The sequence below is a fragment of the Mustelus asterias genome, chromosome 20, assembly GCF_964213995.1.
Source record: "Mustelus asterias chromosome 20, sMusAst1.hap1.1, whole genome shotgun sequence".
NCBI classification, from domain to species: Eukaryota; Metazoa; Chordata; class Chondrichthyes; order Carcharhiniformes; family Triakidae; genus Mustelus; species Mustelus asterias.
In genome coordinates this window covers 77,693,276-77,837,454 of record NC_135820.1, presented here as the reverse complement: position 1 = coordinate 77,837,454, position 144,179 = coordinate 77,693,276, and the positions used below count along the sequence as shown (strand labels likewise).

At 44.6% G+C, this 144,179-nt stretch overlaps 3 protein-coding genes across 3 annotated transcripts; 1 reads left to right on the top strand and 2 right to left on the bottom strand.

Moving 5' to 3' along the window:
• Positions 1-59,198: 59,198 nt before the first annotated feature.
• Positions 59,199-64,237, top strand: LOC144508266 (syntaphilin-like; the record flags this gene model as incomplete). Its single annotated transcript, XM_078236083.1, has 3 exons — positions 59,199-59,341; positions 60,361-60,510; positions 63,232-64,237. Coding segments are annotated over 3 exons (1,299 nt in total), but the record flags the coding sequence as incomplete, so codon positions are not given.
• An 8,467-nt stretch (positions 64,238-72,704) lies between these two features.
• Positions 72,705-110,747, bottom strand: LOC144508660 (syntenin-1-like). The gene is made up of 10 exons (XM_078236897.1): positions 109,640-110,747; positions 107,483-107,607; positions 98,643-98,713; positions 97,592-97,661; positions 94,548-94,657; positions 93,096-93,257; positions 91,085-91,260; positions 87,746-87,917; positions 77,176-77,267; positions 72,705-73,123 (listed from the first exon to the last, which is right to left on the bottom strand). Exons 3-10 carry the CDS (start codon positions 98,691-98,693, stop codon positions 73,072-73,074), a joined length of 885 nt encoding a protein of 294 aa, XP_078093023.1. The 5' UTR covers positions 98,694-98,713; positions 107,483-107,607; positions 109,640-110,747; the 3' UTR covers positions 72,705-73,071.
• Positions 110,748-114,684: 3,937 nt separating this feature from the next.
• LOC144508661 (peptidyl-prolyl cis-trans isomerase FKBP1A-like) lies at positions 114,685-127,034 on the bottom strand. The gene is made up of 5 exons (XM_078236898.1): positions 126,924-127,034; positions 126,713-126,760; positions 119,887-119,999; positions 116,197-116,337; positions 114,685-116,093 (listed from the first exon to the last, which is right to left on the bottom strand). Exons 1-4 carry the CDS (start codon positions 126,958-126,960, stop codon positions 116,209-116,211), a joined length of 327 nt encoding a protein of 108 aa, XP_078093024.1. The 5' UTR covers positions 126,961-127,034; the 3' UTR covers positions 114,685-116,093; positions 116,197-116,208.
• Between the last annotated feature and the right edge of the window lie 17,145 nt (positions 127,035-144,179).

Below are 144,179 nucleotides of genomic sequence, written 5' to 3'. Positions count from 1 at the left end.
GGCTAACAGGCCTATAATTTCCTGTCCGCTGCCTCCCTCTCTTCTTAAACAGTGGTGTTACATTAGTTATTTTCCAGTCTTCTGGGACCCTCCCTGCCTCCAGTGATTCCTGAAAGATCACCACCAATGCCTCCACAATTTCCTCAGCTATCTCTTTTAGAACCCTGAGGTGTAGTAGTCCATCCGGTCCAGGTGATTTAATCCATTTTCAGACCTTTCAGTTTCCCCAGAACCTTCTCCTTAGTAATGGTCACTACACTCACCTGTGCCCCCTGACTCTCCTGAAGCTCTGGCATCCCACTGGTGTCTTCCACCATGAAGACTGATGCAAAGTAACTATTCAGTTCCGCTGCCATTTCTTTGTTTCCTATTATTACTTTGCCAGCCTCATTTTCCAATGGTCCAATGTCTATTTTTGCCTCTCTCTTATCTTTTATGTATTGAAAAAAACTCTTCCTATCTCCTTTTATATTACTAGCTGGCTTACGCTCATATTTCATCTTCTCCCCCTTTATTGCTTTTTTAGTCGTCCTCTGCTCACTTTTAAAGGCTTTCCAATCCTCTGGCTTCCCACTAATCCTCACCACTTTGTATGCTTTTTCTTTTGCTTTGATGTTATCCTTGACTTCCCTTGTCAGCCATGGATGCCTCGTCCTCCCCTTAGCATGTTTCCTCCTCCTTGGGATGAATTTCTGTTGTGCCTCCCGAATAACCCCCAAAAACTCCTGCCATTGCTGTTCCACTGTCTTCCCTGCTAGGCTCCCTTTCCAATCAACTCTGGCCAGCTCCTCCCTCATGTCTTTGTAGATACCTTTATTTAATTGTAATATCGTTACATCTGATTCGCTTCTCCCTCTCAAACTGCAGGGTAAATTCTTTCATATTGTGGTTACTGCTCCTTAAGGGTTCCTTCACCTTAATTTCCTTAACCAAGTTTGCCTCATTACAAATCACCAAATCTAGAAGTGTCTGTTCCCTAGGTAGTGGATCCCTAGAAAAGGAATTTGTAGAATGTCTAGGAGATGGTTTTTTGGAGCAGCTTGTGACAGAGCCTACTAGGGAACAGGCGATTCTAGATTTGGTGATTTGTAATGACAGTAAGAAGTTTAACAACACCAGGTTAAAGTCCAACAGGTTTATTTGGTAGCAAAAGCCACACAAGCTTTCAGAGCTCCAAGCCCCTTCTTCAGGTGAGTGGGAATTCTGTTCACAAACAGGGCATATAAAGACACAGACTCAATTTACATGAATAATGGTTGGAATGCGAATACTTACAGCTAATCAAGTCTTTAAGATACAAACAACGTGAGTGGAGAGAGCATCAAGACAGGCTAAAAAGATGTGTATTGTCTCCAGACAGGACAGCCAGTGAAACTCTGCAGGTCCAGGCAGGCTGTGGGGATTACAAATAGTGTGACATGAACCCAATATCCCGGTTGAGGCCATCCTCATGTGTGCGGAACTTGGCTATCAGTTTCTGCTCAGCGACTCTGTGCCGTCGTGTGTCGTGAATTCCCACTCACCTGAAGAAGGGGCTTGGAGCTCCGAAAGCTTGTGTGGCTTTTGCTACCAAATAAACCTGTTGGACTTTAACCTGGTGTTGTTAAACTTCTTACTGTGTTTACCCCAGTCCAACGCCGGCATCTCCACATCATGATTTGTAATGAGGCAGACTTGATTAGGGAACTTAAGGTGAAGGAACCCTTAAGGATCAATGACCACAATATGAAAGACTTTCCCAGTCCACCTGCATATTGAAGTCCCCCATGATTATTGTAATATTGCCTTTTTTTATAAGCCTTTTCCATCTCCTGATTTATTTTCTGCCCCACATCCTGTCTACTGCGAGGGGGCCTTTACATAACTCCCATCAGGGTCTTTTTACCTTTGCGATTCCTCAACTCTACCCACAGAGATTCTATGCCTTCTGATCCTATATCGCTTCTTGTTATCGAATTAATTTCATTCCTTACTAACAAAGCAACCCCACCTCATTTGCCCATCTGCCTGTCCTTCCAATAGAACACATATCCTTGGGTATTTAGATCCCAGCCCTGATCCCCTTGCAGCCACGTTTCTGTGATGCCCACAACATCGTACCGGCCAATTTCAATATGCGCAACAAGCTTATTTACCTTGTTCCGTATACTGCGCGCATTGAGGTCCAACACCCTCAGTCCTGCATTGACCACCTCCCTTCTCATACTTGTCACCTTTTTTGCTCTGCCTGAGATTAGATTCCTGCCATCTTCTATACTCTCTGTTCTATTACATGATCTTGAAACTTTACTAACCTCTCTGAGCCCTCAGCTCCATTAACCTGCACTTCTACCTTCTCCTTTAACTTTGATTTTCTAATTCTCCATACAACTGAACTCCCCCCCTCCCCATTATTTAGTTTAAAGCCCCATCTACAGCCCTAGTTATATGATTCGCCAGGACTCTGGTCCCAGCACGATTCAGATGAAGACCGTCCCATCAGAACAGGTCCCCTCTTCCCCAATACTGTGCCAATGTCCCATAAATTCAAACCCATTCCTCCCACACTAATCTTTGAGCCACGCATTTACCTCCTTAATCTTATTGACCCTGTGCCAATTAGCTCGTGGCTCAGGTAGTAATCCAGAGATTATTACCTTTTTGGTTCTGCTTTTTAATTTAGCTCCTATCTGTTCATACTTCCTTAGCAGAACCTTTGTTCCTGTTCTACCTATGTCATTGGTACCTACGCGGACCATGACAACTGGAACTTTACCCTCCCACTCCAAGTTCCTCTGCAGCCTAGATGAGATATCCCCAACCCGAGCACCAGGCAGGCAACACAATCTTCGGGATTCTCGATCCTGGTCACAGAGAACAGTGTCAATGCCCCTAACTATACTATCCCCAATTACGACCACATTACGAGTAATTACAGAGTCAGCTTTCATAGAATCATAGAACCCTACAGTGCAGAAGGAGGCTATTCGGCCCATTGAGTCTGTACCGACCACAATCCCATCCAGGCCCTTTACCCATAACCGCATGCATTTACCTTAGCTAGTCCCCCTGACACAAAGGGGCAATTTAACACGGCCAATCTACGTAACCCGCACATTTTTGGACTGTGGGAGGAAACCAGAGTACCCGGAGGAAACCTACGCAGACATGGGGAGAATGTGCAAACTCCAGACAGACAGTGACCCAAGCCAGGAATCGAACCTGGGTCCCTAGTGCTGTGAGGCAGCAGTGCTAACCACTGTGCCACCGTGCTTTTAACATGTACATGACAACAATCTGCTCGACCGCTGAACTATCTCTCAATCCCTCCATTTGTTCTGTTTTGCCCACCTAACTGGCCAATACCCTGTCTTGGATTTTAATTTTAAATTTTGTCCTATTAAATATAGAAAAACTAAAGCCAAAGGATGGAATTTTTCAGAGTCTAATGGCACGCAAAGAAAGCAGCGTTCAGCCAACTGGCAGCACTGGTGGGTTTTCAAGCTATATTGTTAGCCACCTAGCAAAAAAAGGGTTTTCTCCACAGAGATCACGCCGGTCCCGTGGCACCATGGTCTCAGCTTGTTACTCATGCAGGAGGGTGGGATCCTCAGCAGCAAGGAAGCAAATGAGGGGCTGAAAGGGGATGCAATACTCAGCAACAGCAAGCTGAATAGACATGATAGGCAGGAGCACAGGAGGGAGCAGGGAAAACTTGTTGGATTAAATTGCATCTATTTCAATGCAAGACGGCCGACAGGTAAGGCTGATTAACTCTCGGCATGGATAGGTATGTGGGACTGGCATATTATAACCAGAACTGAAACATGGTTAAGGGAAGGACAGGACTGGCAGCTTAGTGTTCCAGGGTACGGATGCTTTAGGTAGGACAGAGGTGGAGTAAAGAGAGGAGGGGGGAGTTGCATTTTTTATTAAGGGGAGCATCACGGCAGTAGTCAGAGATGAAATAACCGAGGGATCATCCAGCGAGGCTTTGTGGGTGATGTGATTTGATTTGATTTGATTTATTATTGTCACATGTATGAACATACAGTGAAAAGTATTGTTTCTTGCACGCTATACAGACAAAACATACCATTCATTGAGAAGAAAAGGAGAGAGTGCAGAATGTAGCGTTACAGTCATAGCTAGGGTGCAGAGAAAGATCAACTTAATGCAAGGTAAGTCCATTCAAAAGTCTGACAGCAGCAGGGAAGAAGCTGTTCTTGAGTTGGTTTGTACATGACCTCAGACTTTTGTATCTTTTTCTCGACGAAGAAGGTGGAAGAGAGAATGTCCTGGGTGCGTGGGGTCCTTAATTATGCTGGCTGCTTTGTCGAGGCAGAGGGAAGTGTAGACAGAGTCAATGGATGGGAGGCTGGTTTGCGTGATGGATTGGGCTACATTCACAACCTTTTGTAGTTCCTTGTGGTCTTGGGCAGAGCAGGAGCCATACCAAGCTGTGATACAACCAGAAAGAATGCTTTCTATGGTGCATCTGCAAAAGTTGGTGAGATTCGTAGCTGACATGCTAAATTTCTTTAGTCTTCTGAGAAAGTAGAGGCATCGTGGGCTTTCTTAATTATAGCGTCAGCATGGGGGAGACCAGGACAGGTTGTTGGTGATCTAGACACCTAAAAACTCAACCCTTTCTACTTCGTCCCCATTGATGTAGACAGGGGCATGTTCTCCTTTACGCTTCCTGAAGTCGATGACAATCTCCTTCGTTTTGTTGACATTGAGGGAGAGATTATTGTTGCTGCACCAGTTCACCAGATTCTCTATCTCATTCCTGTACTCTGTCTCGTCATTGTTTGAGATCCGAACCACTACGTTGGTGTCGTCAGCAAACTTGAAAATCGAATTGGAGGTGAATTTGGCCACACAGTCATAGGTGTATAAGGAGTATAGTAGGGGGCTGAGAACACAGCCTTGTGGGGCACTGGTGTTGAGGATAGAAAATTACAGCTCAGAAACAGGCCTTTTGGCCCTTCTTGTCTGTGCCGAACCATTTTATGCCTAGTCCCACTGACCTGCACTTGGACCATATCCCTCCACACCCCTCTCATCCATGAACCCGTCCAAGTTTTTCTTAAATGTTAAAAGTGACCCCGCATTTACCACTTTATCCGGCAGCTCATTCCACACTCCCACCACTCTCTGCGTGAAGAAGCCCCCCCTAATATTCCCTTTAAACTTTTCTCCTTTCACCCTTAACCCATGCCCTCGGGTTTTTTTCTCCCCTAGCCTCAGCGGAAAAAGCCTGCTCGCATTCACTCTATCTATACCCATCAAAATCTTATACATCTCTTATCAAATCACCCCTCAATCTTCTACGCTCCAGGGAATAAAGTCCCAACCTATTCAATCTCTCAGCTGTGCTCCGAAAGCTTATGGCATTTGCTACCAAATAAACCTGTTGGACTTTAACCTGGTGTTGTGAGACTTCTTACTTTGCAACAGCAGTTTCCAGGTTTGTAATTTCTGTTAGAAGTGAACTTCTGTTGTTAAAATTCCATCAATTGCACTGATCGAGTTCCAGATTTGCTTCATTGATAAAATGAATTCTGTTTATGACGTTAACAGATTAAGTGTTACTTAATGATGATCGTGGAGGAGGTGTTGTTGCCTATCCTTACTGATTGTGGTCTGTGAGTTAGGAAGTTCAGGATTCAGTCGCAGAGGGAGGTGCCGAGGCCCAGGCCACGGAGTTTGGAGATGAGTTTTGTGGGAATAATGGTGTTGAAGGCTGAGTTGTGGAACTAAGAAATAAGAAGGGGATGGTGACCTTATTGGGGTTGTACTATAGGCCCCCAAATAGTCAACAGGAATTAGAAGAACAAATATGCAGGGAGATTGGGGAGACTTGCAGGAGTAACAGGGTTGTCATAGTGGGGGATTTTAATTTTCCTAACATAGACTGGGACTGCCATAGCATTAGGGGCTTAGATAGGGTGGAATTTGTTAAGTGTATTCAGAAAAGTTTCTTCAGGCAGTATGTGGAGGGTCCTACTTGGGAAAGGGCAAAACGTGACGTACTCTTTGGATACAGGGCAAGACAAGTGACTGAGTGATGGTGGGGGACTACTTTGGGACCAGTGATTATAGTTCTATTAATTTTAAAATAGTTATGGAAAGGGACAAAACTGGTCCACAGGTCGAAGTTTGAAATTGGGGATAGGCGAATTTTGATGGAATTAGACAGGAGCTTGCAAAGGTTGATTGGAGTAGCTTGTTTGGGGGCAAAGGGACCACCGGCAAGTGGGAGGCCTTTAAAGGTGAAATAGCTAGAGTTCAGGGACTATATAGGTATGTTCTATGTTCTATGTTCTATATGTTCCCGTTAGGGTGAAGGGCAAGGCTGGCAGGAGTAGGGAACTCTGGATGACAAAACATATTGAGGTTTTTGCCAGGAAAAAGAAGGAGACATGGCTCAGGTGCAAGCAGCTGGAATCAAGGGATTCCCTGGAGGTGTACAGGGGACATAGGAGTATACTCAAGAAGGAAATTAGGAGGACAAAAGGGGGGCATTAGGTAGCTTTGGCTGAGAGGATTAAGGTGAGTCCAAAGGGATTCTTTAAGTATATTAAAGGAAAAAGAATAACTAGAGAGAAAATAGGACCCCTCAAGAACCAAAGTGGACACATATGTATGGAACCACAGGAGATGGGCGAGGTTCTCAGTGAATATTTCTCCTCTGTGTTTACTGTGGAGAAAGACATGAAGATTTGGGAACCTGGGAAAGTTAGTGGTGATATATTGGGGACAGTTTGCATTATAGTAGAGGAGGTGATGGACATATTAAAATGTATGAAGGTGGATAAATCTCCTAGCCCTGACCATATATATCCAAGAACACTGCGTGAGGCTAGAGAAGAAATTGCAGGAGCCCTGGCTGAGATATTTGCATCATTGTTAGCCACAGTGAGGTACCAGAAGACTGGAGGGGAGCAAATGTTGTGCCCTCATTTAAGAAGGGTTGCAAAGGAAAACCTGGGAATTATAGACCGGTAAGCCTAACATCTGTGGTGGGTAAATTACTAGAGAGGATTCTGAGGGATAAGATATACAGGCATTTGGAAAGACAGGGCTTGATTAGGAGTAGTCAGCACGGCTTTGTGCATGGGAGATCATGCCTTACAAATTTGTTAGAGTTCTTTGATGAAGTGACCAGGAAAGTTGATGAGGGCAGGGCGGTAGATATAGTCTATATGGACTTCAGTAAGGCCTTTGATAGAGTTCCACATGGTAGGCTACTCTGGAAGGTTAGATCACATGCAATCCAGGATGAGCTGACAAATTGGATATACAATTGGCTTGATGATAGGAAGCCGAGGTAATGTTGGAAGGATGCTTGTCAGACTGGAGGCCCGTGATGAGTGATGTGCCTCTGGGGTCAGTGTTGGGCCCATTGCTGTTTGTTATCTATATCAACAATTTGGATGAGAATGTACAAGGCATGATCAGTAAGTTTGCAGATGATACTAAAATAGGTGGTATTGTAGACAGTGAGGAAGGTTATCAAAAATTGCAGCAGAATCTTGATCAGCTGGGGTAGTGGGCCAAGAAATGGCAAATGGAGTTCAATACTTGAGCCCGTGACCCCACGTGATCGTCACTTCTGATCTGGGAAAAAGCTTCCCACCGTTCACCCTATCTATCCCCTTCATAATCTTGTACACCTCTATTAGATCTCCCCTCATTCTCCGTCTTTCCAGGGAGAACAACCCCAGTTTACCCAATCTCTCCTTATAGCTAAGACCCTCCATACCAGGCAACATCCTGGTAAACCTTCACTGCACTCTCTCTAACGCCTCCACGTCCTTCTGGTAGTGCGGCGACCAGAACTGGACGCAGTACTCCAAATGTGGCTGAACCAGCGTTCTATACAGCTGCATCATCAGACTCCAGCTTTTATACTCTATACCCCGTCCTATAAAGGCAAGCATACCATATGCCTTCTTCACCACCTTCTCCACCTGTGTTGCCACCTTCAAGGATTTGTGGACTTGCACACCTAGGTCCCTCTGTGTTTCTATACTCCTGATGACTCTGCCATTTATTGTATAACACCTCCCTACATTATTTCTTCCAAAATGCATCACTTCGCATTTATCTGGATTAAACTCCATCTGCCACCTCTCCGCCCAATTTTCCAGCCTATTTATATCCTGCTGTATTGCCCGACAATGCTCTTCGCTATCCGCAATTCCAGCCATCTTCGTGTCATCCACAAACTTGCTGATTACACCAGTTACACCTTCTTCCAAATCATTTATATATATCACAAATAGCAGAGGTCCCAGTACAGAGCCCTGCGGAACACCACTGGTCACAGACCTCCAGCCGGAAAAAGACCCTTCGACCACTACCCTCTGTCTCCTATGCCCAAGCCAGTTCTCCACCCATCTAGCCACTTCTCCTTGTATCCCATGAGCCTTAACCTTCTTAACCAACCTGCCATGTGGGATTTTGTCAAATGCCTTACTGAAATCCACGACATAGACGACATCCACGGCCCTTCCTTCATCAACCGTTTTTGTTACTTCCTCAAAAAACTCCACCAAATTTGTAAGGCACGACCTCCCTCTTACAAAACCATGCTGTCTGTCACTAATGAGATTGTTCCTTTCTAAATGCACATACATCCTGTCCCTAAGAATCCTCTCCAACAACTTCCCTACCACGGACGTCAAGCTCACCGGCCTATCATTTCCTGGGTTATCCCTGCTACCCTTCTTAAACAACGGGACCACATTCGCTATCCTCCAATCCTCAGGGACCTCACCCGTGTCCAAAGAAGCGACAAAGATTTCCGTCAGAGGCCCAGCAATTTCATCTCTCGTCTCCCTGAGCAGTCTAGGATAGATGCCATCAGGCCGTGGGGCTTAGTCAGTTTTAATGTTCCCTAAAAAACCTAACACTTCCTCTCTTGTAATGGAGATTTTCTCTAACGGGTCAACACCTCCCTCCGAGACACTCCCGGTTAACACGCCCCTCTCCTTCGTGAATACCGATGCAAAGTATTCATTTAGGATCTCCCCTATTCCCTTGGGTTCTAAGCATAATTCCCCTCCTTTGTCCCTGAGAGGTCCGATTTTCTCCCTGACAACTCTTTTGTTCTTAACGTATGAATAGAATGCCTTAGGATTCTCCTTAATCCTGCCTGCCAAGAACATCTCGTGACCTCTTTTTGCCCTTCTAACTCCCCGTTTGAGTTCTTTCCTACTCTCTCTGTATTCCTCCAGAGCTCCATCTGTTTTCTGTTGCCTGGACTTAACGTACGCCTCCCTTTTCATTTTAATCAGATCCTCAATTTCCCTGGTTATCCACGGCTCTCGAATCCTATCTTTCCTATCTTTCCTTTCCTTCCTATCTTTCCTATCTTTCCTTAGATGGGCATTTTGGTCGGCATGGACCAGTTTGGGCCGAAGGGTCTGTCTCTATGCTGTAGATTTTATGATTCTATGGAATTCTATGGGGAACTCCATTTAAAGGCAACCCCAGCCACTTCTTTTTGGTCCACAGCTACTCATGGCTGCAGGAGGTCTGCCCCCAGTTTCGCGGAAACCTCCCTCGATAGACTGCTGGGTGGTGTGGAGGAGCTGCGTGATGTCCTCGACCCTTGCATTGGGGGAGGGGGCGGGGGGGGAGACCAACTACCAAGAATACCAACCCAGCAACGCTGGTCAGTGCCAACTCCCTGTGCAGGAGGACAAGCATCCAGTGCCTCAAAAAGATGAATGAGCTCTGTTGTTCTGCCAGGGTATGTCACTTTTCCCATCACTCTCAACTCTCACACATCCATCACATATAGACACGCTCACTCACTGCCAGCTCAAGGTACCCCACCACTCAGTCTCCCACACACATCTTCATCTTCCTTGCGGATGTGGCCCCATCACCTCACTGCTCTACTCAACATCCTCATATGCCAGGCATCCTTAGCATCTGCCCTGGCTTGCTTTTTTTCATTCATTCATGGGACAAGGGCATCACTGGCTGGCCAGTATTTATTGCCCAATCCTAGTTGCCCTTGAACTGAATGGCTTTCTAGGTCAATTCAGAGAGTCAAGCACATTGCTGTGGCTCTGGAGTCACATGTAGGCCAGACCAGATAAGGATGGCAGATTTTATTCCCTGAAGGACATTCGTGAACCAGATGTGTTTTTCCAACAATTAACAATGGTTTCATGGTTATCAGTAGATTTTTAATTCCAGATATTTTTTATTGAATTCAATTTGAGCCTGGTTCCCCAGAACATTAGTTGAGTTTCTGGATTAATAGTCTATCGATAATACCACTAGGCCATCGCCTCCCCTTGCACTCTCCCCACCTGTCTTCAGGGGGAACTTCATTCACCAGCCACTTCTTCTTGGTCCATAGCTACTCATGGCTGTAGGAAATCTGTCCCCAGGTTTGTGGAAGCCTTCTTCAATAGTATGCTGGGTGCTGTGGAGGAGGAGGTGATGTTCTTGATCCTCACACAGGATTGCTGGCACACAAGATGGGTGGAAGGATGCCCAAGTTGGAAGCCCTCTCTGAATTCGAGGAGAGAGCCCTCCAGCTGGCCTGGGTGGAAGTTGACTGCTCCTATGCCAACAGTGAGGTGGACAGTGATAAACCAAGTGAGGATCAAGTACACCATCATCCATCACACAAAACTGATCTGAATCATGTTTCCTGTATCCTGCCATGCACTAATGAATTCCCCCTTCCCTCGCAGGCACATAACAGGAAAAGCCCTGGCAGTCCACCAGCCAAGTCTAAGAGACTTGTAACACCAGCCAGATAATTTTTCTAACATGGAGATTGAAGAGCCATCATAGCTTTCCCCCATAACCTCCATCAGAGGATTGCTAGAGGCCAGGAATCTGTTGAGGCCCAGTCAGATGACATGCCTCTGGACTTGATCATGCCTCAGTTGCTGGAGCTCCAAGGCAAATTTGGGAACATCAGGAAGGAATGTCAAGTACACTCCTCAGATTGAAAGATGGAACAGAGGAGTCCTACTTCCTGTGCAATGAAATACCATGCCTAATCCACCTAACCTACACATCTTTGGATACTAAGGGACAATTTACATGACCAATCCATCTAACCTGCACATCTTTGAACTGAGAAAGGAAACCGGAACACTTGTAGGAAACCCGCACAGACATGGGGAGAATGTGCAAACTCCACATAGTTACCCAAGATCAGTCACTCCTTAGACCAGCAGAAGTGATCACCTCGCAACATTATCACCACCACCGAGGGCGGCACGGTGGCACAGTGGTTAGCACTGCTGTTTCACAGTGACAGGGACCTGGGTTCAATTCCAGCCTTGGGTCACTGTCTGTGTGGAGTTTGCACATTCTCCCCATGTCTGCGTGGGTTTTCTCCGGGTGCTCAGGTTTCCTCCCACAGCCCAAAGATGTGCAGGTTAGGTTGATTGGCCATGCTAAATTGCCCCTTTCTGTCAGGGGGATTATTAGCAGGGTAAATGCATGTGGTAACAGGGATAGGGCCTGGGTGTGATTGTTGTTTTTGTGGGCTCAATGGGCCAAATGGCCTTCTTCCGCACTGTAGGGGTTCTATTCTATTCTATGATATGACCCAGGTCACTGAAAGTAAACAAACTTCCAGCAGCGAGACAGGAGTCAGTCACTTGAGACATCATAACATTCAAGGATATGGGACAAGTGCTGGAACATAGGATTAGCATGGCTTTAGTGGTAGTTATTGTTGGTGCAGACTCGAATGGTCGAAGGGCCTTTTCTGCACCATATAACTTTATGACCTTTGAGGTCTTACTTTTCAACTTACTTCCTAACTCCCTAAATTTGGGATCTCATTCCTTTTTTTAACCAATGCCATTGGTACTGATGTGTACCACAACCAGTGGCTGTGTACCCTCCCCCTCTAAATGTCCTGTAGCCGCTCTGAGGCACCCTTGATCCTAGCACCAGGAGGCAACATACCATCCTAGAGTCATGTTTATGGCCACAGAAATGCCTATCTATTCCCCTTGCAATTGAATCCCCTCCAGCTCCAGCTCTGAAACCTGGGCTTCCAGGAGCTGCAGCTGGAGATACTTCCTGCACACATGCTGGCCCCCGGTCATTGCAAATGTTCCCAGCTTCCCACATGGAGCATGAGGAGCAAGCCACGTCTTTGAGCTCTCCTTCCATGACTTACCCCTTTAAATTAAACCTTTTAAAACAATTACTCTGGGCCCTTCTTTCCTGATCCTCATTACTACAGAATATACAAAAAGATCTTACTCATTGTAAGCAATAAAAGTAGTAAATACTTACTTGATCTTATCCACTAATTACCAATCAGCTCTCTCCTTTGTAGCCTGTACTGCTGCAACAGGGCAAGACTACTCTCTGAAGATTTAAGAAGTTGGAAAGCAAAAGACAATGCAAAAAAAACACCTCTTCCCCTCTGTATCCAATTCTCACTGTGCTCCAAATCCCAACACTCATTCTGGCTGTGTCTCACTCAGAATGTGTTCTCTCCCACTACTCATGGACAAAGCTCACTAGTCACCGAATGACCTTCTCCTGCTCCTATTTTCTATGTTGCATGTTTCTGTCTCACAGCATCTTACAGAGCATAAGAAGGCCAATAGGCTTATTGAGTGTGCTTGGACTCTTTAAAAGAACATTCTACCTAGTCCCACTCCCTTATCCCCATAACCTTTCAGATACCAGTCCAATTCTCTTTTGAATACCTCCATCAAATCCGTCTCCACCACCTTCTCAGGAAGTTTGTTCTAGAGTGAGTGAAAAAATCTCAAGAACAGCTTCTTCCCTGCTGCCGTCAGACTTTTGAATGGACTTACCCTTGCATTAAGTTGATCTTTCTTTGCACCCTAGCTATGATTGTAACACTACATTCTGCACTCTCTCGTTTCCTTCTCTATGAATGGTATGCTTTGTATGGTGCGCAAGAAACAATACTTTTCACAGTATGCTAATACATGTGACAATAAATCAAATCAAATCAAAAAGTTTCCTCACATTACTTTTACTCCTTTTGCCAATCATTTTGGATGTGTGCCCTCTAGTTCCTGATGCTTTCTTGAATGAGAATAGTTTCTCACTATTTACTCTGTCCATTGCCCTAAGGATCTTAAATACCTCCATTAAGTCTCCTTTCAGCCTTCTTTTCTTCAAAGCAAACAGACCCAACCTTTCTAATCTATCATCAGAGCAACAGTTCTTTATCCCTGGGATCATTCTTGTGAATTTCCTCTGCACTCTCTCCAATGTCTTCACATCTTTCCTCAAGTGTGGCACCCAGAACTGGATGCAGTCTCCAGATCAGACCTGACTAGTATATTATACTAGTGTAGGTGTCTCACTCTGACTCTTTTTCTCCTGTCTCTATCATTCTGTTCACATGTCTCTCTGTATGTCTCTATCTGCCTTTCTCTTCGACACTCTCTTTGACTCTGTCTGTCTTTCTCTCTATTTGTCTGTCTGACTCTTTTTCTCTCCCTCTCTCGATGTCGAAGTCTTTCTTTCTCTGCTGCCCCCGAATTCTGACAAGAAGCAGCGACGTAAAGACGGAGGGGGGACGCAGATTCCCTGGCTCTATGCTGGGAGTGGGAGGGAGTCGCTCCACTCGGACCCTCCCAAAGCAAAACCCAATCAGCTGTAGATTGGGGATCAGCTTGTCCTCACACAACACTGAGCGAACGGGTAAGTGACCTTCTGTTATGCACACAGGTTATATAGAGTGAAGATAGCCAGAGATTGGGAGTGATTGACAATGGAGGAGAGATTATTAGGGTTTGAGGAGGACATGACATCACTTGGTAAATAAATATTCAATGTATTTAAATCCTGCATGTTAATAACTGGCGAAAGCTGGAGAGGGGGGGGGTGCGATGTTGGAGGAGGAGAGGGTAGTGTTGTTGATGTTGTCGAGGCAGTGTGAGGGGTTTAAAGGCTGGTTGTAGGAAGCAGCCTGTGATGATACCGCAGTGTCGCTGCATTAAGAGCAGACATCCTGATCCTGCAGCATTCTCCCGGTTCTCAGCCTTGCAGAGGCCCAGAGCTCTCGAATCCCACCGCTGAATCTCAATCACAGCTACTGCTGCCTTCTATCAGTCCAGGCAACCTTCTGTTAAGACTTCGGCATGTGCTTGATTTCATTTTTATCTTTAAAACTTCAGCCTTCATCGCATTCATCGCTGAAATGACACTTCGATGATTTATTATCGGATTGCTGTTTTGTGGGATCTTGCTGTGCGCACATTGGCTACTCCGCGGTGTCAACCGTGGCTATTAAGTCATTGATTGTAAAATGCTTTGGGACCTCCTGAGATCGCAAAAGGAGCCATAAAAAATGGGTCAGTTCTTACACTTGGGTAGTGTTTACCTGTGCTACCTGCCCATTAGTGCCTCACCAGAGTGACAGAGGGTTGTCAGGCTATTCGACCACAGCAGCCATCGGAATCACGCCAGGATGTATTCCCATCTTGTATACACACACACACACCTGCATCATCTCCTGAAACTCTAGCCGGGGTCACTGACCAAGAACAGGCTGGTGCCCAGGGGCCAGTATTTTAGTGGGCCAAAGGCTTGTTCCTGTGCTGGGCTGTTCTTTATTCCCCAGTGAGCTCAGCTTACTTCACGCTGAGGAAAGCACGAACGAACGTCAGACTATCCTGGACCAAATGATTCAGTCGCACATTGGATAGTGTGCTTTTCCTTTGAACTGCTAGTTAACTCCCAAATAATTTAAAAAAATAAACATTAGCTGAACCATTTTATTGTACAGGTAAAAAATATTTGGAAAAAAAACAGGACAATAAGCATCAGCTGGTGCGTGGCAGTGGTTATGGTGCTAGATCAGTAACCATGGCAATTTATGCAATTGAATTTAATAAATTTGGGCGGCACGGTGGCACAGTGGTTAGCACTGCTGCCTCACAGTGCCAGGGACCCGGGTTCAATTCTGGCCTCGGATCACTGTGTGGAATTTGCACTTTCTCCCCGTCTCTGCGTGGGTTTCCTCCGGGTGCTCTGGTTTCCTCCCACAGTCCAAAGATGTGTGGGTTAGGTTGATTGGCCATGCTAAATTGACCCTAGTGTCAGGGGAATAGCAGAGTAAATATGTGGGGTTATGGGGATAGGGCCTGGGTGGGATTGTGGTCGGTGCAGACTCAATGGGCCCAATGGCCACCTTCTGCGCTGTAGGGATTCTATGAAATTTGGTTGGCATTCTCAGCAGGTCAGGTAGTATTTGTGGAGTGAGAAACAGACTTGAAGATCTGTTAATGTTTCAGGTCAATAAACTTTCATCTGACTTGGAAAAGGTTAGAGAGAGGTTTTCCGAGGCAGGGAAATGAAGGGGGGAAGAACAAATAAAAGAAGATCTGATGTGGTAAAACATAGGAGAGAAGACATGGCAAATTCCATTAATCTCACCTTTCAATCTCAGATCTTCCGGTTTGTTCTTCCTCCCCTCCCCCACCTCTGCACTTCTTTAAAATCTGTTACATCTTGAAACCCTCTCCGGTTCTAGTAAAAGATCATCAAGCTGAAATGTTAACTCTATTTCTTCACGAATGCTGCCTGACCTGCTGTGTGTTACCAGTATTGTTATGGTTTTATTTCAGCTTTCCAGCATCTGCAGTGTTTTACTTTTTTATTAACAAATTAAGTACCTTCAGGATTGTTAAATTGCTATGAAGACTAAATGTCGGTCATGGAAGGGAAGCTGACACTTGCCTGGTCTTTCCTATCTTTAACTCAAGTCCAGCAGTATGTGGTTGCCTCTTAATTCCCTTTGGAGAGGTCTAGTAAGGTTATTACCTTATCTGGGCAGTGCTGTACACAGGAATTTTCTGTAGTACTCATAAATTCAAGTTTTTATGTATTACTAAATGCCAAAGTGTTTAATGATTGATGGGTCATGAAAAAATGGTCCGATTACATTATTATGGTCCAACCTTCCAGTTCTTGCTGTAGACATTATTTAAGGCCCCATAGTGTCACTTCTTGAACCAAAGGAGATTGAGGAGAGGTTTGTTAAAGCGCTAGAAGATTATGACAGGTTTAGATTGGTATAAATGAAAAACTGCTCCTATTAGCTGATTGTACAAGGACTAGGAAACAGATTTAAGAATTTGGGCAAGAGATACAGGGGGATTGAAGGGAGAACATTTTTATGCAGAGAGTAGTAATGACCTGGAACTTAGTGCCAATAAAGGTGGTGAAAACAGAGAAGGTCATTGATTTCAAAACGAAATTGAATGGGCCCTTGTGGGAAATAAACTTGCAGGGTTCTGGGGATAGAGTGAATTGTAGTGATGGTTGTAGTTTCTGACTGGATTACTCTACAGAGGGTTGGCATTAATCTGATGGGCAGAATGGCTTCCTTCTGTGTCATTATTACACTAAACTCAAGGTTGATATTGATAAATCTTTGGATGCTGAGGATATCAGCAGATTCAAGGATAGGACAGGAAAGAAGAGTTGAGATAGAAAATCAGCTCTGCTCTTATTGACCAACACAGAAGACTCGAGGACTGTTATTTTACTCCTCCTATTTCTTATTCTCTGATAAGAAATGTGAAGCAGGGTAAATCACAAAGAGCAGAATCTGAAAAAACACGCATATTGAGTTTAGAATTTTATGTAAGCACAGATTCCTTGGAAAGCACCAAGAATGGTCCCAACAAGCCATGAACTCTTTGTCCTGTGTCACCTGAGCACCTATAATGGGTATACATCACATTCACCTTTCAATTTATTCAGACAGGTCATTTTGGGGAGGTGGTGGGTGACGGTCTTGAGATTTTCCTGAAATCAATGGGCAGAGGAAGAAATAGTAATTTTGAATATACAATGTTTCAATCAACTCGAGAATTGATTTTGCTGAAGCTCTCCTTTTTTGTCATGCCATCAATATCTCCAGAACCTCAAACTTATTCAGCTCTTAGACAAATTGGCTTCAGCAAGTTGACTTCTGGATTCATTTTCAAAATCTTTCAGGGTCACCCTCCAACCAATCAGAGGATCTCCACTATAACTTCATTGAACACCCCTGATATATTGCTACCTTACTACCCATTCTCTGATTCTTCCATTCCAATATCGATGGCAATTCCTTGAATCATTCCATGTTTGCCCTTTAGAGTTCTTCCACAAAACTTCCCTTGCTTTGCCAGCTCCTTTGTTGTTTTCACAAATGTCCTAAAACCTATACTTTTGTCTTGTTCTATTTGGTCTTAATGCCCTTCCCACTCTTTTCTCTATGTATCTGCTTTTCTCACCATGTGAAAGTTCTGATATGTTTCCTTTGTGTCAGGAGTGCTTCAAGAAGAGACTTGCATTCATATACTTTTCACAGCCTCAGGATATTCTAAAGTGCTTTACAGCCATTTGTACTACTTTTGAAATGCATTCAATATAGTAATGTAGGAAATACAATAGCCAATTTGTGCCTGGCAAACTCCCACAAACAGCACTGTGGTAATTCCAGATAATCTGTTTTAGTGATGCTGACTGAGAGATAAACATTGACCAGCAGATCGGGGTAACTCCCCTGCTCTTTGAAATAGTGGCCGAGATCTTTTACATCCATTTGAGAGACAAGGTCTTAGGTTAATATCTCATTCAAAGTGAAAATGGCAAACCTTAATTCAAAGAACAAAGAAAAGTACAGGACAGGAACTAAATAAAAAGAAAACCTGCCCTTACTCGGGCCATATCCCTCCATTCCCTCTATATTAATGTACCCTCCCAGCTGCCTCTTAAATGTTGCTAATGTGCCTGCTTCCCCCATCTCCTCTGGCAGCGCGTTCCAGGCACCCACCATTCAGCATGAAAAACGTCCCCGCACATCTCCCTTAAACTTTCCCCCTCTCACCTTGAACCTGTGCCCCCTTATAATTGACACTTCCACCCTTAAAAAAAGCCTCTGACTATCCACTCTGTCTATGCCTCTCATAATTTAAAGTTTATTTATTAGTCACAAGTAGGCTTGCATTAACACTGCAATGAAGATACTGTGAAATTCCCCTAGTCGCCACACTCCGGCACCTGTTCGGGGACACTGAGGGAGAATTTAGCATGGCCAATCCACCTAACCAGCACGTCTTTCGGACTGTGGGAGGAAACCTGAGCACCCGGAGGAAACCCATACAGACATGGGGAGAACGTGCAGACTCCACACAGACAGTGACCCAAGCCGGGAATCGAATCCGGGTCCCTGGCGCTGTGAGGCAGCAGTGCTAACTACTGTGCCACCATGCCGTTGATTTTGTACACCTCGATCAGGTTTCCTTTCAGCCTCCATCTTTCCAGTGAAAACGATCCTAGTTTATTCAACCTCTTCCCATAGTCAACACCCTCGAGACCAGGCAACATCCTGGTGAACCTTAGAGTCATAGAGGTTTGCAACATGGAAACAGGCCCTTCGGCCCAACTTGTCCATGCCGCCCTTTTTTTTTTTAAACCCTTAAGCTAATCCCAATTGCCCACATTTGGCCCATATACCTATCGTACCCATGTAACTATCTAAATGCTTTTTAAAAGACAAAATCGTACCCGCCTCTGCTACTACCTCTGGCAGCTTGCTCCAGACACTCACCACCCTCTGTGTCAAAAAATTGCCCCTCTGGACATTTTTGTATCTCTCCCCTCTCACCTTAAACCTATGCCTTTTAGTTTTAGACTCCCCGACCTTTGGGAAAAGATAATGACTATCTATCTGATCTATGCCCCTCATTATTTTATAGACCTCTATAAGATCACCTCTCAGCCTCCTACGTTCCAGAGAAAAGGTCCCAGTCCATCCAACTTCTCGTTATAACTCAATCTATCAAGTCCTGGTACATCCTAGTAAATCTTTTCTGCACTCTTTCTAGTTTAATAATATCCTTTCTATAAAAGGGTGACCAGAATTGCACACAGTATTCCAAGTGTGGCCTTACCAATGTCTTATACAATTTCAACAAGACATTCCAACTCCTGTATTCAATGTTCTGATTGATGAAACCAAGCATGCCAAATGCCTTCTTCACCACTCTGTCCACCTATGACTCCACTTTCAAGGAGCTATGAACATGTACCCCTAGATCTCTTTGTTCTGTAACTCTCCCCAATGCCCGACCATTAATTGAATAAGTCCTGCCCTGGTCAATCTACCAAAATGCATCACCTCGCATTTGTGTAAATTAAACTCCAATCTGCCATTCGTCAGCCCACTGGCCCAATTGATCAAGATCTCGTTGCAATTGGAGATAACTTTCTTCACTGTCCACTATGCCGCCAATCTTAGTGTCATCTGCAAACTTACTAACCATGCCTCCTATATTCTCATCCAAATCATTAATATAAATGACAAATAACAGTGGACCCAGCACTGATTCCTGAGGTACACCGCTGGTCACAAGCCTCCAGTTTGAAAAACAATTCTCTACAACCACCCTCTGGCTTCTATCAAGAAGCCAATTTTGTATCCATTTCGATACCTCATCCTGGGTCCCATGAGATTTAACCTTATGCAACAACCTACCATGCGGTACCTTGTCAAAGGCCTTGCTAAAGTCCATGTAGACAACATCAACTGCACTGCCCTCATCTACCTTCTTGGTTACCCCTTCAAAAAACTCAATCAAATTTGTGAGACATGATTTTCCACTCACAAAGCTATGCTGACTGTCCCTAATCAGTACTTGCGTCTCTAAATGCCTGTAGATCCTGTCTCTCAAAATACCTCCCAACAATTTACCCACCACAGATGTGAGGCTAACTGGCCTGTAGTTCCCAGGCTTTTCCCTGAAGCCCTTTTTAAACAAAGGCACAACATTTGCCACTCTCCAATCTTCAGGCACCTCACCCGTGGCTATCAATGATTCTAATATCTCGGCTAGGGGACTCGCAATTTCCTCCCTAGCCTCCCACAATGTCCTGGGATACACTTCATCAGGTCCCGGGGATTTATCTACCTTGATGCACTTTAAGACTTCCAGCACCACCTTCTCTGTAATATGTACACTCCTCAAGACATCAATATTTAATTCCCCAAGTTCCCTAACATGCATGCTTTTCTCAACAGTAAATGCTGATGAGAAATATTCATTTAGGATCTCACCCATCTCTTGTGGATCCGCCCATAGATGACCTTGTTGATCCTTAAGAGGCCCTACTCTCTCCCTTGTTACTCCTTTGCCCTTTATGTATTTGTAGAAGCTCTTTGGATTCTCCTTTGCCTTATCTGCCAAAATAATCTCATGTCCGCTTTTTGCCCTCCTGATTTCTCTCTTAATTCTACTTCTATACCCCCTATTTTGAGAAAGTGACCAAGGAGGTGGATGGGGGCAAGGCAGTGGACGTGGTATATATGGATTTTAGTAAGGCGTTTGATAAGGTTCACCATGGTAGGCTTCTGCAGAAAATGCAGATGTATGGGATTGGGGGTGATCTAGGAAATTGGATCAGGAATTGGCTAGCGGATAGGAAACAGAGGGTGGTGGTTGATAGTAAATATTCATCATGGAGTGCGGTTACAAGTGGTGTACCTCAGGGATCTGTTTTGGGGCCACTGCTGTTTGTAATATTTATTAATGATCTGGATGAGGGTATAGTTGGGTGGATTAGCAAATTTGCTGATGACACCAAAGTCGGTGGTGTGGTAGACAGTGAGGAAGGGTGTCGTAGTTTGCAGGAAGACTTAGACAGGTTGCAAAGTTGGGCCGAGAGGTGGCGGATGGAGTTTAATGCGGAGAAGTGTGAGGTAATTCACTTTGGTAGGAATAACAGATGTGTTGAGTATAGGGCTAACGGGAGGACTTTGAATAGTGTGGAGGAGCAGAGGGATCTAGGTGTATGTGTGCATAGATCCCTGAAAGTTGGGAATCAAGTAGATAAGGTTGTTAAGAAGGCATATGGTGTCTTGGCGTTTATTGGTAGGGGGATTGAATTTAGGAGTCGTAGCGTTATGTTGCAACTGTACACAACTCTGGTGCGGCCGCACTTGGAGTACTGTGTGCAGTTCTGGTCCCCACATTACAGGAAGGATGTGGAGGCTTTGGAGAGGGTGCAGAGGAGGTTTACCAGGATGTTGCCTGGTATGGAGGGGAGATCCTATGAGGAGAGGCTGAGGGATTTGGGATTGTTTTCGCTGGAAAGGCGGCGGCTAAGAGGGGATCTTATTGAAACATATAAGATGATTAGAGGTTTAGATAGGGTGGATAGTGATAGCCTTTTTCCTCTGATGGAGAAATCCAGCACGAGGGGGCATGGCTTTAAATTGAGGGGGGGTAGTTATAGAACCGATGTCAGGGGTAGGTTCTTTACCCAGAGGGTGGTGAGGGATTGGAATGCCCTGCCAGCATCAGTAGTAAATGCGCCTAGTTTGGGGGCGTTTAAGAGATCCGTAGATAGGTTCATGGACGAAAAGAAATTGGTTTAGGTTGGAGGGTCACAGTTTTTTTTTTAACTGGTCGGTGCAACATCGTGGGCCGAAGGGCCTGTTCTGCGCTGTAATGTTCTATGTTCTATGTTCTATACTCTTCAAGGGATTCACTTGATCCCAGCTGCCAATGCATGTCATGTGCCTCTTTCTTCTTCTTGACCAGGGTCTCTACATCCCGAGTCATCCAGGGTTCCCTATTTCTGCCAGCCTTGCCCTTCACTCTAAGAGGAATGTGTTTACCCTGAACCCTGGTTAACACACTTTTGAAAGCGTGCCACTTACCAGACGCCCCTTTGCCTTCCCACAGACTCCCCCAATTAACTTTTGAAAGTTCTTTGCGCTCTCTCCAAAGCTTCCATGTCCTTCTGTTGTGTGGTGATCACATTGGAGTTTTAGTCCAGATTTTTATTGTCAGGTCTCTTGGTGTGGAACTTGAGCCCACTACCTTCAGACTCCAACATGAGCAACTGAGCCACGGACGACACAACGTGCATGTTGCTCGCTGTCTTTGTTTTGTGGTATTTGGATGGATGTTTCACCCTACCAATGAGAATAGCATGGGCTTGAGAGTTGGTATGGAGATGGGGAGGTGCGGGGGGTGGGGGGTCCAAAGATCAGGGAATTAATTAAAACAAATGTTAATGAGAAAGTTGCAAAATAAATGAAAAGTCATAGACTTGTACAGTCAAGAAGTAGGGCAATTGGCACATTGTGCTTACTCTTTGAAAGACCTTCCCAATTAATCCCACTCTCCTGCACTTTCCCTATCATCTTCTTTTCTTCCTGTGTCTAGGTGACACATGAGGCAGGCAAAGTACAATGCTTGTATTTAATTCCATAGCTAGTTTTTAACCTGTTTTCAAAGGCTGGATCACCACTCTCCATCTAGCATTGCTGACCAGGAGACTCTCCTGCTCTTACCACCTACCCTAGGGATAATGGAAGGATCTATAAGTTGATAATCCAAGTGTTTGGCCATATTCTGAATAGACCCTCTGTGGTCAGCAAGTCCTTGATTTGGACTTGAACCCAAAGCATCTCGGTCAGAAGCAGACATGCTCCCATTGCACCACAAGACATCCTCTTTCCCTGCTAGCCCTACAATTATTTTAAAAGTTTTTTTCCCTCTGAGTTTTATAGAGTTTAAATATTTACTATTTTACAATGCTAACTTATTGCTGGTTTTACGTCTAGATGATTGAGTCACTACGTAAACTTTCAATTCTTGCATCTCACCGTCACTCAGAGTCACCATGAAACCTTTTCTTGGTTGAGAGTGCCGCTGCGTTTAAAGTGTTCAAATACTTGGATTCCCAAGTTGAGAAGACCAATTTCCTATGTCTGCTGTTTGCTTTGCAAGGTTGGCTGCCTTCATCAGCCCAAAACTAGACCATGCAATTGAAACGTAGACATTTATAGCAAAACAACAAAGCTATTCAGCCCTTTTTGCTTCTGCTGAATTTAGGCTTCCTTTTTATGATTTTACACAGTCCTGCTTACCCTCTTCTCAACAAATCCCAGTTTCTTAATAATTTCCCAGAATGTATAATGTTCCTCTTTATCAAGCAACTCTCCGATACTTCTTCAGAGGAGCTTATGGGCTATGCTTCAATAATTTGTGGCTGAGATATTCCCCGTTCAATTCAGTGAAATTGTGTTCAAAGCTTCTCATAGAATCATAGAAACCCTACAGTACAGAAAGAGGCCATCTGGCCCATCATGTCTGCACCGACCACAATCCCACCCAGGCCCTACCCCCATATCCCTACACATTTACCCGCTAATCCCTCTAACCTACACATCTCAGGACACTAAGGGGCAATTTTAGCATTACCAATCAACCTAACCCGCGCATCTTTGGGCTGTGGGAGGAAACCCATGCAGACACGAGGAAAATGTGCAAACTCCACACAGACAGTGACCCGAGCCAGGAATCGAACCCAGGTCCCTGGAGCTGTGAAGCAGCAGTGCTAACCACTGTGCTACCATGCCGCCTTTTCTATGACTTCCTTAAATAAGTTGTCTTCTGCCACTGCCTCACCAACTACTGGAAGCATTCAATCACTACCTTATCATGACCCTTTATAGTGAAGATCTTTTAACCTTCTCAGCCCATGTGAAAAAATCCCCAATTGCTCTCACCATTCTATAACACTCATCCCTTATATCATCCCAGTGACTCGATGCTACCCTTGCATTTTATTTTTATATACTAGGTGCCCAAAACTGTATATATATACGAACTACAGCTTAACATTACCTACCTGTTCTTGTATTCTTCTCAGTCACAGGATGTGAACATTGTTGGAAAGGCTTAAATGTCTTGCCAGGCCCTAATTGTCCTTAAGAACATGCTGGTGAACTGCTGTTTTGAACCATTACAGTGCATGTGATGAAGGTATACTCACAGTGCTGTTAAAGAGGGAGATTAGATTGGTGAGGGCAAGTCAAGTTAGTTTTTGCCTTGGGTGAGTTTCCTCACCATTTGCAGCAACCAATTCTGTTTTCTTTTTGTTGGTCCTGTTTATTTACACAGCTACCTTTACGAACCTGTGTATCTGTACACTAAGAGCTCTCAGCACCTTTTCATATCTCAAATTTACATTTTCCTACCTTTAAGCTGTGTTTGTCTACAGTGAATTAACTTAGAAACATATGGGTGTGTGAGAGTAATCATTCTCTACCCCCCCCCCCCCCCCCCCCCCCACCCATCCCAGAGCCACTTTGAGGGCGGTGCGGTGACGTATAGACTTTGGGCATGCATAAAGGATCTGATGGAGAGCCCTTCCCACCACCAGCCAAGCTAGGCCTCAGTACTTGTCTGAAGTTCTGGCGATGATGATCCCCCCAAGCCCCTTGATGCCTTGAGTGTCTAGAAATCAGTCTATTTCCTTCTTAAGTACATTCAGTGACTTCACTGGTAACAGGTTCACTACCCACTGCGTGAAGAAGCCTCTCCCCATCTCAGCCCTAAATGGTCTACCCCCTATCCTGAGATTGTGACTCCCTTGTTCTAGACCCCCCCCCCACCGCCACACCCCGCAGCCAGAGGAAATAACATCGCTGCATCCAGCCTGTCCAGCCCTGTCAGGATTTTATATGTTTCAATGAGGCCTCCTCTTGTTCTTCTAAACTCCAGTGAATATAGGCCCGGCTGACCTGATTGCTACTCATTCAACAATTCTGCCATCCCAGAAATCAGTCTCGTGAGCTTTGGCTGCACTCCCTCTATGGCAAGTATATTCTTTATTAGATAAGGAGATCAAAACTGCACATTAGGGTTAGGGTTAGGGCTATGTATATTTCAGTAAGACATCCATTCTCCTGCACTCAAGTCCTCTTGAAATGAAGGCCAATATACCATTTGTCTTCCTGGCTGTGGGCTGTACCTGCATACTTGCTCTCAGTGAATGGTGTATAAGGACACTTTGTTGACGTTGTCTAATCCTGCTGGTATTTCTAAGTAGAATTACTACCTGTCTACCCATCCTGCTGCCTTTGTCGTCTTGCAGACTTTCAAAATCTTTATTACAAATTGCCATGTCTTTAATTGGTGACATCCAATGTTGTCCTTCAATACCTAATTTCAGATAATGTAGATGTATTGTAGATAAGATTACCCCTGTGCAACATCTCAGCTTCCATCAGAGAAACTGCCTTCCACCCCTACCCTGTCCTTTCCATTCTGCAACCATCTCTTGACCCATATAAAGAGGAAAGTGAAGACATTCCTTCATGTAGCACCTTAAATATGCCCTCAGAATGGCTCACTGCGTTTTACAACCAATGAAATACTTTTGAAATGGGGTCGCTGTTGTGATGTAGGAAATGCAACATCCAATTCATGCACAGCAAGCTCCCACAAACAGCAAGGCAATAATAACTTGTTTACTGATTCTGATTAAGGATAAATATTGCTTAGGACATCGTCATATTCCCGTTAATTTTCTCATTCATTCTCAGGATGAGGGTGTGACTATTTATTGGCCAAACTGTTTGATGCAGTTGAGTGGTTTGCCGGGCCACTTCAGGGTCCATTTGGTATTATTAATTGTTCAGGCCTCTGGATTTCTCATTCAATAATGTAATCATCCCATTACCATAAAAAAATATTACTGTAACCACTGGGCATTATCTTTTCCATATGTCTCTTGTGTGATAGCTTTTGGAATCATTTCTGTAGATATAGATATATATGCACTGTATTTCCTTCATCGATGCTCTGTTTATTTATTCAAAAGAATCGTATTAAGCAGCATTAGGGTTAGGGTTAGGGCTATGTACATTTCAGTAACACTGGCTTCCAGACATTCCTGCTGACTAACTCTGAATAGCTAATGTTTGTTTCTCCCAGTGATTACATACAGCCTCACACAACTCTGGCACCTTGCCAAGAACTGAAGGACAACCGAGTAGTCCACAATTTCTTTGCTTTCTTGAAGAAGGGAATCATTTTGTTACTTCTCCTCACACTTTGTTTTCCCTTCTATGGAAGGTTTTGGAGGTTATAGTTAGAGCCTTTGCTATTTTCTCCCTAGCGTCTCCCAGGATTCTTAGCTACAAACTGTCAAACCCTGACTATTTTTTCACCTGAACTTTGGTTGGTTTTACTGCTGTTGTGTCATTTTGAATAATAACCACGACGGACAGTAATATCCCAATATTTACCTCCTCTGTAAAAACTGAGGCAGGCTACTGATTTAATATTGCTGGCATTCAATCACTGTCCTGGACCAGCAAACCTCCTACATCTTTTACCAGCCCTGCCACTAATTTAACTATCTTTGGATTACTTATTTGCCAGTAGTATATGTCGCGCTCATTTTATTGTATTCCCTCGCGCTTTGTAATCTTACTTTTTTGGGAACTTTTTTGTGTTCATCATATTTTCTTGAACGGGTTTGGGTGAAATCCTTTATTCATTCCTGGGACATGACTATCACTGGCTGGCCAGCCAGCATTTATTGCCCATCCCTAATTGCCCTTGAACTGAGTGTTGGCTCTGCCATTTCAGAGGGCAGTTAAGAGTCAACCACATTGCTGTGGCTCTGGAGTCACATGTAGACCAGACCAAGTAAAGACGGTAGATTTCCTTCCCTAAAGGACATTAGTGAACCAGATGGGTTTTTACAACAATCGACAATGGTTTCATGGTCATCAGTAGATTCTTAATTCCAGATTTTAAAAAATTGAATTCAAGTTCCACCATCTGCCATGGCGAGATTCAAATCCGGGTCCCCAGAACATTAGCTGAGTTTCTGGATTAATAGTATAGTATAGTGATAATACCACTAGGCCATCACCTCCCCACATAAATGATGGCTTTAGACCTGTGCTCCACCACTGGGTTTTTTTGGCTCATATCTGGTCTGTTGTAGACTCATTTATAGAGATTGATCACTTTGATTTGTCAACAATGGCAACAGTATCACTTTATCTGCTTGTGAGGGGTCTAAACAGAGTAGATAGAGACAAACTGTTCCCATTGGCGGCAGGGTTGAGAACTAGAGAACATCAATACAAGTGATTGGCAAAAAAACCAAAGGCAACATGAGGAAAGAAGCTTTTTCCACAGCGAGTAGTTAGGATCTGGAATGTGCTGCCTGAGTGTCGATCCAGGTTCAAATCATTGTTTTCAACTGAACTGGATAAGCACCTGAAGGGGAAAGGGCAGGGGGGTGCTAGCTGAGTCACTCGAGGTACAGTGGGCTGAATGGCCTCATTCTGTGCTTATTCTATGATCTATGATCTTTGTTCTGCCATGCAACCACCAGGATGGTGGAAAGTGAATTAGATGGATCTCGGTTTTTTATTATTGAACAATTCCTATGTTCCTATTTCATTTATTAACTACTCTGTAAGCACTACTTTAATTTTGTTTCATATTTTCTTCCAATCTCTTTATTCAGCAAAGGAACCCCAGTCTTCAATAAATTCTTCCCTTTCTTTACTCAAATGTATCTGTTCCTTACCTTTCCACCTCCTTTTACAATATTTCCTATCAGCTTTCAGTTATTATTCGGTATCTTTCTGAATGCTGCATTGACTAAGGAACCCCAACAGAGCCATAGAACCATAGAAAATCCTGTGTCCTTACATCTAATCTCCTCCCTTGTGTGTCTAATGTTGAGATTGCAACCTCTTTCCTTTTATTAGAAATGACGTGTATTTATTGTCTCCATTTTTCATAAAACTGTTTTGAACAATTCTATAAATTGAGTGTGATAGGTTGGAGAAACTGCTGGTGTGTGTGAGAAAGTGGGTGGAGCGGGGAAAGAGTTCAGCCTTTCCATCAGCTGATAGGAATGACAATGACAACATCCAGAGCTCTTTCACCACCCCAGCGATTCGTGAAGATGGCAACTCCCCATGTGTTATTAGTGGGAATAGATGGTTATAAGTGTGACATATGTTTGCCTATTTTACTTATTGCACATTCACTACTTTACAGGAGATCATGCACCAAATGTAATCCATCAATTTGGTTACATTGCTGACAATTAAAATTATTTATATGTGGGATTACAAACATGTAGAAATAGGAGCAGAAATAGGCCGCTTGGGTCCTCAGGCCTGTTTATTGGATTAGAACAGGGATTAGTGCATACAGCATACAGCACTTCAGGACAACATTTTAGACTTGAAATAATGAACATCATAAAACGCTCCGCAATGATTCACAGAAATGTGAATCAAACACAGTTTGATACAAAACAATATTGGGAGGGGGCTGAAGGGTGGATCAGTAAATTTGCTGATGACACCAAGATTGGTGGAGTAGTGGATGAGGTGGAGGGCTGTTGTAGGCTGCAAAGAGACATCGATAGGATGCAAAGCTGGGCTGAAAAGTGGCAAATGGGGTTTAACCCTGATAAATGTGAGGTGATTGATTTTGGTAGGACTAATTTAAATGTGGATTACAGGGTCAAAGGTAGGGTTCTGAAGACTGTGGAGGAACAGAGAGATCTTGGGGTCCATATCCACAGACCTCTGAAGGTTGCCACTCAAGTGGATAGAGCTGTGAAGAAGGCCTATAGTGTGTTAGCTTTTATTAACAACGGGTTGGAGTTTAAGAGCCGTGCGGTTATGCTGCAACTGTGCAGGACCTTGGTGAGACCACATTTGGAATATTGTGTGCAGTTCTGGTCACCTCACTATAAGAAGGATGTGGAAGCGCTGGAAAAGAGTGCAGAGGAGATTTACCAGGATGCTGCCTGGTTTGGAGGGTAGGTCTTATGAGGAAAGGTTGAGGGAGCTAGGGCTGTTCTCTCTGGAGCGGAGGATGTTGAGGGGAGACTTGATAGAGGTTTATAAAATGATGAAGGGGATAGATAGAGTGAACGTTCAAAGATGTTCTTGGGTGGATGGAGCTATTACAAGGGGGCATAACTATAGGGTTCATGGTGGGAGATATAGGAAGGATGTCCGAGGTAGGTTCTTTACTTAGAGAGTGGTTGGGGTGTGGAATGGACTGCCTGCAGTGATAGTGGAGTCAGACACTTTAGGAACATTTAAGCAGTTATTGGATAGGTACATGGAGCACACCAGGATGATAGGGAGTGGGATAGCTTGATCTTGGTTTCAGATAAAGCTCGGCACAACATCGTGGGCCGAAGGGCCTGTTCTGTGCTGTACTGTTCTATGTTCTATAATAGGACAGCAGCTTGGCTAAAGAGTTATGTTGTAAGTAACATCTTGTTGGTTGAGAGAATTCAGAGTAGATGCTGAGCTTGGGCTCAAATATGACACCAAGATTGCGAACAGTCTGGTTCAACCTCACAGTGGCCAGGAAGTGGACTGGGGAATGAAGTTAGTGGAGGAACCAAAAACAAATCTAACTGGAGGAATTTTCTGGGTGTTGGACAAGTGCAACAAATCAGAGGTAGTGGAAGGGTCAAGGGAGGCGGTGGGGAGGTAAACCTGGGCATTGGGGAGGTAGAGTTGGGTTTAGTCAATGTATTTACGGAAACTGGTGCTGTGTTTATTAATGATGATGCTGAGAAATAGCATATAGATAAGAAATAGTAAGGGGGCAAGACAGATCATTGAGGGATACCAGTGTTAACAGTTTGGAAATGTGAAGAGAAACTTTTCTATCTGATGGCTTTGAATACAAACTCAGTAAAGCAAAAAAATTTTAAAAACTTGAACATACTGCAAAAACTAGTGCACAGAGATCAGAAATGACCTATTTTTATCTCAGGTTCTATTATTAGAACAGGGAACATTAACATTTAATATATTAACATTTTTTTACAGAAGACATTTCTGAAGAGTTTTTTTTAAATTGTATTATACCAGCTTTTTCAGTCACTGTTAATAAGTAATGCCCTGACCTGCTGATCAGCTTTATTAGGAGACAAATCCATGAACAATCATGGAAAATAAACAAACTTTTGTTGTTGGCTTCAAGCCAAGATAATTGTTTCTCATTTCTGGGATGTAAATGTCGTTGACAATTAGGGCCTGCACTTTTTGCCCATCTCTAATTGCCCTGAGGGAGATGGTGGCGTTTGGACAGGGGAGAGAAGCAAATTAAATGCCTTTATTTTTTTCTTGTCTCCTGCCCATAAACAGAAGTGTTTTAATTTTTGAAATAGGCTGTGGCATGTTTCCTCAATCCCTCTGTTTGTGAAGTCAATTTTAAAGTGACTCACAGTAAACTGTGTTTAAGGTTAAATCAGAGTATTGTTGATTCATACATTCAAACCTGGGGGATAGTCATCGCAACTGTATACACGCGCACACACACACACACACAAGAAGGAGCTAGGAAAGCAAAGAATTTTACAACTAGGAATAACTTAGAACAAAAAAAACAAAAAAAGGAATATTAATTCAAATGTATGTTAGAGTCCAGACGGGTTCCTTCACATTGGAGTAAAAATTCAGATGGTTCAGCTTGCTGAAAGCAGAGGTTGCTGAATTCCTTTAAAGTTGGTGATGATGCAGCCAGATGATGTTGGTATACAGATTCTTGATCTGCTCTACAAGCAATGGCAGGAATCTTCCAGGGAACCAGGACTTAAGGAAGTTTAGACTTAAGGCAGGATTTGTTGTCAGCCTGGAGTCCTGCTTTGATGTTTGAAGGCTGGATCTTAACAGCGGACTCCACTGGGAGCCCAGGAATGCATTTTCCAAAATCCAAAGAAGTTTTACCATTTGGTGTGGCACATTGATGAATCAGATTAACAATCAATTTCTATGTCTCTGGTCAAAATCCATTAGTCACCTTAGGAGATAGATGGTGGCTATTAGCTCCTCAGCAGGTACAATGAGTTTCAATGGCACTCTCTTTCTTTACCATCTGCCTCTCCATTATTTAATTGATTGTAATGGGTCCACACAATGATAGATGTAAGGTTCCAGAAGGATGATAGTTGAGCAGAGTCCTGTACTTACTATTGGAAGATTCCAGAATTGTAGCCAACTTGCAAATCATGTGACCTGTAGCAGCCCTGTTTTTGATCCAGCAAAGTCCATTTTTAAAGAAGCAGAGAGTAAGGTTTGATGTGAACAGTTTTTGATCTCTTTCATGTCTTATGAACAGGGCAGTGGTCCTGTTCTTGAACCACTGATTTCGACCCAACAACAGTGAAGAAACAGTGATATAGTTCTAAGTCAGGATGGTGCGTGACTTGGAGGGGAGCTTTTAGTGATGTTCCCGTGCATCTACTGCTCTTGTCCTTCTGGTAGGAGTCATGAATTTGCAAGGAGCTTTGTCGAGTTGCTGCAGTGCATCCTGTAGATGGTCCTCAGTGTTATCATTATGCTATAATGGTGGAGGCAGTAAATGTTAAAGATGGTGGATGTGATGCAGATTCAGTGAGCTAATTTTTCCTGGATGGTGTCGAGATTATTCAGTGTTGTTGGAGCTGTATTCATCCAGGCAAGTGGAAATCATTCCATCATTGCCTGACTTGTGACTTGTAGATGGTGGACAGGCTTTGGGGAGTCACGATGTGAGTTATTCCCTGCAGAATTCTCAGCTTCTGATCTGGTCTTGTATTTACATGGCTTGTGCAGTTCAGTGATGGTAATGCCATTCAATGTCAAGGGTAGATGGTTAGATTCTCTCATTTTGGAGATGATGATTGCCTGGCACTTGTATGGCATGAATGTTATTTGGCGCTTATCAATCTCAGTCCATTTTGCTCATGTCTTGCTGTACATGGAGACAGACTACTTCAGTATCTGAGGAGTCGCAAATGGTGCTAAACATCATACAATCATCAGCGAATAACCCCATTTCTGACCTTATGATGGAGGGACAGTCATTGACAAAGCAGATGAAGATGGTTGGGCCTTGAACACTATCCTGAGAAGCTCTTGCAGTGGTGTCCTGGAACTCTCATATTATGGATTCTCTGTTGAATATTATCAAGCTGACACATTTGGTATGTAGCAAGCCAATCTACTGCGTTACAGAGTAATATAATGAGGGTTCACACATGTCCATTTCATGAGCTCCTGATATCAATCTTATAAAGTTTATTTATTAGTCACAAGTAGGCTTACATTCACACTGCAATGAAGTTACTATGAAAATCCCCTAATCGCCACACTCTGGAGCCTGTTCAGGTACACCAATTCACCTAATCTTTGGACTGTGGGAGGAAACAGGTGCACCTGGAGGAAACCCATGCAGACACAGGGAGAATGTGCAAACTCCACACAGTGACCCAAGCCGGAAATTGAACCTGGGTCCCTGGCACTGTGAGGCAGCAGCGCTAACCACTGTGCCATCATGCCACCCAATTATCAATTATATCTTAAAATATCAATTACAAATATCAATTTGTATCTTGAATCCATCGATCTGTTTCATCCCTTAATCCTTAAAACCTTTACCTCACAAAAATCAGTCTCAGTTTTGGAAATTTCTATTGATCCCAGACTCAATAGCTCGTTGAGAAAAGCACTCTAGATTTGTACCACCATTTGTAGGAAGAATTGCTTCCTGTTTAACCTCCTAACTCTGGTTCTCTCTTTATTCTGGACTCCTCCAACCAGAGGAAATTGTTTCTCACTATCTGCCCTATGAAATTCTTTAATCATCTTTAAACACCACAATTAAATTGCCCTTTAATCTCCCACACTCCTGGAAGTATAAACTTCACCTGTCTCATGACTCCATGTAATTTAACCTTTTTATCCATCGTATTAATCTGTTATGCTTCTGTACTAGACACTCAAATATTTGATCTGACTAGGGACTAATAACTTTAAAGTTTGAGATTCATGACATTTGCTAAGGTAATAAAGCCATAAGATTCCATGGGTTTTGAACAAACAAAAATAAACTTTACTATGCAATACCAGAAAGGTAAAACAATGAATAATATCTAACTTATGCTCCAAGTTAGATATTATGGGATATTCGTAGTTTATATGGGATCTCTGCAAACTAACAAGAAAACTGTGATCAAGCACACCATAATGCATAATAAATGGTAAATGTGACCAAGACAGATTCCACGGATTTCACCGCAGCCCACTTAGACATGAGTGAACAGTGAGTCAATCAATCTCGTTGAAACTCTGTCGCTCTCGCAAGAGATTCCAGAATTCATCTTCAAAGATCTCATCTTGGAATTCTCTCCAAAAGTCATCCCGCTAAGAAAGCCTCAACAACGACCTACCTCACAGCATTTGAATCTTGGCTCCCAAGAATCCATTCCCCTAGATTCCTGAGTCTGCACTCCAGCACTAACTCACGAGCACAACATCAGCTCTTTGGCCATGGTGAGCAGAATACTCCTGATCCAAAGGGATAAGGAGTATACGGAAGGTCCTTTACCCCAACACCCCACAGCACGGAGTCACCAATCTTCTGTGCCTTCTTCAATCTCCTGAGATTCTCCTGAGCTCAACACTTAGTCTGCCAACTGCAGCCCTTTTACTCCTGGAAGCTTCTTTCCCCTCCAACTTGGATTTTCAAGTTTTCTGATGACACCACCACAGAGGGTCGAATCTCAAACAATGATGGGTACAGGTATGAAGTAGAGAATCTGGTGAACTGGTCCGGTGACAATAATCTCTCCCTCAATGTCAACAAAACAAATGAGAATGTCATCGACTTCAGGAAGCGTAGAGGAGAACATGCCCTTGTCTACATCAACAGGGATGAAGTGGAAAGGGTCAAGAGCTTCAGGTTTTTAAGATGTCTAGATCACCAACAACCTGTCCTGGTCCCCCCATGCCGACACTATAGTTAAGAAAGCCCACCCATGTCTCTACTTTCTCAGAAGACTAAGGAAATTTGGCATGTCAGCTACGACTCTCAACAATTTTTACAGATGCACCATAGAAAGCATTCCTTCTGGCTGTATCACAGCTTGGTATGGCTCCTGCTCTGCCCAAGACTGCAAGAAACTACAAAAGCTCGTGAATGTAGCCCAATCCATCACGCAAATCAGCCTCCCATCCATTGACTCTGTCTACACTTCCCTTGCCTTAGCAAAGCAGCCAGCATAATTAAGGACCCCACGCAACCTGGACATTCTTCCACCTTCTTCTGTCGGGTAAAAGAAACAAAAGTCTGAGGCCACGTACCAACCAACTCAAGAACAGCTTCTTCCCTGCTGCCGTCAGACTTTTGAATGGATCTACCTTGCATTAAGTTGATCTTTCTCTACACCCTAGCTATAAATGTAACACTACGTTCTGCACTCTCTTGTTTCCTTCTCTATGAACAGTATGCTTTGTATAGCGTGCAAGAAACAATACTTTTCACTGTATGTTAATACATGTGACAATAATAAATCAAATCAAATCAAATTATTTGCTCCTCTCTTTCTTTTTTCTTAATTGGGACCTCTCCATGTCCACAGTCCTCCATGTGACACCCCTTTTGGGACCTCTCAATGTCACCTGTCTGGGACTTCTCTTTTGTGACCTCTAACTTTCTCTCTCCCTGTCTCCAATCTGGGACTTCTCTTCTGGGACCTCTGACTGTCTCTCCTGGGACCTCTGACTGTCTCTCTCACTGTCTGCAGTTCAGGACTCCTCTTTTGGGACCTCTCCCTGTCCCCTCTCCCTGGAACTCTTCTCAATGGTGGTGCCCCATTCCCAGTCACATGACCTGGTTTTCCCACCATTTTCTTTTTTCTCTTTGCACAGGATCACTGGGTCTGTCCTTGGCCCAAAGAACTTCAAAATGCCAGTCTGTGCATATGCGCAGATTTCCCGACCTCTGTCGGGACTTGGAGTTCACAACCTGAGCCCGACGTTAAGGTAAGTTTAGAGAATCTAGGATGCATCTCCTCCAAGGTTAATATCTCTTGCAAAGACTCTGATGGTGTTCAAAAGTTACCACTTTGTCCAAGTGTTTGGTCATCTGCCTTAATATTTCTTTGTGATAGAATGTTAAATTTTGTTTGATAATTCTGGAACTGTTTTATTGATGTAAGTTGGTGTGCTTGAGGTGTGATGCAGCATTCCAGATGGGATCGGAACTTTATATAACATAATATACAGCAGAAATAGATTGGGTTGTTAAGCAGTTCTTTTCCTGGAGAATTGTGAACACCTGGAATGTCTTGTTGGTTAATGTAATGTCTTGGCCACCGTGTCATCTTCTGGGATAGGCAAGCACAACAAGGAAAAACCCAGAGCTTGTGAGGGAAAATATTCTGAAAAACCCCTCTCCGACCCCCTCAGAATATTGAAAATAATCCAGGAAATCACATGGACATCTATAGGATGTAATCTCTACTCATTCAGGAACCTGTCCAGTTCCCTCTTGATATTTGAACTTAAAAAATGAAGTTGTGATGAGCAATCATTGCCAGCAATTGAAAAAATTGCTTACATCATTTTATTGGGGAAAGAACCTTCTGGAGTGAGGCACCTCTCGCTACATACACCACAGAGTTTAACCTTGCCCTTCAGTTTGAATATCATTCGTTCCATTACTAGCTGGAAGTATGATAACGGTAATGACAGTGGAGGTTCTGGGACCCCCATGAATGATGGGGCCAACAGCCTATCTCCTTAACCAACAGGATTTAAAGATAGGGAAAGAAACAAAAGAAAGATGGAGGAGGAAAAAAAGTGAATTAGAGTCAGGGTCGAGGATATAAAAGATTGGATGAAGAGGGAGAGTAAAATAGAGACAGAAAGAAGTATATTATTATTTGATTTATTAGTTTATTTATTAGTCACAAGTGGACTTACATTAACACTGCAATGAAGTTACTGTGAAAATCCCCTAGTTGCCACACTCCGGCACCTGTTCGGGTACACAGGGAGAATTTAGCATGGCCAATCCAGCTAACCAGCACATCTTTCGGACTTTGGGAGGACACCCAAAGGAAGCCCATGTAGACACGGGGAGAACGTGCAGACTCCGCACAGACAATGACCCAAGCCGGGAATCGAACCCGGGTCCCTGGTGCTGTGAGGCAGCAGTGCTAACCACTGCAGAAAGGGCAGTTAATGTGTAAATCTAACAAATTAAAAAATAATGGGAGGCTGAGGATGAAATGTGGGGTTTATGCAAAGGAAACTGGGGTGGATTAGGGAGACAGTGGCATAGTGGTCACCAGTTCAAATCTCACCACGGCGGTTGGGGCAATTTACATTCAGTCAATAATCTGGAATTGAAAAGCTCGTCTCAGTAATAGTGACCAAGAAACCATTGTTGTAATCTGCAGTCCTTACCTGGTCTGGCCTGCACGTGACTCCAGACCCACAGCAGTGTAATTGGCTCTTAACTGCCTCCTGAAACGGTGTAGCAAGCCACTTAGTTCGAGGACAATTAGGGATGGGCAACAAGCCCTGTCCTTGCCAGTGACACCTACCTTCCATGAAAGAATAAATTTTAAAAAACTTCAGGAGACTCGCAATTCATGACATCCCTGAACTTGCTGTATAATTTGCCCATTTAAACGGTGCGTGTTGTGAACACGCTATTGTTTCTCCAGCAAGACCTGACTTTTTCTTTTAAGTGCATTGTTGAGTGATTAAGGATATTCCAAAGGGATAGAATTATATGTGAGGGCGGCACGTTGGCACAGAGGTTAGCACTGCTGCCTCACAGCACCAGGGACCTGGGTTCGAATCCTCTCGTCGTCACATTCCAGGCGCCGGAATGTGGCAACTAGGAGAATTTCACAGTAACTTCATTGCAGAGTTAATGTAAGCCTACTTGTGACTAATAAATAAACTTTACATGTGAGGATGTTTTTCTATTATTTGTTTAAAATACTGGTCAGACTACACCAACAGGAAGATTCTTCCCTTTAAACTCACCTTTCTTCTATCTTCCCGTCCAGAAGGATGTCCATTTTAGCTGCTAACACTCCTGCTGATTGGTCAACATGACAGAATGAGTAACTCGCTGATGCCTCGGGCTGCTTGCTGCTCTCAGGGTTTTATAGACTGAAGAAAAATTTCATTGTGTTCTCCAAGGTAAGTTTAAAAAATTTTTTTTCAACTCTTCATATCTGTTTTTTCACATTAAAATGATTCTCCAATAAACAGAAACAACTGGAAAGTCAAAGTATGTCTGAGAAGGAAAAAACATTTAATATCTCATATATTCAATTGTATTTTCAGCCCTTGATTCAGAAGTTTATCCCACTCCAGAGATTTGAGTACAATAATTTAGCTAACCTCAGTGCAGTACTGAAGGTTGTGCTGCTGTGTCAGAGATTCCATTTTCAGATGAGACATTAAACCGTTAGGTGGATGTAAAGGATCCCATGCCACTATTTTGAAGAAGAGCAGGGGACCTCTCCTGGTTTCCTGGCCAATATTTATCTCACAATCAGTGTCACTGAACACAGATTATCTGGTCTTTATCGTATTGCTGTGTATGGAATCTTGCTGTGTGCAAATTAGCCAATGTGTTTCCTACCTTACAACAAGGATTAGACTTCAAAAGTTCTTAATAAGCTTTAAGGTGATTTGGGATGTCCTGAGATCATGAAAAGTGCCGAGTTAGAGACAAAATTGGTGGAAACACTCAACAGATCAGGCAATGTCCATGGAATGAACATGGTGGAGAAAGACTTGCATTTCAATCTTGTTCACAACATCATGACATCCCAAGCACTTTACAGCCAATGAAGCACTTATGAAGTATTGTCGCTGCTGTAATGTAGGGTTAATGTTGATTATAACGCTGATGACTTTACAGTTCCGAAGAAAGGTCGTGGATCTAAAGCATTAACCTTCCTTTCTCTTTCTACAGATGCTGCCTGACGTACTGAAATTTACCCACCATTTTCTGATTTAATTTCATTTACATTAATCTATTCAGGAGGTTGCTATCTTCCATAACAATGTAAATCCATCACCTGTACCATCAGGCCCCTGAATGTGTCTTTAGCACTCAGCATAAAACAAAAAGAACTGAACTGGGGCAAGTTAAAGGCAATTCTGATGAAAGATCAGTGACCTGAAAGATTAGAAGAGAATCTAGAACTAAGGATCTCTATTTAGAAATAGGGGGTTGCTCATTTAAGACAGAGGTGAGAGAAATGTTGTCTCTCAGAGGCTTATGAGTCTTTGGAACTCTCTTGCTCAAAAGGCAGTGGCAGCAGAGTGTTTGAATATGTTTTAAGGCAGAGATAGATAGATTCTTGATAAATAAGGGAGTGAAAGGGTAGACGGACGATTACAGTCAGATCAGCCATGATGTTATTGAATAGCAGCACGGGCTCAAGGGGCCGAATAGTCTACTCCTGCTCCTAATTCACATGTTCATATGTTAATTCTTTCTCTCTCCACAGATGCTGCCTGACTTGCTGAGCCTTTCCAACATTTTCTGTTCTGACTTCAGAAAGTTAAAGGAGTTTACTTATTGAAAATGCTGTGTGACTGCCGCAAAACAAAACTTTATGGTGGTGAATCTAGTGTTTTCATGTGACCTTGATTTACAAAGTAGCACAGAGTTAGCGCTTTGTGAATTTATGAGGCACTTGTGAGCTTTCGGAAGTCATGCAGTATAATGAGAGCATCACTTGTACACCCTCCCACATTAATACAATACTGACTCACAGAGTGTGAAGCTCTAACAAATGTAATCAGAAAATAAATGAGGTTTAATGTTAAGAGCATAAGACCATAAGACATAGGAGCAGAATTAGGCCACTCGGCCCATCAAGTCTGCTCCGCTATTCAATCATAGCTGATATTTTTCTCATCCCCATTCTCCTGCCTTTTCCCCCTAACCCTTGACCCCCCTTATTAATCAAGAACCTATCTATCTCTGTCATAAAGACATTCAATGACCTGCCTCCACAGCCTTCTGTGGCAAAACGTTCCACAGATTCACCACTCTCTGGCTGAAGAAATTCTTCCTCATCTCTGTTTTAAAGGATCATCCCTTTAGCCTGAGGTTGTGCCCTCTGGTTCTAGTTTTTCCTACTAGTGAAAACATCCTCTCCACATCTACTCTATCCAGGCCTCACAGTATCCTGTAAGTCTCAATAAGATACCCCCTCATCCTTCTAAATTCCAATGAGTACAGACCCAGAATCCTCAACTGTTCCTCATATGACAAGCTCTTCATTCCAGGGATCATTCTTGTGAACCTCCTCTGGACCCTTTCCAAGGCCAGCACATCCTTCCTTAGGTATGGGGCCCAAAACTGCTCACAATACTCCAAATGGGGTCTGACCAGAGCCTTATACAGCCACAGAAGTACATCCCTACTCTTGTATTCTAGCCCTGTCGACATGAATGCTAACATTGCATTTGCCTTCCTAACAGCCGACTGAACTTGTACGTTAACCTTAAGAGAATCTTGAACGATGACTCCCAAGTCCCTTTGTGTTTCTGATTTCCTAAGCATTTTCCCATTTAGAAAATAGTCTATGCCTCCATTCCTCCTTCTAAAGTGCATAACCTCACACTTTTCCACATTGTATTCCATCAGACCCTTCTTTGCCCACTCTCCTAACCTGTCCAAGGCCTTCTGCAGCCCCCCTGCTTCCTCAATACTACCTGTCTCTTACATATCTTTGTATCATCTGCAAACTTGGCAACAGTGCCTTCAGTTCCTTCCTCCAAATCGTTAATGTATGTTGTGAAAAGCTGTAACTCAACTTTAAAAAACAGAATTAGACAATGTGTGGGGGAGAGGTGTGGGGGTGTGGGCAGAGATTGTGAGGGGGTTTGGAAATGAGCAGGCTAATTTTTATACAAGAACACAAGAAATAGAAGCAGGAATAGGCCATCAGGCCCTTCAAGCCTGCCCCACCATTCAATATGATCATGGCTGATCTATGCCGGCCTCAACTCCTTTCCTGTGCCATTTCCCCATAGCCCTCTATTCCTCGATCTATCAAATATCTCTTCACCTCCACTTTAAATATTTCTAATGATTCAGCCTCCACCACCCTTTGGGACAGAGAATCCAGAGATTCACCACCCTCTGCGAGAAGAAATTTCAACACATCTCAGTTTTAAATGACTGGCCCTTTATCTTGTATCTATGTTCCCTTGTTCGAAACTCTCCTACTAGTGAAAACATCTCACCATCTGCTCTGTCAAGCCCCCTCAGGATCTTATATGTTGAATAAGCTCACCCCTCACACTTTTAAGCTCTAAGGAATATAGACTCAGACTATTTAGTCTCTCTTGGTAAGGCAACCCTCTCATCCCAGGAATTAGCCTGGTGAATCTCCTTTGGACTGCCTCCAATGTTACTATATCCTTTTAAAGGTAAGGGGACCGCAAATTTGGAAACCTTACATTCTGTTCCTTCCTCTAGGTCATTAATGTAAATAGTGAACAATTGCAGGCCAGGAACACATCCCTGTGGTACTTCACTAGTTACATCTTTCCACTCTGACAAGGACCCAATTATTCCAATTCTCTGTTTTCTGTGTTACAGCTAGTTTTCAATCCATGCTAACACACTTCCTCCAATTCCATGGGCTTTTATTTCATGCACAAGTTTCTTATGTGGTACCTTGTCAAATGTCTTTTAGAAATCTAAATACATTACAACTATAGGTTCCCCTTTATCCACTCTCCCTGTTACACCCTCAATGAATTTGAGCAAATTTGTCAAACATGATTTGGAATGTGCTGGTCCTGAATCCCGATCAACTTACACTTGAAAGCCTCCCACATGCCAGATGTTGATTTGCCCTCAAACATCTGCCCCCAATCTACATTCTTCTGTTCCTGTCTAATATTCTTATAATTAGCCTTCCCCTAATTTAGCACCTTAGCTTGAGGACTACACTTATCTTTATCCATCAGTACCTTAAAGCTTACTGAATTGTGGTCACTGTTCCCGAACTGCTCCCCTACTGAAACATCGACCACCTGGCCGGGCTCATTCCCCAATACCAGGTTCAATATGGTTCCCTTCCCTAGTTGGACTATCTACATACTGTTTCAAGAAGCCCTCCTGGATGCTCCTTACAAACTCTGCCCCATCCACGCCCCTAGCACTAAGTGAGTCCCAGTCAATTTGGGGAAGTTAAAATCTCCCACCACAACAACCCTGTTACTTTTACACCTTGCCAAAATCTGCCTACATATCTGTTCCTCTATCTCCCACTGGCTGTTGGGTGGCCTATAGTAAACCCCCAACATTGTGATTACACCCTTCCTATTCCTGAGCTCTACCCATATTGCCTCGCTGTATGAGCCCTCCGAGGTGTCCTCCCGCAGTATAGCAGTGATATTCTCCTTAACCAGTAGTGCAACTCCCCCACCTATTTTATATCCCCCTCTATCCCGCCTGAAATATCTATATCCTGGAACGTTAAGCTACCAATCCTATCCTTCTCTTAGCCAAGTCTCTGTAATAGCAACAACATCATAATTCCAAGTACTAATCCAAGCTCTAAGTTCATCTGCCTTACCTGTTACACTTCTCGCATTGAAACAAATGCACTTCAGTCCACCAAACCCTCTTTGATTAGCAACCACACCCTGCCTGCTCTTTCTCTGAATCTTACTGGCCCTAATCTCCAGTTCCCCTTCAGTTAATTCACCTTTGTTTTGGTTCCCATCCCCCTGCCAAACTAGTTTAAATTCTCCCGTGTGACACCAGCAAACCTCCCGGCCAGAATATTTATACCCCTCCAGTTTAGATGCAACCCGTCATTCTTGTACAGATCCCACCTGCCCCGGAAAAGAAGCCAATGGTCCAGATATCTAAAACCCTTCCTCCTACACCAGCTGTACTATCTTCCTATTTCCAGCCTCACTGGCACATGGCACAGGGAGTAATCCTGAGATTACAACCCTAGAGGTCCTGCTTTTTAACTTTCTACCTAACTCCCTAAACTGCTGCTGCAGGACCTCATCACTCTTCCTGCCTATGTCGTTAGTACCAATATGTACCACGACCTCTTGCTGTTCACCCTCTCCCTTCAGAATGCTTTCTGTCCGTTCAGAGACATCCTGGACCCTGGCACCAGGGAGGCAACATACCATCCCGGAGTCTCTTTCACATCCACAGGAGCGCCTATCTGCACCCCTCACTATAGAGTCCCCTCTAACTATTGCTCTTGTGCTCTTTGTCCCTCCCTGCTTAACAACAGAGCCAGCCATGGTGCCACTGCTCTGGTTGTTGCTGCTGTTATCCCCTGATGGGCCATCCCTCCCAACAGTATCCAAAACAGTATACTTGTTAGAGAGGGGGACGATCACAGGGGATTCCTGCACTGACTGCCTGCCCCTTCTCGCGGTCACCCATCCATCTGCCTACATCTTTGGTGTGACCACATCTCTAAAGCTCCTATCTATGACGCCTTCCGCCACCTTCATGCTCCTAAGTGCATCCAACTGCTGCTCCAACCTATCCATGCGGTCTGTAAGGAGCTGCAATTGGGTGCACGTCCTGCAGATGCAGTTGCCTGAAACGCTGGAAGCATCACGGATCTCCCACATCTCACAAGTGCAGCACTTAACCCCACTGACCGACATTTCGAGTACCAATTAAATGATTTAAGAAAATTTATAAAACTCTTCCCTTCACTTTCACCTTCTCACGGTGGCTTTTTTTGGTTAGAGGAGGGGGGAAGGAGGGAAACACTGATGTAGTGTTTTGGGCTTATCGCTCCTTGACATCAGATCTTCTGCTTTCCACTTCTTAGCAGATGTTGCTGGGCCAACTTCTCCCAGAATGGTCATGGAGGTCATGGAACCTTTACAGATTAAAGGGGAGAGGTGCTCGCTGTCTTGAGGCAAATCAGAGTGGATAAATCCCCAGGACCAGACAGGGTATTCCCACGGACCTTGAGGGAAGCTAGTGTTGAACTTGCAGGGGCCCTGGCAGACATATTTAAAATGTCAGTATTCACGGGGGAGGTGCCGGATGATTGGAGGGTGGCTCATGTTGTTCCGTTGTTTAAAAAAGGTTCCAAAAGAAATCCGGGAAATTATAGGCCAGTAAGTTTGACGTCGGTGGTGGGCAAGTTATTGGAAGGTGTGGTAAGGGATAGGATCTACAAATATTTGGATAGACAGGGACTTATTAGGGAGAGTCAACATGGCTTTGTGCGTGGTAGGTCATGTTTGACCAATCTATTAGAGTTTTTCGAGGAGGTTACCAGGAAAGTGGATGAAGGGAAGGCGGTGGATGTTGTCTACCTGGATTTCAGCAAGGCCTTTGACAAGGTCCCTCATGGGAGGTTAGTTAGGAAGGTTCAGTCGCTAGGTATACATGGGGAGGTAGTAAATTGGATTAGACACTGGCTCAATGGAAGAAGCCAGAGAGTGGTTGTGGAGGATTGCTTCTCTGAGTGGAGGCCTGTGACTAGTGGTGTGCCGCAGGGATCGGTGTTGGGTCCGTTGTTGTTTGTCATCTATATCAATGATCTGGATGATAATGTGGTAAATTGGATCAGCAAGTTTGCTGATGATACAAAGATTGGAGGTGTAGTGGACAGTGAGGAAGGTTTTCAAAGCTTGCAGGGGGATTTAGACCAACTAGAAAAATGGGCTGAAAAATGGCAAATGGAATTTAACGCAGACAAGTGTGAGATATTGCACATTGGAAGGACAAACCAAAGTAGAACGTACAGGGTAAATGGTAGGACTCTGAAGAGTGCAGTTGAACAGAGGGATCTGGGAATACAGGTACAGAATTCCCTAAAAGTGACGTCACAGGTGGATAGGGTCGTAAAGAGTGCCTTTGGTACATTGGCCTTTATAAATCGGAGTATCGAGTACAAAAGTTGGAGTGTTATGGTAAGGTTATATAAGGCATTGGTGAGGCCGAATTTGGAGTATTGTGTACAGTTTTGGTCACCTAGTTACAGGAAGGATGTAAATAAGGTTGAAAGAGTGCAGAGAAGGTTCACAAGGATGTTGCCGGGACTTGAGAAGCTGAGTTACAGAGAGAGATTGAATAGGTTGGGACTTTATTCCCTGGAGCGTAGAAGATTGAGGGGAGATTTGATAGAGGTGTATAAGATTTTGATGGGTATAGATAGAGTGAATGCAAGCAGGCTTTTTCCGCTGAGGCTAGGGGAGAAAAAAACCAGAGGGCATGGGTTAAGGGTGAAAGGAGAAAAGTTTAAAGGGAATATTAGGGGGGGCTTCTTCACGCAGAGAGAGGTGGGAGTGTGGAATGAGCTGCCGGATAAAGTGGTAAACTTTTAACATTTAAGAAAAACTTGGACAGGTTCATGGATGAGAGGGGTGTGGAGGGATATGGTCCAAGTGCAGGTCAGTGGGACTAGGCATAAAATGGTTCGGCACAGACAAGAAGGGCCAAAAGGCCTGTTTCTGAGCTGTAATTTTCTATGGTTCTATGGTTCTAATGCACCAGTGAAGTCACTACATGGATTTCAGTAAGGCCCTTGACAAGGCCCCTCATGGCAGACTGATACAGAAGGTGAAGTCGCATGGGATCAGAGGTGAGCTGGCAAGGTGGATACAGAACTGGCTCGATCACAGAGGACAGAAGGTAGCAGTGGAAGTGTGCGTTTCTGCATGGAGGGCTGTGACAAGTAGTGTTCCTCAGGGATTGTGACCTTTGCTGTTTGTTATATAAATGAATTGGAGGAAAATGTAACTTTTTTTATTCATTCATGGGACATGGCCAGCATTTATTGCCCATCCCTAGTTGCCCTTGAGAAGGTGTTGGTGAGCTGCCTTCTTGAATCGCTGCAGTCCATGTTCAGTGGTTTGACCCACAATCCCGTTAGGGAAGGAATTCCAGGATTTTGACCCAGCGACTGCGAAGGAACGGCAATATATTTCCATGTCAGGATGGTGCGTGACTTGGAGGGGACCTTGCAGATGGTGGTGTTCCCATTTATCTGCTTGTCCTTCTACATGGAGTTGGTCGTGGGTTTGGAAGGTGCTGTCTCAGGATCTTTGGTGAATTGCTGCAGTGCATCTTGTGGATAGTACACACTGCTGCTACTGAGCGTCGGTGGTGAAGGGATTGAATGTTTGTAGATGTGGTGCCAATCAAGCGGGCTGCTTTGTCCTGGATGGTGTCAAGCTTCTTGAGTGTTGTTGGAGCTGCACCCATCCAGGCAAGTGGGGAGTATTCCATTACACTCCTGACTTGTACCTTGTAGATGGTGGATCGGCTTTGGGGAGTCAGGAGGTGAGTTACTCACCGCAGTATTTCTAGCCTCTGACCTGCACTTGTAGCCACTGTGTTTATGTGGTGAGTCCAGTTGAGTTTCTGGTCAATGAGACGCTGGAAGCATCCCATGACTTGCTCCTTAAACAACAAGATGCATCATAAACAACAATACCATGCAATTAAATGGGCCAGATGGTGGCACAGTGGTTGGCACTGCTGCCTCACAGTGCCAGGGGCCTGGGTTCAATTCCCGGCTTGGGTCACTGTCTGTGCGGAGTCTGCACATTCTCCTCGTGTCTGCGTGGGTTTTCCTCCGGGTGCTCCAGTTTCCTCCCACAGTCCGAAAGACATGCTGCTTAGGTGCATTGGCCGTGCTAAATTCTCCCTCAGTGTACCCGAACAGGTGCCCGAGTGTGGCGAGGAAGGGATTTTCACAGTAACTTCATTGCAGTGTTAATGTAAGCTTACTTGTGACACTAATAAATAAACTTTAAAATTTTCACTATGTCAGCATAAGGTGTCGCCCAGACCATGTTTAAGTTTATCAAACATTTAACTACTTTCGGTCTTATCCCCGTAATTTTCTCGGAGTAGCAATCACCATTCCAGAAGGACTTATCGTGCTGGAATTTCAAAGCTCCTGTCTCATTCAACCTACAGGCCAGGTGAGAACGAGCAGTGAAGAGCGTCGCTGGCTGTAGCAGCGGGATGTAAATGGAGCGCAGTGAGGAAAAACACACCCCCTTTTTAAAACACAAGCTGCTGTAGAGCAGGTATTTTAAAGAGACATTTTGAAAGGGAGAAGGCAAGTGGGGGTGGGGATTCAGATATCAGAACGGGGCAGGTGGAGTCAGACCAGGAGATGGATCGAGGGTGGATTGGACCAGGGACAGAGTCAGATTGGGGGGATGGGATGAGTGGAATTGGGCCGGGTTCAGACCAACAGAGCTGCCCAGTGTCAGGTCAGGTTAAAATAGTTACTCAACTCACTCAAGAAAAGTTAGAAGTGTTTTTTTTCCTTTCTAACTCTTTCAGAGTAACTATGAGGGTAAAACTAACAGAATCATTGGAAGCTAGAGATTGAAATTGCTTTTTCGGATGGTTCCCAGCACAGCACAATTGTCCAAGGGAAGTTGGCTCCTCCAGACAATTGCAGGGTAAACTCTTACATGGGGACTTCCTAGAGGGATTCCCCAGCGCATTATTGGGATACCCCCCCCATCCCCCGAGATGCGACGCTCGGAAGTCAGGAAGTTATAGCCCGATATTTAACATTCACATCTTGACGCTTGATAAATTTAACTGTCATATTATGCAATTTGGCCTTGGCATAAAAAGCTAAATAACATCGTAAAAACATCATTAAAAAACTAAACCCTGCATTGTAGAAAATGAAAATACCTGGGTGTGAGCGCATTCCTTTGGGGCAAAGATTGAGTTTCCCTCTGTGATTGCATCTTGGAAGTTTGTGTGAGGTTAGTTTGCAGCGAGCATGTTACATCAATCCAGAATAAATCACCACCTGTCAGGAAAAGGAACAAATGGAGAATGTGCCTCTGACAAGTTGGGCACACAGTAGACATTGGCCACAGTCTACACGCTATGTTCCCTGATCTGACATAGATGCTGCAGGGTGCAAATTAATCAATGTCTCAGACATGTGTGAACACCAGCAAAATGTTTTTGTAGAAATAAAGGTCTCCATCCCCATGTTTGGATGGACTCTTTTTGATAATTCTGTGCTCTCTGTAACCGCCCCCCCCCCACCCCCACACTCTGTGCCTGCCCCCCCCCCCCCCCACACCCACCACAGTTTGTACAATGCTGGTGAGCTCTTTATGAATAAAAACCAAATAGAGCAGGGGATTGGGGTGAGTAGTGTAGGGGTGAAACTTGAATTAAGCAGGCAACATAGCCTCCATAGCCATGTTTACAACCCTGCCCAAATAAAATTTCAACGTAGAACCCTCCACTCTCCTGCCATCTTTAACCAATAAACATGGACTTTCTCACAGCTCTCAGTGAATCCAACATGCAGAAAGTTACAGAACAAACAATGACTTCAAGATATTACACAGTAATTACAGTACAGAAACAGGCCATTCAGCCCAACTGGTCCATGCCTGTGTTTATGCTCCAAATCCTTTTCATCCAACCCAAATACACCTGTTCCCTTCTACCTCAGCCTTCCTTTTAAATGTATTGATACTATTTGCCTCAACTACTTCTTGACTCTTTATAGGACTGAATTCCACATTCTCAACACTTTCAGGGCATGTTTTGCCTAATGGATTAGTTAGCAACTATCTACTACTTATGTTTTTGATTTATGGCCCCCAGTTTTGGACTCCACCACAAAGAACAAAGAACAAAGAACAGTACAGCACAGGAAACAGGCCCTTCGGCCCTCCAAGCCTGTGCCGCTCCTTGGTCCAACTAGACCAATCGTTTGTATCCCTCCATTCCCAGGCTGCACATGTGACTATCCAGATAAGTCTTAAACGATGTCAGCGTGCCTGCCTCCACAAGTGGAAACATTTTCTTTGTGTCTACTATATCAAACCGTTTAATGTTAAAGGTCTTAGCAGGTCGCTCTTCAACCTTTTCTCGGGTTAAGACTCAAAGTTTCCACTTCTGGGCGCTTTGTATGTGCTGGAAATGCATATTGTGAGAAAAGTCCTGAGCTCCCATTTATACCCATAGCAACAGCAGATAGTTGTTTCTAGGACTGGTCACAGAAGAAGGCACAGGGAACTTTATTAAAACATTGTGAGCAAAGAAAGAAAGACTTATTTTACTAATATGCCTTTCATAACTGTAAGATGTTCAAAACACTTTCTGTTCTATTTCTATGTTTGCTTAAAACAAGCTTACTAATTTCACACAAGACTGGTGTCATGTAGGTTCAGTTTATTTGAAGATGTAATACAGGATTGCTGAGCAGACATTTTTACTGTAAAGATTCAACAGCTATTGTTAACAGGAAATTTCAGCAGCAGTTCTTTCACACCACATACTGCTAGCTAAACTGAAAGTTCCTCCGGTCACATGGTTTACATCCTGACATTTGTATCGTCTCTCTTAAAGTGATCTCACAACAGGTTCTAGCCAATGAAGTACTTTTGAAGTCCAGTCACGGTTGTAATGTAGGAAACTAATGTCCAATTTGTGCACAGCAAGCTCCCACAAAAAACAATGTGGTAATGACTGAATAATCTGTTTTTATGATGTTTATTGATGGATAAATATTGGCCAACACAGCAGGCAGAATTCCCCTGCTCTTCTTTTAAATCGTGCCAGAGGACCTATTACATCTGGAGAGAGCGGAAGGGTAGTTTAATGACTTATCTGAAAGGCATAACCAACAATGATGTCACTCTCGATCTTTTGTGCTTAGGTTTCTGGAGCTTGGAGCAACAACCTTCTTACTCAGCATAAAGAGCACTATCCATTGAGTCATGGCTGACAGGATGGTGAGGTGCCCACCAGGGCTCTGTGAGTCTGCTGACTCTGGTGTCACATACCTGTCAGATATGGCTTTGGCATCCAATCATAATATTCAAAGTGTTTTGGTCAGGGAGAACAGCAGCGGACAGGCAGAAGTTTTGGTCTGAACCCCAACACCACCAAGCTCCACCTCCACCAATTCCAGGAATTTCTGAAGGTGGACATTTGCAGTTGTGGCTCGGCTGCTTACACCCTTGCCTCGGAGTCAAAAGATTCCAGGTTTAAGTCCATGGAGCGCAAAATTCCAGAGTGACGTTGCAGTGCTGAGGGAGTGCTGGTTATCTGTCTGCCCTGATGGATGTAAAAGATTACATGACCTATGTTGAAGAAGAGCAGAGGAGTTATCTCTGGCCGATACTTATCCCTCAGTCAACATAAAACAAAATAGATTACCTGGTCAATATCACATTTTGCTTTTGGGAGCTTGCTGTACACAAATTGGCTGCCGTGTTTCCCGTATGGAGTAGACCACAAAAGTACTTTAATGGTTATAAAGAGCTTTGCAACATCCATCGGTGATGAAAAGTGCCATATAAATCAAGTGTTTTTGTTTGAAGGCTAACAATGAGGGACCAAAGCATGGGATCTATAGTCTGTGACTGGCAGCCTCCTGAATGAATCACAGGGCTGATGCTTTACTGATTCCTGACTGTACTCGACAAAGAGGCCATCTCTGTATCTGTGAGAGAAAAATACACGTGACAAAAACAAAAGCTTCAGTCATGTGTGACAGAATGTCAGCATTAACCAGCTGCGATCACATTCCACAAACAGATTGCACCAGCAGCCTCGTTACACAGATCTCACCTACCCCAGTTGCAACTAGGCTGCAAAGTAATGATATGTTTAACTGGCTGTTACTAAGAGCCATCGGTGGCTTTTGGAGAATGAACTCTATTTATGGCAGCTTCCGGCAGTGACTCACTGTGGTTGGTACCGAGCAGCTTACTGAAACACTGTGCCACTGTCATTGACTCTTCACAGGAGGTGTCTCTGCTGTCACCGGATGGAATTCCAGGACAAATATAACAATTGAGAACAATGGATCTTCACTGGCAACCCAACGGGAGGGAATAAAAACAGGAGAGAAAATCAAGCCTGGGTAAGGTGATTTAAGGCTGGAATATTGTATTGTCCCATGAACAGTCATCAGATTTTCCCATTTCTCCCTGCGTAGAAGAGTTTAGTTGGGCGATTACAGAATGATTCAGCACAGAAGGAAACCACTTGACCCACTGTATCTGTGCTAGCTCTTTGAAAGAGCTATCCAATGAGTGCCTCTTTCCTCCTATTCTTTCTCCATTTCCATTACAATTTTCCTTTTCAAAAATTACCTTTTTGAAAGTTACTATTGAATTTGCTTCCGCCTATCACGCAGCACATTCTGGGCCATAACAACTCGCTGCCTAAAAGGAATTCTCCACTTCTCCCCTCTTGGCTCTGGTTACTATTGCTACCAATTTGGCTTTTGCTACCAAATAAACCTGTTGGACTTTAACCTGGTGTTGTTAAACTTCTTACTGTGTTTACCCCAGTCCAACGCCGGCATCTCCACATCATGACTACTATTGTCCTGTCAGTGGAAACAGTTTCTCCCTATCTATTTAATTAAAACCATTCATATGTGGCTGCTTTCCCTCCCTCATCACTAGGTTTAAGTTTATTTATTTGTCTCACAAGTAGGCTTACATTAACACTGCAATGAAGTTACTGTGCAAATCCCCTGGTTGCCACACTCTGGCACCTGTTCGGGTACACTGAGGGAGAATTTAACATGGCAAATGCACCTAACCAGCTTTGGGAGGAAACCGGAACACCCGGAGGAAACCCATGCAGAGTTGGGAAGAATGTACAAATTCCACACGGTCAGTCATCCAAGGCCGGAATTGAATCCAGGTCCCTAGCACTGTGAGGCAGCAGAGCTAATCATTGTGCCACCGTGGCGCCCACTCACCAAGGGATGTAAGTCAAAACGAGACTTCCTCAAGCAATGATTGATTGATTCTTTCGCTGTTGTACACGTGGTGCAGTTATTACCTTTGGGTTTTAAGATAGTTCCTTTGGATCCATAGTTAAAATTGGATCTGTCAAAAGATTAGGATTGAGGTTTGTATTTATAATATGTCTGCGTGTAGATTTCCTGGCCTTTATCTGTGATAAGGCAACTTATTTGCTTAAGCCTTCAAAGTGGCTGCTTGCTGTGAATGTATTCACACATGTATGTAACAAAATGAAGCCTGTTTATTATGTTTGAGCTTTGCATTGATAAAATCTGCTTGTTTCACATTCTGGGAATCCACAATCCGAAATTTGACACAGCACAGGTTTGAAAACTGAAGGGTGATCTACACAAACTTACATTTGTACAGTGACTTCAACTTGGTAAAATGTTCAAAGGCCTTTCACTGGAGCGTTATCAAACAAAATTTAATACCCAATCCCAGAAGGACAGGTACCCAAAGGTTTGGTCAAAGGGGTAGATTTGATTAAATGCCAGAGGATGGACAAGTGCTGTTAGACTTGGGCTCCAGCTGTTGAGAGAACATTACTGATGCGCGTTATCACACACGAGGCTTGAGATGCTCAAGGAAATAAAGGCTTTTATTTACTATTACAACGAAGCTACCATGTATAATACACGATCCCAGACTGAGGGGTTCCAGACAGAGCAGTGACCTTTATACATCTCCCAGGAGGCGGAGCCCGACTGGGATGTACCACAATAACTATAATACAGGTGTAACAGTCCAACCCTAACCCCAACAGCAACAAGTAGAACAACCCATCCCTAACCCCAACAGCAACATATATACATACTCATAGTACTGGCCAGACCCTGGCTCAGTACTATCTAGTGGGAACCAACGATGGTTCACCACAATTACCTGACATGGTTCCCATAACTTCAAGACCAAACCAGCAGGGATGTATCTAATAAAGGGATTCAATAGGGTAAAGACAAAAAAACTATTTCCTTGGTGTGGAATTCAAAACAAGAGACCATTATGTTAAAGTTAGAGCTCGACCACAAAGGAACAAACTTGGGAAGCATTTTTTCACACAAAGGGTGGAATTTTCCCAAAAAATGGCAAAGTGTCATTTTCGGCAAAAAATATTGGCACCGGGCCTGGTGGCGCGATCCAATTTGCAAACTTTAGGCACTTTGAATTTTATTTTCTCCCCACCGTGGAGGGAAATAAAAACAAACAGGGTGGCTGGAGGATGATAGAAATCCATTGAGCTGGCAGCTGATCCTTTACAAGGCACTGCCCATTGAATCTGTTACAGATCAAAGACTTGGAGCGTAGTGGAGAGGGTTTCAATGATTTCAGCTTTCTGGGAAGACTCAGCAGCTTCAAATCAAAGCTGTGTGCATACGTTAGGGCTGAGTGTACAGCTAAGCAGACTAGAACCCCCTGCAATGATTTTAAATCCTTCCAAGTGACCAGGGGGCATGGAGGTTAAAGTGACCTGGCCACTTCAGAATTTACACAGCTGACAGGCAGGAATGCTGATAGTAATCACAGGGCTGCCTGAAATCACCATGCCAAGGGTGATCTTCAAGTCTGCCAGGTTTAGATGGGGCAGTTCAGCCATGACACCCCCATCCTGGCAGAGAATGGTGAGGTCACCCCTTACCCCCAGACCGAGCCCATCCAACTCCCAGGATCCTTGAGGGACCCATCCTTTGGAGCCTGACAGCAGCAGAGGGGCAAATGGCCACTGGATCTACCTCCTTGAGCCCCTTCGGAGCCCCAGGCGCCAGACCAGGGTGTGTCAGTGCCAGGGGCACTGCATTGTTGGCAGTGCCAAGGTGCATGGCCTGAAGGGAGGCTGAGTGGGGAGGTGTGAGTGGAAGGGGGGATGAGTTGGGGTCTCAAGAGGGAGGGGGATTGAGTGGGGGATCAGGCTTGCGTGATGTGGGGGGGGTGGTAAATATGCCTCTCATTGCTGAGGAGTTGGTAGTGCTTCCTCAACCCTCGGGTCCAACACACCAGGCCCTCGCTTGTGAGGACCAATACAAAGGTCCACCTAGTGCAGATCCCACTTGGCCCACTTGGGAGGCGGGTGAATAGCAAGAGCTATTTGAATCGGGCTTCAAGCCCGCTAATTATATGTAACGTTGACAGGAGCCCGATTGGGGCCAACCACACAGCCTGGGAGGGTCGTAACAGGTTTGACGACCAGCACGAAATCTGTTTTTCCGCCAACTCCCGATTTTCCGGGCCATTGCCATACTTGCTGGGGGCTAACGGACCCAGGGAATCTTCCCCAGAATTACATTCATATAGTGTATTTCACAATCTCAAGTTCTCCCAAAATGCCTTACAACAATTAAGTACTTTGGAAGTGTAGTCACTGTTATAATGTAGAAAACCACTGGTGGTACTGAAGATTTGTGCTCCAAGCCATAACTAAGCTGTTCCAGTACAGCTACAACACTGGCACCTACCTGACAATGTCTCGACCTCAAAAATCAGGACAAATCCAATCCAGCCAGTAATCGTCCTATCAGTCTACTCTCAATCATCAGCAAAGTGATGGAAGGTGCCAAAGGCAGTGCTACCAAACAGCACGTACTCAGTAATAATCTGCTCACTGATGCTCAGTTTTATGTTCCACCAGGGTCACTCAGCTCCTGACTTCATTAAAACCTGGTTCAAACATGAATAAAAGAACTGAACTCAAAAGGTGAGGTGAGAGTGACTGCCTTTATCATCAAGGCCGCATTTAACCAAGTGCTGCATCAGTGGGAAACAGGGGAAAGTCTCCACTGGGTAGAATCATACCTCACACAAAGGAAGATGGTTGTGGTTGTTAGAGGTCAATAATCTCAGACCCAGAACATCACTGCAGGAGTTTCTCGGTGGTGTCCTAGGCACAACCATTTTCAGCTGCTTCACCCAAAATAAGGTCAGAAGTGCGGATCTTCGCTGCTTGTACATTTCAGTATCCTTCACAATTCTCAGATACTGAAATGGTCTGTGTCCATATGCAGCAAGACCTGAACAGTCGTGGGCTCACAAGTGGAAAGTAACATTCATACCACACAAGTGCCAGGCGATGACCATCTCCAACAGGAGAGAATCCAACCATCTCCCCTTGACATTCAATGGCATTATTATTGCTTGCCTGGCACTCTGTCCATCACCTTAAATTTTCACAACCTCCACCATCAATACACAGTGGCAGCAGGAAGGAAAAATGAGTAAAAACTGGGAAATAAGAATACTAATCCAAACTGATCCTATTGGGCCTCCACCCTGCTTAGCCAACAACTGAACCCCTCCTGCTCCATCCCTCCCCCATCCCACCTCCCTGTGAGCCCATCCCACTTGTATCTGTTGCCTGGGTCCCTTGTGGATCTGGTGGATGCACGAGCAGTAGAAGCCACTGTTTCTGGTGATGCTGACAGTGTAGAGTTGTCAGCCTCTGATTGGCGGGATTTCCTAAGTTTTGGGAAAGACCCAACACTGACTGGTTATGTGCCTGATGGCAAGGTTCGTGTCGGTTCTCTAGCCTCGTGTCAGTTCTCTAGCTTGTGAGTGAGACCTCCATTGCCAAAATTAAATTCCATTCATTGACTCCAAATATTGTGGATTGTACCGAGGAGTTGACAGTAATTTTTATTCATGGAATCCCTAGTGGAGAAGAGGCCATTCGGCCCATTGAATCTGCACCGGCTCTGATAGAGTATCTTACCCAGGCCTTCTCCCCTAACCTTTCCCTGTAACCCCACACATTTACCATGGCTAATCCATCTAACCTACACATCTTGAGACACTAAGGGACAATTTTTACTATGGTCAATCCACCTAACCTGCACATCTTTGGACTGTGGGTGAAAACCCACGCAGACATGGGGAGAACGTTCAAACTCCACACAGACAATCACCCAAGGTCAGAATTGAACCCAGGTTCCTGGAGCTGTAAGGCAGCAGTGCTGAACACTATGCCACCGTGCCACCCTTTATTAAATACTCCTGCACCTACCTGTTACAAAAACACTGTAATTACAAAGCAAACAAATTTAATTCAATGTTTTCCAAACCAGATGGAAATAATGCAGGCGATTAATGAGTGGAAGAAGTACAAGCTCCAGGATAGAGTCACCTGTCTGGGTGATTGAGGGCAACAGGCAATTGCATGTTTTATTTTATATTTTTGCAGCCTGACTTCATTGAATTTGTCATCTGCCAGTCATACAGGAGAGGCGATGGTTTGAAATTTTGATGAGGAGAACGCTTTGTTCCTGTCTGACAATTTTCTAAAAATTAGTTCATGTGATGTGAATGTATTGCATAATCAGTATTGATTGCTTTTGAGGAGGTTGTGCTGAGGCACATTCTCTAGTGCCTTGCTAGGGCCAGTTAGAAGGCAGTTACGAGTCTTTCGCATTGCTTTGGATCTGGAGTCAGTTACAGGCCAGGCTGGATAAGAAAGGCAGATTTCCTTCCCTTATGGGAACAAAATGGATTTTTCCAATAATCTGCTTGTTTCACAATCACCATTACAAATATTAGCCTTTCATTAAATTCCAGATTTTTTTTGTTGTTTTGAACTAATCTCTCCAGATCATTACTCCAAGTTTTGTGATTACCCGCAACATAACCCCAATGCTACCGTACCCCTAATCTCTTCCATTTAAATAGTAGGGACTGCACTCAGCAAATTGCTGAGGCTGTTCTGAATTGCACTAATATATAGCATTCCTTAAATAAAGAAGGACATCCCAAGGCACAGGGCATAAGAAGAAAATCTTAGAATGGAGGTAACCAAATGCTTGGTCAAAGAGACTTAAGGAGTATCTTAAAAGAGGAGAGGCTGGTGTTAAGACTTAAGGAGGGAATTCCAGAGCCTAGGGCCTAGACATGACAATGCCTAGCAGTTTGAAGGAGCCAACATTGTCAAAACAGGTACAAGTGGTCTGCGGAAGCTATGAGATTGATAGGCCCAATGACCTTTCAATTTTCATGCTTTCCCATTGTTATATATTTAAGTAGTTGCATGATTGCTTTAAGAGCAAGTCACATGATTTGATGGTGATGTCATTGGGGTGTTTCAGAGGCTCCTGATTTCAGTTTCAGTTTGTACTCTGTACAGGCAACAACTCTTTCAACAAATCTGTTGTTGTTAGTTTAAATGCGTGTGTGCAAACCACATACTTTGTTTTTGTTTAAAACCCACAACCCCTAACGGAGTTAGGACATTACACTCATAAACTTATTCCAGGCAAATATGAGCAGGTTGAGAAATTACTGAAACAATTAAGACTGGCAACACACAGAGCATTAATAATGCAAGAACTCCAAATACCTAGATCACCAATCTCTTTTGCCGCTGTCCTCCCCACCACCATCACTCCCCCACCTCGGTAGAAATATCCTGTAACCTGGAAATTCAGACTGGGTTTGGGGTATCACATTGCCATTATTACAGCGATGGAGCAAGATGATGGATTTCCTATAGAGCTTGGAGATGTGTACTTACTATTGTTGCCAACTCTCCAGGATTGTCCTGGAGTATCCAGGAATGAAAGATTAACATCCAGGGCACTGCAGTGAGAAGCACCCAGGGGAAAAACAATCATAGAACATAGAACATAGAACAGTACAGCACAGAACAGGCCCTTCGGCCCACGATGTTGTGCCGAGCTTTATCTGAAACCAAGATCAAGCTATCCCACTCCCTATCATCCTGGTGTGCTCCATGTGCCTATCCAATAACCGCTTAAATGTTCCTAAAGTGTCTGACTCCACTATCACTGCAGGCAGTCCATTCCACACCCCAACCACTCTCTGCGTAAAGAACCTACCTCTGATATCCGTCCTGTATCTCCCACCACGAACCCTATAGTTATGCCCCCTTGTAACAGCTCCATCCACCCGAGGAAATAGTCTTTGAACGTTCACTCTATCTATCCCCTTCATCATTTTATACACCTCTATTAAGTCTCCCCTCAGCCTCCTCCGCTCCAGAGAGAACAGCCCTAGCTCCCTCAACCTTTCCTCATATGACCTACCCTCCAAACCAGGCAGCATCCTGGTAAATCTCCTCTGCACTCTTTCCAGCGCTTCCACATCCTTCTTATAGTGAGGTGACCAGAACTGCACACAATATTCCAAATGTGGTCTCACCAAGGTCCTGTACAGTTGCAGCATAACCCCACGGCTCTTAAACTCCAACCCCCTGTTAATAAAAGCTAAAAATCATATGAACAATAAAAAAGATTTGTATGTATTTTTATTACCTTTCTTCAAACATTTCTGTTTATCACAAACTGTTTGATGGAGAGCCAGGAATTATCCAATTAGATACTGAAGAGTCTGTTCACTTTCCAATTGGCTGCAGGAAGATGGGTAATGGATGGACAAGTTGGATTGCCAATGGCAGGATATAAGGGAGTGGGACAGTTAGAGGGAGGAGATCATGTGATAAAAACTCCTGGAATATATTCAACTAAAGTTGGCAACCCCAGAGCTCTCCAACTGGGACTTGGAAATGTCTCTTAATGTGGATCTTATTTTTGTTTTCTTAGGTCTCCTGTTGGCTCAATACAGTGACCCCCATGTCAGGATCAGGAAGCAAAAGATCTCCAGGACCAAGGAGGTACACACAGCAGCAGATCATAAAGACTTTTGTGCGGCAGAAATTAGAGAGCTGACAAAGGTCTTTTAAGGTTACGAAGGAAAGATGCAGAGATGATCTTACCACTTATAGAAAGTCCAAAACTAAGGGCCAGAAGCATAATCCACCGAGGAATTCAGGAGAAATCTCTTTACTCTGAAATCTTTTACTTGCTACACCTCAGGGGGCAATTGAATAAATTAGCATCTTTACATTTATTTAATTCATCGATGGGATGTGGGTGCCGCTGGCATGACCAACATTTGTTGCCCATCCCTAATTGCTCTTGAACTGAGTGGCTTGCTAGACCATTTCAGAGGGCAGTTAAGAGTCAGTCACACTGCCGTGGATCTGGAGTCACATATAGCCCAAGCTGGGGTAAGGATGGCAGATTTCCTTCTCTAAAGAACACTGGTGAACCAGATGGGTTTTCCTGACAATCGTTGATAGTTTCACCATTACTAAGACTAGTTTTAAATTCCAGATTTAATTAGTTGAATTCAAATTCCAAAAGTTGCCGTAGTGGAATTAGAACCCACATCCCCAGAACATTAGCCTGGATCACTAGGCCAGTGATATTGCCACTGTGTCACCAATTCACACTGCACTTGGGAGCTGGACTTTCATCAAGGATTGGGGTATTTTAATGTTAGGAAGGCAGACATGGGCTGGAGATGGGATCACTGTTGCCAGAGACAGGCCAGAAGTGGCGATAGAGGTGGACAGATTGCGAGGCCAGCAGGTTAGAAGGCCTGATTCTGTTTATATGGATATTGGCCTCACTGTAATCATGACTGTTAGACCTCTCAGCTTCACACATGACTTGTCCATGCTAAATTGTCCTTTACTGTCCTAAGATGTGTAAGTTTAGGTGGATTAGCCATGGTAAATGTGTGGGGTTATGGGGAAAGGGTGATTGGGGAAGAGCCTGGGTAAGATGTTCTTTCGGAGAGTCGGTGCAGACTGGATGGGCCAAAAGGCCTCGTTCTGCATAGTAGGGATTCTATGATTCGACAAGAAGCAGGTTTGAGCAGATAGCCAGATATCTATTTTTTTCAGTTCCGGTCAACGGTCATTTAGACATGAAACAAGAGTGGGAAATGTTGAATTCTGGGTGACTTAACTAGGTGGGATGCGAAAGCTTGATTTCACAATGGCAGATTGAGGTTCAGACATAAAGTCAGCGCACTGTATGTGGTGTGTCAAACCTCACGCTGGCCTGTGATGGGTTCATACTTGCAATATACTTGCATGTCATGAATGTTCATTGGTGTAAATCTTTTTAATTATGTCATACCTTGAGGGGCGGCACAGTGGTTAGCACTGCTGCCTCACAGCGCCAGGGACCCGGGTTCGATTCCCGGCTTGGGTCACTGTCTGTGTGGAGTCTGATATTCTCCCCGTGTCTGCGTGGGTTTCCTCTGGGTGTTCCGGTTTCTTCCCACAGTCTGAAAGATGAGCTGGTTAGGTGCATTGGTCATGCTAAATTCTCCCTCAGTGTATCTGAACAGGCACCGGAGTGTGACGACTAGGGGAGTTTTACAGTAACTTCATTGCAGTGTTAATTTAAGCCTACTTGTGACACTAATAAAATAAACTTTACTTTTTACTTTTTTTAAGATAGTCAGTGCCACACAGGAATCATGTAGCGCCCAGTTCACATTTATTTTGTGGTTTTTAAAAATATGCCTATTTGTTAACTTTTCAATTTCACCATTAATACTGGTTACTTTCTGTCTGGACAATTCTTAGTCAGTTCAAATAATCCCTAACAGCTTTTTGTCAATTCTGACAAGGAACAGTGCAAGGTAAATGCCTGTGGAATAGTCTCAGGAGAGGGAGAAGGCAACTTGTTTGACTGGGGAACTTCAGATCACTTGGATGTCAGGGGGGGGAATGTGTTGCTGGTTGAAGAGGGGTCTTGTTCCCATAACTCTGCAGTGGGTAAAGTTCAGTTCAGTGTCCTCCTTTGAACTGGGTTTAATTTGTTGCAGTCTGTCTTCTAAGAGTGAATAGAAGCTGGGTTCTGATTCAACTTCTGATTGTCCGCTTTCCCCTGTCTGTAGTCGAGGTCTCCATGGAAGAAGTGGTTTCTCCTCTCTGTTCAAATCGGCGCTGACCCCAACCTCGGCACAGCAGGAGACTCAGCCCCTCCTCCAGCCATCCAGGCGAAGCTCGCCTCCGGTTGGTCTACGGGATAGCTGTGCTACATCTTCCCTCAGCAGCAGCAGCAACTCGGGTTCTTACAAGGGCAGCGACAGCAGCCCTACTCCCAGGTAAATGCAAGAAAGACCTGGCCACTCATAGGTCCATGTTGGTGCTGATAACCAGTACCTGCAGTTTCACAAATTGGAGCGATATAGAACATAGAACATAGAAAAAATACAGCACAAACAGGCCCTTCGGCCCACAAGTTGCGGCGGTCATGTCCCTACCTACCTAGGCTTATATATAGGCTTACCTATAACCCTCAATCCTATTAAGTCCCATGTACTCATCCAGAAGTCTCATAAAAGACCCTATCGAGTTTGCCTCCACTACCACTGATGGCAGCCGATTCCACTCACCCACCACCCTCTGAGTGAAAAACTTACCCCTAACATCTCCCCTGTACCTACTCCCCAGCACCTTAAACCTGTGTCCTCTCGTAGCAGCCATTTCAGGCTTGGGAAAAAGCCTCCGAGAATCCACCCGATCTATATCTCTCATCATCTTGTACACCTCTATCAGGTCATATTGGGGTAAAAAATGTCTGTGTTAGCCATTTATCAGAGGCTAATGTCTTCACCTCTTGATTCAGAATGTGGTGGATTCAAGACTCACTCAGGAGACTAGAACACAAAATCCAGGCTACCTGCTACCAGGACTGAGGAAGTGCTGCATCACTGAAGTTAGCATCTTTCAGATGAGATGTTGAAAACCTGGACCCTGACTGCCCCCTCAAGGCGATAGAAAAGCCCTGAAGAAGAAGGGGTTTTTTCTCCCTGGTGTCTTGGCCAATATTTAACCTTCAACCAAAGTTATTGAAAACAGATTATCTGATCATTTTCACAATTTTGTTTTTCGCATGCAACTGTTATGCTTCCTACATTAACAATGACTACACTTCAAAATTACTTCATTGTCTATGAAGTGCTCTGGGACGTTCTGAATTTGTGAAAAGCATTGTAAAATTGCAAGTCTTTCTTTAATAAATAGCTTTCTATATGTGTGACCCTAACTACAGTTCAGATGGACCCAGTCACAAGCCTTGCTTCCCCTTCTCATACTTTCTGTTTCTCAACTTGTTTTGCAGACGTTCCAGTAAATATTCATCCTGCAGCGAAAATCATGGGATTAAACCACCAACACCAGAACAGTATCTGACTCCCCTGCAGCAGAAAGAAGTCTGCATCAGACACCTGAGGGCCAAGCTAAAGGAGACAGAGGAGAAACTGGATGAGAGGTACTGCAGCTTCCTGATTGTGTGAGGAGACAGGAATATGTCAGGTTCAACCTTCACAGACATGGCCCAGTGCTGGCAGTGGAGAGGGAGGGTGGGTGCCAGTGCAGCATGGCCTACTGCTGGTCAGTACATCATCACCTACCGCTGGTCAGTACAGCATAGCCTACCGCGGTCAGTACAGCATGGCCCAGCACTAGTCAGTACAGCTTGGCAAAGCGATGGTTTGTACAGCTTGACCCAGCATTGGACAGGATAGCTTGGCCCAGTTCTGATCAGTACAGCTTGGCACAGAGATTGTCAGTTCAAAATGGCCCTCTCTCGTCAGTACAGCTTGGTGAGGCGATGGTCAGTACAGCTTGGCCCAGTGATGGTCAGTACACTTGGCCCAGCACTGTCAGTGTAACATGGCCCAGCTCACTATTCCCAAACAGTCTGGCAATGACCCATTCCTACTCTCAATTGACTTCATAATGACTGCTTCTGTACAGGTTGGAGTTTTAAAAACATTTTTTTAAAGGTTTATTTATTAGTCACAAGTAGGCTTACATTAACACTGCAATGAAGTTACTGTGACAATATCCTAGTCACCACACTCCTGCGCCTGTTGGGGTACACTGAGGGAGAATTTAGCATGACCAATGCACCTAACCAGCACATCTTTCAGACTGTGAGAGGAAACCCACGCAGACACGGGGAGAACGTGCAGACTCCGCACAGACAGTGACCCAAGCCAGGGATCAAACCCGGGTCCTTGGCGCTGTGGGGCAGCAGTGCTAACCACTGTGCCACCGTGATTGGCACAGTGGTGGAACTCGATTGGCCCAGATTCAACTTAGAACTACTACATAGACTAGATGCCAACTGAAACCACAGGCCGGACACTGACTGATACCACAGGCTGGACACTGACTGATATCACAGACCGGACACTGACTGATATCACAGGCTGGACACTGACTGATATCACAGACCGGACACTGACTGATATCACAGGCTGGACACTGACTGATATCACAGGCTGGACACTGACTGATATCACAGGCTGGACACTGACTGATATCACAGGCTGGACACTGACTGATATCACAGGCTGGACACTGACTGATATCACAGGCTGGACACTGACTGATATCACAGGCTGGACACTGACTGATATCACAGGCTGGACACTGACTGATATCACAGGCTGGACACTGACTGATACCACAGACCGGACACTGACTGATATCACAGGCTGGACACTGACTGATACCACAGACCGGACACTGACTGATATCACAGGCTGGACACTGACTGATACCACAGACCGGACACTGACTGATACCACAGACCGGACACTGACTGATATCACAGGCTGGACACTGACTGATATCACAGACCGGACACTGACTGATACCACAGACCGGACACTGACTGATATCACAGGCTGGACACTGACTGATACCACAGACCGGACACTGACTGATACCACAGACCGGACACTGACTGACACCACAGACCGGACACTGACTGATACCACAGACCGGACACTGACTGACACCACAGACCGGACACTGACTGATACCACAGGCTGGACACTGACTGATACCACAGACCGGACACTGACTGATACCACAGGCTGGACACTGACTGATACCACAGACCGGACACTGACTGATACCACAGGCTGGACACTGACTGATACCATAGGCCAGACACTGACTGATACCACAGACCGGACACTGACTGATACCATAGGCTGGACACTGACTGATTAAGTGGGTTTTCTGTTGGAGTTACAATAGCAAAGTTAAAAATTGTGGAGGAGCAAAGATGGGTATCTGAGTATGCAAATGACAAAAAGCTAATGGACTTTTACAAACAATGATAAGAACATATGAACTAGGAGCAGGAGTGGGCCATCTGGCCCCTCGAGCCTGCTCCGCCATTCAATAAGATCATGGCTGATCTTTTCATGGACTCAGCTCCACTTACCCACCCGCTCACCATTACCCTTAATTCCTTTAATTTCAAAAATCTATCTTTGCCTTAAAAACATTCAGTGAGGTAGCCTCAAATGTTTCACTGGGCAGGGAATTCCACAGATGGAATAACTAATTAAATACTGGGTTTTTATTTCATCGGAGTTGATTCGAGTGAGGAGGTGCATGTACAGAGCTTTGATTATGTCTAAGCCAGAGTCCCTGTACTCAGTTCTGGGCACTGAACTTCAGGAAGGAGATCTTGAACTTGGAGAGATTGCAGCATGAGGTTAAATGAGGCGAAGAGTTAAGTTATAAATTGCAGAAACCTGGTTTGTGTTTGCTTGAGTTTGAAAGGTTGAGGGGGTGATCTAATTGAGGTGTTCAAAATGAAGAAAAGATTCAACAGAGCAGATATAGAGAAACAGATTATACCTGGGGATGAATTCAGAATAAGGGGGTCACAATCTGCAAATCTGAGCAGGACCCTTCAGGGAAAGAATCTGGATTTTTTTTACACAAAAGGTAGCGCCCTCTGCACTAAAAGGCTGGGGATCCAGAGGGGCCAGTTGTAGCTTTGAAGACTGAGATAGGTTTTTGTTGGTTAAGGGCACTGAGAGATGTGGAGCAAAGATTAGTAAATCAAGTATAGATCAGAGGTAATTGAATGATGTAGAACAGGCTCGAGGGGCTGAATGGCCATCTCCTCTCCCTGTGAAATGTAGTGATTGATAATGGGTTGTCCTTGTGGTTTTCACAGAGGTGGGGAGGTGGAGGACCTGAAGTTGCAGCTGTCCAGGATGCAGGAAGACTGGATTGAGGAAGAATGTCACCGTGTGGAGGCTCAGCTCTCACTGAAGGAGGCCAGGAAGGAGATCAAGCAGCTGAAGCAGGTGATTGACACAGTGAAGAATAACCTGGTGGAGAAGGATAAAGGCATCCAGAAGTATTTCATTGACATCAACATTCAGAACAAGAAGCTGGAGAGCCTGTTGCACAGTATGGAGTTGGCCCAGGATGGTGCGTCCCAGTCTGCTGCTGGTTCCCCTGCCAAGTCTCTGACTCGCAGCTCCACCTACACCAAGCTGAGTGAGCAGGGATGTGATCTCCAGGCCATTGATATCACTGATCTGCCGCACCGTGGCTCCCTCGCCTCTGGGATTGATCGTGCGGCTGAGGCTGCAGCCATCACCGCAAGGTCCTTACTGCGTGCGAGCGCCATGCCCGAGGGAAGGGGCCCTTTGGCTGGGATCCAGCTCGGTACTGTCCGGGAGCAGGGCATTCAGACAGACTTCTCTCCCCGTGATCCTGACCTGGAAACGATAGCAGAGAAGGTCCTGAGGTCCAGCACCTTCGACCCTGACGGCCTTGCCGTGGGGGCAGAAACCCCAAGACCACCCCCTGACTATCAGACACTTCAGAGCCTCGATGGAACTCCCAATCTGCGGCCAGTTGACTCCCACGCAGCTCCTGCAGGAGCGGTGGCCGAGGCCCCTGGAGATGAGGTGCCACAGGCACCTGTGTGCCCTGGGTCAGACGAGGTGCCCACCCAGGTGACCCACTGGAGCCGCTATTATATTGTAGACCTGCTAGCAGTGACAGTGCCAGCAGTTCCCACTGTAGCCTGGATTGTCAGCACTCAACGAGGCAGCTCGCAGCCTCTTTACAACATCGGCGTGCTGCTGCGTAGCTGCTGCGTTATTGCGCTGCAGTCCCTGCGACGGTTCAGTGCCAATGCATCTTCCCCGAATCAGCCACCGTCCTAGCCCCAACCACTGCCTCCCTCCTCTCCACACACCCACACACACACCCACACACACCCCCCCACACCCCCCATACACCCACTTACACACCTTCGCACACACACACCCCCCACACACCCACACACACCCACACACCCACTTACACACCTTCGCACACACCCCACACACACCCACACCCACACACACACACACCCATTAACCCAATCCCACGTACACACAACCCAAACATACACCCACGCACACACACCCCACACACACACCCACACACTTCACCACATACAAACACACATACTCACACGCACACCCTCTACTCCACATCTTTCACACTCACCCCCATGCACAGTCCCCCACACAACCCTCTCCACACGCACACACCACACACGCCACACACATCTGCACCCACACATACTGATACACACACACGTACCCACACACTCACCCCCCACACAAATCACACACAATTACCCCCCCCACACACATACACACACATATACACAGACAGAGCCGTACACCCCACTGACCCCTCTCACACACCTCATCGCCCACCACATACACACCCCTCCCTCTCTCACATCCCTTCACAATGAGACTCAGAATTGTACCATTCCCCCCCAACAGAATCAGCTGTTTGCACTACCGTTAGTAAACCATCGATACACAAATATATATAGAGTATAAAAATAACCCACATGGTTGATCCAGTGTTTGAAAGCTGGGACTTTATGCTGCATTGCATGGCTGAGAAACATCTCATGTATCGGAGACACCTGGGACCATCTCCACTGCACTTCAAAGATCCACGTTGGTGTTATCGTAATTTCAAGACAAAGTATTGAACCATTTTTGTACATTTACATCAGCGGCACAGTTACGAAATGCTGCTTTCACTCCACCAGGTGTAATGTAAAATTTACTAGGTATAATAACTTTTCAGTTAGCAGAGGCTGCCTCAGTTCCCGTTCACCCTGAACTTAACAATGTTCAACAATTGCTTCTAACTGTGGCCCTAATCCACGTGTCTGTAAGAATTGCTGGAAAATTGCAGTAAATAGAATATGCAGCTCGTTCAACCCTTCCCAATTTATGTGGTTCCAAGCTGGTTATTTATTTATTAAGTTTTACAGCTGTGACCATTTTTTTGCACGGTTTGAGGCACATTCTTTTGTGGAAGTGGAAAAGGATCATTTTTGTGTTTCTGACACCCAGTTTGGGATTTAATTATTGGGATAAATTTGCCAACCTGCACTCAAAAGAAGATTGGATACATTGCAACAATATGCCTCAGACCCAGATCGCAACACCCACGACAGTCACCCTGCTCCCTCTGATTCAGATTGTCATTAATATTGGATTCGTGGCATCTGGTCTCAGAGTTAGATTGAGGCTTGCTGAACCCACTTCATATTGGGCTCTTAATGGGGGTTAAAGGGTTAAATTCCAAGGACAGGTTGCCTAGACTAGACTTGCATTTCCTTGAGGTGAGAAGATTGAGGGGTGACCTAATCAAAACGCTGGAAAATCTCAGCAGGTCTGGCAGCATCTGTAAGGAGAGAAAAGAGCTGACATTTCGAGTCCAGATGACCCTTTGTCAAAGCTAAAAGGTATAGAAAGTGGGAGATATTTATACTGCAGGGTGAGGGAATGAAAGATGAGTCATCGCCACAGAAACCAGGGGCAAAGACTGCTAATAGCTGTCCACAGAGAGGATAAAAGGTGTGAATGGCCAAACGGCAGAGAAGCTGTAAGCTGTGACAGATGGAGATATTGGGGGACGAGGGGTGGGAGAAATGGGACAGAGGTAGAATGTAGAAAAGGGGAAGCAGGGGGAGGAAAGGTAAGGGAAGGGGGATAAAGTAGGGGGAAAGAGTGCGGGGGGGGGGGGGGGGGGTGGGGGGAAGAAAAATGAAGAAAGACAATAAAGAAATAAAAGATAGAGAATAGTAAAAAATTAAATAAAATAGAGGGGTGATTTAAACAATTAAAAGAATTTAATGGTATAAATACAGAGAAACTATTCCTTTTGTTGCGGGAATCAAGAACAGAAAGGTACCATCTTAAAATTAGAAATAGGTAATTTAGGAGTGAAATCAGGAAGGAGTTTTTCACACAAAGGGGCGATTTTGCACCTGCGTTCACTGTCAGCGAGAATGGCGGCGCAGGAGGAAATCCCACAAGGAAACAAGGTTCTTGCCGGTGAGATCTTGTTTCCTCGGCCAGAGGTCGGTGCCAGGGGCAGGCCCTGTGGGGATTTAGAAGGGGCTGTTCCTGTAAGGTGTGGTGCTAGAGGGGGAAGCGCTAAGGCCTTTGAAGTGGGACTTGCATTGACCGCAGAGCAACCATTGAGGAAAGAAACTTGCATTGAAGGGAGAGAGCGGGCAATGAGGGGGGAGGGAGCAGCGGTGATACTATCACGGTGATTGAGGGGCAGAGGGGACATCCACTGATAATTGAGCGGCATGGTGGCACAGTGGTTAGCATTGCTGCCTCAGAGTGCCAGGGACACGGGTTGAATTCTGGCCTTGGGTCACTGTCTGTGTGGAGTTTGCATGTTCTCCCCCTGTCTGCGTGGGTTTCCTCCGGGTGCTCCAGTTTCCTCCCACAGTCCAAAGATGTGTAGGTTAGGTTGATTGGCCATGCTAAATTGACCCTAGTGTCAGGGGGATTAACTGGGTAAATATGTGGGGTTACGGGGATAGGGCCTGAGTGGGATTGTGGTTGATGCATACTTGATGGGCCGAATAGCCTCCTTCTGCACTGTAGAGATTCTATGAGTTGCGAGCGAGAGCTCCCGATACCTTTGTGGCCAGGAGAGGGGGGGGGGGGGGCGGGGGTGGGGGGGTGGGGAGGGGACTGATGAATATCAGTTCTGATCAGGGCACTCTTTTTTAAAGATGGCACCCTGATCTCTGTGAAGCCAGCATTTCTGGCTCTATCAGGCCCCATCCTGCCAGAATGACAGCACAAACCACGCCCCCGATTTATTTTTTGTCAGAGTCAGTCAAGGCCTGGTCTGAAAACTGGGCTGTGCGTCTGGAGAGATATGCACCCCTTTACAGTCAGAGCCTGACACTCTGACAAATTATAGGAAAACTCTGCCCAAAGTAGTGGAAATCTGAAACTTTTTCCCAAAAGGCATGTGGATTCTGGAAAGCAGTTGGAGCTTTCAGTACTGAGATTGCCCTGCCTAATAGGTAACAGTTTTGGATGATAGTGAGTGAAGGCATAGATATGTGGTTGGAATGCAGTGCGAGCATGAATTACTTGATTGAAAGAGCAGATCAAGGGGCTGAAAGGCCTCATTCTGTTTCAGACAGCCAGTAGAAGGAAAATGTCATCATTGGGTTAGTGTTTTAACCCATTTCATCGTTAACAAGTAATGATCTATTTCCCGACATTTTGATCCAGATTCTTTCATGGAATTTTTCACTCTCAACACTTGGCAAATTAACCACCATTCAAACCGATATCAACCGTAAATATTTAGTTTTAGAAAATACTCAAGAGACCAGCTCTCCTAATATTCAGTGGCCCAGCGCCTTTCACCGTCATGCTGAGTTTAACAGACGGAGGGATTTAGTCTCAAACCTTGTGCTAAATTCCCTGTTGCAGGATTAGAATTGGTATAAGTTCCTGGAGATAGGGAAGTGGGAGAATGGGCAATGTCCAGTGACACTTAATGGACAATTCACAATTGGGCTGGGGGGAGGGATTAGTGGTATCATGTGACCAGGCTGTGCTTCAACCACTCCCATGATTGGCCAAGCAGACACTTGAATCATGAGTGATGGGGTTTAGATAATGAGGAAGTTCGGGTGCCTGTGGAAATGGAATTCAGCGAGAATTAGTGCAGTTAGGAGAGGAGCTGAGACAGCACTGTGTCATCAGTCCTTTCCATGAAGTTCTTCAGTAGGAAATCCATTGAGAGTAAGAGAACAAAATGTGAAGAGAGTTTGAATGAAAGAGTGAACCCATCCACTGAACAAATTCAGGTCAATTTCAGAGGCATTCAGAAGTGATTCTGTGTACAGCCATAACAAACTATATACTGTAAATAGCAAGCTATAAAATCTGTCTGTGCAGTGAGTTATGTTTACTGGGTGTAGAACGTTCTGGACCGTTCCTTTTAAACATCATCAGAGAGGAGTGGCTGCTCCTATAATCAATTCTTTGTGGTGCCAGGTAACTGCATTTTCTACATTTCATCTCCAATGTCTTTTTCTTAATTTATTCTTGGGACATGGGCATCACTGACAAGGCCAGCATTTATTGTTCATTTTTCCTATTGCTCTGAGAAATTGGTGTTGGTGGCAGGCCACCTTCTTCATCTGTTGGAAGTCCTACTGGTGAGGGTGTTTAGTAATGGGATACCACGCCAGTTCATCATGAAGGAACTGCGATAGACGTCCAAATTGGACATGGTGTATCACTTGGTGGCGATGGTGATACTGTTGACTTGTGACAATATTGCTGCTCTATTTCCATATTAACCATGGACCTGTATGTACCTTGCTGGGATTTATCTTATCCCATTTGGTATCAAGTCTAGGCAGGAGAGCCCAGCGGGCTTATCAGAAACATGTCAATGGTTACCCTGTCCAACGCTGTCTTCGTTTTGTGTCTGTGACCATGTTCAAATTGTTGTGTGTGTGGCACTGACTGTGAGGGTTGATGTTTGCTGTGAGCTGGCACCCAAACTGCAACAGAACCCATTGGTGTCTGACAGATAATGAAGGGAGTTGAATCTGTGTTCTGTTGATCTCTTGTACCACTGACACTGTAGCAATCAGGGTGAACTATACTTGAAATAAAACACTTGAAAACTTTGGGCTTGTGTAATCTCTGCAGCGAAAAAGTCAGGGAACCCAAAAATATTGATTTTTTTAAAAAGTGCCCTTCAGCATGTGAGAAGGGAGATTATCCAATGACTTTAGTTCCTGCTGTTTACCTTTGATGAGTTTATCCACCAGCACTTTCAGCATTCAGGCCAAAAAATCACCTCCGCTGGGAGTTGGCCTAAAAAAAACTTTGCATTTTGAAGTACTCTTCGAAATGTGGCAGCGAATCTACTTATAGCAAGCTCCCACCAATATAATGTGATAATAACCAGATAATCCATTCTAATGATGTTGGGTGAGGAATAACTAGGTCACCAGGGAGAACGCCCCTGCACTTTGAGTAGCATTGTGGTATATTTTTGTTCACCTGAAGCCTTGATTTATTGCCTCTTCTGCATGATTCAGATAAGTGCAGCACTCCCTCAGTACTGTACTGCGAGTAACAGCCTGGATTTTCTATTTTGCTATTCTGAGAGTTAAGCCCTTGCAATGACCAAACGGACCCAAATGACCCTTTGTCATCTGGACTCGAAAAATCAGCTTTTTTCTCTCCTTACAGATGCTGCCAGACCTGCTGAGATTTTCCAGCGCTTTCACTTTTGGTTTCAGCATCCGCAGTAATTTGCTTTTATTAATTATTGTGCTACTTTACTGTTTTATTGCTTTATTCCAAACCTTGTCAACTTTAATTCTCTGCTTGTATCATAGCAATTGGAAAAAGCTGTGGCACATGTATCTAGGATCTAGTCGTGGCTTATAACCCCTCAAATTGTTTCCTTTGAAGACAGTGTTCTATTTAAGGAGGGAAAAGGAGTGTATATGAAGCTATATGTGTCTGGATCTATTTGTTTGTATGTGTGTGCACATGCGCATTTCTGTGTACATGTATGCACACATGTACATGATGGAAGGTCACAAACTTGCAATATCACGGGTGATTTTCCTGTCCCGTTATCTACTGGCACAAATCCCGTTATAGCCGCTAACTCTGGGGAGAGGCCAAAAGTGGGATTCACACCAGCAGAAACTTCGATGGTGATTTTCCTGGCCCCTTCCTCCTGGCGTGATCAGGTTTTTGCCCAGTAACAGAACCTGATTTAAATGTATCTGAATGCATCTCAATCTTATTAACGAGATTGAAGTCTGGCCTTATGGAATCTTCCTGCCCACCAGCAGGATATCAAGTGGGCGCCATTACTCCTGTTCTTTAGAAATGGGAACCGGGCGACATGGAGGAAGGAAGGAGTACCTCTTCCCACTTAGTGCCAGGGTGCACAAGGGCAAAGCATCCTCCAGCCACCTGTGTTTATTTTCATTTTCCTTCGCAGCCGAATGCACCTCAAGTACCCCACTAATCCTGACCACAATGTTGATAGAGCCTACCCTGATTGACAGCCTGTGGTTTCACTTCCTCTTTTGCAAATCAGAATTTTTTTGGAGAAGTCACAGGTTGTGAATCACAGTGGGTGGGGGGGTCTGAGGTGCCCAATCTCTGGGCAGCAGGTCTAGCTGGCGGGTTGCTCAACATGACCTTATCGCCATCTTTGAGGTGGGTGAATCTCACCCGAAAGACGCTGCCAACATCAGCAGGAAACACTCTTGTTTTCCCACTGGCGTGGACACTCATCCTCAAAATGGGAGAATTCGAGCCATTGTATGCGTTTGGGCCCTAGGGGGCTGGTGGGGGGGGGGGGGGGGGGGGGGGCAATGCTTTCTGCTAACCTTGTAAATTGGGTCTTATTCCAATTTGCCTCTTGAAAGTCTCCGTTTTCTTCACCCCATCAATGGTCATTGTGTTTTCAGCCACTGGACTCCAACCTCTCGAATTCCCACCCTAAATCTCCCTCTCCTTCTTAAAACTTACCTCCTTGATCAAGCATTTGATCAGCTGCCTAATTACCATCTCATGTGGCTCACTGTCAAATTCTGCCGATAGCTTCCTGTGAAGCCACCATGGGACATTTTACATTAAAGGTGTCTGTTGTTGTTGTTATCATCAGTTGACTCTAGGTGACATGGTGTGTTCCTGGGCTACACTCAAAGAGAAACACAAGCTCCTGATTGTTTGTACAATGTGAAGTCAGTGATACTTTTATCAGTTACATTTGATGATCACAAGGAAATTGAAATAGACCTAAAAGATTAATTCTCCATAAAAAGTGGCAAGATCACCAACCCAAAGATTATGCAGATGAAATTGGGTAAGGGAGGGAGAGAATTGCTAACAAATTGGATCGAGTAGTTGTTTTGCTGTTGCTCTTGCTGCATTAATATAACCCTCCTTGCATCTGAAGAAAAGGTGAGTTTAGAACTTAGTGCCAATGAACCTTGAGTATTAAATATTATGAAACACACAAACATGGCTCTTGATTCACTCTATACCCAGGTCTGCACTTAGCACACCTGTGCCTTGACTTACCTCACACACACACAATATAAGCGAATAAAATTGGCACAACAGTCTTTTGTAAGTGTGGTAGATAGCACCTTCTTGCTGTAGGACCAGGTGCTAAATGAGGATATTATCGAAATTGCACAAGGTGCTGTTTGGAAGGAGCAATGGGATTTTACCAACTATAAGTCTTGAACTTGCCAGAGGAACCTCCGAGCAAATTAAACCCATCTGCAGTCACTACAGATTCTCCAGTCGGCAATTCCAGCAGGGATTTGTTGTCCTCTTATATTTCCACCTGTCCCAAATTAATGGCACCAAAAGAATTTCACCTCAAACTCATGTGGTACTTGCTTGGATCTATTCAAAGCTGACATAGCAGGGGATAGGAGAGGTGTGGGGGGACGGGTGGGGTGGGGTGGCGGGGGGGTTGGATGGTGACGAACAGTAATTCTAAGTGATCTTCCGTGGCAGGAAACCCACAGGATTGAGTAAAACTCATGATTTTACACCCTGTCCACTGTCACTTTCCATCGGACAAGTCCAAATGGGGAACGTGTTCAGTTCCCTAACATCAGGTTAAACATAAAAACTCATCAACATTAAAATCTCAGAAACTCTCCACTGTGCATTCTCCTCTAGTTTTATGACGTGATTGTGATTTTTCTAGTTCACCCTTTGATCATTCCCCACAATGGTGGCTTATTCAGAAATTGCGAGAAATGTTTAACGTAGTAAAGCCCTGGTTTTTAAACTTCAATTTTTTCTCTCCCATTGACCAATTGCTGGACTTCAACAATTAACCTGACCAATGGCTGGGTTCTGGCCAGTGCGACCTGACCAATGGCTGGGCACCGGCATTGTAACCTCTGACCAATAGCTGGGCTCCGGCATTGTGACCCCTGACCAATAGCTGGGCTCTGACCAGTCAGACCAATAGCTGGGCTCTGGCCAGTCAGACCAATAGCTGGGCTCCAGCCGGTCTGACCAATAGCTGGGCTCCAGCCGGTCTGACCAATTGCTGGGCTCTGTCTGGAGTGATCCTGACCAATAGCTGGGCTCCGGCCGGTCTGATCCCTGACCAATAGCTCGGCTCTGGCCGGTGTGACACTGACCAATAGTTGGGATTTCTAGTTAGTGCATCAGTGGTTGGGATATAATTTCTGTGTTCTGATTGGTCAAAGTCACTAGTTACCAATATGCCATAGTTCATCATTGTTGCATAGAATTCCAAAAACTCTTTCCAATCTTTAATGGATTTCAATCTATGACTTTATTTGCAAACTAGTGCCCGTGATATTGATATTTTCTGGAAGTTTAAAGGGTGCATTTACAATCACAGCAACTCAGTGCATTTTGAGTTCAACTCCACAAATATTTAAAAATAGATAGGGCACAAGAGGGGCTAGTGATCGGAAATTATACAATAAAACAAAGAGTAAAATATGGATTAACGTACCCATCGGGAATTGACAAACCCACACAATATACATGCAAGAACAGAGCAGAAGAAAAATCCCAACTTCTTTATCATGGCGAGATCACAGACTGGACAGTTCCAATTTGATCACTCCCATGAATGACTGCGCAATAAGCCTGGAGAATGTGTCTTACACCTCAGGGGTGGAGTGATCCATCCGGGACACAAGGCCTGAGGACATCCTGTAGGGAGAACAAACATGGGGTCAGACCAGGGCAATATCAACAGCAAGAAAAGTAGAGTTAAGGCTACAATCAGATCAGCCATGATCTTATTGGATGTTAGAGCAGGGTTAAGGGGTCAAATGGCCTACTCCTGCTCCAAAGTCCTATGTTCCTAAAAGGAGATATTAAAGCAGGTGACCAAAAGACACGCAAGGACTGAGGCAGCTGTTGGACTGCACCAGGGCAGCTAGGGGGGTTGCCGGCCTCTGCACAAGAGTTTCCTTGTTAATTGATACCTTTTATGTTCTTGACAAATTCTGAAGTGTGCACCATTACATTGGTGATGAGGATAGGATGGATTATAATGATGGAGCCAACCTGTGAGTATCTGGTTCTAATTAAAGTTGGATACTCACCCCGTGACTGTTTTTGGGCAAAGAGACCCAGTGTGTAGTTGAGATGGTGCCAGACTCTGAGGGAAGGAGTGGAGCAAGCGTGGAATGATCGGTACCGTCGGAAGTTTAGAAATATACACAGAAGAAGAGAAAATAGCCCTCAGAAGCAAGAGCAATGATTTCGAGTTTAAGTCAAAATGGAACGAAAACAAGACTGGGAGTTGCTGCAGAGATTTTTTAAAGAACGAGTGGAGAGCACAGAGAAGTGTTTAAAAAGGAAAAATATCCTCAGGGAGCTGTAGGACTTGTCCCAAAAGCACGGGAAAGTGAAGAGGGCGAGTTTGCTAAGCTTCAGTCTGAGCAGAGCTTGTGGGGGCTCCGGGTAGCGATCCTTGCACTGAGCGACTTGCAGACAGAGGGATTTGGGGATTTTTGGAAAAGGAGAAGACTTCAACCTGTAAAGAAAATTACAGCACAGGAACAGGCCCTTCGGCCCTCCAAGCCTGCACCGACCATGCTGCCCGACTGAACTAGAACCCCCTACCCTTCCGGGGACCATATCCCTCTATTCCCATCCAATTCATGTATTTGACCAGACGTTTAAAACAAGAGTAAAGCCTCATCGGAGATAGGCTTTACCAGCATCTTAAAAGGGGCAGAAGAACTAAAGGGAGCATTGGTCCTTCAGAGGGAGAGTGTCTGGGGAATTAATAAGGAGATGGCAGAAGCATTGAACAGATATTTTGTGGCTGTCTTCACTGTAGAAAACAAAAAAGATATATTTGTAAATCAAGAGGTGAAAGGGAGGGAGGAATTTAAAACAAATGATCAAGGAAAGGATACTGAAAAAGTGATTGGAACTAAAAGCTGACAACTTGCTAGGATCTGATGCACTTTATTGTAGGGTCTTTTTAAAAAGTGACTGCAGAAATAGTAGGTACATTGATTGCAATTTTCCAAAATTCTCTAAATTCTGGAAAGGTCTTGAGATTGGAAAATAGTGAATTGAACTCTATTCAAGAAAGAAGGGGGGCAGAATTCAAGAAAGTACAGACCAGTTAACCTAATATCTGCCATGAGGAAATGCTAGAATCTATTTTTAAGGAGGTTAGAGCAGGGCACTTGGGCAGAGTGAAAGGGAAATCACGTTTAACTAATTTATTAGTGTCCTTTGATGGGGGTAAAAAGTAACACGGATAAAGGGAAAACTGTAGATGTGGTGTTCTTGGACTTCCAAAAGGTGTTTGATAAGGTACCACATCAGGGTACTACACAAAATAAGAACTCATGCTGTAGGAGGTAACATTAGCAAGGATAGAGGATTGGTTAGTTAACAGGAAACAGAGAGTAGGCATAAATAGGTCATGTTCAGGGAGGAAGCTGTTTCTAGTAGAGTGACACAGGAATCAGTGCTGGGACCTCAACTATTGACAGTCTGTTTTACTAACTTGGATGAAGGCACTGAATAAATGTTGCTAAATTGGCAGATGACAGAAAAAGATAGATAGGAAAGTAAAGTGAATTATGATGAGGGCCTAAAGTGTCTTCAAATGGATTTGGATAGGTTAAATAAGAGGGCAGAAATTTGACAATGGAGTATAATGTGGGGAAATGTGAACATGGTCACTTGGGCAGGAAGAATAGGCAAGCAGAATATTGTACTTAGAGATTGCAAATTCTACGTTACAGAGGGACCAAGTGTCCTTGCACATAAATCACATTCCCACCAAGTTGCATGTCATCAGCAACCTTGGATACATTACATTTTGTTCCCTCATTCAAATCATTGATGTATATTGTGAATAGCTGGGACTCAAGCACTGATCCTTGCAGGACTCCACTAATCACAAACTGCAACTCATTTATTCCTAGGGCCCGATTTTACCATTGTGTCATGCCCGTTTTCAGCCATTAACACAATCCGCGCCCCCGTCCGCGCAGATGCCCACTTTACCAAGGCCCGAAAATGGCCACAATCCAAACCGCGCCCGAAATGGGCGCAACGGCGATTTAAATGCATTTGCATGCATTTAAATTGAATTAATGAACCGCCCCGCCCAACTTTACCAGCATTTCCCCTTTTACCATCGCGTTCGCCCGTCCAGATTCGACGCCAAACAGACACGCTCAGCAAAGGTCTGTTTCGGGCGCTCCAGCTCCTGAAGAGGTGAGTTCAGAGCTTCCAACGGCTCTCTGACTCAGATCAATGGTGGAAGAGTATGGGGGGGGAGGGAGGCGAGTCAGATCATTCTCTAGTGGGGGGTAGGGAGGAGGAGGCGGGTCATATGTATCTCTGGTGGGGGGGGTGGTTAGGAGGGGGGCACAGTCATTCTCTGGTGGGGGAGAGGAGGGAGGCCCGATTGTTCTCTGGCGGAGGGGAGGGAGGCCAAATCACTTTCTGGTGGGTGGGGCGGGGGGGGGGGGGGGGGTGTGGTTGGGAGGAGGGAGACCAGTTCGCTCTCTGGTTGGGGGAGGGAGGCCAGATGGTTTCTGGCCGGGGCGGGGGGGGAGGAGGGTGGTCAGATGGACCTCTGGTAGAGGGGCGGGAGGGACCACTGCCACTCTGCGGGCGATCAGTGGGGGGGAAGGGGGGCAGAGGGTCGCGATCTTCTGGGTAGCAGGGGGGTGGATAAGGGGGATAGTTACGTTGTGGGAGTGGGGCAATCTCTGTGGGGGCCATCACTCCCACTTTTTGCAGCTGGGCCGCTTTATCCGCTTTTTGCGGCCCGGGAGCGATGTGATGGACGCGTTTTTCAATTTTTTTTCTCACTGCACATGCGCAGTTCAAAGCTCCAATCAGAGTTGCAGCGTTTCGGATGTGATAAGCCCCGCCCACACCGCGATTCAGATTCATGATTTTTTTTCCAGGCTAAGTACGTGTGGGGGCGCCTGAGAACAGATTTCCAAGTCGGATCTGAATTGCGCCCAGATTCAGCACTTAGAATGAAAATGGTAAAATCGGACCCTTAGTCTATGTTTATGTCTGTTAACCAATTCCCAATCCATGCATACCAGAGTCTTCACAGGGCGGAGGCGGAGAGGATGTTTCCTCTTGTGGAAGTATCCAGAACTGGAGGTCACAGTTTAAAAATAAGGGGTCGCCTATTTAAAATGGAGATGAGGCAAAATTGATTCATTCAAGTGGATCATAAGTCTTTGAAACTCTCTTCCTCAAAAGGTGGTGGAAGATTCTTTGAATATGTTTAAGGCAGCGGTGAATAGATTCTTGGTAGCAAGGGGGTGATAGGTTATTGAGCGTGGACAGGATGCAGATTCGAGGTTACTATTGGATTAGCCAATCTTATTAAATCTTATTAAATGGCAGAGCAGACTAGAGGGGCTGAAGGACCTTCTCATGCTCACAGCAACCAACGTTGGGAAGCGCAGGATTGATATGACATCAGAATTGAAGGCATGGGAGCATTGTAGGATGTTCAAAGAGAAAGGGAGAGGCGAAGGCATGGAGGTCTTTGAGCACCAAGGCAAGAAATGTAACTTTGAGGACTGATGGAGCAGGACGCAGTGTAGGTCAGTGAGCAGAGGAATAATCAATGATAATCTTCCTCATGCTATCCACACTGCTGCTCTGTGTGACTCAGAGGTGAGAGTGCTACCACTCAGCCACATTAACACTCAATTGCTTTTGCATTAGATACGTCTCATTTGCTTATTTACCTCTTCACCATGTGCTCATAGATAACACTCGGCATGATGGTGACAGTGATTGTGGTCCCAGAAGCAGCCAAGATGTCAGCGACCTGTGAGTCCTGTAAATTAAAGAAGAACTGTAAACATATCAAGGTTATAAGTGTAGTATATATCCAAGACACATCTTCACTAAAATTGCAGTTATTAAAAGGATACAGAAGAAAACAATTGGAATGATTATGGGATGGAAGGATCCAATTATGAGGAGCAATGATATAAACTGGGAATCTTCTGACTGGAAAAGAGAAGGTTGGTACTGAATTTTAGGAGCTGCACTAAACACTATTAATGCACAGTGGGGACAGCACGGTAGCACAGTGGTTAGCACTGCTGCTTCACAGCGCCAGGGACCCGGGTTCGATTACCGGCTTGGGTCACTGTCTGTGTGGAGTTTGCACGTTCTCCCTCTATCTACGTGGGTTTCTTCTGGGTGCTCCAGTTTCCTCCCACAGTCCGAATGGCGTGCTGGTTAGGTGCATTGACCATGCTAAATTCTCCCTCAGTGTACCCGAACAGGCACCGGAGTGTGGCGACTAGGGGATTTTCACAGTAATTTCATCGCAGTGTGAATGTAAGCCTTACTTGTGACTAATAAATAAACTTTATTTTAATATATGCATATCGTCACCCAAGTGATGCCACAGGTCACTAGCACGAGAAACTGTCAGATTGAAGAATCAGCCATGTAGTGAACACAACTTGTAAATAAAGCTCTGTTAGTTTTTAACCCTCTATTCTTCCTAGTGTCAGTTCTCCATAATTCGCAGCACAAAAACTGATGACAAGGGCTTCGAATGGCGCTTCCTCGTCACCCGAGTGGAGAAAAAAAATTAACGAAAAGTCTGGAAAGTAGACTTAGAAGAAGAGCTCTCACATGTGCTCCGGACATAACAGGAGAGAAATGATCCTCTGCAGAGTAATTATAGAATTGGGAGTGTTTTAAAAAGAGGCTAAAACTTAGGTTGTTGCCTTATTTAAAAGGAAAAAGCAAAGTCACTGCTGAAAACATGTTGTAAAGTGTGCATACGCAGCAGAAGATTTAGGGTTCCCACATTCCTGAGCGTGATGGGGGGAAAAACATTCAATTTCCTCAGAAGTTTAATATGACGGGAGAAGCCTGGCTCTAAAACAAATGTGAACAGATCATAGAGATCCTGCAAGCACACTATTCTTTGAAGCCTTTGGTGATTGCAGAGCACCTCGGATTCCACAATGGACATCAAGAGGAGGAATCAATTGCACAATTCAAGGCTGTATTAAAAAGACTTGCAGAGTACTGTGAGTTTTATAAGTTTAGTTTATTTATTAGTAACAAGTAGGCTTATAGTAACACTGCAATGAAGTTACTGTGAAAATCCCCTAGTCGCCACACTCCGGCACCTGTTCGGGTACACTGAGGGAGAATTTAGTATGGCCAATGCACCTAACCAGCACATCTTTGGATTGTGGGAGGAAGCCAGAGCACCCAGAGGAAACCCATGCGGACATGGGGAGAATCTGCAAACTCAACACAGACAGTGACCCAAGCCGGGAATCGAACCCGGGTCCCTGGTGCTGTGAGGCAGCAGTGCTAACCACTGTGCCATGTGCTGAATGATACAATTCAGGACCGATTGGTCTGTGGTCTGCAAAATGACCAATCACCTTATTCTAAAAAGAGGCCATGGAAACTGATGTTTCAACGGAGCTAGCTGTGCACGAAGCTCAGCAGCTGAGTTTGTCTACTCAGATACACAAAATGTCAGCTGAATCGACACCTAAGAGTTTCCAAACTCGTAATGTCATCGATGCATGAAGCCAGAGCGTTTGGCAGTGGAATGTTGGTGCAGGGATATCATTTGCAGAAGCTGCAGGAAAAAAGGTCATGTAGAATGTGCTTGCTGGAAGTAAAAGCCATTTACGGGCAAAAATAATAAGCGAGCACAAACCAAAAGAGCATGTAAATAGAACAAAAGAAGAAGTGTGCATGTTGTGCAAAGGGGTCAAGACAAAGAAGGCGACTCGCAGTCTGAGGATGAACTGTCACTGTATGTGTCAAGCATTATTGGTGCTATGAATAGATACTGGGTCATTCCACTGCTAAATGGACAGCCAGTAAGGATGGAAGTCGACACTGGGGCAGCAGTCTGGCTGGTCCAGAACCTGTCTATTAAAAAACCCAGACACATTCCCTTGAAACCTACAAGAATAGTGCTGAAGGCATCCACTGGTGAAGTGTTTTCACTGAAGGGCCACATTGACATAGCTGTGCAACTTAATGGGCAAACAGCAGATTTGTCCTTTCATGTAGAAAAGGGCAATTATCCGGTATTGGTGGTTCGAATACAGTTAGAAAAGATTCAGCAGAACTGGGCCAAAGTCAACCTGGCTAATGAAGGAGCAGGCCTTTCGAAAATTCTAAAGAAGCACACTATTGTGATTGATGGAGAATTGGGGAGTAAGAAAGACATCACAGATAGTTTGAAGATTAAAGAAGGAAGCCAAGCAAAATGCTTGAAGACAAAGTCGGTATCCTATGTTATCAGGTCGAAAATTGAAGCTGACTTGAAACAACTGGTGAAGACGGGAGTCTTGTAACCTGTCAGTATTAGTGAATGGGCAACACCAATAGTACCCGTCATCAAAAAGGATGGATCCGTATGGATTTGCAGACTTCAAAGTAACCCTTAATTCAGTGTTGTGTGTGGAACAATCTCCACTACCCCACATTGATGACCTGCTTTTATAGCAGGAGGACAGCATTTGCAAAATTGACATGAGCCAGGCAGACTTACAGATAAATGTAGACCACAAGTCCCAGGAACTACTGGCAATTGTGTTATATGTTTAATTGGTTGCATGATTGCTTTAAGAGGTGGTTACATGATTTGATGGTGATATCATTGGGCTGTTTCACAAGCTCCTGTGAAGTTTCATTTCCTACTAGGTACAGGCAATAGCTCCTATAATAAATCTGTTGTTGTTATTTTGAATCTACATGTGCAAACCACATCTTTTTTTCTTTGTTTAAAACCCATAATCCCTAACATTGTTAGGACATTACAAAAAGAAAATCGACAATGACTCTAGATTTTATTTCATTGAGAATATCGGGAAAAGCTCCTAAGTAGAGAAAAAAAACATTGTTGGTTCTCACACTTTGAATATTACAAGGCTGGGGAAAATCAACAACAGGATTAAAGTTTGAAGTGCTGGTGAAGGAAGACTAAGTAAGATAAAAACATATTGCATTCCTTACTGAAAAAATAAATCAGGTAGACTCCTGACTGTAACACTATATTCTGCACTCTCTCCTTTCCTTCTCCTCTATATAATCTACGAATGGTATGTTTTGTCTGTATAGTACACATAAAACAATACTTTTCACTGTATCCCAATACATGTGACAATAATAAATCAAGTCAAAGCTGCAGGGTCTGCGCACGTGTTGCAGTGTATAGCAGCAGAGCAGGAGACTTACTACGCTGTTTGAAAAGGGTGGAAGCTCTCTTTGTAGTTTTAAAATAGGGCTTTTCCCAATCAGAGAAGGATGAAATTCCAGGCAGTATCTGGCATATTTAAAAAGAAAGGATTCTTTGCTGTACAATTTGCTGTAAATTGTTGGAAGGTATTTTGAGAGACAGGATCTACAGGCATTTAGGACTGATTAGGGACAGTCAGCATGGCTTTGTGAGTGGAAAATCATGTCTCGCAAATTTGATTTGAGTTTTTTGAAGGGGTAACCAAGAAGGTAGATGAGGGCAATGCAGTTGATGTTGTCTACATGGACTTTAGCAAGGCCTTTGACAAGGTACCGCATGGTAGGTTGTTGCATAAGGTTAAATCTCGTGGGATCCAGGGTGAGGTATCTAAATGGATACAAAATTGGCTTCTTGACAGAAGCCAGAGGGTGGTTGTAGAGGGTTGTTTTTCAAACTGGAGGCCTGTGACCAGCGGCATGCTTCAGGGATCGGTGCTGGGTCCACTGTTATTTGTCATTTATATTAATGATTTGGATGAGAATATAGGAGGCATGGTTAGCAAGTTTGCAGATGACACTAAGATTGGTGGCATAGTGGACAGTGAAGAAAGTATCTCCAATTGCAACGGGATCTTGATCAATTGGGCCAGTGGGCTGACGAATGGCAGTTGGAATTTAATTTAGACAAATGCAAGGGGATGCATTTTGGTAGATTGAACCAGGACAGGACTTTGGGGAGAGTTACAGAACAAAGAGATCTAGGGGTACATGTTCATAGCTCCTTGAAAGTGGAGTCACAGGTGAACAGAGTGGTGAAGAAGGCATTCGGCATGCTGGATTTCATCGGTCAGAACACTGAATACAGGAGTTGGAATGTCTTGTTGAAGTTGTACAAGACATTGGTAAGGCCACACTTGGAATACTGTGTGCAATTCTGGTCACCCTATTATAGAAAGGATATTATTAAACTAGAAAGAGTGCAGAAAAGATTTACTAGAATGCTAGTAAACTAGCATTGATGGGGACTTGATGGATTAGTTATATGGAGAGGCTGGATAGACTGGGATTTTTTTCTCTGGAGCATAGAAGGCTGAGGGGTGATCTTATAGAGGTCTATAAAATAATGAGGGGCACAGATCACCCCTCAGCCTCCTATGCTCCAGAGAAAAAAATCCCAGTCTATCCAGCCTCTCCTTATAACTCAATGATCCAGCACGTCTTGCAGAGGTTGCTGTGGCAGGGTTGTGTGGCATCGTGATCACTGTTCTCCTGAAGGCTGGGTAGTTTGCCATCGACACGGATGCCATCATCTCACGTGAGAACACCATCCACCAGGTAGACGGTACATATTCTTGCAACTCGGCCAACGTTGCCTACCTGATACGCTGCAGGAAAGGATGTCCCGAGGCATGGTACATTGGGGAGACCATGCAGACGCTACGACAATGGATGAATGAACACCGCTCGACAATCACCAGGCAAGAGTGTTCTCTTCCTGTTGGGGAACACTTCAGCGGTCACGGGCATTTGGCCTCTGATCTGCGGGTAAGCGTTCTCCAAGGTGGCCTTCACGACATATGACAACGCAGAGTCGCTGAGCAGAGACTGATAGCCAAGTTCTGCACACATGAGGACGGCCTCAACCGGGATCTTGGGTTCATGTCACACTATCTGTAACCCCCATGACTTGCCTGGGCTTGCAAAATCTCACTAACTGTCCTGGCTGGAGACAATAAACATCTCTTTAACCTGTGTTTAACCCTCTCTCCACTCACATTGTCTGTACCTTTAAGACTTGATTACTTACCTGTAAAGACTCGCATTCCAACCATTATTTTGGTAAATTGAGTTTGTGTCTTTATATGCACTGTTTGTGAACAGAACTCCCACTTACCTGACGAAGGAGCAGCGCTCCGGAAGCTAGTGGCTTTTGCTACCAAATAAACCTGTTGGACTTTAACCTGGTGTTGTGAGACTTCTTACTGTGTTCACCCCAGTCCAACGCTGGCATCTCCACATCCTGATAACTTTCTGCCACTAGATGTCACCCTTAGTACAACTTCTGAATTCTACAATGATCAGATCCTTCTGTTTGTGCAGTGACTGCTTTGTAAATCATTCTGTGAACTCGGCCTAGCAGGACATTCCACCTTTCCTGTGCTATAGGAAATGTTATTCAGCAACTGAGCAGGATATATGAGCCATTGGCATAAACTGAGTGAAAAAAAAGTCACGTTGGAGCATCACAGCACCATCTGATGACAGATATAGAAAATGCGAGTGCAGTGACCCACTCGCTGTGGTATCCAAGGACGGGGTCACTTATCAGTGTGTTCCAAACGGTGATACTGGTTTCCTGTTTCTGTTGCTGCAGACAATGGCTTGGCCAGGGCGAAACTGCAGTAATTACAGACAGTGTATAGTGCAGCCATTATAGAAAAAAATCATAATACTCTAGATGGTGGAAATTTGAACTAAAAACAAAAAATACTGAAAGCAAATTACACACTGCGTGTAAATTGATCTTAATATAGATTCTGTCTGCCATGCTGACATTACACATTAATTGGTTAGATTCTATTTAAATTGTAATTATTACAGACTTTTGAATTCCGTGCTTATTGAAATTAATAGTTTTTGCATATTTATGGATGTCAGTGTAAAAGCCCACCTTTGAAAAATCCTTCCAAAAATGGGAGTCAACTTATGCACCAGGTGTAAAATGTGTCAAGTCAGGCGGCAACAAGGAATGGAAATACTCAGATTCATCTTCATTGAGAGGCATTGAAAAACTACATCATTAACCCGGGAAGGTGGCAAACCCAAGTTACTCTTATTGGGTATATGGAATATTTTCAACATTTTCATAGAATCCCTACAGTGCAGAAGGAGGCCATTTGGCCCATCGCACCTGCACCAACTACAATCCCACCCAGGCCCTGTAACCCCACATATTCACCCTGCTAGTCTCAATTTAGCATGGCCAATCAACCTAACCCGCACATCTTTGGACTGTGGGAGGAAACCGGAGCACCCGGAGGAAACCCACGCAGACAAAGGGAGAACATGCAAACTCCACATAGACAGCAACCCGAGGCCGGAATTGAACCCAGGTCCCTGCTGCTATGAGGCAGCAGTGCTAACCACTGTGCCACTATTCCACCCTAATAGAGCAGTACGATAGGGTTTGTTCTTGTGCCGATTGCACGTTACAGCAGGTCATCTTGGAGGCAGCGAGCTGGAGTCCCTCAATGGGATAGGATGGGAGGCTGCCCACCCAGCCCCTGCTCTGATACTCTGCACAAGTGGACCTGACCTGGTTAGGACGGCTCCTTGGCTTTGACCAGCAGCCAGTTGGACAGAGCATCAGGAGCCAAACCACCCTCTCTGGAGAGCCAACTTCATGTCATTAACTCACAGATCATTTCGAATTTCAGGTGGGAATTTGATGGCAGCGACCAGCAGGAATTCAAAAATTGAGGGAGTCAAATCTAAAGTGATGACCTTATTCGAAGGTAGATGAGCTGCTTTATTTTGTTTTAAGCTGTTATGTTTGTTTTTATTCTGCCTTAATGCTGTGCTTCAACTCGCTGGGAATTGGAAAATGCTGCTTTCGAAACTGGCTCAGCAGACTGAGAAAATTTAAAAGCAGAAAAGGGGTGGAGTCAATTCATACACTGAATATCGACAAGAACATGATTTTCAGTGAAGAAAAGATGAGGTTGTTTTATAAGCCAGTCAACATATACGCCACAATTTATGGTAATGCAACTAATGATTCCAGATTCTGGAATTATAGCAATCATTGAGATCATTACAGGATGTATTAAAACTAATTTTTTGAAGTTTCGAGATGAACTAAGATCATCCCAGGTCCCGAATAAACCAAGATTATGGAGATTGTTGCAAACTAGCAAAGACCTGCAAAATTAGTCTCTCCATTGCAACAGCAGTCCTTTAAATACAGGCTTTCCAGTTATTCTTTCACCGAAAACTGTAACAGAATCAAAATATCTCACACTGCAAAAGGCTACAGAGAGCTGTCTATGTCAGTGACAGGTTTAGGAGGTAAGTGCAAGTTTTATAAAGAGTCTGGCCTTTTTCTTATATTCGTTCAAAGGATGAAGGTGTCGTGGCTCGTCCAGCATTTATTGCCCTTATCCTAATTGGCCTTCAGAAGGTGGCGGTGAGCTGCCTTCTTGAACTGCTGCAGTCCATGTGTTGTAGGAAAACCTACAGTACTGTTAGGGACAGAGTTCCAGGATTTTAACCCAGTGACGGTGAAGGAATAGTGATGATGTATTTCCATGTCAGGATGGTGTGTGGATTGAAGGGGAATTTGCAGGTAGAGGGGTTCCAATACATTTGCTGCCTATGTCCCTTTAGGTGGTAGTGGTCATGGGTTTAGAAGGAGCTTTGGTGAGTCGCTGCAGTGCATCTTGTAGATGGTACACACAGCTGTCACTGGGTATCAGTGGTGGAAGTTATGAATGTTGAAAATGGTGAATTAGATTCCAATCAAGTGGTTTGTTTTGGCTTGGATGGTGTTGAACTTAAGCAATATTGGAAATGCACTCATCTAAATGGAGATTATTCACAATCCTGATTTAGGCTTTGTAGATAGTGAACTAGCTTTGGGGAGTCAGGGGTGCGCTATTCTCCACAGAATTCCTAGCCTCTGATCTGTTCTTGTAGCCACAGTACAGTATATATGGCTAGTCCAGTTCAATTTCTGGTCAATTGTAAAGTCCAGGTGGTTGAAAATGCAGGATTCAGCAATGGTAATGCCATTGAATGTCAAGGGGTGATGGTTGGATCCTCTCTTGCTTGGTTGGCACTTCTGTGGTGCAAATGTTACTTCCCACACGTCAGCCCAAGCCTGGATATTGTTCAGGTCTTGCCTCATATCTCCTGGACTGTCTCAGTATCTGAGGAGTAGTATATGGTTCTGAACACTGTGTAATCATTAATGAACATCCTCACTTCTGACCTTATGATGAAGTAATTGATTAAATAGCTGAAGATGGTTGTGCCGAGGACACTACCCTGAGAAACTCCTGCAGCAACGTACAGAAATTCGTGTTGTGATTTGGAACACACTGACTGGAAGGCTTGACTTTAAAATGAAGACTAGATTGTTCTTCACAACCAGATTCAATTATCCCTGCCCTTCAAATCCACTTTATCAGAACATTACAGTTGGACTAGACTTCTCATGTGCAACACTGTGGGAGATTGGTTAGTAAAATGATTTGGACAGGTTGAGTGGGTGGGCATGTGCAAGGCAGGTGCAGTATAATGTGGATAAATGTGAGGTTATCCATTTCAGCAGCAAAAATAGGAAGGCAGATTATTATTTGTATGGGTGTAAATTGAGAGAGATGGATACTCAGTGAGACCTTGGTCTCCTCGTGTATCAGTCACTAAAAGTAAGCGCGCAGGTACAGCAGGCTGTAAAGAAGGCAAATGGTATGTTGGCCTTCATAGCAAGAGGATTTGAGTATAGGGATAGGGATGTTTTGCTGCAATTGTATAGGGCGTTGGTGAGGCCACACCTGGAGTATTGTGTGCAGTTTTGGTATCCTTACTGAGGAAGGATGCCCTTGCTATAGAGGAAGTACAGCGAAGATTTACCAGGCTGATTCCTGGGATGGCAGGTCTGTCACATGAGGAGAGACTAAGTTGGTTAGCATTATATTCACTGGAGTTTAGAAGAGTGAGAACGGATCTCATAGAAACGTGTAAAATTCTAACATGATTTGACAAGATAGATTCAGAAAGAATCTTCCTGATGGTTGGGGAGTCCAGAACAAGGGTTCATAGTTTGAAGATATGGAATAAACCTTTTAAGACTGAGGTGAGAGGAAATTTGTTCACCTAGAGAGTGCTGAATGTGTGGAATTCACTACCACAGCAAGTAGTTGAGGCCAAAACATAGGGCCCGATTTTACCATCGCATTGCGACCTTTTTCGGGTGAGAAAACTTGGTAAAGTCGGGTGTGAGGTGAGTAGCATGATCCGTGCCCACCTCCGCGCTGGTTCCCCCTTCACCAAGGCCCGAAAATGGCCACGATCAGGACCGCGCCCGAAATGGACATTTAAATACATTTGCATACATTTAAATTGACTTAATGGGCTGCACGGCCAACTTTACCGGCACTTCCCCCTTTATCACCTTGTTCACCCATCCAGAATCGGCACAAAACAGACATGCTCCATAGAAGTCCGATTCGTGTTAGGAGGTAGGTGTCTAGCGTCCGACGGCTCTCTGCTTGAGATTGGCTGGGGTGGCGGGGAGTGGGGGGGGTCCGCTAACACTCTGCCTGAGATTGGTGGGGGGAAGGGGGGCAGGGATCCACAATCAATCTGGGTGGCGAGGGGCAGAGGGATAAGGGGGTCGGTAGTGTTGTGCGGATGGGGCAATGTCTGTGGGGGTCAGGGGGAGGCATTATCCAGCCTGGGAGCGATGTGGCAGGGGAGCCGCACTCTATCATTTTTTTTCTGCGCATGCGCAGTTGGAGGCGCCGATCGGAGTCGCAGGATTACGGGCCATCAAGCCCCGCCCACCGACTTCTGCAGTGCAATTTGGAATTGCTGATATTTGTTCAGGCAGAGTGCGTATGGAGACGCCTAAGAACAGGTCTAAAAGTCAGATCTGAAACACTCCCAGTTTCAAGTCCGCCCAGCACTTAAAATCAAAATGGTAAAATAGGGCTCGTTGTGCGATTTCAAGAAGAAATTAGATGTAGCTCTTGGGGCTAAAGTGATCAAGGGAACTCTATTCTATGACATGGGGGACAGCGGGATCAGGACATTGAATTTGATGATCAGCCATGATCAAAATGAATGACGGAGCAGGCTCGAAGGGCCGAAAGGCCTCCTCCTGCTTCTAGTTTCTATGTTGTATTGTTAGAATGATCACAGATTTGGATATATAATTGAGATTCTGGGTATGTTAATTATTATAGATTATATGTAAACTGTATTTGTAGTTTTTGGGTAAACCACGACGACTGAGATTATTACAGGCTGTGGGTAAAGTGTGAATTTGTTCCACTGTTGTAAACTGTCCCTCACCTTCAGTCCAATGATGTTCTGTCCATTGATTTCACAAATATTATGGCCAGTTAGCAGTCCGTTCCTGGCTGCGGAACTATCTTTCACGATGGAAGTGATTTTTCCATGTTTATATATAAACCCGACATGGCCACTGCTGTCCTTATGCATTGTAATCGTTCTCTGGAATGGCCTTGAAGGAGAGAGGGAGAAAAAAATATATAAAAAGAATAATCTGGATTTACAAACAGTATTGAAAGAATGACAATCTCATTGATCAGAAAAAATTGCTTGTCAGAAAAAGACATTATCTTTCTAATTCATCTTCTACCATCCTGTGTTCCGATCCCAGTTGATGTTATTACCGGATGGGAAAGTTCCAGAATGGAACACTGGCTTTAAAGACCATAGTTATTACTGTTTTATTCAGAACCAGGGGGTGAACAACAATGCCAATTAGCTTCTAACAACAAAAGAATTATTAAAACATGAATAATTTGACAATAATACAGTTCTCCGTCTCTCCCACTTATCTTCACAAATGTATATGGATTTTAAGAATAACAAGGGTCACAAAGTATATATTGTGTTGTAATGTTCTCAATGTAAACTAATAGGCTAACTGTGGTCAGATACACCCTACTCTAAAACCAAATGACAGGTGCAACCAGCCAAACATCTGTGGATTTCTCCACAAATCAGATGATTAATATGCTCGGAGCCAACTAACCTCACTGGACTCTGGCTTCCACAAGAAGGTTCCCAAATTCCTCTCTCAAAAGTACATGCCTTAGAATCTTCTTCCACACAATGCTTTCTCTTGGTTGTTTTCAGCAAGGATCCACTTCCAGGATTTCCAACTTTTCTTTCAGTATTCCTCTGTCTTGAATTGTCACGTGCCTTCAAGCTTCCACACAATCTCTCAAGTACTCATCTCCAACAGACTACTATTGTTTCACAGACTGTACTTAGGTCAGCAATCTTAGGATTGCTTCAGATATCTGGCTTCTCTCTAGCCAACTTCACCAAGTCTGCACTTTTCAGCTCTGTCTTTAACTTTAATGAACAGTACCATTGTTCAGTGTCGAATTCATTTGTCCCTTTAACTTCAATTTTCCTGACTTCTCTTTTCATTACCTGGTTTCTTGAACTAGATCTTCTTTAGATTCTGGGACTTGTTTTCTTGTCCATTACTCCATTGTATTGTTTTTCTGCTACTGACAGAACTATGAGCACTGTTCCTCTGTCACTGCTAAGTTTCTTCTGCTCTGGGTTCAGTTAAACCACACTTAAAAAATCTTTCTTCTTAAAGGTGCCCCTGGTTGCTAAGCAACAGCTCATTCTTTCTCCGACCTCTTGTTTACTTTTCATGTAATAAACTCTCAGAACAATAGAGAGACAGTTTGAAATGAAATCAAAAAGCCCATACAGGCAAACACCTTTGTTTCACATGAATCTAACTAAAGTTTTAACCCTTTCTTACACAGAAACACTGAATTGAATTCACTTAAATCTATATCTTACTCTAATATCCAACAATACCAACATAGATTACTTACAAGTACTGGTAGGTGAGAGTTTTTGATTAATCACAACAATTGGTCTTGATCAATTTATCTACAACAGAACTAGACATGAGGTGAGGAAATTCCTACTGGTGGTGAGCTTTGTATCTGTAGGTCCAAAGTCACCTGTTTGCCCCAAGCACATTATACTCAGAGAACATGAGATAGGATATAGGAGTGCACTCAAAAAAACTGAGGACTGAATTCAAATAACGTGAAACCATGAGACTTAGCAACAGCAAGTGGCTATTCTGTCAATTGGGCCTGTTTCATTATACAGTTAGATCATGGCTGGTCTATTCATTAACTTCATTTACTTGTCTGTTCTCCATGTCCTTAGATAACCTTGCCTCAGAAAAGTAAAGAGCTGAAAAGATATGGGGAGGGAATTCTGGAACTAAAAGCCTAAAACAAACTGAAGGCAAGGCCACCAAGGGTGCATGGAGGTCAAAGGAAGTGGGGGATAGAGGCATCACGTTGTTACAGCTCAGCAAGTCATTACAATACAGAAGGAAGCCATTCAGCCCATCAAATCCATAACAGAGCTCTGCACCAGACAAGGAACACAGATGTTTGGGAGGGTCGTAGAACTGGAGATTACAGAGATTGGGGCGGAGGCAAGACCACAGAGGGACTGCTGGACTGAGAGCTGGTTAGATCAGTGAGCACAGTAAGAAGTTTAACAACACCAGGTTAAAGTCCAACAGGTTTATTTGGTAGCAAAAGCCACACAAGCTTTCGAGGCTCTAAGCCCCTTCTTCAGGTGAGTGGGAATTCTGTTCACAAACAGAATTTATAAAGACACAGACTCAATTTACATGAATAATGGTTGGAATGCGAATACTTACAACTAATCCAGTCTTTAAGAAACAAAACAATGGGAGTGGAGAGAGCATCAAGACAGGCTAAAAAGATGTGTATTGTCTCCAGACAAGACAGCCAGTGAAACTCTGCAGGTCCACGCAACTGTGGGACCTGCAGAGTTTCACTGGCTGTCTTGTCTGGAGACAATACACATCTTTTTAGCCTGTCTTGATGCTCTCTCCACTCCCATTGTTTTGTTTCTTAAAGACTGGATTAGTTGTAAGTATTCGCATTCCAACCATTATTCATGTAAATTGAGTCTGTGTCTTTATAAATTCTGTTTGTGAACAGAATTCCCACTCACATGAAGAAGGGGCTTAGAGCCTCGAAAGCTTGTGTGGCTTTTGCTACCAAATAAACCTGTTGGACTTTAACCTGGTGTTGTTAAACTTCTTACTGTGTTTACCCCAGTCCAACGCCGGCATCTCCACATCATGACTAGATCAGTGAGCACAGGGGTGGTGGATGAACAGGACTTGGTGTGAATTAGGGCATGGACAGCAGAGTTTTGTATAAGCAGCCCTGAAGATTGGAGGCCAGCCAGGAGAACATTGGAATAGTTAAATCTGGAGGTAATGAAAACACGGAATTTAACAACAAACGGACTGAGGAAAGGGTGGAGATGGAGGATATTCCAGAGGTGGAAGCAGTCTTTTCTTTATGGTGTAACGGGTATGGAGTATGATGTTCAGCTCAGAATCATACAGATGCACCAGGAAAGTGCACTACAGTTGCTTGTTTCACCAATGGGTCTAAAATTGTACAAATTTTAAACACAAATTTATCTGACGGTGAGAAGCCTCCAAATAAAACCTAGAAAGGGTTCTTACAAATCATAATCATTGAGGATTTGTACTTAATTGAAGGAATTGAACCTCACCCCCGCCTCCCTCACTGTGCAACCAGACCCAGACATGGAATAGATACCGACCGATCACGGACAATGACCGAGATCCTGTCCTGCGGAGCAAGCTTCAGTGCCTTATGTGCTTTGTCGGTGCTCCAGCCTGCACAGTTCTCCCCGTTCAGTTGGAGGATCTGGTCCCCAAAGCGCAGCCCAACGAGAGAAGAAGGGGAGTTGGCCTGTACCAACTGGACAAATATCCCCTAAAAGGGAAGAATGAGGAGATAATGGATGAAGAGGAAAGAGAAAGAAAGAGAAAAAGAACAAACAAACTTGCATTTACACGGCACCTTTCCTGACTTCAGAACTTCCCTTTACAGCCAATGAAATAGCTTTTGAAATGTTGCATTGTAGGAAATGCAGCTGCCAATTAGCACATGCCAAGGACACATGACCAACATGATAATTAATCTGTTTTTATATTTCTAGATCTATTCAATCTGTTTTTCAGTGAATTTGCTGGAAATACAGGAATTGGCCGGGACATCTGGGAGGTCCCTGCTGCTCCTTTTCAGAATGTCATGGAATATTTCCCGTCTGCCTGACCTCCGAGGGCCTCAGCTCAGTGTCTCATCCGACAGGCAGTGGTGGCGATTCTCCCAAAAGTGCTGAATTGGCGAGAAAACTAGTATAATTCACGACTGTTTTTTCAGTTCAACTTCAGACCCAAATCTCCCCACTCTGTGCAATGCAGAGATCACAATGTGAATATCATTAAAAGTTCGGGGGGGGGGGGCCTATTCATATCAGAGTCTGACAGTTCTGGAACTCTGCGCATGCAGAGCAATCGCTGGTCAGCCCGGGACCCCCGCAGTCCTGCCCCTCCTGCCTCCCCCCACGGCCCGACTGCAGCCCGCACAAGCATTCCCGGGCCAGCACCGGGCAGAGCACTCCGATCTCCAGTCCCCCCCCCCCCCACCAGCAATGGGAAACCCCCCATCCCCACACCGGCAGGCCCACCCCCATTGACCCCCCCTGGGAGACAGACCCCACCTGGCAGACCACCCCCCGGGAGGCAGACCCCCTCCCCTCCCCAGCAAACCACCCCCCCCAGCCCGTCCCGATCACTGGCCTCCCTCCAACCCTGACCGATCCCAATGCAGAGTGGCAGCAGGACCCCCCACCCCCACCGATCGCCCTTGGCCCCACCCCACGCCCCATCCCCTTGGCCCTGTCCCCTTTACCGCGCCCCCTTGCCCCCCAATGTCACACCCCCTGGGCCCACCCCCATGGCACTGCCAGATGCCCAATGGGCAGTGCCAAAGTGCACCCTGGGCAGGGGCACTTTGCTCCTTGGGCAGTGCCAGGGGGCACTGATTTAAATTCTCTTCCCGCCGGTTTCCAGCACAATCCCGACTGCACCTGTTCTCTGGCTCTGGGAGATGCGCATGCGTCGGGAACGCATGTGCGAATCCCGCAAAATGGCCAACACGCGATTCTCCCATTCCGATGTGCCAAAAAATGTGCGCATCGGGATGGGAGAATCCCCCCCAGCATTTCTGGAACTGCAGCACTCCCCCAGTACGGCAAGGGGAATGTCAGCCTGGATTATGCGCCTAAATCTTTGAAGTGAGACTTGAAGCTATCTGTCCGACCACCTCATCAGTCAAAAATAAGCTGCAATTTATATGGATTAATTAAAGTGGACCATACAACCTCTCCAGACTGGAACCAAGAGGTGGACAGAACAAGCTAACCTGCTGTCCCATCTACAGAAATTCATCAACCAAACTGGAAAACTTAAACAGAGGGAAATCTTGGGCATGAGGTAAGGTAAGGTACGCGACTGAATGAATTCCAACTCAGTCACATGAATCACCTCCGACGGTGACCTTTCGGAAGAATATGTTTATTCAGAATTGAAGTGGGGAGATTGTTTCAAACGGAAGAAGCGATATTTGCTGGGAAATAGAAAAGAAAACGACAGTGGTTTTAATTGGATAACTCTTCAAAGAGCTGGCCCAGCTCGATGAATTGAAGGACCTCCTACAGTGCAGTCAATTCTACAACAGGACCTTGGGATGTGTTATTTACTTACCTTGTCGATTGCACGCAGACGCAGTCCAACCTTTCCATCTTGGTCCTTGCAGAGGATCACTTCACGTATTCCAGTTCTGATCTCTGCTCGGTGAAGTCCCAGATTGTTTCCAGTTATCGGAGCCACCATGTTATTCAGGGCTGACTGATTGCTGGTGACTTCCTATGGAGTGAAATAAAAAAACAAAACTGTGAATAAGAAAGAGTAGGAGACCGAGGATGAGATGGATAGGCAGCTGTCTGCAAATTGTCTCTGGAGTCTGAAAGGTTCAAAGCTGGTGATGTTGAATTAATGGACACACTGTCAGAAGCAGTCACCTTAATGGAAATATCACCAGTAACGCTTGGTATGGCATGAATTATGGGAGCTATTCCATCAGTGACCAGCATGAAGGATCCTCAGCAAAACAAAGCCAATGGAATTCAGAGAGAAAACTCTCTACTGGTTGGAGTCAGACCTGGCACAAAGGAAAATGACTATGGTTGTTGGAGGTCAGCTATCTTCCGTTGTGCCAGGTCTGACTCGGGCTAGCAGTGGGTTTTCCCCGATTCCCAATGACTCCAGTTTTGCTCGGGCTCCTCGGTCAAATGCTGCCTTGATGTCAAGGGCAGTCAATCTCACCTCACCTCTTTTGTCCATGTTTGAACCAAGGCTGTAATGAGGTCAGGAGCTGAGTGACCCTGGAGGAACCCAAACTGAGCGTCACTGAGCAGCTTATTGTGAAGCAAGTTCCGCTTAAGAATTATCCACATTGTGTGAGATTACAGTCACGTGTTGGACAATGTGGGCTGAGGGTTCAGAGTTTCCCTTCCCCAGAAGCTACCAGTGTGTTGGTTTGGTTTTTTCAATGTAACCACCTTTTCACACCTTTAAGATGGTATTTACACTCAGAATCTATGTACTGCTGGTTTGACATCTTAATCATCTGAAGCGTAGTCACTGTTGCAAAATAGGAAGCGTGGCAGCCCACTTGTGCACAGCAGGATCCCACAAGCAGCACTGTGATAATAATGAAAGAATCTGTTTCAATGATCTTGGGTGAGTAAAGACATGAGGGCTCTTGTGCTCAACTTTGAAATTGTGCCACGGGATCTTTCACATCCCTGAGAGGCCAAATGGGGCCTCGGTTTAAAGTTTAGTCTGAAATGGGACCTCCGACTGTGCAGCATTCTCTTCATACTGACTGGGAGTGTAAGCCTGGGTTAAGTGCTCAACTGTCTGGATTGGAGTTTGAGTCTTTAACCACCTGAGCGGCAAGAGTGCCACACTGAGCCATGGCTGATAACAGATTAAAGACAGATATTTATTATACAGGTCAAATGAATTATTTTTTTCTACTGGAAGAAAATCTCTCCAGGCAGCCTATGGGTAAGGGAAGGCTGAGAGAGGGGGAGGGGGAGATGGGGGGCTTGTCATGTTTATTGCATTCAGCCAAATCCATTGGATGCTTACTCCAGATTTCGGGACAGGCACCAGCTCCATGTTTTGCTTCACATCCTCACTGTTCAGGTCCAGGCCCATATAGTCCCCCAGCTCCTTCAGGTCCGGATATAAACCTGAACCTAAAGAAAAACACCTCAATCAGTTGCTTTAAGAGGGATTCAACATCAGCACAGACCCACCCCCTTACAACTAAAGTAACAGACATTGTAAAACCTCAACCAAACCGACTCGGCACAAACAACAAAAGTTTGGTTTGGGACCCTGATTTACAACCGCACTGGATTTTACCCTCCGTTCTTTATAACTGGACACAAGGTAGGTGGATATGAACCCATGGGGTGGGCCTGGGACTTGAAATCAGGCAGAAGGGGGTAGAAAGGGTGTGTAAATTGATAGGGAGAGGTGTAAAACAGTAGAAACCTAGTTAGGAACATTGGATGATGAAGATTCTTTACAATCCTTGGACCTGTTCCGGCATTCAGTTAAGATCATAGTTGAAATACGTTTCAAGTTCAATTACCTTTCAAATTCCTCAATACCCTTATCTAAGTTTAACGGCCTGCCATAAAAGCTCCAGTTGTCCCTCGGCATCCAATGCTTTTGGGGAAAGAAAACTTCAGGTTCCCAGAGGAAATCGTTTCTCTGTATCTATGCTACTGATTCCTTGAACATTATAAACTTCTTGATTAGATCACCCCTCAACTTTCTAAAGACAAGGAATACAATCCACATTCACAAAAGCTGCCATCAAAAGTAAATCATTATCATTCTGCTGAATCTGCACTGTTTTATTTGATTTATTATTGTCACATGTATTAACATACAGTGAAAAGTATTGTTTCTTGTGCGCTATACAGACAAAGCATACCGTTCATAGAGAAGGAGAGAGTGCAGAATGTAGTGTTGCAGTTATAGCTAGGGTGTAGAGAAAGATCAACTTAATGCAAGGTAGGTCCATTCAAAAGTCTGATGGCAGTAGGGAAGAAGCTGTTTTTGAGTCAGTTGGTATGGGATCTCAGACTTTTGTATCTTTTTCCCGACGGAAGAAGGTGGAAGAGAGTATGTCCGGGGTGCATGGGGTCCTTGATTATGCCGGTTGCTTTTCCGAGGCAGTGAGAAGTGTAGACACTGCCAATGGATCGGACGCTGGTTTGCGTGATGGACTGGGCTTCGTTCACAGCCCTTTGTAGTTTCTTGCGGTCTTGGACAGAGCAGGAGCCGTACCAAGCTGTGATACAATCAGAAAGGATGCTTTCTATGGTGCATCTGCAGAAGTTGGTGACAGTTGTAGCGGACATACCAAATTTCCTTAGTCTCCTGAGAAAGTAGAGGCGTTGGTGGGCTTTCTTAATTATAGTGTGGCCATGGGGGGATCAGGACAGTTGTTGATGATCTGGACACCTAAAAACTTGAAGCTCTCGACCATCTCCACTTTGTCCCCATTGATGTACAGTAAGAAGTTTAACAACACCAGGTTAAAGTCCAACAGGTTTATTTGGTAGCAAAAGCCACACCAATGTAAACAGGTGCATGTCCTCCACTACACTTCCTGAAGTCGATGACTATCTCCTTCGTTTTGTTGACATTGAGGAAGAGATTATTGTCGTCGCACCAGTTCACCAGGTTCTCTATCTCTGTCCTGTACTGTGTCACGTCATTGTTCGTGATCCAACCCACAACAGTGGTGTAATCAGCAAACTTGAAAATCAAGTTGGAGGGGAATTTTGCCGTACAGGCAAAGGTGTATAAGGAGTATAAAGCTGTGGATCTTCCTTGGATCTTCAGGTAAGCGTTCTCCAAGGCGGCCTTCACGACACACGACAGCGCAGAGTCGCTGAGCAGAAACTGATAGCCAAGTTCCGCACACATGAGGACGGCCTAAACTGGGATGTTGGATTTATGTCACATTATCAGTAACCCCCACAGCTTTCCCCCTGATCTTGCAGAATCTTACTAGCTGTTCTGTCTGGAGACAATACACATCTCTTTAACCTGTGTTTAATGTTCCCTCCACCCACATTATCTGTACCTTTAAGACCTGGCTGGCTGTAGAGATTTGCATTCTAATTAGTATTCTGTAACTTGATTTCTGTGTCGCTGTGCACTGTTGGAGAACAGATTTTCACTCCATCTGACGAAGGGGCAGCGCTCCGAAAGCTTATGGTATTTGCTACCAAATAAACCTGTTGGACTTTAACCTGGTGTTGAGAGACTTCTTACTGTGCTTACCCCAGTCCAACGCCGGCATCTCCACATCATGATAGCAGGAGTCAGAGAGAGAGAGAGACAGAGAAGCAGAGGTTTAGGGGGAATTCCAGAGTTTAGGGTTTGGTAGCTGAAGGCACAGCCACCAATGGTAGATCGAAGGAAATTTGATTTGTGCAGGAGGTCAGAATTGGAATAATGCCTAATTTTTAAGTTACATAAAGGATTTCTCTGTCCTTCTGAGACCCAAACACACACAACAATTTGAAGGAGGGTCTGCCTCTGTTCTCCTTCAAACTGCCCATCTCCCTTCCATTTTAAGTCAGAATACAAAAACATGAGGGAGTGTTGGAATTGCCATATTTTCTGAAGATAATGTAATTGAAATTCTGTAGATTATGCCCTGGCATTTACATTTTGGTATCTAATAGTTTCTGTTGATAGATGTTAAATACCTCATAGCTTAAGATATTAAGGTTAACAGGTGTTGGGTGCTGATTAGTTAGTTAGACTGAGATGTGTATAAGAAGAGTCAGCTAGCACTGAGGGAGATTGTGTTACGCTGGTGAAGTAAACTCTGTAGTAAACAGTCTCCACCAAAGCAACCTAGTCTCTGTTAGAGAAATTCCCAAGCCTGGTGTAAAGGAGACATTTAGTGCTGGGAATGTGTCCTCTGAGGGTTAAGAGGTCAGAGGAGGTAGCTGGAAGATGGTGGAGGGGGCATGGATAAAAGGGAAGACAACGAGGAGAATTCTAAGTTTGTGATTTTGAAAATGGAGGTTTGGTGAATAATTGGGATGTAGACATCAAAATAAGGACAAAATACAGGGTAAACTACAATAACTCACCACTTCCAGCATCTGGGACATCGGCCTCAATTGCTGGCAAGGCCTGGTTGGCTACAATGGTGGCCTGAGCCTAAAAACAAACATTAAAATCAACTCACGCACTTACAATAAATAGAATCACTAAGTTATTCTAATTGTAGAATATAGGAATCAGCCCATTCGTCAGCTGGTTTATGTCTCAGTTTTCTTTTGAAATTATTCACTCTGCTTACTATATTTCTTTAGCCACCAGTTTTGTGTCCCTTTAGTTCTTTCAGTCTTCTATTCTTAATATCATTAATCCCAAAAGGTAATCCAACCCTTTTCTTTGTTAGCTTTCCTGCCCTCGTTTCCATATCTATTTTTACCCCAGGAATAGTTAAATCTATTTAAATTATTCCCTTTATAAACCACTGTCTTCACATTTCCCTATTGAATTACTTATTGCAACTATGTTCTACCTTTCTCCATTACTTTCATTGTTTGAACCTCTCTATATTTTGCATTCATTTCAGATGCATTTTTCAAATTAATATTAACCCTCCGTCATTGATATGGGATTTCAATGTCAAAAATTACTCTTTGTTAACACTGAATGACTCACTCATCAATTCACCATGGACGTTAACTAAAATCTGTCAGTAATTCACGATATTCCTTCAAAGGTTCTGTTTTTCAACTTCTGGCTTTAACTTCAGACACTCTTTGCATTTGGCATATTGTCATATCTCCTCCTTAAGTGCCACCCTTCTTCTGTGTTACTTTAAAAGTTACAATGTATATTCATGACCTTTTGGTGTAATGTTCAAGTATAAAACTCCCTCTGCTCTGCTGGTCCTGGTGGGTTTTATGATTGAGACTGACAGCTTAGTTCAAAAACATCCTGCACTGTGTCCTCTTAAAAATCAGGTTGCAACTGACCAAAGATTATTTGATTTTCAACCAGTTGAGAAAAAAATGCTTCTATCCTATCAGACTGGCCTGAATTTGCCAACAATTAAATGATTGTCCTCAATCAATCATCGACCTTTTAATCGGTATAGAAACTGTATTAAAAATCATCAGAACCGACCTGAATTACTTTGGAGACCTGCAGATCCTCCAGAGATGGATACAGAGACATTCTTTCTTTCAACCTTTGCACTGAAATGAACAGAGTTATCAATTATACTTATGGAAAAACTTTGTTTAATTTCAATCATGCATTACCACACATGAAACATGAATAGCAATGCACAGCCCCGTGTGATGTCAGCAATGAGAAAAGGCCATTCAACCCATCAAAACCGTTCTCTTGGTGCCCAAAATGAAAACATAAAAATGCTTGAAAAATTCAGTGGGTCAGCCGTCCTGAGGAGAAAGTAGGGTTCACATTTCAGTGACCTATTTGGGGAAGATACCTGTAGGTCCTGAGGCCCTTTTGGTATTGTGTTTTGAGATGACCAAGGTGAGATGCTAATAATCAGGAAATAAATAAATCTTATCCAATAAAAATTCAGGGAACACTGATGAATGTTTTTGAATTCACAGTATAAATGAAAAGCACAACTTGTTGAAATCATCCTACTCTCTGTCTTGACTTGTCCTGATTAAAAATAACTCCTTGAAAATACTTTTCCTACCAACCTTAAATCAAAAGGTTGTAATGATCATGTTCCAGCTTGTTTTGAAGCTATTTGGAAAAACAAACTCCTAATTACCCTTGTGGCCTGAGGTAAGACAAGCTTCCGGTTGTGAACTTCTGTGATGCGTGTTGGTGGATCCTCCAGGTTACATGTGTGGTGTCAAACTCAGAGAGACAATTTATATAGGCATCTCCAACTCAACAGAAGAATAACCTTGGTTACCCTTGCCTTGCAGGAGCCTTCAGTGGACAATGGGGATGATATTGTTGGAAAATAACTAAATTTTGGGGCATTGCGGGGTAAATTAGGAGAACAGATCCCATAAACCTGGCTTGTATTCCAATAATAACAATAACTTATATTTGTATTGTGTCTTTGATAAATAATGAAACATCCACAAGTAAATCACAGGAATAATATAGAATAATAGAATCCCTACAGTGCAGGAGGCCATTTGGCCCATCGAGCCTACACCAACTCTCTGACAGAGTATCTTGCCCAGGCCCTCTCCCCCACCCTATCCTGTAACCACACACATTTACCATGGCTAATCCATCTAATCTACACACCTTTGGATACTAAGGGGCAATTTAGCATGGTCAATCCACCTAACCAACACATCTTTGGACTGTGGGAGGAAACCAGAGCACCCGGAGGAAACCCACACAGACACGGGGAGAATGTGCAAACTCCAACATAAAAAATATGAAACAAGATATGATACTGAGTAATATAGAGAGATATTAGGTCAGATGACCAACATTTGGTCAAAGAGGTAAGGTTTAAGAAGCATCTTAAAGAATGAAAGAGAGGTGGAGGGCCTTCATTCCAGAGTTAGGGTCTAAATTGCTGAAGGTGTAGTCACTAATGGTGGATCAATGAAAATCAGGAATGATTAACATGCCTTTGATGAGTGTGATGTTATGCAGGGTTGTGGGGCTGGAGGAGTTTACAGAAATAGGGAAAGGCCATGGAGGGATTGAAAAACAAGAGTGAAAGGACATCAGGATTGTGGAAGATAGACAATGAGAGGCTAACTAGGATTGCACAGGAATCTATACAAGTCTAGTGGCAACAAAAGCATGAGTGTGGATTTCAGTGGCAGATGTGCTGAGGTGGGGCTGAGCTGACCAATATTACAGAGAGGAACATTGGCCGTCTTAATGATGATGCAGATATTTGGCTGGAAACTCATTTCAGGGCTAAATATGAAGCCAAAGCTGCAAATTGTCTGATTCAGCCTCAGACAGTTCGGAGTGAAAAAGATTTGGTAGTTTGATAACAGAAGTCTGAGGAATGATCTGGTCGCGCTGTTTAAAGTGTTCAGAGAATTCAATAGGTTAGGTATAGAAAAACAATGACCTCTGGTGAGGGAAACGTGGACAAGTATATACAATTTTACATTTTTCTTTTATTCTAGCTGGTCAACATTTATACCTATTGTTAATTTAGGTCTTGGTGTGCAGGGGTCGGTGAGACAAACTTCAAAAGAACATAAACAAGTTGGTGAAACGGGGAGACAGTTGGCAGATAAAGTTCAATGTGGAGAAATGTGAAGTGATTCCTGTGATAGAAAGAACATAGAGAGACAATATAAGATCAGGGATACAACTCTATAGAGTGTGCAGGAGCAGAGGGACCTGGGCAGATATGTGTACAAAACATTGAACGTGGCCGGACAAGTTGACTGTGAGGTTACTAAAGAATACAGTATCCTGGGCTTTATTAATAGATTGCAAGAGCAATGAGGTTAATGCTGAACTTGTATAACACACTATTTAGACTTCAGCTAGAACGTTGTGTACAATTCTAGGCGCCACGTTGTAGGAAGGAGGCGAACATATTTGGAGAGAGTGCAGAAAGGTTTACATGAATGGCTCCAGGGATGAGAATCTTCAGTTATGAGGATAGATTGGAGATGTTGGGACTATTTTCTTTGGAGAGAAGGCTAAGAGATGATTTGATAGAACCATAGAATCCCTACAATGCAGAAGGAGGCCATTCTGCCCATCGAATCTGCATCAATTCTGGGAAGAGAATCTTACCCAGGCCCACCCCACCCTATCCACATAACCTCACACATTTACCATGGCTTATCCACTTAACCTACACATCTTGGGTCACATATAGGCAATTTAGTGTGGCCAATCCACCTAACCTGCATATCTTTGGACTGTGGGAGGAAACCAGAGCAGCCAAGCGAAGCCCACGCAAACACAGGGAGAATGTGCAAACTCTGCACAGTTACACAAGGCCGGCATAATCTCCCTATTTTTGCAATCAATTGCCTTCACAATAAATGATCCAGCTGATCTTTTCCTGCGCATCATTTTCAGATGGTCTGCAGAATAATGGAACAATTCAGAATGCGACTCCATCTCCTCCTGCGACTGGGGTATAATCCATGAGGAGCTTTTGGCCAAGGACTCAAAGCATACACACCAACTAAATCACACCTTCATAACTGAACCATGATACAACATGGCAGCTTCTAACCTCCACCTTCTAAAAATTCTTACAACAACAAAGCTGAGGCTGAATCCGAGGGAAGGATTGAAATATTTGCAATTTGTCATTGCCATCTCCCGAGATAGAAACACCCTCCAGTGAGCAAATTGCAACATAATACCCCAGGGAAACAGCACCTCACCATCTTCACAAACAACTCTTTTTTTACAGCTAGTTCAACACTGTAGAAGGGATTAACTCTCTGAACATCACAAGAAATATCTGACGCTAAAATGCCACCCCTACTACTGCCATGGGAATTCACCTCTGTTATCCTGACAGCAGATTACATCCCACCCACGGGGACATGAGGACTGTGCTGGATGAAAAATACATCACCACAAATAGCCTTGAGATGAAACATCCCGAGGTCTTGTTCATTGTGGCCGGCGACTTCAATCAGGCCAAGCTCAAGAGCGTACTACCAAGTAACCACCAACACACCTCCTGTTCCACCAGAGGCCCAAACATCTTAGACCACCGCTACACAAATATCAAACATGCCTACCACTCTAGCACCCGCCCACACTTTGGCAAATCAGACCGCAAGGCTGTGCTCCTGCTCCCAGCTTACAAGCAAAAACTGAAACAAGATAATCTGCCAAAGAAAGCCGTGCAATGTTTGTCTGAGGAATCAGATGATCTTCTATGAGACTGCTTAGAGTCAGTAGACTGGTCAGTATTTAAAAACTCTGTGACCAATCTGAACGAGTACGCCACTAAAGTAACTGACTTCATTAGTAAGTGTGCAGAAGTCTGTGTGCCAAAGAAGTAAATCCGTGTGTTTCCCAAACGGAAACCATGGATGAACTGGGATATCCATTGTTGCTGACATCCAGGTCTGAGGTGTTCAAGTCAGGCAACACTGACCGAGACAAAAAAGCCAGATACGATCTAAGGAGATCCATCAAAGATGCCAAATGACAGTACCGGACCAAGCTAGAGTCCCAGGCTAGCCACATGGACTCTTGCCAACTATGGCAAGGTTTGCAAGACATAACAGGCTACAAGATTAAGGCACCGGCTCCAATGCACCCTTCCCCGATGACCTCAATGCATTCTACGCCCGTTTTGAGCAAGAGGTTCAGTGAGAGCATGCCCTCCACCTCGGAAGCCTCGGACGAACCTGTATCCAAGGTCACCATTGCCAATGTCAGAGCAGCCTTCTCAAAAGTCAACCCATAGAAAGCGACTGTCCCAGATGGGGTACCTGGATGAGCACTCAGGTCCTGCGTGGACCAGCTGGTTGGTGTATTCGCAGACAACTTCAACCTCTCTTTACACCAATCTTGAAGCAGATAGGGACCTCGGGACCAAGCTCAGGTCCTTATCTGCTTCAAGAAGATGACCATCATCCCGGTACCAAAGAAAAGCCAGGCAGCGTGCCTTAATGACTATCATCCGGTGGCTCTAACATCCAACAATATGAATGCTTCAAAAGGTTAGTCATGGCACAAATCAATTCCTGTTTTCCAGACTACCTGGATCCACTACAATTTGCCTATTGCCACAACAGGTCCACAGCAGACGCCATCTCCCTGGTCCTACACACAACTCTGGAACACCTAGATAACAAAGACACCTATGTCAGACTCCTATTCATAGACTACAGCTCAGCCTACAACATCATTATTCCTATGAGACTCATCTCCAAACTCCGTGGCCTGGGGCTCAGCTCCACCCTCTGCAACTGGATCCTAGACTTTCTAACCCACAGGCCACAATCAGTAAGGGTAGGCAACAATACCTCCTCCACAATCACCCTCAACACCGGTGCTCCACAAGGCTGTGTTCTCAGCCCCCTACTATACTCCTTATACACCCATGACTGTGTGGCCAAATTCCCCTCCAACTCAATTTTCAAGTTTGCTGATAACACCACCGTAGTGGTTCGGATCTCAAACAATAATGAGGCAGAGAACAGGAAAGAGATAGAGAATCTGGTGAACTGGTGCGGCAACAATAATCTCTCCCTCAATGTCAACAAAACAAAGGAGATAGTCATCGACTTCAGGAAGTGTAGTGGAGGGCATGTCCCTGTCTACATCAATGGGGACAAAGTAGAAATGGTCGAGAGCTTCAGGTTTTAGGTGTCCAGATAACCAACAACCTGTCCTGGTCACCCCATGCCGACAATATAGTTAAAAAAGCTCACCAATGCCTCTACTTTCTCGGAAGACTAAGGAAATTTGGCATGTCCACTACAACTTCTACAGATGCACCATAGAAGATATTCTTTCTGGTTGTATCACAGCTTGGTATGGTTCCTGCTCTGTCTAAGACTGCAAAAAACTACAAAGGGTTGTGAATGAAGCCTAGTCCATTACGCAGACCAGCCTCCCATCCATTGACACTGTCTACACTTCCCGCTGCCTCGGCAAAGCAGCCAGCATAATCGAGGATCCCATGCACCCTGGATGGAGTTCTAGAACCATAGAAAAATTGTGGCACAGAAAAAGGCCCTCCAGCCCCTTGAGTCTGTGCTGGCCAAAAAAGAGAAAAAGAAACTAACCATTCATTTTAATCACACTTTCCAGCACCTTGTCTGCAGCCTTGCAGGTTCCAGCATTTCAAATGCAGATCCAGGTACCTTTTAAATGAGGTGAGCATTTTAGCCTTAACCACCAATTCAGAAGGTGTATTCTAGACACCCACCACCTCTGGATGAAAAAGAATGTTCTCAAGCCTCTTCCAATCCTTCTACCTTAACTCTATTCCCCCTGGTAATTGGCCCCTAAGCTGGGGGAAATAAGTCTTTCCTGTCTACACTATCTCAGCCCCACATAAGTTTGTAGACCTCAATTAGGTCACTCCTTAGCTTTTTGATTTGATTTGATTTATTATTGCCACATGTATTGGAATACAGTGACAAGTATTGTTTCTTGCGTACTATACAGAAAAGGCATACCATTCCTAGAGTACATGGGGAGAAGGAAAGAATATAATATTGCAGTTACAGATAGGGTGAAGAGAAATATCAGCTTAATGTATAATAGGTCCGTTCAAAGGTCTGATGGCAGCAGGGAAGAAGCTGTTCTCAGACCTTTGTATCTTTTTCCCAATGGAAGAAGTTGAAAGAGAGTATGCCGGGGTGCGTGGGATCCTTGATTATGGTTGGTACGTGATTTCAGACTTTTGTATCCTTTTCCTGATGAAAGAAGGTGGAAGAGAGAATGTCTGGGGTGCGTGGGCTACTTCACTGGAAACTGTTTTCCATTCACCAAAAACAACCATCAGCGATTACCCTTTGTTTCCTGTCACTGAGCCAATTTTGGATCCAACCTGCCACCTTCCCCTGTATCCCATCAGCTTTGACTTTTCTGACCAGTCTGCCATGTGGGGACCTTGTCACATGCCTCAGACAACATCCACTGCAATATCCTCATCAATCCTAGTTACCTGCTCAAAAGAAAATTGAATAAGTTGGTCAGATGATCTTCCCCTGACAAAGCCAGGCTGACTATCCTTGATCTATCCATGCCTTTCTCAGTGATAGTTTAGCTTTCTCTCCAACAATTTGCCCACCACTGAGGCAGTGGGAAGTGTAGACGGAGTTAATGGATGGGAGGCTGGTTTGCGTGTTGGACTGGGCTTCGTTTACTACCCTTTATAGTTTCTTGCAGTCTTGGTCAGAGCAGGAGCCATACCAAGCTGGAATACATTGGGAAAGGATGCTTTCCGTGGTGCATCTGTAAAAATTGGTGAGAGTTGTAGCGGACATGCCAAATTTCCTGAGCCTCCTGAGAAAGTTGGTGGGCTTTCTTAACTATAGCATTGGCGTAAAGGGACCAGGACCGGTTGTTGGTGATCTGGACACCTAGAAACTTGAAGCTCTCGACCATTTCCACTTCATCAATGTTGATGTAGACAGGGGCATGCCCTCCATTACATTTCCTGAAGTCGATGACTATCTCCTTCATTTTACTGACATTGAGGGAGAGACAATTGTCATTGCACCATTTCACCAGATTCTCTATCTCTTCCTATGTTCTACAGAATTCAACTCTAGCCTATCCAGTTTTTCCTCATAGTTCTAATTTTCAATCCCTGGCAACATTCTTAGAAATCTCCTCTGCACATTCTCCAGAGCAATTATGTCCTTCCTGTAATAGGGCGACCATAACTGTACACAAAACTCCAGCTGTGGCCTAACCAGCATTTTAGACAGTTTCAGCATTGCATCCCTGCTTTTCTATTCAATATGTCTTCCAATAAAGAAAAGCATTTCTTATGCTTTCATTACTTCCATATCCACCTGTCCTGCCACCTACAGGGAACTATGGACATGCAGTCCAAGGTCTCTCACTACCTCTATCCCTCTCAATATCTTCCTGTTTATTGAATATTCTCTTGCTTTATTTGCCCTCCCCAAATGCATTACCTCACACTTTTCTGAATTGAATTCCATATGCCACTTCTCTGTCCACTCATCCAAACCATTGCTATCATTCTGGAGAAAGTTATCCTCTTCACTATCAACTACACCAATTTTACATCAACTGCAAATTTCCCAATCATGCTTCCCTCATTAAGTCCAAATCATCAATATATACAACAAACAGGAAGGTCCCCAACACTGAACCCTGTGGAATGCCACTGGAAACTGTTTTCCATTCGCCAAAAACAACCATCAGCGATTACCCTTTGTTTCCTGTCACTGAGCCAATTTTGGATCCAACCTGCCACCTTCCCCTGTATCCCATCAGCTTTGACTTTTCTGACCAGTCTGTCATGTGGGGGACCTTGTCACATGCCTCAGACAACATCCACTGCAATATCCTCATCAATCCTCCTAGTTACCTGCTCAAAAGAAAATTGAATAAGTTGATCAGACGATCTTCCCCTGACAAAGCCAGGCTGACTATCCTTGATCTATCCATGCCTTTCTCAGTGATAGTTTAGCTTTCTCTCCAACGATTTGCCCACCACTGAAGTCAGACTGGCCCAGTTTATAATTTTCTGGCATTATGATACAGATAGCCAGGATTTCACTGGAGAAGGAACAGACCCGTGGGACCTATGCCTGTTCCTATATTACTATTGGGAATAATTCTATTTATAAACTCACACAATAGCTCATTTGTAAATGCAGTGCCTAAATCAGGAGTACCCCTGTTTGATCCTCACCTTGAGGGGGCTAATTGCCCCCACGGTGGCAGAGAGGGCATGCTGCAATTGGCCTCACCACCCACATATTGGGAAAAGAGGAGAGATCAGACTGGCTTCCTCTTCCCATCTTTTTAAATGTCTGACTTTGTCTGTGTTGACATCTGGTGAGACTTGGATAAGAATCAGATTTGCCGCTGCTCTGAATTTCGATGAGTGAGTTAGATTTTTGCAGAACTGAAAGGATGTGAAAGGGCCAAGTTTAAAGACTGGGATTGTTTAAAGAGAGAACAAGACGGTTCATGAACCAGAAGTGAAGCATTGACAACACTGCCTGTAAAGCGAGTGACGTGAGTCTGATAAACAGTGCACACCCTTAGATGTAAAGGAACCATTTAATTAACTGGGTTTCGGAGTTGGAACTCGCGGGGGGGGGGGGGGGGGGGCGGTTATGCAGCTAGATTCCCTGTAGCTGCTCATTTTTGTATTTTTAGAAAAAAAACTTCGTACCACAACCTTGTTGTTAAACGCTCAACTTATTAGTTTAAATATTATTCAATATTTAAAGAAAACAGGGCAGCAATGCAGATCCAGAAAGGAGAAGGAAACTAAAATCACGGCCAGAAGGAAACAAAAAGAAACTTGGTCAAAGAGATGGGAAAAGTGAACTCACCTCAGAGAATGTAGGTGAAATAATGAAGAACACACACACGAGCTCTGGTCTGACGCTCCCACTCTCAGAGTTCAGCAAAGCCAAGAGGAATGCTTGCAAATGTCACAGGCGGATCCTCAAAAAAACTGCGAGGAGGAAGCAGGAAGAGATCGACTGAAAAACAGATCCTGGGATTGGTTAGGGTGGATTCTCGGCCACTCATGCATTCGGAATGTGCCTGTAAGAGTCGAGGAACCTCCAATCCTCAGTGAAATTGGGATCTAGGGAAGAGGGTTCATTTAAAACCCTTCTGTGAGTTACAGAAACCATTCCCATCCATGGCCAGTCAGCTTTGGGCGAGTGAGTGACATTCACCCTTAGAGATAAAAAAAACAAGCCTTTTAATATTGTCGTCGGTTTGTTTGACATTGACGCTGTAAACTAGAGTGGCCAACTCTGGACCCACTGCTGAAGCTTTGATCACTGACCCCACCCCTTTCCCAAGATGTCTTTTAAACTGATAAGTGTAAGAGAATTAAGAAAAACATGTCATTTTAAAACGCTTATGACTTTTGGTTTATTTCATTCTTTCTCAGGATGTGAAAGTTTCAGACAAAGCCAACATTTATTGCCCAATTGGCCCTTGAACGTGAGAAATATGAGCAGGAATAGGCCATTTAGTTCTTAGTGTCTGCTCATTATTCAATAAGGTCATGGCTGACCTGATTATGCTCCTAACTCCACTTTCCTGCTTAAACCCCCATAAGCCTTGGATATCAAAAGTGAAGGTTATCCAAGACTACAACGGATCTTGATCAACTGGGCCAGTGGGCCGAGGAATGGCAGATGGAGTTTAATTCAGGGCAGCAGGGTGACACAGTAGTTAGCATTGCTGCCTCACCTCCAGGGACATGGGTTTTGAGTCCCAGCTTGGGTCACTATCTGTGTGGAGTTTGTACGTTCTCCTTGTGTCTGCGTGGGTTTCCTCCGGGTGCTCCGGTTTCCTCCCACAGTCCAAAGATGTGTGGGTTACATGCATTGACCATGCTAAATTGCCCCTGCTAAATTGCCCCTTACTGTCCCAGGATGCATAGGTTAGAGGGATTAGCGGGGTAAATATGTGGGGTTATGGGGATAGGGCCTGGGTGGGATTGTTGTTGGTACAGACCTGATGGGCTGAATGGCCTCCTTCTGCACTGAAGGGTTTCTATGAAACTGTAGCCCCAACCACATTGAAGGAGAAGGCTAGCAGATATATACCAGGGGATGTTGCATTTTGGTAAGACAAACCAAGGCACGACTTGCAGTTAATGGTAGGGCCCAGGGGAGTTGTTGAGCAGAGAGACCTAGGATGCAAGTACATAGTTCCTTGAAACTGGCGTCTCGAGTAGACAAGGTGGTGAAGAAGGTGTTCGGCACACTTGCCTTCATCAGTCAGAGCACTGAGTACAGGAGTTGGAACGTTATGTTACAGCTGTACAAGACATTGGTAGGGCCACATTTGGAGTACTGCATATAATTTTGATCACGCTGCTATCGGATAGATATTATTAAACTGGAAAGGGTGCAATAAAGATTTACAAGGATGTTACCAGGACTGGAAGGTTTGAATTATAAAGAGAGACTGGATAGGCTGGGACTTCTTTCCCTAGAGTGTAGGAGGATGAGGGGTGACTTCTAGAGGTTTATAAAATCATGAAGGGTATAGATAAGGTGAATAGCCAAGGTATTTACCCCCGGATAGGGGAGTTGAAAACTAGATTTAAGGTGAGAGGGGAAAGATTTAAAAGGGGCATGAGGGTTAACTTTTTCATACAAAGGGTGGTGCGTGTATGGAATGAGCTGCCAGAGGAGGCGGGTACAATTACATTTAAAAGACATTTGGACAGGTACATGGATAGGAAAGGTTTAGAGGGATATGGGCCAAATGCAGGCATATGAAACTAGTTCAGTTTAAGAACCTGGTTGGCATGGATGAGTTGGGCCAAAGGGACTGTTTCCGTGCTCTATAACTCTGTGACTCTAAGCAGCTACTGGGGGAACATGGTGATTGTGGGAGGGGCAGGGGTGGGAGGAACCTAGTGTTGTGAAAGGCCAAGGTGACTGAGTGAGAGAAAGGATTGGGAATGCAAGGGGTGTGCAACGGGGTCTAGTGGGAGACCTGGGTGGTTCACATACCCCTGGCTGAACGAAGATCATTCATCTTCTGACACTGCTGCCCTCTCCTCTTCTGCATTGTGTTTGCACTGACCAGGGCTGCCGCTCCATTCTTGGCAGGAATGGTGACCCTGCTGGAAGGCCGTCTCCTGCATCCCAGGTAAAGTGTTTCCCACCTCTGCTCCCCTCCATCCAGCATCGTGGTAAGGGCCCCCTCTGAAAAGGGTTGTGCGGGCTTCTTAGCTGCCATCTTCTGCAGTCATTGTGGAACAAGTGCTGGGAAGCCGTGTATACGGAGCTTCCCGGTGACTGCAACAGTTAAGTTGTTGCGAGACAGGTGAATCACATGGAACATATTCATAGGCATAAAGATTATTACTAATAAGGCATAAGATTTGGTCTGGAAACACGCTGGCAGCATTGGCGGGAAACACTGTTTTTCGCATAGGAACCAACATTCGTCATTTTTTGGTAGGATTTCACCCCTAGTTCATAGAAGTTTACTGTACAAAAGGTGGCCTTTCGGCCCATTGGCTGGTGGGGCTGGAGAGGAACCTGTAGTGGGAAAGGAAGGGTACAGTTGTGATTCATGTAGGTATGAATAACAGACAAGATTAGGAAAGAGGTTTTGCATCGTATGAACAACTAAGAAGCTAAATTAAAAAGCAGAACATCTGGATTATTACCCCTGACCCAAGATCAAATTACTGGTGGGCTAATGAGATCAGGGAGTTAACTGGTTTGAAAACTGGTGTGGGAGAGGTGGGTTTTAGTTCATGGGGCACTGCCAACAGTACTGGGAAATGTGGGAGCTGTAGAGATGGAACAGGTTTCACCTGAACCATATTGGGACCAGTGTTCAGGCGAGTCATATAACTAGGGTGGCAGACGGCTTTAAACTAAATAGTAGGGATGAGAGATGATGTGGCAAATTAAAGGGATAGAACAAGACAAGAGAGTAAAGTAACAATGTGTGATGTTAATCAGAGATAGCAGGAGTGGATAGAATATACAAACCTAAGAGAACACCAGCAGATAAAGCCAGAGTTTGCAAAAATAAAGAGGCAGTCATTGAATATATTCAAGGTTGAGTTGGATAGGCTCTTGAATGACAAAGGAATTAAGCGTTATGGGGAGTAGGCAGGAAAGTGTAGTTGAGGCCAAAATCAACCCTGTACGGAGGGGTCCTCTCTCTTAACATCGGGGACCTGGGGTGTTGCACACAGCATTCCCATACAACCGACGGTTGCACCAGTTCATGGACTCCCTAGAAACCTGCCCTTTTTGTGATTGTGTGGAATCCGTGGATCACATTTATATCATTTTAGGCTGTACACCCTATTTAGTTTCTTAAAAAAACTTTTACTTCCACCCACGCTCCTGATCTACAGGCACCTGGTGCGGAGAACGAAGAGGATCTCCCCGTCAACCTGTTGCTAGGCCTGGCCAAACTCACCATCAACAGGTCCAGGCAGCAGGTGATCAAGAGGGTCAAATGGCTTAACTGTCTGCCCCTCTACCATGGATATGTTTGTGGCTGGCTGTCCCTGGAGTGTTTATGGGTACCATCAAGGCCTTCCATGCCCCTTGGGCACCGCAGGGACTCGGGTGTGTTCTCGACCCTCTGAACCACATTTTGATTGAATGTTTTAAGTTTCATTTGTAATTTGTTTTGGGTGGTCCCTCTTCATGGGGCTGCCCTTCCTGCTTTGTCTTTCGTTTAATTGTTTTACACAAAGAGCGAGGCCACAATCAGATCAGCCGTGATCTTATCAAATGGTGCAGCAGGCTCAAGGGGCTGAATGGCCTGTTCCTGCTCCCAATTCTTGTGTTCCTCTTTCCATTTGTTACGACCAGCCTCAGGTGAGGTTCCCCAAAGGTTGTTGATCTGGGTAAGACCCCTCAAATGGTCACCATCCAGCTGGGATACCCCAAATTGTCACAAATATGGGTGAGGAGGGATGACTGGCTCCCTTTCTTCATTCAACCCACCCTCTGCTGGTAGCAGCAAGGTTGAATCTAACAAGGTTCCCTTTCCCTTTATCCAGACAATAATTATGTTTAAAAAGGAGGCAATTCAACTCGGCTTTCTTGAGTTTAGAGTAAGTTCATTAACAACTAAAAAGGTAAGGAGAAATCATAAAACACATGCATCTACATTCATAGATTAGAAATAAGAATGGAGTCCAATAGTATGTAAATATAAAACGTTCAATGGAACAGGCCTTGATTTATGAATAGTATATGAAGTGTTGCAGCCATTATGAATTGTTTCCAGTATGGTTGACTTCTGCTGACGAACAGTTGATTCTTCGATTCCGTGGTCTGTGGCTTGGTAGATACTTTAGTTCTTTTTCTAGCTCCAATCCATTTTTGTTGGCTGTGTGACTTCCAGAGTCAGAGAGGGGGCAGAATTTTCCCATCCCACCTGCCATGGGAATCGTAGCGGGCAGGGGGCGGATCATGCAAATGTCGGTTGACTTTGGACAGCATTTTCTGGCCTTGGGGTGAGCGCAGCTGGAAAATCCTGCCCAGAGTTTGTAGATTTTCCTGCAAAAGATGTTTATTTCCTTTTTCCAGGGGAACAGCTTCTGGTACTAAATCACACCTTCAGTGTGTACTTCCAGCTGCTTTACCTCACAGCACACACACTCACACACACACAAACATACAGGCAGGCAGGTATACAAGCAAGCACTGGGTAGCTCTTTCAGCTAGTTTTTTAAAACTCCTTTTTTTACATATTCCAAGAGGAAACTGGAATACACTAGTCAGTCTTGGCAGTCTCTTCGAGATGGGATTGTAATTATATTCCTTTGTCTTTACCAGAGATATAGAACATAGAACATTACAGCACAGAACAGGCCCTTCGGCCCACGATGTTGTGCCAACCTTCATCTGAAACCAAGATCAAGCTATCCCACTCCCTACCATCCTGGTGTGCTCCATGTGCCTATCCAATAACCGCTTAAATGTTCCTAAAGTGTCTGACTCCACTATCACTGCAGGCAGTCCATTCCACACCCCAACCACTCTCTGCGTGAAGAACCTACCTCTGATATCCTTCCTATATCTCCCACCATGAACCCTATAGTTATGCCCCCTTGTAATAGCTCCATCCACCCGAGGAAATAGTCTTTGAACGTTCACTCGATCTATCCCCTTCATCATTTTATAAACCTCTATTAAGTCTTTGGATGCTTTTAGCAATACCTTGTCTGGAAACACAGGGAAGAGTTCCATTCTCCCTCAGAGAAAGATCCTGTAAAATTCCTGTAAATGGCCAATTGTACATTCTCAACCATCTTTGTGGTTTTTGTCCATTTAAAAAAATAAAACTCAGGGTTTTTTAACAGTACAATAGATCTGTGTATACTGCCATGTTGTTTCTCTATCATTTAACACTTGAAAGAGGTATATGTGAACAAGTTCCACTATAAACTCAAGGGGCAAGCAATGCAACAGTTTCCACACCTTGTTTTCTCACTCCTGTAAATGCAAGCTTTAAAATCAGGTAACCAAGAGAAAACGCTGGAAAATCTCAGCGGGTCTGGCAGCATCTGTAAGGAAAGAAAAAGAGCTGACATTTCGAGTCCAGATAACCCTTTGTCACAAAGGGTCATTTGGTTTCGAAACGTCAGCTCTTTTCTCTCCTTAAAGGTGCCGCCAGATCTGCTGAGATTTTCCAGCCTTTTCTTTTGGTTTCAGGTTCCAGCATCCACAGTAATTTGCTTTTATTTAAAATCAGGTACCTGTAATTGCTACACTTCCATTCCTGTTCTTCTTTCATTCTTTCTATTTTTTCCCTGCTTCTTCACTACCTCCTGTTTACTCTTCGTTGTTTACTTTCTTTCCCTTGTTTCACATCCTTTGTGCTATGCAGTGCCAGATAACTTACATTTTACAGGATTTGTAGACTTGTTTGCAAAGATTCACAAGAAACAAGACTGCTTCTCTGGAGACTGAATTCTCACTGGGAATGCAAGAAATCGAACTAGAAATTTAAAACTGTATCAACTCATTCAAAATGCCCCCGCCTTTCAGGACTTCAGCACATATCAGTTTGACTTCACTGCGGTACTAAGGGAATGCTGCTCTGTTAGTGATACATTCCTAATGAGATATTAAACCAAGCTGGATCTTCCTGTTTTTGCAGATGTACAAGGTCCAGTGGCACTACTCGAAGGGTTCATGTCGCATCACTTAACCAATGACTTGCATTTATATAGTACCTTTTACACAGTAAAACATCGCAAAGATGTCGAGTAAAAAGTGAAACCAAATAAAATGAAGGCTGATCAAAAACATATTCAAACAGGTAGATTACAATGTGCATCTTGAGGAAAGAGAGCGGAAGAAGTGGTGAGGTTTAGCGAGCTGAAGCCCTAGCCACTGATGGTGAGATAATGAAAGCTGGTCGAACTAACATCGCCACAACAGGTTATCTGCTCATTTACCTCATTGTTGTTTCTAGCACTTTGCTATGCACAGAATGGTATTATGTTCACCTACAAAATAAACAGCTGCATGTTAAAAATGCTTAATCAGCTAAAAATACTTGAGGTTCTGAGGATGTGAAAGGTGCTGTATAAATGTAGATTATTTTTCTTTTCAGACAACAATCATTTTCATGAAATAATTGTCTTTCTAAATTCATTATCGCGTTCTTTCCACAACCTAAACAAGGGTCTCCATTCAGCTGTGAATTCTCTCATCTCCAAGTTGATATTCATGTAATAAAGTCCATTTCTCCTTTGCTGTCATGGTTTGTATGCACAATGACTGGTATCTTGGCCCATCAGCTCGGATGGTCTCCCAGTCTCTTTAATTGACCACTGTTTTGTCTTTGAGATGGTAATGTCCCAGTGAATTGGTTCCAGTATCAACACGTTTGGAAGATTAGTCCCTTACTAACTGTAAAGGCTTAGCCAGTTGTTTCTCGTGACTATGAAGCTTCTGTGGTTTTATATTTAATAACTTAAAGTCCAGTTGGAGGGAATTCCATTCCTGCAGATGGTTTCTGATAAAAGGCCAAGACCAATTTTTCCACAAACACCACACCAAAATTGGTAGAAAGCATTTTATTGTAAAAGCAATGAATTCCAAAGTGAATTGCTGATCACAGGGTGCAATGAAAGAATCATTAGCCACACTGAAGAGAATGGGATGGGATGCTTACAAATACATTGCTAGCACCTATTTAACTTGTTGCAAAGGGGCATTGGTTGTTCCACCAAAGGAAAATGATTGAGGGAAGGTTAATTTCAAGGGGAGAAGTCACTAGCCGAGTACAAAATCTGTAATAACTCAAACAGGTATAGTATCTCTTTCTGAGACACCTAGCTTCAGAACAGTATAATTTACACTTCTGCAGTCCCTACATTATTAATCAGTACAATTGAGTTTGCCAGCCCCCATGATTTTGCTGCCTTTCCTATGACTCATAACTTAAGCTATCACTGGATTTTTCCTACAGATAATGCATGAATTATCATCCATTTGTTATTAGGAAATGATAATGTACAAGACAAAATGTATTAGTGACCTTGCTCCCAAAAAAAAATCTTGATTTCTACCAAGTCTCAAGTTTTAAACCAAAAGAGAAAATGCTGGAAAATCTCAGCAGGTCTGACAGCATCTGTAAGGAGAGAAAAGAGCTGACGTTTCGAGTCCAGATGACCCGTTGTCAAGTTTTAAACATTCAGGATGTACCACTTTGTCCCAAGTTAAACAGAACAGAAGGCCATGCTGTGCTGTGGATACTAGAACATGTGGAATCAAAAAGTATGGAAGAGGTGTTGGTAAAATCACTACATGCAACGTTCGCCCTGGGCACTGGCAGAGAAAATGTGGTGTGTAAAAATTCAAGCAGGTACTTGGCAGAAACTAAACTGATCCCACCTTCCCTCCCACAATAAATCTCCTATTTGACCATGGATCAATTTAACTCCGCATGCTAAGTTTGCACTGGTAATATTTGGTGTGAGAGTTAAGTTTAGGCAACACAGGTAGGCCACAATAGTGAACCATTTTGATGCAAAGATGGACATGTTTAAAAAGACTGCAATCTGTATGGTCACATTGTCACTGAGTTTCATTCAGTTAATGGCATCAAGTCAATTCAGAATGATTATCTTATGGCTTTAACAATTTAATGTTAAGTAGCATGTCATAAATGATCAGCTTTCTTTTTTACTTGACAGGCACCTTGATGTTACAACCTGATCATGCGCAACTTAAAAATTATCAAAAGCAAAGCATGAGTTTTTTTAAATTAAAAAAATAAAGTTCAGGGTTAAGACCATCAGGTTTTAAGTTACAGCCCAAAAGGAACACGAGAAGCGGATTTGTTGCTGATATACAGCTGGTTGTAGATGGAGATGGTAAATGTAGTGTGATTATAGCCAAGCCCTGCTTATTCAATGCACAATCTTCAAGCTTGCTCACATTTATGTGCCAAAAGCAGGAGACAAACCTGTCAAAAAAAAACAAACTGATTATTCCACACTCCAAGATAGCAATATCAGACCTAAGAACTGATTTTTGTGCCCTCTCGACTATATTGCAATGTCACCTACCGAATAATGCTTTCACTCGAGTCTCAAGAGCTCGACGTCAAAAATCAGAGTAGCGTTAGGTGGAATGATGCCAGGATGGCCAGCAGCTCCATAAGCATAGTCAGCGGTGCAGGTTAGTCTTGCTCTCTGCCCAACACTCATCTAAAATACAAGATTAGCACATTTAAGCATAACGCTACGCAGCCGTTCAAAACAAAACTCCACTGACAAAACAAATACAGGAAGAATTTCTGAATAATCTGTGGTCTCAACATTATAATAATGAAAAAGCAAAATGCCATCCCCGGGCTCATTGCAGAATTTCTTTCTCAAATGCAAGATCCAATTAATCAGAATTGTATTATTCTAATCCAGTTCAAAACTCTGCAACAAATAGGAGGAGGTATTGTTTAAAAGAAAACTAAGGCAGAAAATGTCAGAAAGGAACTAGATTCTTTTTATATGTTTTGACTGTACATTTAAGATTGTTTTCATTTCCTGGAATCCCTACAGTTCAAAAGGAGGTCATTCAGCCCATCACGTCTGCACCCACCCGGACCCTATCCCCGTAACCCCATGTATTAGTGAGCAGCATGGTGGCACAGCGGTTAGCACTGCTGCCTCACAGCGCCAGCGACCCGAGTTCGATTCCTGGCTTGGGTCACTTGTGTGTGGAGTTTGCACGTTTTCCCCGTGTCTGCGTGGGTTTCTTCTGGGTGCTCCAGTTTCCTCACACAGTTTGAAAGACGTGCTGGCTGGGTGCATTGACCCGAACAGGCACTGGAGTGTGGCAACTCGGGGAATTTCACAGTAACTTCATTGCAGTGTTAATGTAAGCCTTACTTGTGACTAATTAATAAACTTTAACTTTTTACCCTGCTAGTCCCCCTGATACGAAGGGGCAATTTACTATTTACCATCAACTTAACCCGCACATCTTTGGACTGTGGGAGGAAACCAGAGCACCCGGAAGAAACCCACACAGACACGGGGAGAATGTGTAAACTCCACAGACAATCATCCAAGGCCAGAACTGAATGTGAGGCTGCAGTACTAACCACAGTGCCGTCCTATAAAATTTAAAATGGTTGTTCATATTTTGTCTCCTTGCAGCCACTAGATTTGTGAGAGAATCTGTAATCACTGGCTGGCATTATTCATCAGAATTCAATTAGATGCTGGCTAATCTGTACCTTAATTGCATTGACCCGTCTTTGTTCCAGATCCCTTTATACCCAAATAAAAATATCATACAGATAAGAACATTTGAAATGACCCAAGAAACATTTTTGGGGAAGAACATTCTAGATTTCCATTACCTTTTGTGTGAAAAATGCTTCCTGATCTCATTCTGAAATGGCCAAACTCTAACTTTGAGATTCTCCAAGATTGAGGTAATGGAGAAAGACCAAAGTGTAAGTCAGTTCCTTTACATTTTTTCAAGGCTAGGTTTGGTGTGCATCTTATATTCAAATATGCCTATACATGTATCAATAAATAGTGTACACATTACAACTTTGTTGCTATAAATTATTCGATAATAATTTTCATAAACTATTTTAACCTGCAGAAAAGTAGTCTTGTGTTCAGCACTTCAGGAATCGAACGGAATTTCAAACACTGAAGACTGATTATCAGACCCAGGCTATGACACCTCTACAAGATAGATTCAGAATTTCATGGGCCATTTTATAGACATTGCCTGTTTAAATATGCAATGGTGGGGGAAATTAATTCTACATTGTTTTAGGAAAAACAATTTTGTAAATTCAGACCGACAGCTAGAAGATGACCAGTCTTGACCCTCTTACCACAGCTCACAAGAATGTAATTAAAATATATGGGGACAATATGCACAAATACGTTTCACTGAAAAGTACAGCTTCAGGTACAGTTGAAGTCAAGCACTGTAGTATATCAGATTCTGGTGCCTATGGTTAAATAGTTTATTCCACTTTGAATAATAGTCATGAGAATCCCTACCCACCTCCCAAAACGTAGGGCATTTTGAAGAAGATACCAGCATTCTCTATATGTGAAAGAATCCGACAATTCATGCATGTTCTAATCCCCAGTGTGGTTAAAAGGCTTTCCTGTTCTTGAATCCCCAAGAACAAATCTGGAGACAGATTCTGCTGTGCCTGGATAGTTCTACAGGCAGACAGCAGCTCTCTTAGCACCTAATTCAAGTACCTGACCATAACCCCAGCAAAAGCAGTGATATCAGCAGTTTACTGTGGTGGGAGAAGGGTAGCCAGACTATATAGAAACCCTACAGTGCAGAAGGAGGCCATTCGGCCTATCGAGTCTGCACCGACCACAATCCCACCCAGGCCCTACCCCCACATATTTACCCGCTAATCCCTCTAACCCACACATCTCAGGACTCTAAGGGGCAATTTTTAACCTGGCCAATCAATCTAACCCGCACATCTTTGGACTGTGGTAAGAAACCGGAGCACCTGGAGGAAACCCACGCAGACACGAGGAGAATGTGCAAACTCCACACAGACAGTGACCCAAGCCGGGAATCGATCCCAGGAGCTGTGAAGCAGCAGTGCTAACCACTGTACTACCGTGCCGCCCGATTCTGACCTCATTCAATACCCACATTATACTTTGGTTAACATGGCAACATAGTCACATCCTCTCAGCTTCTTCAAAAACTGCAAAAGCAGTTAAAAAGAGTTAAAGGGGAAGTTCATAGTACTGAGTTATACTGCTAATCACCTCCTGTAAGCTGTAAACTTCCAGCTAGACACAGTGTGGAAGAAGACATTTTGTATGAAAGTTGACAATGTAAAGAAGTTTGGTCATGTTCTAATTTTTCTATTCATGAATTTATGCCACATAATTGCATAAACTGTTTCCCAGGGGAGTAAAATCATCCCAAAAAGCAACATTTGGCACTTTGTGTACATAATAACTACTTTCAAAAGATAATTCATGACCTATAGGATGCCTAAAATGTGAGAAACTGTTAAATAAACACAAGTCTGGCTAATTTAGATACAACAAGCTTTCTCTACAAACTGGAGAACAATTTGAAACTTAGCTTGGGAGTTCCACATGAACACTTCACATAATTAAACATCCCAAGGTGCTTCACAGGAGAATTACAAAACAATGTATGATGCTGAGATATTAGTTCAGGTGACCAAAAGCTTGGTCAAAAAGGTAGGCTTAAAGGTGGAAGCGAAGTAAAGAGGCAGAAAGGTTTAGGGAGGAATTTCCAGAGTTGAGGCCTAGACAACAGGAGACAAAGCCAGATGGTGGAGAAAATAGCATTGGAAATGCACAAGGGGGTCAGAATTAAGAATGTAAATACCTCAACGGGTTGTGGGGTTGAAGGATATTACAGAAATGAGGGGCAAAACTAAGGGATTTAAAAACAAGGATGAGAATTTTAAAATAAAGCTGCTGCGTAACAGGGAGCCAATATAGGTCTGTAAGCACAGGGATGATAGGGGAATGAGACTGGAAACATGAGTTATGATTAATCAGGAACTCTTGCTAGAAAAGAGCACATGTGCATATCCGGTGAAGGCATCAAGAGACTCTGGTGCGATAATCACTGTGTATGTTCTCACATGAATCGTCTTTTGGGCAATCCATGGGAAGGTGGCTAACATCTCTGGGAATGTAACCCAATAACAGAGTCAGCACCTCAGGGCACGGTGGAGAAAAGACAACATTCAAGTTTACTTTTACCTGAACTAATCCTGCTTCCCAGCCCTTGATGACCTGATTTCCACCGATTTTAAATCTAAATGGCTGAGCTCGGTCACGGGAAGAATCAAACTTCGTTCCATCCTTCAGTAACCCTGTTGGGAATGGTAACCAGCAAAATGTTGAGTGAGGCCAGACAGTAACTGGTCAATCAAAATATCACAGTAACTTAATATAAATTGGCTCAATTCAGAAGACTGTCCTGTTCCACGTGTCTCCTTTAGTTCAGCTACCAGCTGTAGCTCTAGACTTATTGCTGAATTAGAACTTATTATAGCCATAAACTCTGCTATTCACACAAATAGTTGGTGAATGCACTCAAATAGGACGTTCAAAATATGCATGTCAAAATTCAGTTTTATAAGTAAGTTGTTAAACTATCAAACCGAATTCAGAAGCCAAACACTGCTCGATTTACACTCCATTCTTCCCCAGAGCACTGAAGTATTGAGCTCACTTAAAATTTTGACCAAGTGTATAATGTAGAAGGGAGCTGCATTTTAGACAAACATTTACGATTATCACTGAAGGGGGAATGGTATGGTTATTCTCAGGATAGGATTTCCCCCATTCTTTTTTCCATTCATCAAGTGTCTGGTTATTTGAGAGTGGATCTCAAATTACCATCTCCTATCTCTCTGGAATAACATTCAGCAGTGTTACAACGAAACTGAATTTATAAAAGAAGCTTCTTTGGAAATGAAATCTGGATTTCCCAAACACTATGCAAACTGCAACTCCGTGTCCACCTGGACTAAGTTCTTTAATGAAATGGGACATAGTGCTGGAAATGTACACATCGCTGGATCAAAGTCCACTCTGCTCCTCTGGGAAGAGAAAACTGATGCCACTTATAGGGTGAATTTTGGCACAGTTTTCATACCCTGATAGATGGACCTTTCTCTTCCCAGTTATGGGTTAAGACTTCTAGGTAATATTGCCACATTTAATATCTGAAATCTTGATTTTTTTTACACTTGACTCAAGGCATTAAATGTAGACCCCCTTCCAGCAATGAGAAACACTGCTGATGTGTAATAGAATCCCTACAGTGCAAGAGACCATTTGGTCCACCAAGTATGCGACAAAGCATCATACCAGGCCCCGCAATCTCATGTATTTACCCTGCTAATCCCCCGAATCAACACATCTTGGGACACTAAGGAGCAACTCAGCATGGCCAATCAACCTAAGCTACACAGCTTTGGACTGTAGGAGGAAATCCACGTAGACATGGAGAAAATGTGCAAACTCCACCCAGTCACTCAAGGTTGGAATTGAACCCAGGTCCCTGGTGCTGTGATGCAGCAGTGCTAACCACCGTGCCGCCCACATCTGGCTTAGAGTTTTAGAAACCAGTTCAGGAAATAACCATGTAACCCCAGGTATTTTTTTTCCCGGGGAATGGGAAGAGATGGGGCTGCGAATGGTGAAAATAAGGCAATTCTTCGTCTTGAGGCAAAGAGGGATCAGCTGCCAACAATGGCCACTGTCTTAGCTGCGAGACACAAACATCCTGCCATACCCTGCACCGACAGCAACAGTTGTAAAGTGCAGTAATAAGTGAAAAAAAAATCAATTACAATGTTTAAAACACTTAAAGAAAGCAATTCCTACTTTTAATTAGATCATATAATTCTTCCCTTCTTACTGCTGCCTGAACCAATTCATCAGTCACTGTGCTCAGTTAGTACACGGGAGTCACTCCTTCTACTAGCCTTCCCTACATTCAATCTCTCAACTACTAAATCAATGTCGCACAAGCAATTCCAAGCTAAGTCTTTGAAATGGCCATATTTTCAGTTCCCAGTGACTATTTTTTGGGGTGTGGAATGCAGGAGCAGAAATAATTAAATCAGGAGAAAGGAACACAGGGGAGGAAATGAGATACCCATCCATATGCTGCACATTTAGGGATATACTACTGAGCAATTTCATTATCAACTGCATACACAGGGAACTCACAAATGCTGTGAAGGTACAAGTCAAAAGATCTGTTCAAAGAACATTCCAGTTTTACAAAGCCATTCATATAGGTTCCAATCTTAAAGTAAAACTAACAATTGAAGAGGACATTCAGTAGGAGCATTATCTCCACCTTGCGGTGTTAATTCAATATTATTACAAGTATGCAGCTCTCCTAAATGATTGATGCTCTGTGACTACAAAGCTGAAATAAAAATTAACAAAAGAGCTTCAATCCCACCGAAGAGACGTCAAGCCAATTTGCATCCAACATCCTGTTGTGAAAACTCTGCTCACACTTTCGACAGCTGTCACAAATTGCACCACAGCAACTGAGATAATCCATGACATTTTAAATAAAACACTAAACTCTAAAATGACAAATTGATTTTGGCCAGAATTCTCTGGCTGCTCATGCCAGCAGGATCTTCTGGTGTCACCGACAGCGCAACCCCACTGCGGGTTCCCTGGCAGTGTAGGGTGCAGTCACCGGTAAAGCCCATCAACAGCAGCAGGATCAGGAGATCGTGCCGCTGGCAAATGATGCACTGCCTCCCGCTGCAAGAAACACACAGTGGGGAGGCCAGAGAATCTCCCCACGTTGTTAGATAGATTCCTTTAAAAAAATTACAGGATCCAGGTCTAGAGTATTGTGAAGTTTTGGCCTACATATCTACAGCAAGGATTGTGTTTCTGAAATGAAAAGGTTGTTGTCCTACGATGAAAGGGTGGGCAAATTGCAGTTGAAGGATTTTGAAGGGCTTGACAGGGCAAACTACTAAGAGGTTGATTATACTCCAATGTATAATGCACCTCCCCCCGAAATCTAAAACAAGGGGCCTCAAGATAAGAACCTAATGAATTAGGATTGAGGTGAGAAATTTCTTTATTCAGAGCTTGTTGAATCTTTGAAATTCTCTAATCCAGAGGTTTGTATATGTCCCAGCATAGAGTACATCCAAAGCTGAAATAAACAGCTGTTTCCCTGGAAATCAAGGGATATGGGAAGCAGATGAAAAAGTGGAGTTGAGACAGAGGACCAGCCATGATTGTCTGTTTTTTGTTGAATGGTAGAACAGGCTCAAGGGGCTGTTATGGTTGACCCCAGCTACTTATGTTTTATTTGTGGTTGCTAGTAAACACAGATTGGGACTCTGCAGAACACTTACTGAGTTGACCAACGCCAAATCCATTAAACACTTGCCCATCAAATGGACTCTTTTTGTCAGACTCAGCATTGACCCAATCTCACACGATGCTAAACTGAAGGATTCTTGGGATCCCTATAGTCAGGGCAAAGCTCAGTCTCCCCAGTCTGCTGCAGTTCTTCCCAATCTGTGCTCTGCAGTAAGATGCACGAAGGAACCAAACAAGGCACTGGATAGCCCATTCCCCAATACAGAGTGCACTCATACCCTTTGGCTTAACCTCCATGTAAGCGATGAACAGTACAGCTCAGGAACAGGCCCTTTGGCCCACCAAGCCTGTGTCGATCACACTGTTCTATCTAGACCAACCGCTTGTATCCCTCTATTCCCTGCCTGTTCATGCGTTTATCCAGGTGAGTCTTAAATGTCATTAACGTATCTACCTCAATCACCTCACTTGGCAGTGTATTCCAGGCCCCTGCGACTCTCTGTAAAAAACGTCCCCCCGCACATCTCTACTGGACCTTCCCCCCCCCCCCCCAAACTTACCTTGAACTTCTGCCCCCTTGTAATTGCCATTTCTGCCCTTGCAAAAAGCCTCCAACTGTTCACATTTATTCAATCTCTCCTCAAAGCTAATACCCTCCATGCCCGGCAACATCCTGGTAAACTTTTTGTGTACTCCCCCCAAAGCCTCCGCGTCCTTCTGGTAGTGGGGTGACCAGAATTGGACACAAAATTCTAAATGTGGCCTAACTAATGTTTTATATAACTGTAACATAATTTGCCAATTTTTACACTCGATGCCCCGACTGATGAAGGCAAGCATGCCGTATGCTTTCCACCTGTGCTGCCACTTTAAGGATCTGTGGACCTGTACTCCCAGATCTCTCTGTGTGTCTGTGCTCCTGATGTTCTGCCATTTATTTCATAGCTGCCACCTGAATTTGATCTCCCAAAATGCATCACCTCGTTTAAATCCAGTTTAAATTCCATCTGCCATTTCTCCGCCTATCAATATCGTGCCGTATTCTCTGCCAATCTTCATCACTATCTGCAACTCTGTCAATCTTAGCATCATCCACAAACTTGCTAATCAGACCAGCTGTTTTCTTCCAAGTCATTTATATACGTTACAAACAACAGAGGTCCCAGCACTGATCCCTGCGGAACATCACTAGTTACAGACCTCAATTCAGAAAAACACCCTTCCACCACTACTCTCTGTCTTCTATCGCCAAACCAGTTCTGAATCCATCTAGCTAGTTCACCCTTGACCCCATGTGATTCAAGTTTTTGCACCAACCTGCCATGAGGGACCTTGTCAAATGCTTCACTAAAGTCCATGTAGACAACATCCACGGCTCTTCCCTTGTCAATCATTTTTGTCACTTCCTCAAAAAACTCAATCATATTAGTGAGACATGACCTCCCCTGGACAAAACCATGCTGCCCGTCGCTAATAAAACCATTCAGTTCCAAATATGTATAGATCCTATCCCTAAGAATCTTCTCCAACATTTCACTGTCACTGACGTCACTGGCCTATAATTACCTCTGTTATCCTTGCTACCCTTCTTAAACAGGACTTTGGCTATCCTCCAATGCTCTGTTAGAGGCCCAGCAATTTCCTCTCATCTCCCTCAATAATCTGGGATCTCTGCATCCTCTTTACAGCTCACCCTTCCACCCAAATTTGTATTATCTGCAAATTTGGAGATAATACATTCAGTTCCCTCTTCCAAATCATTAATATATAATATGAACAGTTGGGGTCCGAGCACAGATTCCTGCTGAACCCCACTAGTCACTAACTGCCAATCAAAAAAAAGACCCATTTATGCCAACTCTTTGCCTCCTATCTGCTAACCAGATTTTTATCCATCTCAAGACATTATCTGCAATCTCATGTGTTTTAACTTTATATAGTAGTCTGTTACGTGAGACCTTCTGAAAGTCTAAATAAACCATATCAACTGCTTCTTAAAAGACTCCCACATGCCAGATGTGGATTTACCCTCGAACAGCCTCTCCCAAACAACAGCCTCCAAATCCTGCCTAGTCTGGTTGTAGTCAGTCTTTCCTCAATTTAACACCTTAAACCCTAGAACACTTGTCCTTTTCCATGAGTATCTGAAAACTTACGGAATTGTACTCTAGGGATCCAACCACAACCTGGCCCCACAAGGATCCACTAAGTCCTACTGCCCACACAGGGATCCACCCCACCGTCGCTCTGCCCAGGGAACCACCCTCTCTGCCCCGCCAGGGACCCACTCTCTCCACACAACCCAATACCCCCAGGATCCACACACTCCACATCCCACAGGGATCCGTCCCTTCACCATCTCCCCCTGGGATCCCCTCTCTCCGCCCCTCTCCCATACGCTCTCCCCTGGATCCACCCTCTCCCCCTCCCCCAAGACCCACTCTCCCCCACCCCTGAGATCTACTCTGTCCGCCCCTCCCTCCCCTGCCAGATCCACTCTCCCCCCCCCACCCCCCGAGATCCACACTCTCCCCCCCCACGCCCCGAGATCCACACACTCCCCCCCACCCCCCGAGATCCACACTCCCCCCCCACCCCCCGAGATCCACACTCTCCCCCCCACCCACCCCCCGAGATCCACTCTCCCCCCCCACCCACCCCCCGAGATCCACTCTCCCCCCCCACCCACCCCCCGATATCCACTCTCCCCCCCCCACCCACCCCCCGAGATCCACTCTCCCCCCCACCCACCCCCCGAGATCCACTCTCCCCCCCACCCACCCCCCGAGATCCACTCTCCCCCCCACCCACCCCCCGAGATCCACTCTCCCCCCCACCCACCCCCCGAGATCCACTCTCCCCCCCACCCACCCCCCGAGATCCACACTCCCCCCCCACCCACCCCCCGAGATCCACTTTCCCCCCCACCCACCCCCCGAGATCCACTCTCCCCCCCACTCACCCACCCCCCGAGATCCACTCTCCCCCCCACCCACCCACCCCCCGAGATCCACTCTCCCCCCCACCCACCCACCCCCCGAGATCCACACTCCCCCCCACCCACCCACCCCCTGAGATCCACTCTCCCCCCCACCCACCCCCCGAGATCCACACTCCCCCCCCACCCACCCCCGAGATCCACCCACCCCCCGAGATCCACACTCTCCCCCCCCACCCCCGAGATCCACTCTCCCCCCCACCTCCCGAGATCCACTCTCCCCCCCCACCCCCCGAGATCCACACTCTCCCCCCCCACCCCCCGAGATCCACACTCTCCCCCCCCACCCCCCGAGATCCACACTCTCCCCCCCCACCCCCCGAGATCCACACTCTCCCCCCCCACCCCCCGAGATCCACACTCTCCCCCCCCACCCCCCGAGATCCACACTCTCCCCCCCCACCCCCCGAGATCCACACTCTCCCCCCCCACCCCCCCGAGATCCACACTCTCCCCCCCACCCCCCGAGATCCACACTCTCCCCCCCCACCCCCCGAGATCCACACTCTCCCCCCCCACCCCCCGAGATCCACACTCTCCCCCCCCACCCCCCCGAGATCCACACTCTCCCCCCCACCCCCCGAGATCCACACTCCCCCCCCACCCCCCGAGATCCACACTCTCCCCCCCCACCCACCGACCGAGATCCACACTCTTCCCCCCCACCCCCCGAGATCCACTACTCCGCTCCCCTAACCCGTTACTCACCGGTATAGTGAACCACACAGAACTGGCCCACCTTGGGGAAGGTTCGCCCTGTAAGACACAAGCAGACACGGATTTAGATTCGGCGACAGTCGCTTCACAGGTCAGATCTCAGACCCCCCTCCCCCTCCCCCTCCCCCGATCCTGAGGTCCAGCCCGTCCCGGGGTAAAGTAGCCGGAGCCGCCGCTTGGAGGGTTTCTGTCAAAGCCATACCGTCTCCAGGAGTGATTGTCTCCAGTTCCACTCCCATGGCTCCGCTTCACAACTGAGCCCAACTCCCCCGCCCCGCCCCGCCCCCCGTGCCCGGGGCGCCGAGGAGGGCGGGGCTCCGGAACATACCAATCAGACCTCTGTTACCAACCCACATCCACCAATCAGAACCTAAAGCTGGCCGCGGGGTTGGGGGGCGGGGCGGGTGGGACAGGCACCAAATTGCCCGGATGTTGAGTCGTTGGTCTCGACTTTCGAATCTTATTGGCTCGCGAGCGCGGGTGCGGGCGCAGGCGCAGGCGCAGTGGCAGTGCTGGAATATTCTGGAATGCGCGGCTGAGGTGATGGCGGAGCGCCGATTGTGGAGGGGTTTGCTGGAACAACCATTGCACCCTGGTGGAGCTGACTCCATCGGTGAGGTTTAGGGTATGAGGCAGGATATATTTCTATTTGGGTGAAATGGAGGTGAAGTACGCGGCAACCGCTGCTGAATCTAATAGTGCGATTCTTACAGCCCAGGAGGCCATTCGGCCCACAGTCCAACTGGTGAACCGATATCTGACTGCACTCATACCAGTGTCCAGTGCTTGGCCCATTGCAGCACAAGTGAATATCTAAATACTTCTTGGATGACTCAACCACCCTCCAACAGCGAATTCCAGACACCTCTGGGTGAAAAAGTTTCTCCTGAACACCCGTGGTTATTGACCCCTTTACTAATGGGAAGAGTGCCTTCCTATCTGTGATCCTCCATCTTCTCCACCTCTATCAGGTCCCCTCTCAACCTTTGCTGCTCCAAGGAACACAGTCCCATGCTATCCAACCTTTCCTCAGTTCAGACCCTCCAGCCCAGGCAATATCCTGGTAAATCTCTGCACTCTCCAGTGCAAACCACATCTTTCCTATAGCATGGTGACCAGAACTGCGTTCAGTGCTGTTGTGCCCTAACTTTTATTCATGTTCCACCATGACCTCCCTGCTCGCTGTGGCTCAGCTACTAAAGGCAAGTATCCCACATGCATTTTAACCGCCTTATCTGCCTGCCCTGCCACCTTAAGAGATCTGTGGATATGCACAGCAATGTCCCTCATCAGTAAATTCCAGGGTCCAACCAGTCATAGTGTAATTGTCTTGTTAGCTCTGCAACTGTATTTCCTCACACTTTGTGTTGAATTGCATTTGCCATTGGTCTGTCCATCTGACTAGTCTATTTGATATTCTGAAGTCTACAGCTGTCCTCTTCACTATTAATCACCCTACCAATTTTTGTCATCCAAGATCTTCTTGATCACTCCCCCTAGCTTTAAGTACAAATTGTTCATGTCCACCACAAATAGCGAGAACCCCAGCACTGAGTCCTGTGGAACCCCCCTGGAACAGAACTCCCACTCACCTGATGAAGGAGCAGTGCTCCGAAAGCTTGTGCTACCAAATAAACCTGTTGGACTTGAACCTGGTATTGGGAGACTTCTTACTGTGCGAACCTCACTGGAAACAGACTTCTAGTCCCTCTACCATTGCTCTCTGTTTCCTGCCTCTCGGCCAAAACTGTGCCTTAGATCCCTATGCTTGGCCAGTCTGCCATAAGGCACCTTATCAAAAGCCTTGCTAAAGTCCTTATAGGCCACATCAAATGCATTATCCTCATCAACATTCTTGGTTACCTCCCCAAAAAATTCAATTAAATTTGTTAACACTACCTTCCCTTAATAAATCCATGCTAACTGTTCCTAATTAATATGTATCTATCCAAGTGTGGATATATTCTGCCCCTCGCAATTCCTTCAAGTAACTTTCCCACCACCTAGGTTAGACTGACTGGTCTATAATTTCCTGGTCTCTCCCTACATACCATTTTAGGACTGTAGCAAATGGTTCGGCGAATCACCACCACAACATTTTGGCCTCAACTGCTTTCAGTGGTAGCAAATTCCACAGGCTTGCCAAACTCTAGGTGAAGAAATATCTATTCACCTCAGTCCGAAAAGGTTTATCCTTTATCCTTAGACTATGACCCCTGGTTCTGGATTCCCCCACCAATGGGAACATCCTTCCTGTATCTACCCAGCCTAGTCCTGTTGAAATTTCATAGGTTAGTATGAGATCATTCTTCGAACTCCAGCGAATAGAATCCGAACTGACTCAGTCTCCCTTCATACGCAAGTCCCATCATTTCAGAAACCAGTCTGATAAACTGTCGCTGTACTCCCTCTATAGCAAGAACATCCTTCCTCAGATAAGACCAAAGCTGCACCAATGTTCCAGGTGTGGCCTCACCAAGGCCCTCTAGTTGGAGCAAGACGTCCCTGTTTCTGTACTCGAGTCCCCTTGCTATGAAGGCCAACATATCATTTGCTGCCTTTACCACTTGCTGCACCTACATGTTTATCTTCAAGGACTTTCAGGTCTTGTTACACACTTGCTCAATTTATAGCCATTTAGATAAACTGCCTTCCTGCTTTTGTTACCAAAGTGGATAATCTTACATTTATCTGCATTATATTGCATCTGCCATGCATTTATCCATTCATTAACCTTGACCAAACATAGGAGACTGGCCAGGACAACACCAGAGCAGTCAAATTTAGGGGTAACAAAGGCCATGATGAGAGCTGGAATTGGACAATGCAATAGAGGTGGAAGTTTTGGTGGTGCAAGTTATGTGGAGAGAGCCTGCTTGTAGTGTCAAGCGTACCACCTTCTTTGGCAGTTCCCAAGCGTCAAGGATGACTTGCTTCCACTCCGGGGAGGTGGGTTCTGCGGTGGCTGAATAGTCGAATCCTGGAACTGTAGACTCCGCCAGAGGCAAGTGGTGTTTGATGAGGTGAGTGGGATGTTCTGGATTCTGTGCTCTCGACTGTTCACGCTTGGCCTCTGTGTGCCCCATCCGGTGATGCTTGAGGTAGCCAGAGCCTTCATGGATCTTCAGTTTGTGTGTTCTAAGGCAAGCAATTCCCACATGTCGATGGGGATGTTGCATTTATTTAGGGAGGCTTTCAGTGCTTTTGGAGCGTTTCCTGTGCCTTCCTAGTAACCACTTGCCATTGTGGAGCTCGGAGTAGAGCACTATCTGATCCCTATCTGCCTCAAGAAGATGACCATCATCCCAGTGCCAAAGAAAAGCCAGGCAGCGTGCCTTAATGACCATCGTCAGGTGGCTCTGACATCCATTATTATGAAGTGTTTCGAAAGGCTAGTCATGGCACAAGTCAATTCCAGTCTCCTGGATTGCCTGAATCCACTACAGTTCGCTTATCGCCACAACAGGTCCACAGCAGACGCCATCTCCCTGGCCCTGCACTCAACCCTGGAACACTTAGATAACAAAGACACCTATGTCAGACTCTATTTATTGACTATAGCTCAGCCTTCAACACCATTATTCCTACGAAACTCATCTCCAAACTCCGTGGCTTGGGCCTCGGCTCCTCCTTCTGCGACTGGATCCTGAACTTCCTAACCCACAGGCCCCAATCGGTAAGGATGGACAACAACATCTCCATGATCATCCTCAACACTAGTGCCCCACAAGCTGTGTTCTCAGCCCCCTACTGTACACCTATGACTGGCCAAATTCCACTCTAAGTCGATTTTCAAGTTTGCTGACCGTAGTGGGTCGGATCTCAAACAGTGATGAGACAGTACAGGAATGAGATAGAGAATCTGGTGAACTGGTGCTGCGATAATAGTCTCCCCCTCAATGTCAACAAAGAGAAGGAGATTGCCATCGACTTCAGGAAGTGTAGAGGAAAACATGTTCCTGCCTACATCAATGGGGACAAAGTAGAAAGAGTCGAGAGCTTTCAAGGTTTTAGGTGTCCAGATCACCAGCATCCTGTCCTGGTCCCCCCATGCCAACACTATAGTTAAGAAAGCCCACCGATGCCTCTACTTTCTCAGGAGACTAAGGAAATTAGTCAGCTACGACTCACCAAGTTTTACAGATGGACCATAGAAAGCATTCTTTCTGGTTGTATCACAGCTTGGTATGGCTCCTGCTCTGCCCAAGACCGCAAGGATCTACAAAAGGTCGTGAATGTAGCCCAATCCATCCCGCAAACCAGCCTCCCATCCATTGATTCTGTCTACACTTCCCGCTGCCTCGGCAAAGCAGCCAGCATAATTAAGGACCCCACACACCCTGGACATTCTCTCTTCCACCATCTTCCATCGGGAAGAAGATACAAAAGTTTGAGGTCACGCACCAACCGACACAAGAACAGCTTCTTCCTTGTTGCCATCAGACTTTTGAATGGACCTACCTTGCATTAAATTGATCTTTCTCTACACCCTAGCTATGACTGTAACACTAACATTCTGCACTCTTGTTTCCTTTTCTATGACCGGTAAGCTTTGTATAGCATGCAAGAAACAATACTTTTCACTTTATGCTAATACATGCGACAATAATAAAACAAATCGAATCAAACTTGTTTTGGGAGTCTTGTGTTGGGCATGCCCATCGCAGCTGGTCATATGTGACCAGTGCTTCGATACAATAGATATTGGCCTGGGAGAGGACGCTCACATTGGTAAGCCTATCCTGTCAGTGGATTTGCATGATTTTGCAGAGGCAATGTTGGTGATAGCCCTCCAGGGATTTGAAGTGTCTGCTATACATTGTCCTTGTTTTTGATGCATACAGGAGGGCTGGGACCATGGCTGCTCTGTAATCCATGAACTTGGTGCTGGATTTGAGGTCTCGGTCTTTGAACACTGTTCCTCAGGCATCCAAGACTGTGTGGGAACATTGGCGTCTATGCTAGATTTCATCATCTATGTCTGCCTGTGCTGCGAGGAGGCTCCCAAGGAATGGGAAATTATTTATGTTGTTCAGGGGCTCACCATGGATCTTGATGGTCGGGGTCAGTTTTTTTGTGGCAGGAGTGGGTGGATGGTAGAGAATGTTTTCCAGATGTTTAGTCTGAGACTAATTTTCTCATGTCTCAGTGAATGCATTGATGATGGTTTGTAGCTTGGCCTCTGTGCGTGCACAGGGGCATCCTCTGTACGACAGCTCGATGATACAAGTTAGGGTCGTTTCGATTCTGGCCTGGAGGTATCGGAGGTTGAATAGTTTCCCATTTGTCCAGTAGGTTAACTTTACTCCAGGGAACTTCAAGGTCTTGGGGTGGAGTGTTGCTGCGAGGAAGGTGGAGAAGAGCGTTGGTGCAATGATGCAGCCCTTTTTGGCACAGTTTGCACTCGTATTGGGTCTGTTGTGGTCCCATTGGTGAGAATCATGGCTTGCATGTCATTGTGAAGCAGGTGGAGAATAGTGATGAATGTCTGTGGGCAGTCGAATTTGAGGAAGATGTTCCACAATGCTTCACCGTTGACAGAACACTGTTCCTCAGGCATCCAAGACTGTGTGGGAACATTGGCGTCTGAGGAACAGTGTTCTCCTCTGATGGAGAAATCCAGCACGAGGGGGCATGGCTTTAAATTGAGGGGGGGTAGTTATAGAACCGATGTCAGGGGTAGGTTCTTTACCCAGAGGGTGGTGAGGGATTGGAATGCCCTGCCAGCATCAGTAGTAAATGCGCCTAGTTTGGGGGCGTTTAAGAGATCCGTAGATAGGTTCATGGACGAAAAGAAATTGGTTTAGGTTGGAGGGTCACAGTTTTTTTTTTAACTGGTCGGTGCAACATCGTGGGCCGAAGGGCCTGTTCTGCGCTGTAATGTTCTATGTTCTATGAATCAAAGGTCTTTGTGAGATTGAAGAATGCCATGTACAGAGAGGAGCTCTTCAGCCATTGGGAGGAGGCACTTGTGGAGGATTCTCGTGATGATTGTGACGGAGAGGAGGGAAATCCCTCTAATTTCCATATTTGGATCTGTCTCTTTGAAGATGGTCACAATTAAGTTGACTGCGAGATCTCCTGGCAAGCTCCTTTCCAGACAAGAGTGATGGGGTTGTGGATTCTTGTCAAGAGTGCCTATCCGCCACATTTTAATACTTAAGTGGGGATTCCACCTGTGCCAGAGGCCTTGTTTTTTACCTGTTGGATGGCTTTTTCAACCTCATGGTGAGCTGGGGCTGCACTGAGATGGTGGCTGGTACTGTGTTGCAGGATGGTGTTGAGGGAACTTGTGTCACAGACTGCATTTTGGTTGAGGAGGTCCTTGAAGTGCTCTCTCTAGCAGGCATTAACTGCCTCTGTTTTTGAGCGCCTCTCCATTTTTGGCTCTGTGGGTTGGGTCCATAGATGAGCTACGCATGTCTTAGTTGTCAGTGAGTTGCTGAGTCTCCAGCGTTCTTTCCATCCAGCATTCTTTCCACCCACCGTCTGTTATTTAGGTCGTGGTTCTTTGTTGCACCATGGGCTTCAGTTGCCTGTAGGCTTGTTTTCTCTCACTCAAGTTTTGGTGGTAAGGGACACCTTGCATTTGCATTTGAGGGGATCCTGGATCTTATGATGAACCAGTCTTGGTGCTTCCTGGTCGAGAGCCTGACTGTCTCCTTGCAGGTGCCAACAATGGTAGCTTTTAAGGCGGAACTGGCGCTATGGGCACTCCGACTGGCTTGTTGGTCATCGCCAGGTTAGTCGTATGGTGACGACTGAGTAGGTCTTTCATCTCGGGGTCTTTGAATCCAGTGACATTGAGTCTCCTGTGGTGGAGTTTTTTTCTGCCTCTGCTGGTTTGGGGGCAGGGGATGGTAGAGTGGATTAGTCGCTGGTCAGTCCAACAGTCGTTTGCTCGAGTCGTAGTGTGGGTGATGTGGACTTAGAAACATAGAAAGAAACATAGAAAAACTACAGCACAAAACAGGCCCCACAAGTTGTGCCGAACATATCCCTACCTTTTAGGCCCACCTATAACCCTCCATCCTATTAAGTCCCATGTACTCATCCAGGAGTCTCTTAAAAGACCCTATTGAGTTTGCCTCCGCCACCACTGATGGACTTCTTTGCATTCCCTTGCTTGGATGATGATATAGTCTATTAGGTGCCAGTGCTTGGAGAGGAGGGGTCTTGCAATGAGGTCTCCTGCTTGATCCTCTGGCGAAACAGGGTGTTCATAATGACCAGCTCATGTTCGAGACGTATTGTCAGGAGGACTTGGTTAGTTTTTGTTTTCAGGTCTTTGCTGTTGGGGTTGCCCATAAGGGTCCTGACATTCTAGATCCTGACATTCATTTGGGTTTATTAAAGTTTATTTATTAGTCACAAGTAAGGCTTACATTAACACTACAATGAAGTTACTGTGAAATTCCCCTAGTCGCCACACCGGCACCTGTTCGGATCAATGCACCTAACCAGTGCGTCTTTCAGACTGTGGGAGGAAACCAGAGCACCTGGAGGAAACCCATGCAAACATGGGGAGAATGTGCAAAACTCCACAGACAGGTCCCTCACGCAATGAGGCAGCAGTGCTAACCACTGTGCCACCGTGTTGCCCCTTGTGGGTGAAGTTGGGTGGAAGATGCCTGTGAATGGATGTGTTGTACACCAGCCACCACTCGGTCCCGGTGGTACGAGGTCTTGGCTCAATGGCAGCGAAATCTGAGATGACTGGTGACCAGGCTCTACTGTAGGATGGGGACTAACAAACACATCTCAACCACCGATCATCTGCCTGCCTGCCAGTGATGGCACTTTCCAAGTGTGTCATTTTCCCTCCCTCTTGTGCCTTGTAGTCTGCCTCTGCTTGTGCTACTCCCCAAGCATGCCACGGTTTCCGGAAAGAGTGATGATCAGAATCAGAGTTGGGGTGCAGAGAAAGGCTTCAGATTTCCTAATATTTATTTTGAGAATAGTTCTGCTTATCCAGTGCTGATGGTAGACAAGCAGAATGACAAATTGGATGGTTCACTGGTCAAGAGGGGTGGTTGGAGGTAGAGCTTGGTGTCATCAAATGAAACTTGGTGTGTTTTTGGTTTATGTCATTGAATGACAGCATGTAAATAAGTAAAAGCCACACTCGAGTCATCTGGAACGGTTTCACTTTACATTAACTGTCCAGCTAATTTCCAATAGATCTTTCAGCTCTATTACTAATTCTCTATTAGTTCAATTAAACTTGTTTTGTTTGATGTATTTACATAATAGCTTTTTTTTGCATTTTTGCCCATGTGTGCTTCAAACGTTTGCATTTTTTAACGGTTGTGAATATAATATTCAAAGTGCTCCTTGTTTCATGTTTATACTGCACATCACTGCTGGACTGGCCTTGTCCCACTTTGGTAATGTGTTCCCATCTGCTTGTGCTGGTCAGCTGCCAAATAGTCATAATCTACTTCAATGAACCTTGTGAAGACATTAGGCTTGGCTAATACCCCAAGTGATAACCATTCATCACCTAGGTTTGCATATCAAAATTTGTCATTTAGAGTGAGTTATTGCGGTGGGGGATGAGAATTTGCAGAACCATACCACAGCAATTGATCTCAGCCTTGAAAATTTTCAATGACTTGGTCTCCACAGCTTCCTGGGGTAAAGAATTCCAAAGATTCTTCAGGAGAAGGAAGTGAGAGGTGATGTGGAGAATGGCTGCGAGGGAAATAAAATGACTTGATATGTCCAGTTAATCTTGTGTTTCTTGCACCTCCTACAGACGGGCACAAGGTGGTGCTCTTTCACTGCATAAAGCAACTCGGAAATCATCAAAGTCCAATAAGACTTTTTAAAAATGATATATAAATTTGAGAATGTTACAACCAGAGCGGAGAACATTTTTTGCAGCATGGTTAATTGATTCAATAGGTTACAATATTAACTTACTATTGTTAGATGCACAACTTATACAGCACCTTCTAATGTAGCTAAAATGACCTAAAGCACTTCACAGGACCATAATCAAACATAATTTGACACCAAGCCACGTAAGAATATATTGGGGCAGATGACTGAAAGTTTGGGCAAACAGTTAAGTTTTAAGTAGCATCTTGAAGGATGAAAGTGAGGTGGAGAGGTTTAGGACTTAGAAGTCTGAAGGCATGGTCACTAATGGTGATGCGATTATAATCTGCTGGAATTAGAGTTATGCAGATATTTTGGCGGATTGTGAGTTTGCAATGTTGACGGAGATAGGGTTGAGGCAATTGGAAGATTTGAAAATAAGAATGAGAATTTCACAATTGAAGTGTTCCTAACTGGGAGCCAGTGTAGGTCAGTGGGCATAGGGCGATGGGATCTACTTGTAGCATTCATGAGACAGAGGACAGTAGGTGTGATACTGGCCTTTTCACCTGGGACCTACAGTATTAAGGAAATAGATATTGTGAAAAGTGGGTATCTGGGAGTTAAGTGGTAAGAAGGAACCAAATAGAATTCGGTAGGTTGACAACAGGTTGGAGGGGAATGAGGTATTAGGGAGTAATTATTAAAGATCAGGTTTAACAAGTAGATGGGGGGGGGGTATATTTCGGGAATGTAAAAGGAGTTATAAGTATGTGTACGGTGATAGAGTGATAATAGAGTTTGGGGTGGGAGGCTACGTAGTGATGTAGAAATTAGGAAATAATTGTGGCAAAATGGAGGAAACTTAGGGGTTTGAGGGCTATATAGGTGGTAACTGGTTAGAGCCAAATGGTGTGTGGGGTTAAGGAAAGTGGGGAGTAGGTGAAGGGGATGTTAGAGGTGTTGATGGAAATAAGGATTGGATGTGGCGAAAATCAAATTATTGCGGATGCTGGAATCTGAAACCAAAAGAGAAAATGCTGGAAAATCTCGGCAGGTCTGGCAGCATCTGTAAGGAGAGAAAAGAGCTGACGTTTCGAGTCCAGATGACCGTTTGTCAAAGGCTGTGGCTATGTAGCAACGTTGGAGAGAGAGTTTAGACAATACACCATGGAGAGCTTAGAGAATAGGGAGTTATTATTAGCTTAGTTTATATACAGCCTTTTACAACTGATGCGTTTCTTTTTGCAATGCAACCACTTAAAAGCAAAGATGGCAATAAGAGGAAATCAGCCAAGTTTAACAGTAGGCATCAGCTGGAGAATCTGTTTGCAGTTCAGTTCCTGCCACTTCTTATCCTCACTATTCTGCTTCTTTGTCTCTAATCATGGTCAAGCTTACTGTAAAATATTAATTGAATTAGGATTTTGTGCTTTCTTCACTTTTCTTCCAGTCCATCAAAAGAGAGCCTGTCCTGTCAGTTAGTTTCCAAATTTGGTCAGAGTAAGAATCCGCTTGTATTGTGACCCAAAGCTATAATAAACATGTGGGAGGAGTTGCTGGGAAGAAGAATTTGAGAGTGGGAGGGATCACTTGGGGCCATTCTGTATGAGGTGAAATGCAGAACTAATGATGAGCATATATCACTCTTAATATCTGCCTGTGATTGTAACTCTTGACAAAATGTTAGTAACACTATCCTGGTTTCTTGTGGAGTCTGTTAGTTTTATTACCTGTAGATGCTGTGAATTGGCACAAGGTGGCGCTCTTACACTGCAAATACCAATCAATCAACTTTTCCCAACTTCACAAAAAATTTCAACTTTTGTTACTGCGTTGGTTTGGACAAGCTACAGTTAGAAAAACTCCAACATATTCATTTTTTGGAGTATGTGTTTTAAATAGATATAGTCAATCATATATTATTGATGTGTTGGGTTAGACACTGGGGTGCAGAATTTCTGTCAGTGTATCTCCATGTCCTTATGTTGGGAAGTTGATGGAACATCCAGAAAAATAACATAAAAGGAGGTTTCTTCAATTTTTCATTGGAAGACACCCATAGGAAATTCCTGGTACTGTTGTCTGAATGTGGACCAATTTGGCATTTATAATACTCTGAAGGCACTTATGTTAAATAAGTCTTGATGGTCTGAATGTATTTTTTAATGGGCATGGTAAACTTGCTCACTTAACACTCATCGTGATATGGGGTAACATGTAAAAATGCCACTTATACTTGGTGCTTTTTTGAAATTGGAGTTGAAGCATATTTTTGGAGGAGGGTGGAGGAAAACTGAGATCTAATCTCAGTGCTGCCTCTAGGCATTAAAATCAGAATCTGTTCCATGCCCCAGTGCTAATACCTCTTTGGAGTTTTTCTTGATCAACACAATTCCATTAAAAAGGCAATCCTGTTGCATTTTCCGGCGTAACTTGCTTACTATCCGTTCGTGGAATGTGGGCATCCTTGGCTAGGCCAGCATTTATTGCTAATCCCTAATTGCCCTCAAGCTGGTTGTGTGCAGCCTTCTTGACCTGCTGTAGTCCATGTGTTGTAGGAAAACTGCCCACGGCTGTTAGGAAGGAAAGGAGTTCCAGGATTTTGACCCAGTGATAGTGAAGGAACGGCGTTATAGTTCCAAATCAGGATGGTGTGTGACTTGAAGAGGTGCTTGCAGGTTGAGGTGTTTTTCATGCATCTGCTGTCCTCGTCCTTCTGGGTAGTAGAGGTTGAGGGTTTGGAAGGTGCTATCTAAGGAACTTTGATGAATTGCTTCAGTGCATCTTGCAGATAAACACTCTTGCCACTGTGTCAGTGGTGGAAAGTGTGAATGTTTAAGGTTGTGAATGAGGTGCCAATTAGGCAGGTTGCTTTGTCCTGGATTATGTTGATGATCTTCAGTGTTGTTGGGAGCTTCACTCATCAAGGCAAGTGGAGAATATTCCATCACTCTTCTGACTTGTGCTTTGCAGATGGTAGTTAGACTTTCAGGAACCAGGAAGTGAAGAATCTGCAGAATTCTCAGCCTCTGACCTCTTTTAGCCACAGTATTTACATGGTTGGTCTGTTCAGTTTCTGGTGAATGTTAATCCCCAGGATGTTGATAGTGGGGATTCAGTGATGGTAATGCCATTGAATGTTAATGGGAAATAATTGGATTCTCTCTCGTTGGAAATGGTCATTTCCTGGATGGCAGTGTAACTTTCCACTTGTCAGCCCAACCCTGAATATTGTCCAGGTCTTGCTGCTTGAGGGCATGGACTGCTTCAGCATTTGAGGAGTCACAAACATCTCCCACATCTGACTTTATGACAGAGGAAAGGGCATTGATAAAGTAGCTGAAGCTGATTGGGTTTAGGACTGCCCTGAGGAATTACTGCAGTGATGTACTGGGACTGCGATGATTGACCTCCAACAACTGTAACCATCTTCCTTTGTGCTATGTATGAGTCCAACCAGTAGAGCTTTCCCCTGGTTCTCTTTGAAATAGGATCCATTTGTCAGAATGACATCGCTTTTTTTTTTAAAGCAATCCTTGACCAAAATTAAATCATTAATGGCATCCATCTATATTGAGACATTGGACTGCACCTAATGTGCAGGGCACTTCTATATTGATATTTATCTGTTGTGGCTGTGGAGGGCAATTTGAGAGTTGCAGTCCCTTCTGCACCTAGCACAGATTAATAGGATTGCCTGAGATTGGCTAGTGTTTTTTCTTGCGCACAGACTCTCTTTTCTGCTATCTAGTCAGTACTTTTATCCTCTGCTTTTTCCACATCCTTCCTGAATGCTTAGACCGTAAGAAATAGTATCAGGAGTAGGCCTTCCAGCCCTTTGAACCTACTTTGCCAGTTAGTAAGATCATGGCTGATCTAAGACTCACTAAGTCCACTTTCCTGCCTTACCTCTGTAACCTTTAATTCTCTTACTGATTGAAAACATATTGATCTCAGCCTTGAACATTTTCAAGGATTTGGTCTCCACAGCTTCCTGGGGTAAAGAATTCCAAAGATTCACCACTTTTTGAGAAAAAATTCCTCCTCAAATCCATCTTAAATGAGCACCCCCTTATTTTGCCCTCTGATCCTACACTTTCATGAATGATAACATCCTCCCAACATTTACCCTGTCTCACCCCCTAAGAATCTTGTATGTTTTAATCATATCATCTTATTTCCAGATACTCCAGTCAGGAGCAAGGACTTCCAATACATCAATTTTAATCATGGTTCGCTTAGAGTCCTGTAGACATTCTTTTAATGCAGAAGATCATAGGGACAAACAATTATTCCTTCCAGATTCCCACAATCAAAATTTAAATTTGCATCACGTTCTTCAAGATTTATTTTACAAAGTGCACTTTGCCTCCTTAGCAACACTGGACCCTAGGACTCCAGTGTTACAAAGGTTTTATGGTGGCATATATGGTGGTTCATATGTTCTTGATATTAATGACCCATTCAAGTATAACCAGTTGGTACTGTGTAATCGGATAAAACAAACATTTCTGTGAAAAATCCCAAAAGTGGCTGTGGAGACCAGGGAGTTGGCAGAACAGTTTCCGCCTTCTATCTTGCACCACAAAGTTCCTCAAAATTTGTATAAAAGCAGAAACGATCCTTCATTTGAGCCTTCATCTCTCTAATGCTGTCTTCAATAATTTTCTTTGTTGTTCCAAGCATTTTGATAGACTGTGACTTTCATGCTATTTTATAGATAATTGCACCAACATACACTAAGGGTCCTGGGCAGCTATCAAATATTCTACTTGTATATCACTGACAGGATCATTAAGAATGTCAGATGATCCAGGGCATATTTCTGGAGTACTGTGTTTTTTCACAGCTACCCAATTAGATCCATCATTATTGACAGCTGCAATCTGTTTCTAATTATCTGCCTATTTTACCACTTTAACTGGAATGAAATCTTCACTTTTACTATGATTTTCCTGCTGGAATTTAGAAAGTACTTTCTGAAAATCAGATATTTAGGACAGACTGATTCTCCTGAATTATACTTGGTGATTTGATTCAGATGGCCACTATCCTCCTCCAATGCCTCTAATGTCATCCAGCTGGATGGGATGTTCTCATCTGGTTCCATTCTCATCTATCTAATTGGATCCTAGAATTACTTGCAATGACTTCTCTTCCTGCTCCCACATTGTTACCTTTGGTATCCTCCAAGGATCTATCCTCGCTCGCTCCACCTCCATTACTTATCTATACACTTCCCTTTGGCAACTCGTCCAACGATACAGTTCGTTTTCACGTGTGCTGATAACATCCAGTTCTATCACATCACTACCTCCCTGGTTTCTCCACTCCTGCTAAAGTATCGGAATGTTTATTCATACAAATTAGGAGCAGGAGTAGGCTATTCGGCCCCTAAAATCTGCTCCACCATTCAACAAAATCATCACTGATCTGATAGTAATCTCAACTCCACATTCCTGCCTACCTCTGATGACTTTGGTTAGCACTGCTGCCTCACAGCTTCAGGGACCCGGGTTCGACTCCCAGCTTGGGTCACTGTCTGTGTGGAGTCTGCACATTCTGCCTGTGTCTGCATGGGTTTCCTCCGGGTGCTCCGGTTTCCTCCCACAGTCCAAAAGATGTGCTGGTTCAGTGCATTGGCTAAGCTAAATTCTTAGTGTACCAGAACGGGTGCCGGAGTATGGTAACTAGGGGATTTTCACAGTAACTTCATAGCATTGTTAATGTAAGCCTTACTTTGAGGAAGCCTACACTAATAAAATAAAAGATAAGATTATTTGCTTCTAACATTTTTTCTACTGTAGCTCAATTTTTTGGAGCTGGAACAGCAACTGGGGTCACTATGGAGCATCCACAAGGGTGAGAGCTTCATGGATAGCAAGTGCACTGAGGTGGTCACACTGCAGGTACAGAGTGCCCAGCAGAAAGGAAATGGTGTCCACCAAACAGGCGGGTAGTGCAGGAGTCCCTGGGTCCATCTCCCTCCTAACAGGTTTCCCATTTTGGAAACCGTTGGGGATCTGGTTTCTCAGGGGAATGCAGCACGAGCTAGGTCAGTGACCATAATACAAAATCCACGTGTAAAATTGTTAAAAAGACAAGTCTAAAGGTACTGGGGGTGATCTTACCAAAATATTCTGTGCCGAACGAGTGTGCAAATGGGAGAGAATCTGCTCATTTTCTTCAGGGAACTTTCAGACATGATCGTATGCCACTTAGTGCAAATAAAGTGGCAAAGTGGTTCAAGCCAGTAGCAGTGGTGAGGGAGTCTTCTCGCCAGTAAGCCAGCTGCTCACAGCTAGATTGTGCCATTTCATATGAGCAGATCTTGGTTCTGTGTAAAGTGTACATAGAACACTGAAGATCTATCCCCTCCCCCACCCCGTTTTAAGTTTCATTTGGTTTTTGTTGTAGAGAGAATCCCTTTAAAGGGCTGTCCCTTTTACTTTGTTCTTCAGTTGGTTTGATTTAGTTTAATTGGCTTATACGACAGTTGAAAGTCTAGCCCCCAAGCATTGAACTCCAAGGCACAAACCTGTATCTACGTAACAGAGCGATGTCACAGTTGTGGCCTCCTAATGAAAGGCAGCATGGTGAAGTAGCTCATCAGTCACCTCGTTCAAAGGATGACAGAGGACAGCGCCCTGTTCTGTGGAACGCACTAACTTCCCTCACTCTTCACCCTTGTGAGGTTGCGTGGATTGCTGAGGCTCTCAAGGGTCAAAGTGCTTCACTCAGGTGGAGGAGCACCTGTGGGGAAGAGACTGTTGTGTGACGGGGAGGGAGTGAGACTCAGTACAAAGGTGTTCACATTGGGGGAAGTGCATGGGTAGTTGTCCTGGATTCTGAGAGGGCTGAGGGTCAGTGCACTGTTGCTCACTTTGATGTTCTCTTCCTTCCACTTTTTGATTCTGGAGAATCATAGAGCCAGTTGAGCTGGCAATATTTCTGATAGTGAGCAGCAGCGATATCGATGTGCCACTGCATGTGGCCAGGGAGAGCATCCTGCAGTGGAGGGGGAGACAGGGCCTGTTGATATTCCGGGAAGAAGGCCCACAAATGGCAGAGCCTCAGAGGAGATTATTGGCTTCGGGTATTTTAACATAGAATTTCTTGTATCCTGATGTCAGAAGTCCAGTGCCAGAGAAGACTGCACCTTCCCCGGAGCACGGTAGACCACTTGTGTTAGGTGATGTAAGAATTGATACCACATGGACTGAGAGGTCACTGTGGCCCTGAAAATTATTGCTGCTCTGAACTTCTATGCCAGAGACTCATTTCAGGGCTGCACAGGTGACCAGTGTGGGATCTCCTAGTCAGCAGTGCACAAATGCACGAGGGAGGTCACATATGTTTTCTGCGAAGGCCCCACATGTACATCAGCTTAGACTGAGACATCAGGGCCATGGGCTTCGCCTGTATAACAGGCATGCCCCAGGTGCAGGGTGTCATTGACTGCACCCACATGGCTTTACGTTCCCCACAGACCATCTGTGACCATGTGATGCGTATCATGCAGGTGTGTGCCTGTTTCCCAGGGAGCATCTTTAATGGTTACAGCGTGGGGCACTCAGATCCTAGACATTTTTGAGACAGATCAATGGCTGGAGGGATGGCTCAACGGAAACAAAGGGTGCCTCCTCAGGGTGTGACTCATGATGTCAGTGCGGATGCCACAACCACCCTCTGAGACAAGTTACAACAAAGCTCGAGAGTCATTACCTGCACTGGTCAATCAGGCAATTGGTGCTGCTCAAGACCTGGTTCTGATGCCTGAGTCTGTAGGAGGGAGCGCTACAACAGTCTCCAGAGCGTATCCTGCATCGTAGAAACTAGAAGCAGGGGGAGGCCATTCGGCCCTTTGAGCCTGCTCTGCCATTCATTTTTGATCATGGCTGATCATCGAATTCAATATCCTAATCCTCCTTTTCCACCCCCCCCCCCAAATATCTTTTGATCCCTTTAGCATCATAATGGTCTGTAACCTGGCACTGCAATGGGGAGAGTGGCTGGACCAGCAGAGGCTGGAGGTGTGCCACATATCCTTGGATAAGGAGGATGTCGAAGAGGACAGTGAGGGGCAGTTCATGGAGGAGGAAGGAACTTGGATGATGGCCAGGGCCCACATGGGGCACAGCAATAGTGTCACCCTTATTGACACTCATTTTTGTGATGTCCAGGATTAGGGTGTGAAGACGCCTCCCACCATGGGGTTTGACATTCACTTACTATTGCGGTGCCTGCAGGAGGTCATCATGGCCAAGGCGCTAAAGCGATTGGTCAGGTGCTGCAGGTGAATGATGATAAGTCACAGTGATGACAGAGTGAAGCTCCTCTCATCCTCTGTGAAATGTTGGGCTCCTGCTTGACAGACAGCTGAATGCGACCTACCAATGAGCAGGTTTATCATGAAGCCTAGAGATGCTGAATAATCTCAGCTGCTATCTCCTCCTCCAAAGTCAGGGATCTTAGTGTTTTTCTCCACCTCCGAGGTGGAATTACTGTCGGTGCTTTTTCAGTCCTTGGCATCCTCATCATTAGAGAATACTGGGAGACATGAGAGGCCTGGGATTTGCTGGGGGGTCCATGCCAGCAGTGGCATGTCTTTACTGCATCGTGAATGTGGGAG

Excerpts from the sequence above, each read along its gene's own strand:
- LOC144508660 (XM_078236897.1), bottom strand. The coding sequence starts at position 98,693 with ATGTCTCTGTATCCATCTCTGGAGGATCTGCAGGTCTCCAAAGTAATT. Across the intron at positions 94,658-97,591 it reads TGTCCCAGATGCTGGAAGTG|GTTCAGGTTTATATCCGGAC; the intron begins GTGAGTTATTGT and ends GTTTTTCTTTAG. Across the intron at positions 93,258-94,547 it reads TGCCTGTCCCGAAATCTGGA|GAAGTCACCAGCAATCAGTC; the intron begins GTAAGCATCCAA and ends TTCACTCCATAG.
- LOC144508661 (XM_078236898.1), bottom strand. The coding sequence starts at position 126,960 with ATGGGAGTGGAACTGGAGACAATCACTCCTGGAGACG. Across the intron at positions 126,761-126,923 it reads GACAATCACTCCTGGAGACG|GGCGAACCTTCCCCAAGGTG; the intron begins GTATGGCTTTGA and ends TGTGTCTTACAG. Across the intron at positions 116,338-119,886 it reads GGGAAGCAGGATTAGTTCAG|ATGAGTGTTGGGCAGAGAGC; the intron begins GTAAAAGTAAAC and ends CTTGTATTTTAG.